Below are 129,037 nucleotides of genomic sequence, written 5' to 3'. Positions count from 1 at the left end.
GGGCCGGTTTCCATCGAATAAAGGACCACTTTAAAGCAACCCGCTCCCCGGCTCGGTATCTCTAGTAGGCAGGAGCACCCGTGGCAGAGCATGCCGGGAATTGCAGTTTTTCCGGCCCAGGAGGGCCCTCCGCCCGGGGCGGGATCCAGACCGGAATCCGGCGGCGCGCACAGAACGCACCGCCCCGTGACCCGAATGACGTCAGGGCTCCAGTGTGCTCGCGAGTGGGGCACGCTGGGATATGTAGTTTCCTCTCCGTCAACCTCCCGGAGGTCCTGGTCTGTCCCCTTTTGCAGTTACGGGTCTCCTCCCTGTGAACGTGCGCGGTTTGGATAATTTGGCAAACATACTCCCTGCAGCAGGCGAGAGTTCGAGATTAGAAAATGTTTTTAGTTTTAGGAGGACCAAACTATCAAATACCTTCTGAATGGAAATAAATTTTGTTAATGAGCACAAAAATTGGTGAAAATGCAGAATTCAAACATTCTTCTGGTTAAAGAAAAAACTAAGCCCCTCTTCATTCTCGCTCGTGATGACCATAGAGTAAAACAGATGGATTCTGCTCTCCTGCCTTGTGTCTCTTCCGTAATAACTAATTTCTTAGCTTGTGAGTGGGTATTTCTAAATCTGACTGTAAGTAGCTAAGAAAGAGTATTGAAAATAAAGCTGCAGTCGTTTCTTAGTTCTGCTGTAAGATTCACCGTTAACAAGAAGGCTTCTACCATGAAGACAACGCGGCTTTGCGTTGAAGTAGCTGGACAGAATACCTGTTACCACCGCCAGGAGAGAATGTCCATCAAACCACAGCTGTGAGACATTTCATCAGACTGTGAACCCATCCGGTGAAAGAGAAATGAACACCACATACATTTTTCAGAGGAAGGGACCAAATAAAGCTTTTAATATGAAAAGTGGGAGAGTATTTTAGAGCTCCAATGCAAAGAGGCAATTATTCTCTCAGTATGTACATTTTCTTTGCAATGACCTCTGATTTCTTTGCAAAGATGAGGAATATGTGCATGCACTCCACAGATAACTCCATATTAAGCAGAAGTCAGGAAGCCAAATTGATTGAATTAGTGTCTTTTATTTCTTTTTCTCTACCATCCAGCAAACCATATATAAGAAATTAAGTCAAGCAATTACAGAGTTAGAGAAAGGAACCGTAAGTCTTCGATAAACTAATTCATCTGCTGGAGGACCAGTCTGGATACCCAAGAATTCATTATATTACTAGTCTGTTTTATTCTTTTAAGTGCCTGATTTCCCTCCACTAATTTCCCTCTTGATTTTCAATTGATAAATATTTTTTATATTTGTTGATCCCATTCAAAAATCAAGATTGTTTCAGTCATGGAAATCTTATGGATTTCATGAGGACCACATCCTTTCTCACTACAATACCATGTAGCCTTTTATTTATTTATTTTTAAATATTTATTTATTTATTTAGAGAGAGAGAGGGGAAGGGAGGGAGAAAGTGAGGGCGAGAACCATTGATTGGTTGCCTTCTGTATGCACCCAGACCAGGAATTAAACCTGAAAAATAGGTTGGTGCCCTGACTGGGAATTGAACCCATGACCTTTTGGTTTGTGGGATGACAACCAACCAACTGAGCCATGTGGGCCAGGGCACCATATGGTCTTTTAACTGGTTTTCCAGTCACCCTTCCCAATGCATCCTTCATATAGCTACTAAAATGATCTTTAAAAATAGTAAATCTGATTCTCAATCCCTTGCTTAAAAAACATTTAAATGTTCCCTCTTTGAACTTAGTAGTTTTCCATTGAACAGGATAAAGCTCAAACTGCTAAATGCTTCAGCATAATTCGCAAGCCCACCTGTACCTGGTCCGCCAAGGGAACCTTGCATTCAAGTCTTCTGGCATATCTTTGTGCTTACAGGCTCTGTGCCCTCTGCCAGGTGTGTCCTTCCCCTCGTCCGTCTGGTGAACTCAACGGAAACTTAACCTCTTCTGTGAAGCTATTCTATTCCCTCCCAAAGTACGTATTGTGCTGCCTTATAATTGTTTGTATGTCCTATCTCCCCTTAATTAGACTGTAGGCTCTTTGAGGACAGTTTTGTTCTTTCTATTTTGATCTTTTTATTGTCAACACCAAACAGCATGTCTGGCGCACAGTAGAAGATTGGTAAGTCCTTGTTAAGTGAGTGAATGAATGAATACATTTTGAACACTTCTACTGACAGAGGTGATGTCCCACTCCTTTACCTATTTATATATTTTATTCGTAGGCCAGGAAGAGGCATCTGCTTTCTTCCAGAGCTGGCAATGATCTGACATTGCAAAGACACAAATGGCAGCAAAGTTACCTACAACCACTTTCCCTTGGAGTTAAAAACTATATTGTAGATAAAGAAATGTAAAGAAAATTTTTAGTTTTCCTGTCTTGTTGGGACAATGAGAAATAAGAATGGCAAATTCACTAACCGGTTTCTCACCTTATGTGGATAGTCCAGAGCTTTTTGCTAAGTATTATCTCTGGGTATAGAGATGGGAATTTGGAGGAGTCTCTGACTCTTTAATGAACTGACTTTAATGAGCTGTGAAGATATATCTGTTAGTTGAATCAGTTTTCAGTAATAATGCTTCTTATAAGACCTCTGGGACTTAGGTTCACCAACTCAATTTTGTGGTAAAGTATATTCTCATTTTTCTGCTGACCCAATAAGAATAAGGTCAAAGTTCTGCTGATGATGCTGCAGCTCTCTTTTACATTTCCTAAGATCACTCTTTTGGTCTTAATAAGATAATAAGTATTCAGGAAGAAACATGAGTGTTCTCTTTAAATTGTCTCACACAATTCAGCTCTCTGATATTTTTGAAATTTTCTGATTGCATAATAACAATAACAGTATATATCATCTGTTGAATCTATATGATCTATTGCTTCACTTGATCCTAGCTGTAATCTTAAGATATAGTTGTTATATTCCCATTTTACTATTAAGACAACTGAGATTTGGGGAAGTCAAGTAACTTGCCAAGAGCCATACAGCCAATAAGTGACAAAATTGTGATTTGGACTTGGGTCTATCTCTCTTCAAAGCCCATGCTTTACATCTTGATTCCATCTCCTACCCATATTCCATTCCATTCTGACAACAGTAGGTCAAGACAGAAGTTTCAGCTTGTAACTATGAGGTGAGAAATACGTGGGTTAACTCAATGCAATGGAACACCACACACATATAAAAACAAATGAGGCAATATAGGTGAGGGTATGTGGGTGTTTATGCAAATATCCTGTTTCTCCTTAAACTTTCACCCGCTAATGTTAGCTAGTTTATCTTGCCGGCAACAGTCATCATGGTGTGGTAATGGTGCCTTTCTGTTTTCCTCACTTGTTAATTAGGATTCTTTTGTAGAAAGAAGTTACATGTTTTCTCCTGTCTTTATTCATTTATTTTGAACTTTGTTGTAAACACACATTTGGTGATTGAGTGGTGACAGAAGGCAGAGATGGTGCTGTACATCCCCCATATATTTAGGTATATAATTATTTATTTATATTAGTATGGACTTTTGGATGTTTATTTTGTTCTTTGGGTTATAATTCAATACTATCATTAGTTTATTGCTCAAACTGTTCCAGTTTTGGCCATTCAGAGAACATTAAGGAGTTGTTCAGGTCCATCCTTTTTTTTTTTTAAAGTACTTCCTTCCTTTCTGTCGATGCAAAATTTCTAGGCTCATCTTTTATTTTCCATGCCCAGCGCTGAATTCAACCACTTGTCCACGGAGCCCTGTTCCTTTTGATTAAAGAATGGTGTTTAAAATCTGAATGGTAGGGTATCACTGCTGCTAGTTCCTCTCAGAAATATAGGGAACATATGTAAATACCAACCCATGCATATACATTCATATCTATATTTTGGTATGTATATTTTACATATATGAGGTCTGTCCGAAAAAAGTCCAGCCATTGTTAATATAACAAAAATGGTTTGCACAACGTCAGTGTAACCTGACAGCCAGGGAGAGTGGACTGAAATGCCTTTGCGTGAACAGTGATGACTTCACTGTACTAGTGAGTGGGAGCAGTAAAAACTATTGAGTGAGCATGTGTGCTGTGTGGCTGTTGCATTCAAAATGCCTGAACAAGTAGAGCAACAAATCTGCATCAAATTTTGCATTAAGCTTGAAATTCCTCTGTGGAAACTAATTAGATGATTCAGAAAGCCATGGCTATGACCCTCTGATGATTGGCAGCTTCATCAGGACAACGTGCCTGCTCATGCATCACATCTCATTCAGAATTTTTGATGAAACTTCAAATCTCCCAGTTGACTCAGCCCCTCTTCAGCCCAGATTTGGTGCCCCACAACTTCTGGCTTTCCCCAAAAGTAAAATCACCCATGAAAGGGAAGGGATTTCAAATGATCAGTGAGGGTCAAGAAAATACAAGCCAGCTGATGGTGATTGGGAGAACTGTGTGAGGTCCCAAGGTGCCTACTTTGAAGGGAACTGAGGAATCATTATTCCATGTACAATGTTTGTTGTATCTTGTGTCTTCTTTAATAAATGTCTCTATTTTTCATCTTATATGGCTGGATACCCTCTGGACATGTAAGTGTATACCTTCTGGACATGGATATGTGTGTGTGTACATACATACACACTGTACTTTTTGCTCCATAAGACAAACTTTTTTTTCCCCCAAAGTGGGGGGGAAATGTCTGTACATCTTTTGGAGCAAATATTGCATCACAGACCGTGATGTGTATTACCTGACCTGTCAGTGGTGGCGACAGCTGTTAGAAGAGGAAGCGATGGGCTCATGCGAAACCCCTGGGGATGCTTAAATGTCCCTCTTTACTGCTGAATATCAGGGCATCTGGTCAGTATGAAGATAGCAAAGAAAGTGATATCAGTGATTGTCAGCAACTGAGCTTCATAAATTCTGACCCTAGAGATGATGAGTTCTTGGGGTTCCCAGAAAACTAGAAGAGTTCTTGAACCTTAAAGTCTCTCCTCATTTGTCAATGACAGTGATGATGGTTCTTAATACTGCTGTTCACTGCTGTTCATTTTATGTGGTTGAAATATTATTCTGTTATATTTTATTAAATATTTTAGTACACTATTTGGTTCAGAATATTTTTTTTCTTGTTTTCCTCCTCTAAACTTAGGTGCATCTTATAGTCAGGTATGTCTTATAGTACGAAAAATATGGTATATATATATATATATATATATATTATATATACACACAAAAACATGAGTTCATGTGGATATTCCCACTCAAATCCAGAACCACAGCTTCTTCTACCTTTTCCTTTCCCTGCTTTTAACTTATTTCCATGGCTGTAGGAAACCAGGCTCTCATTATCTTCAATGTATTTGCATGTTTGTTCAATTCTAATACATATATAAAGTAGTTTTATTGTATATTGCTTAGGTACAGTTCTTTTTGTCTTTAGCCTTATAGCATACAGTCAAAACACTGTTTTCCAAAGTCACTTAGCTTATTCATTTCTTACCTGCGTCAGTGTGGCTATTTGATTTATTTGTAATACAGTTAGATTCATGTGTCACAGTCTGTACTCTATCTTGTGTTCTGCCCAAGATATTATTTAATTCACATATAAATTATTAGTCTCATATTCCCCACCACTATTGTATACAGAACAGTTTCCTCATCCTCAAAATTCCATCATGCTTCTGCTCTATAGTCAATTCCTTATCCCACCTTTCAGCCTGTCAATCACTGATTATTTCCATATCTATAATTTTGCTTGTCCAAAATGTGATATTAATGGGGTCATCATATTCTTTTAGGTCTGACCCCTTTCATTTATCAAATGTATTTAAGATTCATCCATGTTGTTGCGTTAATCAATAATTCATTATTGTGGCTGACGGGCATTCCACTGTATGGATACATCATGGTTTACTTATTCACTCACTGGTTGAAGGACCTCTGGGTTGTTTCCAGTTTTTTATTATAAATAAAGCTGCTAAAAACATTTAAATAGAGGTTTCTGTGTAAAAATAAACTTTTTCATTTCTCTGGGATAAATACCTAGGAGTGGGATTGCTGGGTTACATAGTAGGTGTATGTTTAAATTTGTAAGGAACTGCCTAATTGCTTTCTAAGGTGGCTCTACCATCTTGTATATCCATCAACAATGCATGACATTTCCAGTTGCTTCTCATTTTTATCCACAATCACTATTGTCAATATAGTTTTTAGCTATTTTAGTAAGTGTATAGTGCTATCTTGTTGTGGTTTAATTTACATGTCCTCAATGACTAATGATGTTGAACAGATTTCATAGTCCTAGTTATCATATATATATCTTTTAAAATAAAGGTCTGCTCATAACTTTTGCCCATTTTTTTTTAAGTTGGGTGTTTTTTTTTCACCCTAATGAAATTTTTTGAGATACATCCCTTTCCAAAATATGATTTGACAACATTTTCTCCTAGTCTACAGCTTGTCTTTTCATTCTCTGAATGGTATCTTTTAAAGAGAAAAAGTGTTTAATTTTGATAGAGTCCAGATTATAAGTTTTTTTCTTTTATGGATTGTGCTTTTGGTATCATACCTAAAAATGGTGTGCCTAATGTCCTGCATACTTTTTCTTATGCCTTCTTCTAGACATTGTATCATTTTATGTTTAACTTTAGTTCTACGATCCATTTAAATTTAATTTTTCCAAATAAGGTATGAGGTCCATATTGTGGGGTTTGTTTTTGCTTTGGCTTATGGACATCCACTTATTCTAACACCATTTTAGAAAGATTGTCCATCCTTTCTCCATTGGATTCATATACTACAATTACAGCATTAAAGATTTTCCTTGAACAGAAATCTATCTTTGTCATAGAAATATTAACCATTATGCCTGACTCTTTTTCTGTATGATCTTGGGAAAGTTACTAAACTCTGTGCTTTAATTTTTATGTTTGTAAAGTAGAGAAGGTTAAGTAAGTTAATATCAGTTGGAGAAATTGTCCATAGGTCCCTTATATTTCTATGACTGCCCTTTGTTCTGGACTATCTTTTCATGAATATTTGTGTAACGAACAGCCTTGGAATATATAGTGTCTGCCCCTGAAGCCAAGGGCAAGCTTGCTTACCGTCATTACAACAGATTAGGATTCCCTAAACTTGGGAATCTCCTTCTATAACACAATCCACTTGGATGCGCAATTATCCACTGAGCCTATCTGTGAAGCTCCTCTGGTACTTGAGCAAGGAGAACTAATGCTGTGTCATGAGTAACAAGTCATCTGTCTCTGACCCAGGAGTCTCATGTCTCTGTCAGAATCCATCTATGAAACTGTGGCAGCATAACTAGTTAACTTGCAAGTAGAGTGAAATCTCAAACCTTTTATACCTTTACAGTTTCCATCACATATGAAAAACTTAGAGTCTGAAATGTAGAAAAATGCTCAACAAGTATTAATATTTACCAGCATCAATGTTATCTATCTAGCTTCAAAAATACTGAGATTTAACCAAGCAATTATGCTTTGAAGAATTTATCTGGCTGAAAGTCAAGAGATCCCTGGCTGGTGTGGCTCAGTTGATTGAGCATCAGCCTGTGGACCAAAAGATCGCTGGTTCAATTCCCAGTGAGGGCACGTGCCTGCGTTGCGGGCCAGGTCCCTAGCAGGGGGCATGTGAGAGGCCACCAGCAGAGGTATCTCTCACACATGGATGTTTCTCTCCCTTTCTTTCTCCCTCCTTTCCCCTCTCTCTAAAAATAAATTTAAAAAAAAAGGAAATTTGATATATATGTATTGATTATAAAATTTTGTATAATAATAAAAAATTGGAATAAACCTAAGTCTGCTATCACTATAGTGATACCACCTAACAAAACCACTTTAAAATGAGTGCCATAAAAGCAAGCATTAATTCTCACACTCATGATGTCTACACATGGGCTGGGAAAGCTCTGTTCCATACCCAGAGCATGTTCTTCTTGGGAATGATGGGAGAAGGAGGGCAAGCCCAACAGTGTAAAGCACATTTTAAGCCCCTGCTTGCGTTGCATCTAATAACATCCCAATGGCCAAAGCAAGTAGCATGGCCAAGTCCAAGGGAAGACATGGGAAATTACACCAAGACTATTTATGAAGCCATTGTAAGGGTGTTGGTGATACTATAAAAGAGAGAAGAAGTGGAATCCATAATCTAATCTACCATAATCATCAATAGGAAGTGGTTAAGTAATTGCATTAACACTAAGCAGCCATCAAAAAGAATGAGTATATTTGAATGTGCTAAAATGAAAAAATGTACACAATAAATACATCACTGAATGAAAAGAACAAATTGTAAGATACATAAATGATCCTATTTTTATTTAAAAGAAAAACTTTTGGATACATATATTTATTTTATATGCATAATAAAGAGCTTGGATAGATATGAAACTGTTAACAGTATTTATTTTCAGGATTGGAGTTGATAGATGAGAGATAACTTCCTTCCAGCTTATAGTTTATGTACTTTTGTGTTATTGAAAAAACTTATAAATATATATACCTTTTGTAATTTAAAAACCCTAATAAATATTAAACACTAAAATAAAATGACAAACAAAATGTTTTTATCTTCCAGGTATTTTCTCATTGATCTAATTTCTCAATCCCTTTTCCTGGTACACATAAGAATAAAGTAAATATAATATCTAGAAGTTTTAGGTCTTTAACCCTACCCCTGCAAAATTTCATTCAGCCTCAGGAAAGATGTGTTTCATTCCACATAATCACCTTTAAAATTTTATGGTACATGTTAATCCTATTGGGTAACTTGGGGGAGCAGAGCATTCCTAAGAATATTTGAGGATTTTCTGAGTTTCTTGACATTTGTTTCAGAAATGATATTTTTCTGTTTAAAAGTTCCCATTTGGTTTTTTAAAATTAGATTTATAGTTTCTATTCCTCATTGAGAACTTCTATCTTTCCATTTATTTCAAGAGACAACCATGGGATATGTGAGCCTAGAACCAAAAGAGAGGTATAGGGCTAGAGCTGTAAATCCAGAATCTTCATGTGGGAAACAAATGGTAGCTGAAATAGAAGTATATGGCATTGTCCAGGAAGAGTGTAAAGCAGGCCTCTGGAGATGGAGATGGATTAATATCCTCTCTTTAAATCTGAGACAGCCAAGTTGTTCCTCAGCCTTCTCCTTTTCAGAGTGAAACAATGCCAACCCCCCACTTCTGTCTTCTCCACACATACTCCCTTTTATAATCCTTTGTTTGTTCCCCTCTGAACGTCCACTTTTTTCTGTACATTGCAATTCAATGAAAAAATTCAGATTAGAGACAATACATGAGCAAAGGTTCTGATTAATCAATAAAAAGCACTACCTTCAAGGTATTTCATGATCTTTGTGTTTGTCTCCATTAATAACACTTAAAACTTATAAACAATTTTTTATCCTACATGGTATTTCACCTATCTAAGATAATATTGAAACCAGTCCCAAATAATTGAAATCTAGCCAAAGTAATTAAAAACCTCAGAGCATACCTAATAGTAATTTAAAAGAGTCAGAAGGGAACATGTAGTTATTGATGTGTTTGACAAATTAGTTTGGGCATCTGTGTTTGAGGGTTATAAATAATGGAAGAACATTAATGTTACCAGTTTATTCAGTAGGTTACCATAATGTATCTATTTTAGTTCTTTAGATTTTGTAGTAAAAATTTAGAAGAAAATTGTAAACTGTGTAAGTTAGGGAATTGCATAGATTAGATAGTAATGTTAGTTTTTGCAGTGTTATAGCAACTGACCAAAAGATTTGAAAAAGGAAGAGTACTCAGGTGATTTCTAAGAAGTGTGAGATTTTGTTTTGGGTTAATGAAAATGTTCTAAAATTGGTTGTGGTGAAAGATGCACATATACTCTGTGAAAATACTAAAACAATTGAATTGCACATGTTTAATGGGTGAATTGTATGGTATTTGTATTATATCTCAATGAAGCTGTTTAAAACATACAAAACTGGGCAATGGTGCTCTTGGGCTAACAACATTTATTTCAGCTGCTATAGCTCTGTTTTCCATGAGCGCAAGGTGAAGCGTGGAGCCCCAGCAATTCTAAAGATGCTCAATCTGCCCAACTCTTTCTCTCTCTCTCTGTCTCTTCCTCTCTCTCCCTCTCTCTGTCTCTTTTTCTTTTTTGTTGTTGCCAAATGCATATTGGTGTACAATTGTAGTGTGCAGAGATGAAACTTCTAGTTTAGTAACTTGAACTTTCAACTTATGGTTAGGTGGAAGGAAACCATTTATACATCATTTTAAAATTAAGTTTATGTATTATACTTTATGATAATATTCATGTTAATTTTTAAAACACAAAACAATTATGGTATTATCTGTTTGGCTTTCCAGATCCATTTTCTGCTTTTTTCTGTTTTATATCACAAGAAAATTACTTTTAATGGATAGTGTCAGACAGCCTCTCCTGGCTTCCAGCTGGCCAATGGAAGGCGCGGGCAGATTGAAGGCGGCGGGGAAAGAGAGTCTGGTACTGTTTTTTCCTAGTAGGCCTTGGTTTAGGCAACAACTGAGATCCTGTAATTCCGCTACTGTAGGCGAAAATCACAAGCCCTCTGCCGGGGGGCCTGAAAGCGGGTCCCCCTGCCCAAGTGTCCTGTGACCTCAGCTTGCAAGAACTTGCAAACGAGTCTTGCCGGCGCCAGCAGCTGCACAAGGCTCCTGGTGGCTGGGTCACGGAATCCAGGGAACAAAGAGGCCTGAAGACCTAAGCCTCCTTCCCATAGTGATAATGTCGAATGGTGTGGACCCTTGAACCCTTACTCGCACACGATTCTTGGGGGCCGGTTTACAAGTCTCTAAGAACAAAGAAGCTTGAAAATTAGTGTCTCCTCTCCCCTAGCGACTATATAGGATGTGGAACAGACCCTTGAACCTTTGTGATTTACCGCTTTGCTCTGTAGCTCTATATATAGGTTAATGTTTATCCCTCTTAGTGGGAAGAATGTTTGTTACCATGTAAGCCCTTTTAGTTTCTATTTAGTGTTACTTTAAAAAAATTTTTTTTCTGCAACCCAATAAAAGGAACGGAGGGCGGTGAATAACTGCTGATGGTCTGAGCGAGCCACAGCCCTCCGTGCGTAGCTGGCCACTCATCCTGCTTGCTGGACTTAATCTCAGCATCCCCGACCATATTCAACACTACAGCTAGTGAAGGTCAAGTTCCTGTTAGACCCCTGTCCTGTGCTGCAACTCACCCCCAGTTCCAGAAACATTACTCCTTACTTTTTCCAGTCCAAGTTCAGAGATGGTGAGGGCTTCCTACTGTTTCTATTCCCTGGATGTTTTACCATGTCTCGTTCTTTAACACTGTCCATACCTCTGTAGACACTTCCTTCATTAGCCTGGTTCTCATTACCCTTTCGAGTGTGTCATCAGCTTCTTGCTGTGATCCTAACCATATTAGGATTAAACCATAGTCTTGTATCTGGATATATACATATGGAGAAAAATGTCATCAAACTCCACAAAATAAAAAAAGGATGAAAATTATACATACCAACTTCAGGGTAGTGGTTATTTTTACAGAAGAAAGGGAAGGAAGAAATTGGGAATTAGGGTTTATTTAGCTATATCTAAACTGTCATAGTTCTGAAAATAGTATTGAACAAATGAAAACTAAAATAAATATGACTAATAATAGTTAATGCTTTTTAAAAAATCAGTCATGGCCGCATGGATGTCTCTTTTCTGTCTTTTGGAGAAATTAAGAAATAAAATAAAATTTACTTTATTTCTGATGGAACCTGTTTGCAAAAGAACCTACTCTGTCTGATAGGTCGGGTGTGCATATGAATGTCGATTTGGTGTACACAGACTAAGGAAAGGGAAAACAAAGCCTGAACATTGAAGGTGCTAGACTGGCTGAATGGCACACAAAAAGAAATTTGCTGAGTCTACACACATAACAACAACGATAAGCTCGTTACTCATCTTAGAGTTCTCATGGAAACAGTGTCTCAGGCACATGTAATCTCCTGCAAAATGTATATGCAGATAAACTTGGAGTAGATTTAACCTTGAAGCTACCACAAAGAGAACTGTCTATGAGCTGCTTCTAGTTAGGAGAGGAAAAGAGTCCATGAACCATACTGTAAACAGCGTGAAGGACGGTGAGGATGGTCATGACTAGCACCGTAAAGGGTTTGCTTTAAATTCTTACTTCCTGAGCTAAAAGCGGTTCTGCTGATTATTCTATGGCTCAAATTCTCTTTCTAGGTTCCTGGAGAAGGAGAAGTCTCTTATGAAACATGTGGGGTGATATACTAAGTTTTCTAGATCTCTTTGAATTTTCATTGTCTCGATTACATACTTGGCACTTGACTACACCCTCTCTGGTTTTCAGCCATGTTGTTTGTGTGGGATAGACTCCACTCCTATCTGTAGGGGTAGGTCCTGATTGGTGTAGGCATACACCAAATGAATCAGTCTATCCCAACCCGCAGCCCTCTCAGTAACTGACTCAGAAATATGCACTTAATCTAATTAAAATCAATGAGACCTAAGGAGATCTTACAGGGGCTTCAGGAGAGGAGAGGCTTTCACTCTGCCTATGGGCTCAGGGCAATAAGGACACAACGGAGATGGGATTGCTGCAGTTGTCTTGATACCATGAGAATAACCAGCCTGATGATGAAGTCCCACGGAGGCCAAGGCATCCTGGGTCTGAGTGTGCCAGTTAGACCTAAAGTCAGGCTGTGCCTGGTGCCAGCCCTAACTGAAACTTTCAGTTATGAGAACTTCCTTCCTCACTGCTTTCCTCCTTCTTTCTCGCCTTCCCTCCCTCTCTTCCTCTTTCTCTCTCTTTTCTTTTTCTTTCTTTTGGCTAAATTTAGTTTGAAATCCCGACTAATAAAGAGGCACATAGTGCCATGTTACTCTCAAAAAATATCCTCTGACCCACTGACAAAGGAGATCAGCTAAGTTAGGTTATCAATCATTTTGGCAAGAATTATGTTCAGATGATACTAATATGGGCACAAACAGTGACTTATATGCCCAAGAGTTTATTCCTTTATGTAAAATAAGCCCCAAGTTTGGCATTTCAGGATGCTACAGTGGCCCTGAAAGGCCAGGCATAGTCTACCTTTTGTGATTCACTATCATAGTCATTTACAGTGTTACCCTCAGGGTCCAAGGTAGCTGCTTAACACCAGCTCTCATGCCTGTTTTAGAAGCAGAAGGGAGAAAGAAGAACAAAAAGCATACACTTTCCAGTTCAGTCAACTTCCTTTAACCATTCTTCCCAAAAGGTCCACCTATTACATTTCATTGGCCAAAATTTAATCTTAATAACTGCATCTGGAAGAGAAGCTTGTAAGTGTAACATTTTAGTTGGCGATATAGCTACCTCTGCTAGATTAACTTATGGTAGCCTCAATCCTTCAAATCTGTGAATATGTTACCTTACATGGCAAAAGGGACTTGGCTGATATGATTACATTAGGAATCTTGTGAAAGGGAAATTATCCTGAATTATGTGGGTTGTTCCAATGTAATTTGCAAGGATGATTTAAAAAGGAGACAAGAAGTTTCAAGGCAGAATAAGGAGATGGGCTGATAGAAATAGAGGTTGCCCTGATGAACTCTGAATGTGGAGGAAGGAGTCGCCAGCCAGGGAGTATAGGTGGCCTCTAGAAGCTAGAAAAGACAAGGGAATAGATTCTTTCCTAGAGCCTCCAGAAGGCAGGCCTGACGGCACCTTGACTTTTTAGTCCAGTTAAAGTGATTGCCGTTTCAGACCTCCAACTACTATATACTGCATTTGTGTTCTTTTAAGCCATTAAATTTGTGGTAATCTGTTACAACAGAAGTAGGAAACCAATACACTACTCCTGATAAAGTCAATGTTCTGTTGCCACGGAAACAGGCTTTACTAGTGTATCTATTAGAGTGGGAGGTAATAAACGTGCAGAATATGCGTATTATACATTCCTAAAACCCATTGCTGCTTTGGTACAGCCAGTTTACAAGATGAACACCTTTACATTCTTCTTATCACAAAAATATGCCTCTTCTAAAAAGGAAGTTTTCATTAGTGCCCCCCTTTTTAAGAAACATTTGATAATATGTTTATTGATCATTTGTCTTTTTAAAATGTAAATGATTTATTGAATACTTATTATTTGGGAGGTGTCCATGGGGTAAGACAAGATAGGCAGGAAGGACAGTGAGTCCAGTTAAATATAAGTCATGATTTCTACAATCAAGAAGATTATCGAGAAAAAATATTATACATAAAACTGTTAACACAGGGCAGCATTTGAGTATTGGCACAAGAAGCAATATATTTTCTTTTGTTTCTTTTTTTTTATTTTTTACTTTATTGTTGTTCAATTACAGTTGTTCCAATTTTTCCCTGGTTGCTCTCTCCCATTCTGCCCATTCCCCTGCTCCCACAATCAATCCCCACCCTGTTTTCCATGTCCATGGGTCCTTTGTACTTGTTTCTGGACTAGACCCTTCCCCTTCATCACTGCACTTTAATTTAGAACCACAGTTGGCTGAAACATCCCCACATTGTCTTTTCATCAGTTCTTTAGCTCATAAATGATATTTTGGTTTGGTGATAATAATGGGGGTGAAGGGAACTAATAGCATTGATATGTGCCACAACTTTAATTAGCAAAAGTAAAAAGAATGCGATTCTAACTGGATTTCAGAAAGTGGATTAGAGAGTATATTGTGTTAGAAAACCTACCACTGGAAGTCTGAATACAATGGCTAGAAAGGGATATCTCACCATTTTAATCAGTGTAATTTTTCTAATGTTGTTGATACATACAAAACATTCTGGGAAATTTTGTACATTGAATATCCTCATTGAAGTAGTAATAAACCAGAATTTTTCCCCAAGAGGTGCTTCTTAGGAAGCCCGTATTTTTCTGTTTCTTTTGAAAATAGATGAGTGTGACAAATCTTATAAACCAACTATACCAAAATAATCTACTGCCTAAAATAATAAACTATTATCATTATTAGAAATGATTATATGTAGTACTCTGAGAAAAATGACTTTCCTTTAGGAGAGTAAAGGCAAAAAGTAATGAAAGTCTTTATTGCAGGGTTTCTCATTAGTGACACTTTTGAATGTTGTTTAAACAAAGTCCCTCTGGCATGGCAACTGTTACCAGGCAGGGCTTAGCTTCCTAAGGAGGTCAATGAGTGAAGAGATTGCTTTTAATCAATAAGCCAGAAGAAACATATGTAGGCTGTAGGCTAAGCGCACAATACTTGTTCTCACTAGTCAATGTCAAGACAGAATAAACAAGAACCAAAATGGTCACAGTACATGCAAAGCTATGGGAAACTCTGGCCTTCCAATAGGGGACTGCTGGTGCCATTAGATGGCCTTTGGGTTTTGTTGTATGATCTTCCTTCAACGGTGTGAAGCCTTCGCTTATTTTGGCATAAAATAAGCTAAATAAGACTCCATGAGAGTGTTTCTGTGTGTGGCAAAGTATATACAAAATGTACTATATTAACCATTTTTGAGTGTTTGGCTTAGTGCTATTAAGTGCATTCACAATGTTGTGCAATCATCACCATTCATCTCTAGAACTTTTATCTTCCCAAACTGGAAGTCTGTACCCATTAAACACTAACTCTGCGCTCTTACTCCCCCTACTACTGGCAACCACCATTCTACTTCCTATTTCTATGAATTTGACTACTCCCAGCGCCTCATATAAGTGGAATCATATAAGGTTTGTCCTTTTGTGTCTGACCTCATATAATGTCTTCAAGGTTTATCTATGCTGTAGCATGTGTCAGAATTTTATTCTTTTTTTAAGGTTGAATAATATGCTACGGCACATGTATACCAGATTTTGTTTATTCATTCATCCATGAACAGACATTTCACCTTTGGCTATTGTGCAGAATGCTGTTAGAAATATTAGTGCATCAATATCTGTTCCACATAAAAGTGGTTTTTAAGTAGGTATCAATTGATGGTTCTTGGTGTCAATTCAACACCAACAGGAATCCCCAATGTGGGGTGCAATGAAGAAAGAAACTTTAGTGCAAACGAGCTCAATTTTGACACAGCACAGCTGTGAAAATAGGATGGCTGTCAGGCCCCTCTCTGGCTAGACAGCTCTGCTCTGCTCCTTTCTGGTCTGTTTGGGACTGTACTGGTCTGCGCTGTGCTGTGCCAGTCTGCTCTGGCCTGCGCTGGTCTCTTCCACTCTGTTCTGGTGAGACACATTTTGTGTTTCAGCTCAGCCAGGGAAACACAACCTTCAGTCTTTCATGGAAAGGAAAAGTGTGCTCTCAGAGCCCAAGGGAAACTGGCTTAGATGGATGGAAGTCCCACCCCTGGTTCCTGACTGGTCTGTCCTCATGCAAATGAGTACTCCAAATCCTTGCAGTTTGGTCTAAAAGGCACTGTCCTGATTGGTCAAAATAGAGCTGCTCCGGTTGATTAAAACTGTGTAGCTCCAATTGGACAGGGAAAGCCTTAGTTATATTTGTTGAAATAGCATTTCAAGAACTTCTGTATAAGGGCTGGTTCAAATGGCAGAAACATAGTGCGGGCTTCTCCCTGGAGTGCAGTTTGAGTTAAAGGCCTCTCTGTAGAAATGGCTGCTAGGCTCTGTTTTTGTTTTTGTTTTATTATTATTTTTTAAATATATTTTAGCCCAATTAGCCACCAGCAGCCCTTCTTAGTAGGTGCCTTCTTTTTCAGGGTTCACATAGGAAAGTGCATTTCATCAACCCAAGAAAGTGAGAGACTCTATCCATACAGGCTTTGACTCAATAGGTGCGGGATGAGATTCTAAGGCACACAACTGATTACAAATCATATATCAAGCAGACACATAAAAAAAACAAGATAGAAAGTCAATGGAATTCTCTCTAGAAATAGTCCAGTCTAAAAAATTATTTCTAAGAATTTTAGTGAATGGGATCACAGTGTTATCATTATGCTTTGTCTGGATGACACCTAAAGAATATGAGATATTAATGTAAAATAGTTGTGATGTTGGACATTACTATTTCAGATATGTCATGATAGAAGCTTTAGTACTGATAATGAATACCCCATTGGAGAAGCAGAATTCGTGGTAGTTGGTCACTGGATTTACAGTATTGTCCAAAAGAGGGCAAGCTATAGTTCTAGAAGTGGTACTGATAATTTAAAAACATTTTAAATTGAAGTATAATACAAATACAAAAAATACACTTTTATTATAAATGTATAGCTTGATAAATTTTCACAAAGTAATCCACTTTTGTAACTAACACTCAGATTAATAAAGAGAACCCCAGTTTCTCAGAATTCCCACTTGTGGTTTTCTTCCAGTCATAAACTCCCACACCCGCCCCAACGTAACCACTATCCTGACTTCTAAATGGAATTAATTAGCTTTTCTTATTTTGTGCTTGTATAACTGGAACCATACAATATATGCTTTTTTGTATCTGTCTTCTTTCACTCAACATTATATATTTTGGCTTCTCCTGTCAAGATAGTGTGAAGATATATATTTATTCAACAAGTAGTTTGGGGCTCCTCCTATATGAATATTATTGAAAATGCTATAAGGAGTATTATGAAAGATGCTGAAAGTATGAAATCAATAAGAAAGTAAGAAACTAACAAGGAAACTATGGAAACAAATGCAAAAGCAATATAAGCTAGTGAGTGATTTGAACGAGAGTGTGATTCATGTTAATGTCTGAAGAAAAACATTTTTTTAAGTCTGATGAAATACATATATAACTTATGTATTTCATCAGACTTAAAAAAATGTTTTATTTATTTTTAGAGAGATGGGAAGGGAGGGAGAAAGAGAGGGAGAGAGACATGGACCGGTTGCCCCATTCCCCATTCCCCGACTAGGGATCTGGGCCCGCAATCCAGGCATATGACCTGACCGGGGATCGAACTGGCAAACTTTCAGTGTGCAGGCCGGCACTCAATCCACTAAGCCACACCAGCCAGGGCTTAAAATGCAATTTAAAAGCTATCTTCCAGAAAGCCCTGAGGAACTGGGAATGACTTTCAAAGGTCATAAATGCCCGTGAGATAAAAGGCCTGGTACCATGGTTGGTTGTGCGGTCCACAGCAATCTTTCCAGGGAAGGAACGAAGGTTGTTTTCCTGAAAGATGGCTAGAAGGGACCTTAAGGCACAAGGAAAGACCAGAAAGACTTGGAAAAAACAGGTGTGTACAGGCAAGGATGAATACCAGATATGTGGCACAGCTTCTGTGCCCTGAAGAACAGACTGAAGGTCACCCCAAATATTCCTTGGGTAAGTTCCAGCAAAGCAGAACTAAAGATCATAAGTGATCATTTGCTGCTCTTGTTATGTTTATGCAAACGAACAGGATAAATTAAAAATGGACTTAATGTAGTCCCTTTAAAGACAAGGAGGGTAACCTTAGGGAGAAAAATTATTATTCAAGGAAAATCACAATGATCAGTAGTAGAGTATAAAACAGGGCAACTAACCGTCTTAAAAGTTTCTTCTCCAGATTTAGAGACTTGTTTGCGGGTTATGTTACATAAATTAACACGTGTTTTTTGTTTTCAAAGGACATAAGCCTATGATCGCATTACCTGAGTGATTATCTGTACGCATAAGCCTCACTTAATCCTATCTGCAGCGCTGCCTCCTGAGACTCAACGGTTTGGCTGAACTAAATGGCTGGGTTGGGGAAGAATGGGGTGGTCTGTGGGCTTCACTTTAAAACGGGTTTCTCTTTTCTATCCTAATGGCTTGGACAGAAAGGGCCCAGAGGTCTGAGAGGGGGAAAAACCTAAACTATTTACCTCAGCCCAAACTAAGTATAATGGGCAAAAGGGTTTTGGACAGGCGAGATGTGCCTAGCACACCTTCTTACAAAGAAACTTTTTTTTCCCTAATATGGAACATTGAAAAATTAATCCCTGCCTTTTGTAATCTAGTAGTTATGGATTGAATGATGTCTTTTAACCCTTTTCGCCAAATCTGTTGCCCTCAGAACACAACAAGGACACCAGCCTGTTGAACCAAGCATGCCGTTGACCGGAGGCAGCCAACTGACCTGGAGTCTGCACGATCCTTCCCCATGTGGGAAGGCCACCCTCCCCTCCACACCCCCACTCATATTAGGGTTTTCTGGACCCAAGGGTAGGTAGGACGACGAACATGTCCAGCTTGAAGCAGCTAGAGGAGCTTGAGACCTTCGCCCATTGTCCTTTACAAGATTACAAAGGGTCCTAATATTTGAGAGGGGGGGGATAGTTAATTTTTATGAACCAGGGGTATGGACTTGGGGGGGATCGCTGGGGGAGGGGGGTGCTGGGGGGAGGGGAACAAGGGGGAGAAAGTTGGAACTGTTGTAACAATATAATCAATAAAAAACATTAAAAAAAAAAAAAAAAGCTATCTTATTTTAACCAAAGAGACAATACTCCACAGTGGAAACAATATGAAAGAGGAGTCAGAGGCCTGATGTTAGTCCTGGAAAATGACTTAGTCTTTCTGTGCTTCACATTAAGTTGGGATAATAGTGAAATTTATTTTTCATATGAGATAGTCCATGTTGACGTTATTTTAGAAGTTAAATATCCTTTGCTAATAATACAACTTAAGTATTTTCAAGTTGGCTCCTGATCTAGCTTCCTTCTTGAATAAGCCAACTTCTTTCCACCATCCTGGCCTCATTGAAGCTTAGCAATGAGGCTGGGTTTGGGAAGAGCACATGTTACACCGGCAATAGGCACCTCAAAGGCTTTACTTCTAGGTAAAGGAAGTCCCAAGGAGACAGGAAGGGGACATGAAAGAAAGACATCTGTTCCAGTTTCAGCAGGTCATGGGAGAAGGCAGACAGAGATAGGAGAGGCCCACAGATGTGTGTCTCAAAATAAATATGCTCTCCAGACTTTGGCCCCAAGGGGTCAAGGTCTCTTGCTTCAATTTATTTTAATTATTCATTTATTTTTATTGTGGTAAAATACATATAAAATTTACTTTCTTAACAATTCTGAGTGTACAGTTATGTGGTATTAAATATATTCACATTGTTATGCAGCCATTCTATAATCCATCTCTATAACTCTTCCATCTTACAAAATTAGAACAACTCCCCATTTTTTCCTCCACTCAGGCCCTGGCAACCATCATTATATTTTCTGTCTTTATGATTTCAACTACTCTAGGTATTTCATGTAAGTGGAATTATACAGTATTTGGTATTGTTTTTGTGATTGGCTTATTTCACTTAGCATAATGTCCTCGAGATACAACCATGTTGCATATTGCAGAATTTCCTTCCCTTTCAAGGCTGAATAATATTCCATGGTATGTATAGACCATATTTTGCTTATCTATTCATCTGTCAATGGACACATGTGTTGCATATTTTAATTATTATGAACAATGCTGCTATAAACTTGGGTTTACAAATATTTCTTTGATACCCTACTTTCAATTCCTTCTGTTATATACCCAGAAGTGGAATTGCTGGATCATATGGTAATTCTATTTTTAATTTTTTTGACGCACCATACAGTTTTTCACAGTGGCTGTACCATCTTTACATTCCCACCAACAGTGCACAAGCATTTCAATTTCTCCATATCCTCACCAACAATTGTTTTCTATTTTTTAAATAGTAGCCATCCTAATGGGTGTGATGTTGTATCTCATTATAGTTTTGAATTGCATTTTCCTAATAATTAGTGATGTTGAGCATCTTTTCATGTGCTTATTGATCATTCAAATATATTCTTGGAGAAATGTTTATTCAAGTCCTTTGCTCATTTTTGAATTATTTTTTAATACATTTTTAGGAGTTCTCTCTATATTCTGGATATTGATCCCTTATCGGATGTATGATTTGCAAATATTTTATCCCATACTGTTGGTTGCCTTTTTTACTCTCTTGATAGGGTTTTTTAAAGCACAAAACTTTTTGATTTCATGAAGTCCAATTTTTCTATTTTTTTTTCTTTTGTTATACCTTTGGTGTCATATCTAAGAAATCATTGCCAAATATAACATTGCAAAGCTTGTCTTAGAAGAATCAAAACGCAGATTCTTTTGCTGGTTTTGAAGAAACAAGATGTCATTAGTTCTAAGAGTGATAAGGAAACGAGTTCTGCCAACAACTGCTAGAGCTGATTTTCCACAGTCAGGTCTTCATTTGCAAATGTCAGGAGACAAGTTGACTGCAACCCTGTGAGACCCTGAGCAAAAGTCCCAGTTAAGTTGTAGCGATATTTTTGACCCACAGAAACTGTGCGAGAATGTGGTGTTTTAAGCCACTATATTTGTGGTAATTTGCTATGCAAAGATAGAACACTAATACATTCTTGTATTTAAAAAACATTTATTTTCTCCCTAAGGAAGTCAATATAGTCATTTCTTTTCTAGTTCTAAATTCAAGATCTTTGGCAGTGTGCAGTCATCTCTAGTATGTTCAGATGCAGTGCCTTAGCAACTTAAGTTTCAAAAGGACGGTGCATGTGCCTCCTATGAAGCCCAATATACAATTATGGACACGCAAATACATGCAATAGGGGATAGATCCACATTTTGTGGAGTCTGAAGATTGCACTAGTTAGAGCTTTCCTTCCTTCCTTTCTTCCTCTCTTTCATTAAAAAAAAAAAAAAACCAAAAAAAAAAACTCAGCTGCCTGTGCTCTAGATCCTATCCTGACTCACGTAACATTAGATATTTTTATTTCAGTTCTACTGAGAAATAATTGGCATACATCACTATATAAGTTTAAAGATGTAGAACATGATGGTTTAATTTACATATATTGTGAAATGATAACCATAATAGTTTTAGTTAACATCAGTCATATAGGTACAATAAAAAGAAAAGAAAAAACATTTCTTCTTATGATGAGAACTCTTAAGATCTACTCTCAACAACTTTCATATATATTATATAGCAGTTTAAGTAGAGTCATCCCTAGTACTTATCTGTGTTATAACTGGAAGTTTGTACCTTTTGACCACTTTCCTCCAATTCCACCTCCTGTGGCCCTTACTCCCCACTTCTGGTAAACACAAATCTTATCTCTTGCTCTCTTTTCTTCCCAGAGCTTTCTCCTAGAAAAGAATACACAAGTACAAAGGAGGTACAAAAGCAATTTTATTTAAAATTTAAAAATCATAACAAATTACAAATAAAAAAATCACAAATATGAGATATCAAATCTAGAAAAATACCATGGTTTTAAAAAATTTAATTAGCTGCCTAATATACTTTTATAATACATTTCCCACAGGAAAATGTAGGTTTAAAAATGTTCATATGAAAATGCTATAATAATAAATAAATAATAATACAAGAATAAATGGTCTTTCACATACTCACAACTGTAAATCCACTTTTGATATATCCTGTATTTTGGCTTTATACTCTTTGATTTCTTCTTCATATGAAAATCATTTTGTCACATATTGTTCTATAGAGTTAACAGATATTTTAGTCTTTCCATCGGTATAGTTAATCCAAATTTATTTTTATTATTGATAGTTTAGAAGAGTTTCTTTCCAGTTCAAAATTCAATATTGGGAAAACTGCAACGATTTTTAAGACTGTTGTCAATTTTGAGAAAAGCTCTACCAAATTTCTTTCACATATAAAAAATAACACGTGGGAGGATTTTCCAGTTCTGGATTCTTGTACTTCAAAAATTGTCTACCTCATTACCTATATACTTCTGTGCTGGCTCTTGAATATACGCATTCATTTGTTGATGTGGTCTCTGGCCCTTCACCTTTGTGTCACAACATCAAGTAGCCCAGTTGACAGTACGCCTTCAAGCAGCTATAAGGATGTCACTGTTACCATGACAGCAATGTCCATGAACCACATAAATGTATTCCATTTTACTAACTCAACTTCCCCTTAGCCCAGAGGTTCTCAACATGTGGGTCATGACCCCTTTGGGGGTCGAACGACCCTTTCACAGGGGTCACCTGAGACCATCGGAAAACACATATATAATTACATATGGTTTTTGTGATTAATCACGATGCTTTAGTTATGGTTGGGGGTCACCACAACATGAGGAACTGTATGAAAGGGTTGCAGCATTAGGAAGGTTGAGAACCACTGCCTTAGCTAGATCCCCAAGGTGTTCGCAACCACTGTAATGCCTCCAGATACAAGGAAAATTATGACAGAAGGAAAGTTAAAGTGAAGAGATAGCAGTTTCCTGAGATGAAAATATTTGACTTTTGAAATCTTTACAGAAATACAAGACCATGTGAACATATTTCTAAGATCCCTCCTGTGGTGTCGAAGGGCCTTGAAGTTGAAGTGTCTTGGCATCTGTGGTTTGGACACTATGCACATTCATAGACAGGTGGTAGCCCAGGGTAGGAAGGCTCAGGACACTGTCATATGATAAGCAGTTAATGGAAAGGTCTTGGAAGAAACAATACCAGTTGGTCTCATGCCTGTGTTTAGTACCTGGAATCCTATACGTTGAAAGAAGTATTTTGACTCAATATAAAGAATTACTTTCTAATGTTTGGTAAGTTTCAATGTATTGATAGAATTGACAAGTGTGTGAAATACTGAGTTTTCTTTATGGGAATGGTTAAAGAAGCAGCTAGCTGAGAACCAGTCATGGATCCTATGAAGGGGAGACCCAACTTAGGTACTGCTGGTGATGGGGGATGGGGAGTGCAGCGTGACAGAACCTAACCTTTACGCACGGTTGCAAGTCTGAGATTTTAGGGCGACTACTATTTGGCATCTTAACCTGGGTTTCATGCTTGGTATATAGAAAAATTTTAAGATAGAGCTGCTTTTAAGGTAAAAAAAAGTTTTGTTTCTTTTTAAACTAAGGGCAGCAATAATGATCCATTTTAGCCCTATGTAATTTTAAGTTTTTTGGTTGTTTGTGTAAAGCTCGATTGTAACAGTGATTAATTAATACAGGAGGTTAAGGATTGCAGGTATGGAGTTGCTGGGTCTAGAGCAAGTTGTAGAAAGAGGATACCATGTTTGTACAGGACGCTTTCTTTTGTGGTGGGTGTGTGAGGTTCATCAGTTCTTTGGAGTAGCTTACCAATGATACCCGGGATGGATAATTTCAGGGGAATATATGAATCAGGCTTTTTGTTGTATGTGACACAACACAGCTGAACTGATCTGCGTAAAGAGGAGGGGCATCCATTGGCTTCAGGGGTAGTCCAGTCATAATTGCCTCCTAAGGCTCAAAAGACATCATCCTCTCTCCTCAGCTTTCCTTCCCTCAGAGGTGGCTTCATTCACGTGCATTGGTGGTAGTTGTTATCACTGGCTTATATAGTTTCGAATTAGTTTTCCTTGTTAAAGGGCTTCTTTTTCTGAACTGATTCAGCAAGCTCCAGATTGAATTCGTGAACTGATATTCCCATCCCAGAACCAATCAATGTGGTCTGAAGTACCATGACTGGTGGTTCTGAGGTGTGAGGGTGGGAGGTGTCAGTGTCCTGGAACCACAGACTCATGAGCCAGGGGAAAGGGTAGTTCGGAAAATGAATCCATGGAACCAGAGAAGTAGGCGGGGGAGATGAATACTGAGAGCACATATTCAAAAACCCCCAAATTACGGATATGCACTATTTTGGGGGGGGGTGTTTTGGGACTTCCTCCATATGACTATAGCTGTTAAACTGTAAAATCTAGTACTAGTACATCTTTCCCATATCTGGATAGACACCACGCGTAGGGGGCAATATCCTTACATTTCAGCGTTTTTAACTCTTTCCCTTAAGTTGGACTGAGTCAATGAAGATGCTACAGAAGAAGCAGATAAACACTTGAAAGTATTAATATAGTAAAATTTTAAATTTTAGTGCCCTCTTTAGGCAAAGTAGTTAAGAGCTCTTTCAATAATCCATTTTTAATTGTGACCACACCCCGTGTAGGTGACATGAGTATTACCGTCTTGCCCTTGCAGTTGGGGAAATCGAGGCTTGACTCCCCTCCATTCAGCTCTTCGATCGATTTAGGAAGAGTGCTGGGTGCCTGACCTCGGAGGGTCGCCTCCCTCCTCCGCGGCGCCTTTCAGAATCCGTCCGTCCTTCGGCGTCGCAGGAGAGCAGCTCCGGATCCTCTGCAGCCTCGGGATTCGTCCTACGCCCAGCTGCACCCGCCCCACTCTCCCTCACCTTCCTCAGGAAGGTCCAGCTGGCCAAGGTCTGGCTGTGTCTCCGGTCCTCTCCCAGCCACCCTTCTCTAGTCCCCGACGTGCAAGAGGCCCCCAGCCAAGCGCCCAGCTGGGAGGTGAGGGCAGATGCTGCCGAGGCGTCCAGCGGGAGAGGCGCCAGCGCCGCCGGAGGTGAGCCGGTCGGACCCTTCGCCCTCCGAGGGTGGGGAGGCAGGGGTTGGGGCGGTTGTCGGGCCCGCCGGGCCGGAGGATGGTGGCAGCGGGAGGGAGGCCGGGAGAACCGGCAGGGAGCGGCGAGAGAGTGAGACGAAGGCTGGCGGCGCGCTGCTCTCGGGAGACGCCTGGAGAGCCAGCGGCGGCGAGCCGGGCGCTGCGGAGCCGCTCGGGTACGCGCTGCGCCAGGGCCGCCGATCTCCGCTGAGAACCTCGAGGCGCCCGGACCCCCGGCGCTCTCCCGAGCGCTGGCGGGAGACATGGCTTCGCGCGTCCCCGCCGCCGCCGCCGCCGCCGCCGCCGCTGCTGAGTCGACACAATCGGCGGGTCGCGCGGGGGGCGCGGCGTAACCCAGGGGTGGGCGGCGGCGCGGAGCTGCCTGAGTAGCGCCGAGTGTCGTGGGGAGCGAAGGAAGATGCCAGCACAAAGGCAAGCGCAGACCCAGTCCGCTGCGGAGGGCGGCGGGAAGAGCCGCTGAGGGGCGCGCCGGTCGCGCTCGGCTGCTGCGCCGTGTGTCTCTTGTCGCTGCCTCCGGTCGCGGGGTCGGGACGGCAGCGCACTGTCCCTTGGCCCTTTGGCACCGGCCGCCGCAGCCGGGAGCTGCAGGCGACGCGCAGCGGCGTTCCCGGCCGCCAGCTTTCCCCGCGGCGCGAGCGGACGGGCCGGAGGGCACCGGGGCTGCGGGTCCGGTCGACTGCGGGGAAGCCTTCCCGCCCCGCGGCCCCATCCCTGTCTGCGGAGCCCCCGGGTGAGTGCGTGGCCAGCGCCTGGCCCTCGCCCCGCAGGTACCGGACATCGGGAGGTGGCTTTGTTTTCCTCCCTTGCTCTCCAACGCGGTCATTCATTTGACATTTTGACTTCCGCTGCCCTAAAACGTGGGTGAGGACGTGTCTCATGGTTTGGTTATAACGGGGAGCTGAGACTTTTGGGTCATTTGAGCATCACTTGAGGAAGCGGAGGCTTCATTTCCTTTCTGACTTGAAATGTGTTGGGAACATCCTCCGCTGGGGCTTGGGGCCTGGAGGAAACTGGGGCTGCAGATTTAGACGTAGACGTCTACTAGGACGTGCAACTGCAGAGGGCTGGCTCTTCCGTGCCGTGTCTTATTCTCTGTTAGCGGTGCTCAAGTGCTTTTCCTTGATACTTATTATTAGCTTTAGGGACATCTTTGCAGGCACGTTTATTTCCTTTAGAGTTGGAAGTCTTTGGAGGCAATGCAGAGAGCTCACAGAATTACAAACGATCAATAGATCTTAAACTTGGAGAAGGCAGGCATCGATGATCGTCTTAGATAGAGGTGGACGGTAGGCAAACCTCCAGGGAGTCTTTAGCCTTTCGAGTATGTTTCTGTTTTCACTGTTCTGGAGTCAAGCAAACTTGGAATGCTCATTGTCAAAGTGTGAAACTTGTCTTTTCTCGAGTAGCTTTCTATACTTGGTCATTTAGAGAAAGATTTTAACGTAATTAGTAGAGTCCTCCAGTAGACCTGGTGAAATTTAACGTATTCGCTTGTCTTACAAGTATGGTTTTCTTTTTACTATTTCTCCTATTCCCTCAAGAGCTCATTTCTTCTTTGCCTAGAGAGAGCTCCACCTCCCCCACTGCCTGGGTGGCTGTGTGTTCTGAGAGGTTGTCTTTAAACAGACACATTACCTATAAACAAAGGAGGATCAGTTATTAGGCTTACCTTTGGAGTTATTGAAGCAAGAGGCCTAATTTGGATGGGGATATTATTAATGGTGTGAAAATCTGGAGGCTGCTAATCTGTTTGGACATCAGAAGATTCCTGCAGGGATTGTTTATATAGTGTGGAAGACAGATGGTATCCCTAGCAGACAAGAGAAGCCCAGAATAAAGGGTCATTGTGTTCCTCAGAAATTATCCACTACACTGTTGGGAGGTGGAGTAGGGTGGGGTAGAGGGTGGGGAAGACATAATTTTGATCTGTCAAAGGAGGCATTATAACCTTACCATCCAGCAGCCCAACTAGTTAAATTTCTTCGTACATTTAAAAAGTCGCAATTAACCTATTTGTTTTGATAATTTCTTTGGCACATTTTGGCCTCATTTGTGGTTATGTGAATCAGTTTAAACAGTTATATTAACAAAAATGTCTTTGAATTTAATATTATCATACCACTCATGGGGGGAAAACAGTCATGACTTTCTTAGCTGTTGTTCATTTCAACAAATGGCTCTTTAGATGCATAGTGTCTCCCAGCTGAAAGGACTTTAGCGCAACTGTGTTAATTCAAAAGGAGTTTCTTCCACCATCTCCACGACAGGTGGTTCCCTAACTCCCAGCATCCCCCTTCCCCCCAACCATTGCCTCCAGCACAGCATTGAGAAGCTTTTGGCAATGAATCTTTATGAATGACTGTGGAGTCAGTGAAGATATCAGTCATTCAGAACATCTGAGATAAGCCAGCTGGAGCTTTTCTGCTCCTTCCACCATGGTAGATTGTTTATGTGCTGCAAATTGCAACTAGATTATAAAATTGGTCTTTCCCCTCTGATGTGAGGGAAAAGACTTCAGTAAACTAATATTCACCAGCCACAGGACAAAATGTAATGAAGAACAAGAGCAATGTTTGACCCCTCTGAACAGGAAGTATGGAGTGAAAGTAAGCATTGGCTCTGTTTAACTTGGGCAATATGATCGGGAGAAAAACATATTTTCTTACTCTTAAAGACTTTTGCACCACTGATCTCAGCAAAAGGCAAAGAAACTAAAATTGTTACCTGTAGTTGAAGACAGATGCTATAGCCTTTTTTCTGGATGATTGTATTTTGCAGGAGAGGTGGCTTTGGGGCTCTGTCCAGTTTCAGTGTGTGCTCTGGCATACAATGAAAGGATCTAACATTCAAAAGACTTGTTAAGTCTGTGCCTGGTGCCTGTGTACCCTCTTACCAGGTTGCTGTCTCTCTTGTGAAGTGTTTCTTTAAGAGAAACCTGAGGTTGCAGGCTTGGGGCTTGCTGTGGACTTGGCCTGGATCCACATTCTAATGTGTTACTGCCTGCTTTCTTCGGTAAAAATGGAACCAGTTTTGCATGGTGTGCTGGATAGGGAAATTTCCAGCTCCAATGTAGAAAGACAGGCCTGGCATGAAAGAGAGAGGACTGTATTTGAATTTTGGTTGACCTAACAGAGGCAGAGGCTGCTTGTTTACATTTAGGATGCCTTTTGTATGGGGATATAAATGAGAGATTACAAGGGTATAGTCATTTGATGTGCTAAAGAACCTTAACTATTTACTTTTCTACCCTTTCCTGACCTCATTTTTTGAGTCTTGCTTTATGTCAAGTCTTTTATTGCCAAATGCAAAGATAAGAAAGATAAAATAATATGCATATGTGGAAAAAAACAACAAGGAAGATAGAATAATAAGTTAATTGATTGCTTGTCATCTATTTATAGATTAGGAAATAAAGTTATATCCTTAAGTTGTTAACTGTCTAGCACGGCTCTGTGTTATTATTGTCTCCAAGAATGGTAAGAATGAACACTTGCCCATTTACCTGGGGCCTGACACAAATAGGGACAGCTTGTGTGACTCATGAGAGCAGCTTCAGCAAAACCTGTTTGTAGACCTGATGGATGCATGGCTCTAGCAGATATGAATGCAAATTTCAGGATCTAGTGTTGGGTTCAGTTCTTGGATACTTACTGAGAGTTCAGAACATAAGTATTGTAAAGACTTGACTCCACATTCTCCTAGTTTCTAAGCTCTAGGCCACAAGGATAATAGAAGAGCCTTTGTTTACTGTCTTTTTTTTCTGATTCCAGTCTTGGGTTTGAGTCTCAGCTTTTCATGTAGAGGGGCTTGCAGAGGAGAACTTGTTGAGTCTGCTCAGCAGGTGAAAATTCTCATAGGGGGTCGAGATTGTGCAGGTGACCTGGCGGAGGTTCGAGTTCCAAAGCTAGAGGTACCAAGCTTATGACACCAATTTCTGCAACAATTGCTGTGCTCCTTTGCTAAAGAATCACCTCTTTCTAATAGTTCAATTGCAGTGGTGGCCAGGAGGTGTAACAATTAATTATGGCTGTCACCTTTTCCATACCCACTCCGTTAAAATCCTCAGAGCTTTGTCAGCATGCCTGAATAAGAAGAAATTTATGTTTTTTCTTTATATTGGGCTGGCCCATGGCTCTAGTAGTGCTTAGTTGTCTTTAACTTCATTCAAAAACAATTTTGTTAGATTGTATTGTGACAGCTGTCATATCAGCATGCATTAGAAAAAACTTAACAAAACTGAATTTTTGTGTAGCCATTTTAATATTGAAGATGGAAGAATATATGCAACATTTTGGCATATAATGCTTTATTATTTCAAGAAAGGTAAAAGTGCGATTGAAACACACACAAAAGAAGGTGCTGTGACTGATCAAATGTGTCAAAATTGGTTTGTGAAGTATCTTGGTACTATTGACATGTTGGCCAAATAATTCTTTGCTGTGGGGCTGTCTTATGCATTGGAAGATGTTTAATAGTACCCCTGGCCTCTACCCACTAGAAGCCAATAGAGGGAGATAGTCGGCATACTCAAAATATCCAAATCAATAAACTTATTGGTGAAAATGCAAAATTTGTCATATTTTATGGAAAAAAACTAAGCAGACTTTTTGGCCAACCCAATATGCAGGATGACTATATAATTGTGTTTTTTTTGTTTTGTTTTGTTTTTTGTTTTTTTGTCTAGACAAGGACATTTTTTGAGAGTAAAAGGGAACATTAACTGGAAGGAATACCAGATCAAGAGCTATAAATAGGGCTTTCCCAGGAAATCCATGAAGTATGGTTGTCTTTACTATGATCCAAGTCATTAGCTTTTATATGAAGAGTACCCATATAATAGAAGAATGTCCTTAGTTTCTAGATTTGTTCATGAGGTGTGTTTCTGTGTGTGCATGCACATATGTGTATATGTATATGTTTACACAAACATTGATCATATATCTTTAGATAGGTATATTATGCTGAAATTAACTAGTTAAGAGGGCCAAGTCATTTGGAAAATTGTGGCTTTCATCATCTCTTTCATAGGTTGACTTTTTAACTAAAGTCTCTGCATCTGGCCTTTCCAAACTTTAATTCATTTTCTCAGCTGTGTAGTCGTGGTACCGATTTGTTGCTATAATCCTCTTACTTAAAAGCCTTTGATAGCTCTCCATTTTCTGTTTAATTCCCACAGACAATTTGGTGGTTAGAAAGAAAAAGCAATAAAAAAATTCATTCATTCATTCATTCATTCATTCCATTACTATTTATTGAGCAACTTTCATGAGTCAGTCTCTGATCTAGGTGCTGGGGATATATCAATGAATAAAACAAAGATCCCTGCCCTTGTGAAGTTTTCTTCTATTGGGAATGGAGAGGTGGGAGTGGGAGACAGATGATGAATCAAATAAATAAGTTAATTATATAGCATGCTAGAAGGAGGTAAGTGTTTTGAAAGAAAGAGAAAGTAGAACAAGATAAATATGGTTGAGTAGCCTTCATGGTGAAAGAGACCTTAACAAAGACTGCACAGGAGGTGAGAGAGGTTACTCACGCAGATGCCTGAGGGGAAGTGTTCCAGGCAGAGGGAACAGCCACTGCCAAGGCCCAAAGGTGAGAATGTGTTTGGATGTATTCAAAGATTAGCAAGAAGACCAGTGTGATGAGGTGGGATGACCAGGGGGAGTTGGAAATGACATCAGAAAGGTGTTATAGGAGTGACAGAGAATGTAGGACTATGGGATATGAGAACAGTTATGATTTTAGTGGAAATCCCATTATGTTCTTTAAACTCATAATATTAAACATTTTGTTTGCACTATGAAAACCGCACTGATCAGTGTAGCTTACATTACATGTGGTGCACTTGATTAATATACTTTTTATGTCATTTGCTTATTGTTTATTTGTTAAAATACCATGTTTTGTTGCTGGTGGTCTTAAACTGTATCCCCATTTTACAAAAATTGATAGATTAGTGACTTAAAAGCAGTTCACTGAAGAATGAACATAGTGATGAAAATAGTGTTGTAAGTGGTACAGTTCAGTATGTCATAAACATACTTGGAGAACTGAATTTACTGCAAATATAAATGTGAATCTCTATGTATAAAATCAAGGGAATCCGTGGAAGTGATGATTTGAAAACAGTAGCTGAAAATGAAAAGTACAAATAGAAGAATGATGATGACTATCTCAAAACTGTTTACTATAGGGCTTACCATCCATTTGCTCCTCAGCCCCAGTCATTGCCTGTTATAAAACTTTGTCTAATAGTGGCATGAAGCCATGGATATTTTGGTGTCATTTTCAAACAAAGCACAGTGGCTTCTCTGTTACGCTCTTGAAGTTTTCCAGGACAAGCACACAATAAAGCTTTCCATTACAAAATTAATGTATTGTATTGCTAAAGGTAGGTGAGAGACTAAAGCCATAGTAGTCTCATTAAAGGATCCTTGTAGCAAAAATAAGAAAAAGTCATATTGAAGAGACACTTGGAAAATCATCTGGAAAGCTAAAGACAGACAATATCTTTAGAGAGAAACTAGAAGTTATTGACAGAATTCCTTTGTCAAATGACAAGGTTGGCTGTTGCATAATATCAGTGAAGTAAGAGTGTGAAAGAGCGATTACTATCAAGTACATGCCAGCAGATATTTCACTTTATGGTTAGATGAAACCACCAATGTCATGTAGAGAATGAAGGGCTCTTGGCATTTGGTCAGTGAGGAGTGCTTAGTGTTACTTTGTTCATTTATCACTGAAAGCACGCGCTATAAGGAAAGAGATTTTTCTTTTTGTTAACCATTACTATGAAACTGGAGAAGTTGCTCAGGGGCAGGACTGACAGAGGACTAGTTTCATGTTCAGATAAGAGGGTGATGGCTTTGTGAAGGAAAGACTTGTACCTAGAAGCCAATCCACATGCTGCTCCATTCACCAAGAAAATAGTGCCTTCTGATCTTGAGGAAATACTAACTAAAGAGTGAACTAGATACAGTCAAATTGTGGTCCCTGAGCATATGAGTGTACAAAGTGATGGGCAGGGAGTATAACACTTCTCCATGCAGACGTATACTGGCTGTTTAGGGAATTGCGCTCATATAATATTTTATCTGTGGACTAAGAAAAATGTTTCTTCACATCAATGATTAGAACAGTTTCTCATATCAAGTGGCATACCTCAGTAATATACTCCACCCAAAGTGAAGCATGTCAAGGACAAGGAGGGAAGGAAAACCTGTTAGCAAAACATTCTGCCATAACAACAATAAATTTTTTAAAAAATGCAAAAAACCACAAAAACATTCTGCCACAATCTTAGCAGTAAGAATATTCTTTTGTTGAGAGTTGGAGGTCTACATTCACCATAATGGGTTAAGGTGGTAATATTTTCAGTAATGGACAATCTTTTATATAAGTATATTACTTCTGCGACCCATTGGCAGGATAAGAGCACAAAGAAATAGAACTTAGACCAAAAAATTTGATGGGGAGAGGGGGCCAGTGTATACTTGGTATTTGAGAACATATAGAGAACCATGGTAGGAGGAACCTAGGTTTTTAGGATTTTGCTTAAGATGCTGGCTGACTGGCAGGGGGTACAGGTAGAAAGAGGTGGAAAATTCTGACACTTGGACATGACCTTTCTTATACGTTTTCCTTAGGCTTGACTTTATGTCAGACAAATGGACTTGATACTCAAAGGTTTTCAGGACATGATCTGTATTGCCTCTGACCTAACCTAGAAAACATAAATGATCTCTAGTGCTCTTGGATTCTCTTTGCATAGGCCTCCCTCCCTGTCTTTACCCCTCCTTTCCTCTTTCTGTTCTTTTGTTCTTCTTTAAGCCATTGAGTTGAGAAGAGACTTCGAGTGCTCACTTCTTTTATCTCCATGTCTGTAGGCAGCTATAGGTGCTATCCAGGGAGGCTTCTAGGGGAGGCAAACTCTGTTTCCTGCTCAGCTAACCCACTGCAATTTATTGTATTTGGAGATAACACATATTTAAATTTAAACCCTCATTCTTCAATAAAGATCAATTTTCTTTTATTTTTTAAACTTAAATAAAGATGGAGTTATTGTCTTTAGTTTAATAACTTTTCTATAGTGATGTCCATTATTAACTCCTAGGACAGAAGCCACTCATGCATTATTTTTTGAAAAAACATGGAAAGCCTTATATGTACCAGGCTTTATGTTAAGTGATAGGTATAAAAGAAGTTAATAACTAGACATGGCCCTGCCTGAATTAAACAGAGAAACTAGTAGGAAGCAGGCAACAAGGACATGATAAAGAAATGTATAATTGCTAAGGAAATGTGGCAAAAATGTTTATATTTGTTAAATCTGGGTGATGGTCTTTTGGCTTCTATTACATTAACCCCTGAACTATATAAACTTATGGATGTATTTTTGAAATATTTCATGGTTGAAAAACCACAGTTGGAATGTGTTAAGTCCTCTGTAGACGGGGACATTGATAGAGAATGGAGTGTAACTGAAAACTTCCTTTAGGTGGGGTGGTCAGAGAAGACCTGAAGTGTAATTCATCACTTGCCTATATGAGAGGGATGAAGAGAATTTGGGCAGGGTTCAGAGAGGAATCACAAAGATGATTGATGACAGAATTGGACATAATTCCTATGAGAACAGTCTCAAAGAACCTGGGGTGCTGAGCAGCAGTAGAAATTTTAGGTTGTTTTCTCCAGTTTATAGAGACTTTTAACACATCCACATTTTCTTCACTCATTTCCCATGGAACAGAGCAGGCAAGGCAAGTGATTCAAGTTAGAATTATGAGTTACAGAAAAATTCAAATTCTGTTCTGCATTTGAGGAAAAATTGGCAAGGACCTGAGAGTCAAACTAGTGTGGCCTTCTTGTGAAGAAATATCTCTTTAATGTTCTCAACAGGTGATCATCAGGTTCGTAGGAGATCGGTTCTATGCTTCCTGCACTGAGAATGGGGTTGTGGTGAGTGGGGGACTCTGGTTTACTTTAACCAGGCAGGTCTTCTCCTGGATTCAGCTCTGCCTCAGTACTTGAACCAAAGGAAGCACTTCTCACTGGAATGCCCACCAATTCTACTTACTCATCCAGGCTCCATAGCTCCATTGTCGTTCCTATATACAATTAAGAGACAGTAGTTCTCATAATCTTTTCCCCATCTTATCATTCTGAAGTTTATGACATTCCTAAAAGTAAATGCGACTCCCTTTGTTAGTGATTGACAGTAAAGTGGGGATAGAGTACCATAATTTGGGGACGGGTAGAGGGAAGTGTGTTTGATTCGACATTTTCCCACACTTACACCCTTCATGCTGGTATGGCACCGTGCTTGGGAATCACTATTTTGTAGCCGTTAAGGTCTGCTGCTTTAGGGGGTACACTACTTATCTTGTTTCCTGTTAGTCTTTTTGCCAACTAAGTACTCTGAATATATGGAAACTTGGCCAATCCCTCTGTATAATACCCAGAGCGAATATACAATAATCAACGCCTAATGGCTGAAGGAAGCATCTGTTTCTTATAGATCATTATAAAAAGCTATTATTTATATGTCAGATATTAAGTTGGCACAGATGCTAAACGATTAACATTTTCATAGTTTTAAAATGGCAGAAAGTCAAGTCTTGGAGGTCTCATTCATTTAGATAATTCTCATCTCAGAAACCTCACTCTTCTTTTGTAAGGTTTCCAACTTCTTGCTATTCAAAGTGTAGTGCACATTACCAGCGGCATCTGCACCACCTGGGAGCTTGTTAGAAATGCAGACTGTCAGGCCCCATGCCAGACTTACTGAATCGGAATTCTCATTTTAACAAGACCCCCAGATGTGTCATATGCACAGTAGTTTGAGAAACAGTTTTAATCAGAATTCAGGAATTTAGGAGCATCATTTATCTTCAAAGTAATCTGGAAATGTAGATTTCATAGGTCTATGGATGAGATCCTCAGTGCTTTCTGTCTCGTGGCCTGGAATTATGCCATTTCTTGGAGGAGGTTGCAGGGCCGGAAGTGCCTCTGCAAGAGTGCCCTAGAATAATTGAGTAAGTGGGTGATGCTTAGATGTTAGACGAGATGGTAATTATAAGAAGGTGAAGTGGTTGTTGGAGGGAGCAGCTAGGAGAGCGTGGCAAAGGTAGAGGACATGGCCATGCATCCTAAGACTAAAGCTAAGGAAGGAGGTCCTCCTTTATTATTGGAAACAAGTTCTAACTCTCAAGACTTGGACTCAGCTCCAATCCAAACCCTCCTGAGGCAGCAGGTCATACATGAAAGCAGCTGGATGTGCTGTGTGGAAACCTTGTGAAGTGGTGAGGATCATTGGAAGGCATTCTTTATCAGAGGGCAAAGGTGTGTCACCACTCAGCTCACCCAGTTGTTGCCACATGGGAACTGGGGTCCAGCATGGCCAAATCTTTAGATTGTTCAAATGAAGCTAAATATGTAAGTTTGTGTGTAAAACATCTCTTGATTTCATATGTTGGTAATTAATGTGTTAGAACAGTTCAGGCCAAACAAAATTCATATGTTGCCTGTATCTATTTTGCAACCCCTGTTGTGGAGCAAGAAAACATATGAGGTAGCGTGACTACCTGGCTTTCTTAGTGTAGGGCAACTAACATGAGTAGAAGTATGTTGGTCCTGGTAGGGACCATTTTTGATTTTTACTAAGTAAAAGAAATAAAAAGTCATAAGCAAAGGGAGCTGCAGTTAATTTGATGACTTGACTTAAAAAATATATAAGGTCTATCTGGAAAAAGTCCAGCCACTGTTAATATAATGAGATTGGTTTGCACGCCATTGATGTGACCTGGCAGCCAAGGAGAGTGGCATGTATGAACAATGACGACTTCACTGTACTAATCATTGGGGGCAGTAGACACCATTGAGTGAGCATGTGTACTGTGTGGCTGTCTCATTCAAAATGACTGAATGAGTAGAAAAAATGAATCAGCATCAAATTTTGCGTTAAGCTTGAACATTCCTCTGTGGAAATTATTTGGATGATTCAGAAGGCTGAAGCTATGGGCAACTGGTGATAGGCAGCTTCATCGTGATAACGCATTCCCTCATGCATCACAGTTCTGGCAGAGATTTTTTGTGAAACATCAAATCACCCAGGTGACTCAGTCCCCCTACAGCCCAGATTTGGCACCCTGTGACTTAGGGCTTTTCCCAAAACTAAAATTACCATTGAAAGGGAAGAGATTTCAGACTGTTGAAGAGGTTCAGGAAAATATGATGGGGCAGCTGATGGCAATTGAGAGAACTGTGTGAGTTCCCAAGGTGCCTACTTTGAAGGGAACTGAGGCATCATTGTCCAAGGTACAATGTTTCTTGTATCTTGTATCTTCTTCGATTAATGTCTCTTTTTCATATTACATGGCTGGGTGCTTTCTGGACAAACCTCATCGTATAGCTGAAGAACCTCAGGGTTTGAAGGAGTTTAGCTGCCTAAAGCAATAAAATTTAGGTCCTGTAAAATCTGAAAGGGAAGTAAGCATAGGGTTGGGATGATGGTAGGAAATGGAGACATGGAAATTACTTGGCACCCCCAAACTAGGAATACACACTGTAACAGGGGTAGCCAGGGCTGAGAGGCTAGACCACAACTTGGACCTTGTGCTGGGAGTGAAGTGTGACTGGAGATAGAATTTAAGTCAATTTATATTTAGCATCCAATTGTTGATTTGGAATGCTGCTAACATTTAAAGTTTGTTGGAATTGGGTTTTTTATTTTGGTTTGTTATGTTAAAATTAACATTTTATATATTTTGAGAATAGAAACTAGGGGAAGGAATCACAATTCTTTCCAAAGGCTTATTATTGATTATATTTCTTGTTAAAAACAGAATTTCTCATGAGTCAGGACTATTGATTATTTGTCTTTGCATCCCCAGCATCTAGCACAGTCGGTGTCAGGGAATGTTTGTTGACCTGAAGTGATTCTAAGACAAAATATAACTTATTTTATCTTTTGGGAAGTCATTCTGCAGGTATTTTTTTTCCCTTACTGATTTAAAAAATAACAGCTTTATTCAGATTTTAATACCATGAAATTCACCATTTTAAAGTATATAATTCATTGGGATTCAATATATTTACAAAGTTGTGCAACCATCACCACTATGTTATTCCAGAACGTTTTTCATCACCCTCAACAGAAATCAGTATTCATTAGTAGTCACTCCCCCAGACCATGACCACTACTCTGCTTTCTTTCTCCATAGACTTTCCTATTCTAGACATTTCATATTAGTAGAATTATGTAATATGGAGTCTTTTGTGACTTAGTATCTTTCACTTATGTTTTCAAAGTTGACACACGTTGTAGCATGTATCAGTACAGTAGTCCGTCTCTATATTGCTGTTCACTTATCGTGGCCTCACTGTATCACGGGATTTTTAAAAAATTATATTTAATTGTTTATTGTGGAGTTTTCACTATATCACGGGATTTTGTGGTACTGTTTACGCATGTTAAAGTTATGTAGGTTTAAGAGTGTAGAATAAATGTAAGGTTCCTACTTCGTGGGCGGGGTCTAGAATGTAATGCCTGCGATAAGTGAGGGAATACTGTACTCCATTCTTTTTTCTAGCCAAGTAAAATTATATTGCATGGATATACCACATTTTGTTTACCTGTTCATCTGTTGATGAACATTTGAGGTGTTCTCAGTTTTTGGCTGTTATGAATAATTCTGCTGTGAGCATTTATGTAAAAGTTTTTGTGTGGATATATGTTTTAATTTCTCTTGGGTATACACCTTGGAGTAGAATTGCTGGGTCATATGCTAACTGTACATTTATCATTTTGGGGTTCTGCCAAACAGTTTTCCAAAGTGAGTGTGACCATTTTACATTCAATCAGCTAAAGGTTCCAGTTTCTTTATATCCTCGCCAACACTTGTTATTGGTTTTCCTTTTTGATGATTTTAGCCATCCCAGTGGATGTGAAGTGGTATTTCATTGTGGTTTTATTTTGCTTTTCCCTAAGGACTAATAATGTTGAGCATCTTTTTCTGTGCTTATTGGCTATTTGTATATATTCTTTCAAGAAATGTCTACTCAAATTCCTTGCTAATTTTAAAATAGAGTTATTTGCTCTGGCTGGTGTGGCTCAGTTGGTTGGAGCAGATGGAATGGTCATGGGTTTGATTCCCAGTCAGGGCACATACTCAGGTTGTGGGTTCGGTCCCCCAGAGTTGGGGCATGTGTGAGAAGGCACCCGTTGGCTTCTGTACCCCCTTTCTTCTCTCTCTAAAAAGCAATAAAAAGAAGAATGACCTTGGGTGAGGATTAAAAAAATAAAATAGTTATTTATCTAATTATTTTTATATTGTACAAATTTTTTTAATTCTGTATACTAGACACTTATGAGATATATGAATTCAAAAATCTTTTCTATTCTGTGGATTGTCTTTTCACTTTCTTGATAGTATCACTTGAAGCTACTAAAGTTTGTAATTGTCATGAAGTTTAATTACATATATATATATATATATATATATATATATATATATATATGTTTTCATTTTTGTGCATTCGGTGTCATTACCTATCCTTGTTGATCTTCTAATTGTTTTATCCATTATGGAAAGTGGAGTAGTGACATGAATGACATCTCCAACTATTGTTGTTAAATTGTCTATTTCTCCTTTTAGCTGTTAGTTTTTACTAATGTATTTTGCAGCCTTATTGTTATGTACACATATGTTTATAATCATTATGTATTTCTATTGAATTTACCCTGTTTTGCTACAAAATATTTTTCTTTCTCTCTAGTAACAATTCCCTCCCACCCAAAGTCTATTTTGTCTGATATTAGTATTCCCACTCCAATTCTTTTTTGGTTATATTTGTATGGTAAATATTTATATCCTTTTACTTTCATCCTTTTTCATCTCTGAATCTAAAGTGTCTCTTTTATATAGCATGTAGTTGTATCATTTAAAATACGTGTAAGTATTCTGACAATCTGTGTTTTTTTAATGGAGAGTTTATTTATATTTAATTTAATTACTGATAATCATGTAGATATATGTTTGCCTTCTTGCTATTGGTTTCCTATAGATCTTAATGTTTTTAAACTTCCCAATTCCTTTACTACTGTCTTGTCTTGTGTTCAATATCTATTTTCTAGTGTATCATTTGAGTTCTCTTGTTGTTCCTTTTTGGGAGAAGAAAATTTTTATAGGCCTTTATTTCATCATTCCTGATGATATTGTGATAAATATATTTTTTTGAGTTCTTCGTGGTTGCTCTGGGGATTACAATAACTTCTTAATGTAAAACAATCTAGTTCAGATGAATATCAGCTTAATTTCAAAAGTATATAAAAATTTTACTCTGATATAACTTCATTCATCATTTTATACAGTATAAGCCTATCACTACACTTTTATAGTTATTACCGTATGAAGTTGTCTTTTAAATCAGATAACAGAAAATGATTATAAACAACAATACCTTTATATGTCTTTTACATTTAACTGTGTAGTTAGCTTTAGTGATTCTTTTTATTTCTTTGTGTGGATTTGAGTTAATGTTTGGTGTTTTTTATTTCAGCCTCAAGTACTCCCTTTAGTATATCTTGTAGGAATAGCTGCTCTCAAGTTTTGCTTATATTAGAATGTTTTAATTTTGTCTTCATTTTTGGAGGGTAATTTTATGGATATAGAAGTCTTGGTGGACTATGTTTTTTTTTTTTTTTTTTCATTTCAGTGCTTTCACTATCTTATTCTCCTGCCCTCTGGCCCTCATAGTGTCTGATGAGAAATAAACTGTTAATTTCACTGAAAATTTCGTGTATGCGATGAGACTTCTTTTTTTTTTTTTTTCTGTCTACATTCAAGTTTTTTCCTATATACTTTGAGATTTTGACTATGGTGTGTTGTGGTGTGTGTTCTTTTCAGTATATCCTACTTTGAGTTTGTTCAGCTTCTTGAATGTATAGATTAATATTTTCATCAAATTTGGGAAGTTTCTGGCCATTATTTCTTTAAATATTTTTTTCTGTCCCTTTTCTCTCCTGGGACTCCCAGTATATATGTACTGTACAGTTGCTGGTGTCCCACAGATCTCTGAGACTCTTAAATTTTCATCATGATCATCATCATCACTTTGTTCCTAAAACTGGATAATCTCAATTGGCATATCTTCAGGTTCACTGATTCTTTCTTTGGCCTATTTAAATTCAATATTGAATCTCTTCAGTGAATTTTCCTTTTCAGTTAATATACTTCACAACTCCAGAATTTTTTTCTGGTTCTTTTTGACAATAATTAGCTCTGTATTGATATTCTCTGTTTGGTAAAACATTGTCTTTATATTTTTCTTTAATTCTTTAGACATGGTGTTCTTTAGTTATTTGAATATATTTATAATAGATTTCTTAAATCTTGGTCTAGTATACCCCAAACTGGGCATATCAGGGATGTTTCTAAAATTAAAAAAAAAAATTTAAATCACAGTTTACATTCAATATTACTTTGTATTAGTTTCAGGTGTATCGCATAGTGGTTAGACCGTAAGATAGTGTACAAAGTATTCCCCTTGATATTCCAGTACCCATCAACAGTGCACATCCTTTGCCAACACTTGTTTGTAGATTTATTGATGATAGCCATTCTGACAGGTGGAGGTGATATCTCATTGTAGTTTTAATTTGCATTTCTCTGATGATTAGTGACATTGAGAATCTTTTCATATGTCTATTGGCCATCTGTATGTCCTCTTTGTCAGGGACATTATTATTTTTTTTACTATTATAAGAATTTAATGAAATGCTGTATATAAAGTCACTAGTACACTATTGGTTTCGTGACAGTTGTAATTAGCAATAAAGATATATTGTATGTTTGTGATCAAGATGAAAATGAAAGCAAAGTTCTCCAACTGGAGTGGGTGGGAAATCTCTGTCCCAAGGTAAATGCCTCCAAATCCAAACCCAAGGTAGTTTTATGGATTTAAGGAAATTACTTCTAAACTCTTTTTTCAAATATATCAATTTAGTTTAATTAATCTAATACACTTTAACGGGAAGACTTGTGGGTTTGCATTTTCCTGGGATGATTTTAGGTTTGCAAACATCACATAAAAGATGACATTGAACATGATTTATAATTTGCTTGAAATGTATTCATGACCCAGGCACTGAGTTTAACTATACCATGTGTTCTTTTACTACAAACCAAATTAAATCAGTCCAACCTTCCATCTTGTGACGGCAGAGTAAAGATGTATATTTAACTCCAAACTACTGTATTGTAAATGGCTTCAAGATTAAAATGTAGGAAGTGCCAGTATTCCTTCATCAGTAAAACCTCAGCTATAAAGGGCTCAAATTGTGACAATTGGTATGTCTTAATGGATGGAAGGACATTTTCTGTGAACCGTGTAGTACTAGTATACAGGAAGTATAATACAAATGCCGGCAATGTGTCTGGAATGTCTACATTACATTAGAGTCTCTCTACAGGGACATTTTTTGGTTGACTACTTTATTTCCTGTGTATGGGCTATATTTTCTTGTTTATTTGTATGTATTTTAAGTCTTCATTGGAAAGTAGACATTTTAAATAATGTTACCCAGTAACTCTAAATCAGATTTCTCTCCCTCCCCAGGATTTGGTGTTGTGTTCCTTTTAGTTGTTGCTGTTGTTTGTTAGTTTACTGAGTTTTCTGAGTAATTCTGTGAAGCCTATATATTTTTTGTCACTTGAGGCTAGTGAAGCCTCTGCTTGGTTACCTCAGTAGTCAGCTAATGATTTGACAGAGATTTCCTTAAATGCCTTGAAACAATAAATCTTTCAGTTTTTGTCAAGAGGCTCTATGTACATGTTGGGGTACATCTTCCACAATCAGCCAGGTGGTTAATAACTTTGCCTTAGCCTTTACTCCCTGTTGCGCAGAGCCTCAGTGTGAGCCAGAGTGAGAGATTAGGATTGTCTAAGGTATTTCTTGGTGCATGTGGCCATCTACATCCTGAGGACTAGGTCAGAGCTTTTCAAATCTTCTTGGACATCTTCTCTAGATCTTACTTTTAAGTTTTTTTGCTAGCCTCTTTTTTGCTCCATTTGGTACTGCTGCCTGAGGCATCAATACCAAATAATTGCAGATGATTGTTTTCAACACATGCTGTGGGGATAGAGCTTTTCCGATTGAGTGAGCTCTGAGGTAGGTCAAAGAAACACAGGCTCTGAGAATAGGGCCTTTCCAGGATACTGCCAGGTCAAATAGTGACAATTCTGTGGGGTAGGGCCTTTTGGGGAAACTTGTAACCCATTCTGCCCTCTCTAGTGATGACTTGAGAGCTAATTTTCATCGTTACTGTGGCAGTAAGGTTAGAAATAGGAAAAATGAAAATGTTATAAAGCCCATTGTTCATATTAAGACTTAAGTCATTTTTCATGATTAAAATATCTTTGTGATGCTTGTAGCCTTTGTTAATTTTCAGAGTTGTGAAAAAGTTGATTTTGACAATTTTTGTCAATGTTCTATTTGCTTTTATGGAGGAGCAGATTTCTGGAGGTGTTTACTGAGTGATCCTGAAAGTATTTTCCCTTTGTAGTGAATTTTACAACTGTCTGCTACTCTTGTGATGTTACATTTAATCTATCTTTCTTTTCTCTTTCTTTCTTTCTTTCTGTTTTCTTGCTTTTTGTCTTTTAAAAAAGATTTTAAAACATAATTTTATTATCTTTTTTTATCTTTGTTATTTCTGTTTTTCTCATCCCTCCAACAGGTACATACTTAAAAAATCCATGTGTAGATTTAAATTTTTAATTGAGGTTGAATATACATAACATAAAATTTACCAGCCTAATTAATCATTTTTACTTGTACAGCTGAATAATGTTAAGTACATTTACATTTTTTGCAACCAATCTTCAGAATCTTTTTTATCTTGAAAACTACAAGTCTGTACTCATTTATCTACAACTCCCCATTTCTTCCTCCCCCATCTTCTAACAACCACTATTCTACTTTATGTTTTTATGAATTTGACTACTCTATGTATCTCATATAAGTAGAATCATGTAAGAATCATATAGTGTTTGTCTTTCTGTGACTGGTTATTTCACTTAGCAGAATGTCCTCAAGGTTCATCCATCTCGTAGCATGTGCCAGAATTTCCTTCTTTTTTAAGGCCGAAAATATCTGTTGTCTGTATGTACCACATTTTGTTTATTTATCCATTAATAGACACCTGGGTTGCTTCCATCTTTTCATTATAGAGAATAATGCTGCTATGAACATAGGTGTAAAGTATCTATCTGTTTGATATTCTGCTTTAAGTTCTGTTTCTTTTTGCTTTGTATAGAAACATCTGTAGAAATATCCAACTTGTTAGTTTTAAAAATTAGTTTAGTAAACTTAACGAGTTTCTCATATTTTGCTATATAATGCATTATTCATTAGACTCAACTAAGAATTATTTTCCAATTCTTCCCAGACATAGACATTACCTCACTTGTTCTCCCATTTTTGAGTGAGTAAAATTAAAAAAATTTTAAATGACTTGAAACCATATCAGGGGTTTGGAAAAGAGTCAATTACAAAATTAAATGGAATAAAACTGTTCATTATTGTGTTTCATTTTAAAGAAACTATAGGGTGGGAGTTATTGTTGTTCTTTGGAATAAGAAACCAACATAGCATTTCATAGTCTAAATCTCACAGATAAATGAGTAGGCTATTGGGGAAATACATTTAAGGATAGAAAGTAACAGGTTCAGTCATTGTGGTAGCTTTGAGTGGCTATATATATTCTCTGTACATCTTGGGAGCAAACTCAAATAACTGTACTATGTAGGCAGGTAAGATAAATCTATTTGCAAAGCATACCAGGTGAGAATTATGACAAGTTGGACTTCACATACACTTTCTAAAAAGACAGGTGCTACCAGCTTCTGCCAGTTTACTCCTGCAAGATGCTAGATATGCTAGGTTTTCAGGAAAAGTCAGAAATTGAAATTTGTATGTATAATCTCCTTATTTTAAAAAGCAGGCATGTAATTTAAAAGTATAAATAAAACATTGTGCTGCCCACCCAACTAAGTTTGCAAGCCGGATTTATGACTGTAATTGAATTCAAGAAATTTATGAATTCAGAGGTAGCCAGTTTGATAGATACCATGCAACTGGTATGTTTATGATAATCAGAGAAAATGGCAAAAAAAGTGATTATGATAATAGCATTTCTAGTTGGAAAGGTCCATAGGGATCATCTGGTGTATCCATTTCATTTTACATTTAAGGAAACAAGAGTCTACAAAGTTAAATGACTTTACATGTTTACAATCATATCTATTAAGTCATGCAAACTAAGCTAAAGGGTAACAATGCCAGGTTCTCTTTGTTAAAATACATTTGGATCTCCCTTGTGTTCTTTGTAACAGTAACTTAGCTTTATATAGAACTTTTCCATGTGCTTTCATATACGTCATCCCCTGTGATCATTGTAATTGTGAATTATAGATATTATTCTTTTTTAAATAATTTGTTTATTTATTTTCAGAGAGAGGGGAAAGGAGAAAGAGAGGGAGAGAAACATCACTGTGTGGTTGCCTCTCACTAACGCCCCCAACTGGGGACCTGACGTGCAAACTGGTCATGTGCCCTGACTGGGAATCGAACCAGCGACACTTGGCTCGCAGGCCGATGCTCAATCCACTGAGCCACAGCCGCCGGGACTATAGATGTTATTCTTATTTGCCAAAAGAAGAAACTGAGTTCCAAAGAAGTTTTGTGGCTTGCTAAAATTCAGATTCAGTTAGTAACAGGTAGTGTGCCTATTATAATTTCTCCTACAGCCTGAGACGCTTTGAGAGTGGTAATTACATTGGGACAACAGGCACAAATGGGGACAGTCCTTGACAATCTGAGATATAAGGTCACTTAATGATAGAGCTGAAATATGGATCTGGTTTCTTTATTTGTAATGTAAACGTCTTATCATGCATGAAGATAAATAATATGAAAAACGTAAATAAAGGTTTCCTAAGGGAAAAAGTATGTGAGTGCTAACACACCAGAAGGATGAAAATGTAGACAGAAGGCATTTCTTGGGTAACTTTTGGTGTTTATCAAGGCGAAGATGACATTGGACAGAACTTTATTTCTCTACTTTTTCTTAGTTTTTTTTTTTTTTAAATTAAGATGTTGTTTTAGGCTGTTTTCTTCCATTTAACTTTATTCTTAACTTCTAGTCTTTATTTTGCAATAGGTGGGAGTTGGTGAAACCAAGTATTATGAGTTTTTGACTCAGCAGCACTGTCTGAGATAGTTTTAGGAACTAAAGTTTCACATAATAGGAATACAAAAATAACTACCATAACATAGAAGACTTTTACTTAGATGTATATTTGAGGATTATAATGACGTCCCAATTTTTAAAAGAAACATGCAATTGACCTTAAATGAAGTTCTAACAAATTCTTAGCTAAATTTGGAATTGAAAAGATAATGAGAGAGAACAAGTAAAGCAAAATATGCAAAATCTACAGTTAAAACAATTAAACATTTCTAAAGGGTGTCTGAAATGATGTATTGTTTTATTTTTAGATATGGAATATTAAAGTGAAACAAAAGCTTTACTGGATAACTGTGGTATGTAACTTTAAATATATGGTTTCCTCCAACAAATTTTAAGGACATAAAATCTTCCACTTTTCAGTTTCTAAAATGTGAGGTTTTATTTAGTGCTTTCTGTTTAATTCCCATTGAAGGAGGGATGAAATTAATTTAGAAAGAGATTAATTAAGGCGTATCACCACTGATATTTTTATTATAAAGTAAGGAAGCCTCTGACTTTTGCTATAGAACGTAATTAGTTCCTGGATTTCTTTGTGACAATAGCCTATATCAATGTTAATTAATTCTGGTTGAACACCTGAAATTATAGAAATATCCCATTCCTGCACTTTCCATCTACTTTCTTTAGAGCATGTTGTCTGGCTGCCTTCCAGGTGTCTCAGGTGACAGATTTGCCAACTATTTTACTGTGACAGGCAAAGGCCACTGGTTTATGACATTCTTTAGTTAGCAACATTCTTTTTTGTTACCAAGCACCCAATTACTAAGCCAGTGCCTCGTATTTTATATTTAAATAGCACCAGCACCCCAGTTCTGTTACCAACTTAATGATTGGGCATGAGCTGAGCTGGTATAATAGACATTTCCCCAAAGCACAGTGGCCCTAAAAATAGAAGTTTGTTTCTCATATTTTGCCTAATATTTCTCTCTTATTTTTTCCTGAGGTAGTATTTTGGAAAAACTTCAGTCAGTTCTCTCCTCCTGTGAGTTTCCTTTACTTTCTGACACCTGTGGTCGCCAAATGTCGGAGGTTTTTCCACAGCAAGCAATTCTCTGGGACACCAGGTGGGTGTCCTGTAATTTAACTCAACTCTGACACTGTCTACCCACAGATAGTCTCAGATCCCACAAGTTAAGGGCTCAGTCTCACAAAGGCACTGCCTCCTACTTTAGATGCCGGTTGAATGTAGGAGGTTCCCGAGTTACCCACAGCTTCTGTCCTTCTTGGCTAGTGGAGGTTCCCATGATAGAGCTGCCCACAGAACTCAGGGAAGTATGTATGTACCTTTACCAGTGCACTAAAGGATAGGATAAAGGACATAGATGAGCAGTCAGAAGAAGAGATATGTAGGGCGAGGTCTGGGAGGATCCTGAGTGCAGGAGCTTCTGTCCCTGTGGAGTTGGGGTGAGTCACACCCTCCCAGTATGTGGATGTGTTCATTCATCTGGAAACTCGCCAGACCCCATACTATTAGAATTTTTATGAAGGCTTTATCAAGTAGGCATGATAGATGATTCACGCCATTTCAGCCTTGTCTTTTTTTTTTTTTTTTTCTTTGAGAATGGGGCATTGGGAGGAGGGCTGAAAATTCTAAGCTTCTAATCATGGCTTGTTGTTTTGGTGACCAGCCGCCATCCATGAGCCATTCATAAGCCCTCTCAGAGTTGCCTCATTGGAACAAAAGACATTCATATCACCGGGAAATTACAAGGGTTTCAGGAGCTCTTTGTCAGAACGGTGGGCAGAGACCAATATATATTTTTTCTTTGATTTTCTGGTAGACACATAGTCCAGGATGGATAGGCTCATTGGGCACTTTTATTTTGTTTTGTCACCTGCCATCCCTTAGGGTGCTGTCACCATCTGTATGGTTGAGCTGCCTCAGTCCCACATTTGTGTTCCAGCCTGTGAGAAGATAGAAAAGCACATGACGTGGAAAGTGCATGTATCGCTTCTGCTTATCTGATAACTTGAACCACGGGTGCAAACTCAGAGCATGACCGCACCAGAACTGCATGGGGGGCTGGCGGATGTGTCCTCTAGATGGATGGTCATACGCCCAGCTAAAGCAGTGTCACTGGGAAAGAAGGGGAGATTAGATTTGGGGCAATGCCTGGCAATCTACCAGTTACTTAACTTCTGTGAATCTTAGTTTCCTCGTCTCTAAAATGGTGGTAATAATAGTCTTTAACTTAGAGGGTAGTCTGGAGGGTTAGGTAAGGTAATACATATAAATTATTTTTCCAGTTTCTGGCATATAAAATATGCTTAATAAATACTAGATTTTAACTATGAAGATATTTTTCTAATGACAAGAGTAACAATTGCTTTTTTTTAATGCTTAGAGAACTCAAGCAATGCTTCTTTTACTTCAAGAAACTTGTACTAGTGAAAGCAGTAAAAGGCACTGAACTGAATACATGGAGACCACAGATTTCGAAGCATAATACCTAGGTTTTCTGTTTTAGCTTTTAAAAAAAGTATTATTAATGAAACATTTCACACTATTTCTTAGACCAGTTTTAATGTAGATAACACATAAGTAGGTTTTGAGGTAAGTAGTACAGTAGAGTAATTTAATTTCACTTATGAAAATTTTAGTTAGATTTTTTTTAAAAAATGGGTCATCGCTAGAAGCAATTCATTTATTTGGCAAGATATTCTTAGTATATGGATTTGCTGCCGAAATGAGAATCTAAAATGCCTCTTAATTTTAAGTTTTTTTTTTTATTTTTTAAATCTTTGGCCATGGGGGAATAAACTACGAAACCTCTTACTAGCTTAAAGGAACCCAACAAGTCTTTATTATTGATAGTCTTAAAGATATACATGAGGAGAGAAAATTTACTAATATTTTAAAATGCCTGATGTTGAAAGTATGTTTTACAAGCTATTTGCCATTGGTAGTTAAAACATTTGAATCTATAACAAATTATTATCTTTAATCTTTCATAACCAATTATTTTGAACAAAGAAGATTTTGGGTTTTTGTTTCCTTATTAATTCTATCTTGTCAATTAATTAATATTTAGCAGAAGCCAGTTTTTGATCAGGATATAAAGATGAAAAGTGACTAGGCAGTGATGCAGAACCTTTCATTTGTTCTGTGACGTTGTGTGTTAATTTGGCTAAAGCGTCTATTTCCATTGGAGATGTATTTTAAAGATGGGAACACTGAGTTTAAATCTATTTGTGTATTAATACCTTACTTTGTTTGATGATATGAACACAAGAAGTAAACAAGTGAAGAATATGTTGTTGTCGTTTTTGATTTAGCATCTCTAAAATGTGTTCATTTGTTGTACAAGAATTTTTCCTTGGTTTTCTGATATCAAACTATATTATAAGGCCACTGTAATCGAAACAGTCTGGGACTGGCATAAGAACAGACATGTAGATCAATGGAACGGAATAGAGAGCCCAGAAATAAACCCAGGTCTATATGATCAACTAATATTTGACAGAGGGGGCGGGAGCATACAATGAACTAAAAACAGCCTCTTCAGCAAATGGTGTTGGGCGATCTGGACAGGGACATGCAAAAAAATGAAACTAGATCACCAACTTACACCATACACCAGAATCAACTCAAGATGCATCAAAGACTTAAATGTAAGTGGTGACACTGTAAAAGTCCTAGAGGAAAACATGGGCAGTAAAATTTCAGACATCCCACCTAGCAATATTTTAGCCAATACATCTCCTAAGGCAGGAGAAATAAAAGAAAGGATAAACAAATGGGACTACATCAAACTAAAGAGTTTCTGCTTGGCTAAAGAAAACATCAGCAAGATGAAAAGGGAACCAACCATATGGGAAAACATATTTGCCCGTGATACCTCGAACAAGGGTTTAATCTCCAAAATATGTAAAGAACTTATATGACTAAACACCAGGAAGAAAGAGAATCTAATTAAAAAATAGGCAAAGGACCTGAACAGACACTTCTCCAGGGAGGACATACAGAGGGCCCATAGGCATATGAAAGAATGCTCAACATCACTAGCCGTTAGAGAGATGCAAATTAAAACCACAATGAGATATCATCTCACTTCTTTCAGAATGGCCATCATTAATACATCAACAAACAACAAGTGCTGGCAAGGATGTGGAGAAAAGGGAACCCTAGTGCTGTCTAAAAGCATTGTCATAAACCACCATTAATATAAGCCTGTTCAAAAGGACATCGTGTTTTGCATAACTTACTCTTAGTGAAACCTTGCTGTTTCCTAGTGAATGCCTTTTTCCATTGCCCCTGAAGTTCTCACAGACCACGTCTTCAGTAATCCATTTCAGAGGTTTGCAGGCAGGAATCAAGCTCTGTAAATTATGGATGTTTTGCTACCTGATTCTAATTTGCTATAGTACAAAAAAGGATTTAAGATTTGCTGATAGTTTAACCCTTTGGGAGGAAAGTCTTTATATCAATATTTATTTACATAGTGCTTACTAATTCTAATTAAACCCAGGAAGCAGAAGAAAGCAAGTAGAAAAATACCTAACCAAAGGTTTAAAATTAAAATGAGGCATGTATCTCCTGCTGCCTCAAAGCCTGCATTGCCAAGTGCACTTCTGAATATACTGGTTTGGTGATTTTAATACTTCATGTTTCTTTGTGTGGCTGGTGTTATTATAATTGTTGAGCCAGTAACTTTGAACATTAGATGTTGAAACTCCTCCACTGTGTGTGCTTTTTGGAATTGTTAGTTTAATACTAAGAAGATATAAAAGAGGTTAATTCAATTTTTCTATATTTAGAAACTTAGAGAAGGTAAAAATAGAATGTCCAAATTGGCAGTCTACCACCAATGCTGCCACAGAGATTTTATGATGCCATTCTTCCTGCAATGGAAGCCAGAAGGATTAGAAGTGTGTGTGTGTGCATGTGTGTGTGTGTGTGTGTGTGTGTGTGTACTCTCTCACATGGACACACATATGATAAATTATAGGTCATCCTTTTGTAAGAAAAATTTGCTTAAATTTCCCCATTTCATGTTGGTGAGCTTTTGACATGATGTGATTGTACATGTGGAATATGTGGAATTCACAAAACTCAAATTTTATTTTATTATTCAATACATTTGTCTTTTTGAGGAAAACCAAAGTAGTTGCTGTATTTAGAAAAACAATATCAATTATCTAAAAAAAATATATATTTTTTTGCACCTCCGTGATCCATTACACTTGACTTTATAATTTTATAAAAGAATTCATCAAAAGGCATTCCTTCATTGCTTTTAAAATAGATTTAAGGTTCTAAGATAAATTTGTGATCACAATTGATAAATTGCTTGTTTTGGAAGTACTGCGCTACACAAATATATCTAGTTGTGCGTAAAAGAATTATTTTTAGTTATTCATGTTTAATATTCATGGTCAGTATACATTCATGGGTAAATCCTTCTAATTTTGTTACATGTTATACACTATTTTAAAACTGAAATTTGCATCTGGTTGAAACTTTGAAATGTACACCTTGCATGTGTTTACTATCAGTAGTGTTTGTTTAGCCTTAAAATGTATTAGAAAAAGTGTTGGAGAAACAAGGAGCTGTGCTCTTGTCACACCATCTGTTGTCACTGCTCACTCTTCAGGCCAGTATGTGCAAGCCTTTCGCACCCACCCCCACGAACCTCTCTACAGCCTCTGTATAGGCCTGACCTTTATTCACATGGCATCTCAGAAATATGTGTTACGGAGACACGCTCTTGTTGTGCAGGTAATTAATTTGGATTTCTCATTACTTGATTGTATATTCTTTAAAAATGAATTTACTTAATGTTTGCTCCCCTGCTTCAAAAGGAATACCTGCTTGGTACACATGTTGGGAATCCCAACACCTGCCCTTCTGTTCAGCACTCATGGCCTCAGCACCTACAGGTACTCGTGACTCAGCCTTGTGCAGCCGTGTAGCAAAGGGTCCCCAGCCAGATCCTGTGGGGAGAGGATACAGGTGGACTCTGGGGGAAGTCCGGGCAGACCTCATAATCTGAAACCCCTAAGCCCTCCTGCCTTCTAGGTCCTAAAGATTAATATATTTTAAATTAGTCTTTAAGAATATAATATATATACAATACGTATGAATATTTGACTGTGTTACTGTTTTCTTTACGTTATCACCAACAGATTGTTCTTTTAAAGTTTTCTTGTTTCTTACATCAATTTGGAATTACCTTTTTGTTCTCTTTTTTACTCTTTTTGGACTTTGTCTTCTTTAATAAGAATATACGATCCAAAATCAGAGATCTTGTCTGTCTTGCTCACCACTGTATTTTCAATGCTTTTGTTTTTTATGACTGCACTTTTTATATGTATACATTTGATGCATGTATAGACATGTTTTTGAGTAGTTAGGGAAGGAAAGAAAATGTTGGCTGAGTTGGGTAGCAGGATTTAGAAAAAGATTTTTCTTTTTTAAAATAAAATGGTTTAAAAGAAAGCCTAAATTAAAAGGATGATAGTTGTTAAAACTGGGTATTGGGGTTCATTATAATGTTTTTACTTATACTTAAAAATTTCCATAATAATCTTAGTGGATATTTTTGCTGTATTATGTAACGTAGGATTATTTATAAATTAAACAAATATGCAGTGACCAGCCATTGTGCCAGGAACAGGGGGTAGAGTGACTGAGCACACAGGCAGAAGCTTATCAAGTTGGTAGGTAAAAACTGTTAGGAAATATTGATGAATTAACTCATTGTTAAATTATGTAGTTTTTAGGCCTGGTAGCATAAAAATTCATGTATAGCAGGCCCTTGACTAATGTTTCATTCAGTGTCCTTTCATTATAATGCTGATAAGATGCTGTAGGAACGGACTCATCAATTAGCCAATGGTAAAACTGGTTTCATTGTATAAAGTTTTGCTTCAAGTTGTTACCCATCAATGACATTGAGTACAAAACGCTTCCATAGTTTAATTGTAAGTTTTAAATGGTTGGAGAGAGGTGAAACGAAAGGCAATGGATAGATGGGATTCTGTTGTACTAATCTCTTATGTAGGTTAAACAGTTCGCATTGAAAAAAATACTTTTGAAGGAAGTCTTGTAAATAGCATGATTCTTAAATTGTTTTAATTTCTCATGAATATATTTTCATGCTATAGGACTGTAGCTTTTATTCGTCTTACTAAAAAAGCTAATTTTATATATTTTACTATCTTTCCTATCTTTATATACATTCTGTAAAAGTAAAATCTTTCATGTTTCTTTACTTTTACCTTTATTTAATATTATATAGAGAGTATGTACCTGGGGTCTTTAGTGATTGATGTGATAAAAAATGTTTGAAATGTAACATAGTTAATGTAAAAAAAAAAATTTCTCTTTTCCATTTCAATGTTTTTGTCATTTTTTGTTGTTTTTATATTTGATGATTCGTAGACTAAGAAATAATGTGGACACCCATATTACCTAGCTTTTTAATCACTAAGTATTTGAATAGTTTTCTGGTTGTCAAGACTATCCTCCTAAACTTGTTAAACATTTCTTAAAATACAGCAGGTAACGTTTGTTTTTTAATTGTATCAGAAGACCTTCAAGTTAATTTGGGTCGCAATGATTCATCTGGTACTGTATTACTGTTTCTTCTTTCTTAGATTTTTATCTTTGAATTTGTCACTTTAATATATGAAGATTTGATATTTCTCTGAAATTAATACTTTGTCTTCTGTTACTTAACAGTCCTGCTTTTCAGGGGAGTAGAGGTCATATTCACATCACAAATGGGTTCTTTCATTATACAGAAGTATGATTTTTTAAAATATGTTTTATTGATTATTCTGTTACAGTTGTCTCAATTTCTTTTCCCTCTGTTCCCCTCCACCCAGTCACCTCCCTCCTTCCAGTTGTGCCCCCACCTTAGTCCATACCCATTGGTTGTGCATATAGTTCTTTTCAACATCTTCCTTTCTACTCCACTCCCTCCTACTGTGCTTCTTAATTCCTGCCTCATCTTCCTCCCTTTCCCCTCTTCCTTCTCTCCGCTGACCTCCCCCCAATATGTTCCCCATACCTATAATTCTTTTCCCACTCTCGTTGCCTACTTAGTTTGCCTTTGTTTCAATTCCCAGCTTCTGTTGTTGGTTGTTGTGATACAGTTTTCATTTTAATGTTCATAGTTTTGATCCTCTTTCTCCTAAACAAGTCCCTTTAACATCTCATATAACAGTGGTTTGGATCTGATGAACTCCTTCAGTTTTACTTTGTCCTGGAAGTACTTTCTCTGCCCTTCTATTCTGAATGACAGCTTCGCTGGATAGAGTAATCATGGTTGCAGGTTTTTGCTTTTCATTACTTTGAATATTTCTTGCCAGTCCCTTCTTGCCTGCAGGGTCTCCTTTGAGAAATCAGCTGATAGTCTAATTGGGACCCCTTTGTATGTAATTCTCTTCTTCCCTCTTGCTGCTTTTAAGATTCTATCTTTAATTTTTGACATTTTGATTATAATGTGTCTTGGTGTGGTTCTCGCTGGGTCCAGTTTATCTGGAACTCTCTCTGCTTCCTGGACCTAAAAGTCTATTTCCTTCCCCAAGTTAGGGAAGTTCTGTTTCATTATTTTTTCACATAATTTTTCAATTTCTAGTTCTTCTTCACCTTCTGTCAACCCTATAATTCGGATGTTGGCCCGCTTATAGCTGTCCCAGAGGTTTCTGAGCTTCTGCTCATTTTCCTTACTTCTTGTTTCCTCTTTCTGCACTGGTTGACTGTTTGTTCCTTCCCTGTGTTCTGATTTGTTAATTTGGTCCCTGGTTTTCCTTCCCTCACCACTTGTTTCGTATGTGTTTTCGTTCATTTCATAAGGACTAGCCTTCATTCCTTCCCCGTCTTAAGTCCCACTGTTACTTCTGTAAGCTGCCTTATAACTATAACTCTGAACTGAGTCTCAGAAAGATTATCTATCTGTTCATCTGTTAATTTATGTATTTTCTTTCTGGTCAGCTGTGTGCTTGGGATCTCTGTCATTATTTCTGCCATCCTGACAGGTTGGTTTACCTTTCCTTCTTGGGTGGGGCTGTCACACCTCCTGTGCTGTAGGGGCTGGAGCCCTGTGCACTCGTCACAACCTGGTGACCCTTCTCACCACACTGTAGTGCTTTGTGTGGGGGCTGGGGACCAAGATGGATGCCGTTCTCTCTCCGCTGAGAGACCGGGAGCTTCCTCCTCCATCCCCACACCCTCTGGGCCTCACTCTCTGAGGCAATGGGGTCTGCCTTCCCCGGCGTTGGAATCACGAGCTGATGGGTCTGGACTGCGGCTGGGGGTGCTCCCCCTGGCGTTTCTCACCTCCCCTTAAAGACGGGTGTCTGCTTATCCCAGTCCCACTGCTTGTCGCTGCAGCTGCCGCCAGCAGCACAGCTTCATCTCTCCTCCCTGGCTTCGCCCCTCCTACCTGTCTGGATGAGCACCACTTGTTTATAACTTCATACATTGGACTTCCATGTAGCTTTATTTTCTGGAACTTCTGGTTATTTTTGATTATGCGGTAGCTGTATTCCTTCTTAGTTGTGGAGGGAGATGGGGCGTGTCAGTCTAGGCCTCCATCTTGGCTGGAAGTCTGATTTGTTTTTGAACATAACTGTTTTTGTCCTTAAAATGCATTCTAAAGAATTCATTAATTTATATTATTTATTTACTTATGAAGGGACGTTTGTGACCATTTATTTTACAGCAGATCACTCAGGGAATAATTGCATTTTAAATTCTATTCTCACAATTCAGTTGATTTCCTCTTAATTCTCAGTAATTATTTATTTAATTCATAGAACACCTGCTCTTCTGCAGGTTGTAACTTACGGTGGGTGATGGAAGGTGCAGCTGCATGAAGGGGGAAAGTGAACAGGGCAAAGCAAAACACGTGGGCCTGTGTGATGACAGCTCTGCTCCAAAACTGCCCGTTTCTCCTAAAACCTTTTGAGTCAGAAGCTTTCAGGGGGGAGAAAAACAAGTTTTTGGGGTTAAGAGGTTATCAAGGTCCTACACAGACAACAGTACGGTGACTGCAGGGAGAGGGGGTATAAGGGGGAACAAATGGTAATGAAAAAAATACAATAAGAAATTTTTTTTTTAATAAAAAAGAAAAGGTTATTAAGGTCCTGAGAAGTAACTTACAGAAGGTACCACTTACTGAAAAAGGTTAAGTTTACTTAAGTGTGTTTGCTCCTGAGGATAAGCTTTTTAAAGTACCATTTTAAGGACTCAGATTTTATGTTTTGCTCAAGCTTTTAGATATGTATTTCAAATCAAAAAGTTTAAAAGTTTACTGGCTTCTAATGCCACAAAAGCCAATTTGAGGCCCATCTATACCTACCTCCTGTGTTCTTATAGGCTATGGATCTTTGACAGCTAGTTGTAACATTTCTGTGAATATTTCTGTCCTAAGCTTAAAAAAGAATTCTTCATTTACACCTTCAGAAGAGCTCTGGACTACACTGTGCCATGACACCACAGTACCGACATGTTCTTTTCGGGTGGGGCTGTGCGTCTTAATATTTGTATTCCCACATCTGGCACATATAGTGGTTCATATCTGTGAAATTAGTGAAATATTAAAATATTTGTCTTTTTCTTTTTGGTAGGGCTTTTCCTTTCTTAATCGGTACCTCAGTCTACGTGGGCCTTGCCAGGAATCATTCTACAATTTGGGCCGTGGCCTTCACCAGCTGGGGCTGATTCATCTTGCAATTCATTATTATCAGAAGGCCCTGGAGCTCCCTCCCCTGGTGATAGAGGTATTGTATGATTTAGAAAACTGAGAAGTCACTTCACTTCACATGAGAAATAAGTGCAGTTAGCTCAGTGTTTTGGTCCAGACAGTGAAATATGTAATTATGTTCAACAATAAGTCAGTCTTTGGCATCTTGACTTTATTCCTTTTTTAAAAAAATATTTATTTATGTTTAGAGAGAAGGGAAGGAGGGGAGAAAGAGATGGAGAAGAACATTAATGTGCTAGAGATACATCAATCAGTTGCCTCTTGCACACCCCCAACTTGGGACGTGGCCCACAACCCAGGCATGTGCCCTGACTGGGCATCGAACTGGTGACCTTTGGGTTTGTTGGACAGTGCTCAGTACACTGAGCTACACCTGCCAGGGCCTGGCTTTATTCTTGATCAGCAGTCACGTGGACATATGACTTATGATTGTGACCATTTAAATTATCCTAATATAGCCCGTGTGGTTTACAGGTATGAGCTGGTAGACAGGAAGCCTGAATATTGAGTAATATAGTCCTTGTTCATTTTCAAGTTCAAGTGTAACTATCATTTCTTTCTAAAGATGAAAGACCAGTATTAATGTATTTATTTTATTTTTAAGATGATATAATACAGGGTAAACTGCTATGAATACTATGATAATCTGTGTTTAAAGTCTAATTTTTATTTTAATTTCTGAAGAAAAGCGTTTTTAATGTTAATTTTTTAAACTTACAATCATAATCCCCACATTCCTCTTATATAGTACAGGTATTTTTCCCTGCATCTGGTCATTTTGTTATAATTTATTTCTGTACTTGCAGCAGTTTTATGTTTTTTATGAAGTCATGTCTATTAATCTTTTCCTTTATAGTTTTTACTTTTGCTATTATACTTAGAAGGGCCTTATCTATCCAAGATTATATTATCATATTATTCAACTATTTTTTTCTTTAATGGTTTCATTGTTTTACTCTTAAATCCTTAACTCATGTGGAGTTTATTCTGCCATGGTTTGTGGGTGAGACTTTTTCTTCGACTTATTGGTTAGACATTAAAAAATATTTGATGATAGTCACTATAATGGTTAACTGAAACAGCAGTATCTGATAAAAATTTAAATCTAAGGTAGGTGTATAATTTTATAATTTTTTTTTTAGTATTATGAATTTTAATGGCTTTTTCAATACTTACAAAATTGTTTATTTACCATAAAATTGTCCTGGTTGTCAGTTTGAAATGTAACTCATTGGTGTATTTCTCCCCCTAGGGTATAGAAGTTGACCAGGTAGACTTACGAAGAGATATTGCCTACAACCTGTCTCTCATTTATCAGAGCAGCGGAAATATTAGAATGGCTCAAAAGCTCTTGTATACCTATTGTACTATATAAGGCACCTCAACCGAGACAGGAGTATTGGGGTAGCTGCCATGCGTGGATCAGTCTTTTCTGTCTCAAGGCTTACGTTTAACTTTAAAATGGAAATGATAATTTTAGAATTATCTGTGTATTTCATATTTAATATGTGATAATGATCTTTTGGTAGATACGCAAAAATTATCATTCCTGCAAGAATTTGTATATTGTTCTGTCATTTTCTTTTAGCATTTTTAGTGCAGTTGTCCCCAAAGCTGAAGTGGACAATAGTAACCTTTGAGTCAGCTTGTAGTTGAATACACTAATTTTTCACTCCTACCATGTTTTCATCTGTGCATTTAATACTGTATGTTAAGTACCTGCTATGTACCAGGCACTCTGATAGGTGCTTGGAATACAGTAGTAAGACAGATGTGACCTCCCAATATAATTCCTTAAATCCAGAACTTGAGCATATGTTTATTTGAAAGAAAAGTTTGTCACATTTCTACATACATCATCATTGTCAGTCATTCATTCCTGAGTGCCCTGTTGCAACTGCAAGGGTAGGTTTTCAAACACATAGAAACAAGGGCTGCTTTTTAAAGGAAAGACAAATTGGGACTATTTCTGATTCACTTAGCTCTAACAAAATTATTTAAAGTGGTTATGTGGTAGGAAGACAAATGCTTGAGTTAATTTTTTACTTTTCATCTGTATGTATCTTAGCTGCACAGAATGAGACCTGGGAGGCTGGGATTAATTCAGAACATTGTGCTCCGAGGCAAATTAAAAAATGCATTGTCAGTGTTTGACTATGGACTTCTGACAAAAAGAAAAAAAAGGAAAAGAAAAGCGGGGACCATGTTCAATACATGACCTGGTTTCCATTTCAAGATCAGTAGGAATATAGGAAGACTGGGAGTTGTATTGGGTTGGCCAAAAAGTCTGTTTAGTTCTTTCCATAAAATAAAAGACACATTTTTCATTTTCACCAATAACTTCGTTTATTTGGGTATTTTGAATATGTCGGCTATCTCCTGCTATTGGCTTCTAGTGGGTAGAGGCCCGGAGTGCTGCTAAGCATCTTCCAATGCATAAGACAGCCCCACAGCAAAGACTTATTTGGCCACAATGTCAGTAGTACTGAGACACTTGCCGAACCCCTTTTGACACGCTTGATCAGTCATAGCACCTTTTTTATACACTGCACGAATCTTGCATTTCAGTTTTGTTTTTACATTCTAAAAATGTTGCATCTTTTTTTCCATCTTCAATATTAAAATGACTGCACAGCCCTGGCTGGTGTGCCTCAGTGGATTGGGAACCAAAGGATTGCTAGTTCAGTTCCTCGTCAGGGCACATGCCTGGGTTGTGGGCCAGGTCCCCAGTAGGCAGCGTGTGAGAGGCACCACACTGATGTTTTTCTCCCTCTCTCCTTCCCTTCCCTGCTCTCTAAAACTAAATAAAATCTTTAAAAAGTAAAAAAAAATAAAGTAAAATACCTGTACAAAAATTCACCACTTGATTTTTTAAAAAAATGCATGCTGATATGACAGCTGTCACAATACAATCTAACAAAATTATTTCAAATAAAGACAACTAAGAGCAACTAGAGCCATTGTACAGAAAAAACTAAATGAACTTTTTGGCCAACCCAATATATATGGAATAAAGTATTGTTGATAAAGTAAAAGAAAATAGGTAAAAACCTTTTTCTTATCTCAAATATTGTATGTTCTTGGATCTAAGATAACAGTATGTGTTAGATATACTATTGGTTTAATAAAGCATTTTAGAGTTCCTTTTTAGGGAGAAATAAATGCTGTAAATGTGCTTATGGATTGTAAAACCTAGTCCAGTTGTGGGAGGGAAAAGTTATGAGGCTTAGGATCAAAAAAAGAAATAGAATGGTGACTTTTTAGGAATTCTTACCACTGTTTACACTGTGTACGTAACTTTGTAGTTGAGAAGCAGAATTTGTATGTAATAAGTAAATGTATTCTCCCTCTTTATGTATGTGTATATATATAATTTAAATAAATTTTATAATTAAAGTGAATTATTTCATATGCTTATATAATCATTATAATCTCCATCTTACATTGGAGATTAAACAGCATGTTCAAGATCACTAGCAAACCACTCCTTACATTTTCTGCTTTTCCTGAGGGCTAACTAAGCAGTTAACCCAATCTGTTAAGAAAGAAAAATAAAGCCTATACATTGAGAGAAGCAGGTCCTTTTTAAGGCTGTTTTTCATCTTTAGATTCTTCCTATATCGTCGGCAGCCGTCCGTCTCGAGAGACGATGGTGTAGCTTCTTAAGAGTCTTATCTGCACCGCCGAGAATGGCTGTGCAGTCCGACTCGGGAGTGACACGGTATCTGTCTCCTCCCGTGTTGAATCGACATCTTGCGATGACGCTGGAGTGTCCTCTCCAGTGAAGCTGAAGCTACAGAGCCTGGGCAGGGTGATATGGAGGGTCTGCTGTTGCCCATGCAGCAGAACCCCCCTCTCTTCGCAGCTGAAGGGTCCAAGGGAAAGACGGAGTCAGTACAGCTTGGCTTCAGGTGCGCCGCAGGAGTTGCCGGTGTTGACTACAACGTCAAACCGCCTTAGGGACTCCGGCTCCGGATTTTCTGTCGGGGTTTACTCCCTTAGCCTTTCCCCTGAAGAGGTATGCCGCAAGGCAGCGGAGGTTTTTTGGAGTCAGAGTTTTCCTTCTCTGATCTGTATATAGATATAGATAAAAAAAATATATATATATATATCTTCCTATAAGATATCCCCAATTCTATAATAAATTCCACTTCTAAGTGTTTGAGTTTTTCTGTTATATGCATACGCACACTCCCACAAAGAAAACCCTGTCCCATCTTTCTTTTCATTTAGCAACGATGCTTGTTAGCTCTTTTCACAAGAAGGAAGGGCGCAAGTGAATCCTTCATTTGATTCTCTAAGATAACTATCCTTCCAGTAGATTCCCTTTCACACATAGGCTAGCATGCCGGCTGGGTCCCCAGGAAGCAGGTGTTGAGCGCAAAAGGTGCGCTGGTGACTGCACTTGTGAGGAAAAGAGCAAAGCGGGCCAGACGTTTGAAATCCTGAAGCAACAGATTTCATATCAGCAAATGGGGGCGGGGCGGCGCGGCGCGGCGCGGCACTCGAAGGGAACAGAACTAATGCAGGAAGTAGAAAAATAAAATGTGATTAACACCCCCAGATGAGAAAATATTGTATACAGAAAGAGAAGAATCCTTAAAGAACAAGTTTTATGCAGTTAAAAACGTAACTGCCAAAATTAATTCAATGAAAGGGTTGTGGAAAATAGAATTTAAAGACGAACATTGAGAAGATGAAACAATTTCAGCTGAGAAAATGAAAGGTTATAAAATCGAAATGAGCAGTTCTTTGTGGCACCGTATTACATAAATTCATTTATACTTCAAGGTATTTGATTGCTTGATTATAAATAATACCAGAGGGAGAAACAAACTCCTGCAATGATTTTTATATGCAGTAGATGGCAGTGCATTTCTTTAAATTTAGAATTGTACTTTCTCTAACAAGAGTTATGCTAGCTTTTAACATCCCCCCCCCGCCCCCCAAATAAGCGTAATTTTGGAAGGGAATACCTTTTTATTTGGATTAATGCAGGCAAGGCATGATGCTGTATCCTCTCCATTTCAGGTGCTCCTCTTATCTGACCAAGGAAGGGGGAGAAAGTTGTGAGTGATCACTTGTCTGTGGTGGTGGTATTTTTTAAACTAAGCAGAACAATAAAGAGTGAGGCTCAGACAAAGCTAATAAATTTGGTCTGCGTGTGCGGCCCTACAGGGCCACGTGAGCAGAACACTGACAGCTTCTGGACACAGGGCAGGTGTCACCTGTTTCTCATTTGGATAGAAAAAATATGTTTGGGAACATGTTTGAGCAATCACATAGAAGAAACCCGGTCCCTTTGCGCTGATCTCCATCAGCACTGAAAGAAGGGCAACTGGAACCCTAATGTGTGCTTCCAGCTGCCCATTTTCTGGCCCTGATCAATGTTAGCAGATACCAAGGTAACCACATCGCGCATGGAAGGCTTCCAGTCACACCCTGATGATCGTACCCAAAGCCTAGTGTATTCATGGACTCCAGGTAAGCAAGCTAGGGTGAGAATTAGCAGGACCACTTGGTATTTTAATAAAGATAGGTGTTTATAGCCCCCCAGGAAAGGGGGTTCAAGAGAGTGAAGAGAGAAAAGAGAGTCAATGAGTCCACAACAGCGCCTCTGGCTCAGCGCTTTATGCTGCGGAATCGAGGGCCGGTGAAGTCCATCCTGACCACGCCAGTTCTAAGGCCGTCAGTTCCGTTTCCTCGTCCTCAAGTTAGCGTTGTAGATTCTGATGGCAGGTTCTAGTTCCAGAGGCGTTTGAATGCAGCAAATGGGTGTTATTTAAGCATATCTACATACCTATAGACTAGCAATTTTCAACCGGTGTGCCACAAGAGTTCTTAAAACGTGCAATACCTGACTATTTAGTCAGGGGCACTGACCTCTTTTCCCTTAGATTGTCAAACGAATGACAACAGTCAACACCACAACAGCTGTCCTGTGGGAATGAATCAAAATTATACCTACTTTTTTGTCAGGTTGGCAAAAGTACCTTTGAATGTGCCACAGAATATTAATTAGTTTATGTGTGTCATGAGATGGAAAAAGGGTGAAAATCGCTGCTACAGATCATTGAAAGAAATATTTTTTTAAGTGCATGCCTTACAGCATTAGTTCCAGCTTGTGGGGACACCGGCTTGGGAAGTTTGTGCTATGGGCCAGGCATGACCTCGCAGCTGCATTTCAGGTGTTCCTCTCACCTGAGCAAAGGAAGGGGAAGTTAGCCACTGACCTCTAGAGGGAGCACGGCACACCCACAATTCCTCTGGGCGAAGGCTTTCAGCTGGGGGCAGTTGTGACCCCCTCATCCAGCCCCTGGGAAGCCAGCAAGTGCTAGAACCTTCCTGTGTGCCCCACAAATAACGTGGATTTTTATTCGTGTGCCACAGTGAACAAGGTTGGAAGCACTACCTTCAAGTCGTTCTCCAGACCCAGAGAACCAGCTTTGGGGTGAGTGAAAACAGCTCCCATTGACTGTATTTCCAGAATATCAAAGCCTTAAAAAAACGTCTTATAACATCAGGAGTGTTAATTGACAGGAGGAATTTTCCTCCCTCAATTTGTTTTCTTTTCCCTTCCCCATTCTTTTTCTAGAGGGTCTTTGGTAGGCTGGAGAAAAGAGAGAATGGATTACCGTGTTGACACAGTGAAGTTCTGTTCTGTTAGACAACATTAACAACATTAAGGTCTGTTTGCCTTGCACATGACTCATGGAATGATCTCGAGTTTTCCTCCAAGGTTGCTTAGGTCTTGCAGAAACTGATTTTTCCTTAACAGTGGGATAATAAAAGAATGGTGCGTGTCTCTCTGCTTACAGTCAGAACTAGAGAACTGTAGGCTACCTGCATTTTCACAGTTGCCCTCCCTATGGCTGTACCAGTTGTGTGAGGACACCATATCCACTTCAGACCTGGTGTAAGGGCAGATGGAAAATGGTGGTTGTATTTGCATAATAGTAAGGTTAAAATCTAACTTCTCTTTGGTTTATATGCCTGTTGGATTATTTTTTCTTTTCTGAACTGTCTTTGTCATATCCCTTGCCCATTTTTTTTTAAGTTTTAGTTTTCTCATTTAATTGTAGGCATTCTTGATTTAATCTGGACCTAAGTCTCTGAACAATTGTTTTTTTCACTTTATGTTGTCTTTTTGTAAAACTCAAGAATTGTGATTTAGTCAAAATTAATCTTTTTTGCCTCTTTTATGGCCAACATAAAATCACAAATGAAAGACAGATTATGTTTAGGAAAGTAAGAAAGATTCTGGAAAATTAAGTGGGAGTTCTTAAGAAGATCCCAGGGAAGGCAGACCGGCCCCATCTCCGTTGGGACTGACAGAAAGCGGGAACAGACGTTAGGCCATTGAGAACCTGGCTGGAAGCAGAAAGTGTGAGCTGGGGGACGGAAGAGGCTCCTCTAGAAAAGTGGCTGGGCTTCTTGGAGACCAAGAGGTGTGGTTGATTTGGGAGGACTTACAAGGCCCTCCTTGGAGACATGGTGAGGACTGAAAACAGAGAAAGGGTACATGGCCTGTGCGCTTGACGGCCTAAGGGCCTTACAACGAGCTTGTGACTTCCGTCTGTGCAAATGTTTACAGTCTCGCGGGGAGGCCAGAATCATCTCCAGGACAAGTGAAGGACTTCTGGTGTATATTTTTAAAATAATTTTTGTTTATTTTTCAATTACAGTTGACATAGATCATGATATTAATTTCAGGTGCACACCCCAGTGACCAGACGTTACCTAACCCACTAAGCGATCAGCCCAATGTATCTCCCACCCACCTGACACATACACGCTTACTCGAACATCACTGACCATGTCCCCTGTGCTGCACTTCACACCCTCAGGTGTTTGGGGCAGTGAGGTGAGGAGGAGCCCGGTGCTGGCATCTGCAGGCCAACATCAGGCAACTTGAGAGGTAAAAGCGAAACAAAACTCTGATAATCCTTTTTAGTTCTGATGGAAGGAGGGAAAGCTGGGGATATACTGTAGAGAATCAGAGCGAACAACTTGGGGTAGCAGCTCTTTTCCGCTAGTGCAGCACCTGGAGCAGTTGAGGCAACAGTGGCCTTGCAGGTGGAGGAAGAAATGTTAACACCTGCATAGAGTATCAGGCAGTGGGAATCAGAAGCCTACCACGCCTCACCTGTCTAGGATCACAGAATCTCCTGTGGCAGGAATCCCTATTGTTGGTGGCAGACTCCACCTGCCCAAAGGCACATCCCCGTGGACTGGAAAGGTACACAAGGGCTGAGGGATTGTTAGGAGGAAGTGGTTGGGAGTCCAGGCCGACACTGTAGACTCTACCCAGCATTCGCCTCGATCTCCAGTTGGTTCTAGGCCATGAGATCCCATAAGGCTGTTTTCTCGGTTGGCAGGTTGTGAAAAGCTGTGTCACAGGGAGAGCCATGCCAAGAGCTACTGGTCCCCAGTAACTATGTTTTATTAGTTATTCTATGAGTTAATACTCTTAAGGTCTCTGTGGGTTGAAAACAAGACGTTGTTGCTTATAGTCGGGATGCCCTGTGATGAGCCTGTACATTTCCAGAGCCTGTTGTTAGGGTGAGAGTCATGTGGACACCCTGCACTGTTGTGCCGCAGGTCCAGGGCTCCTCGCTGTAGCCCCCTGAACGCACTGTTGTTGGCAGTTGGCTCAAGAAGGCATCACATGCACATATCATACAGACCTCCCGTGCTCCCCAGGGCTCCGGGGAGGGCGAGTAACCATGCTCTGCCCCCCTGGCATCCAGTCTAGAAATGGAGATTGAAGGCTAGGACAAAGCATGTTGTCTGCACCTGGGGACAACAGAGTCACAGAAGCACAGACATTTAGTGAATGTTGGCAAGAATGTGGTCAGAGATCCATGATTGAAAGCAGTGCTGTCCAATAGAAAGAACTCTCTGGGATGACATAAATGTTCTGTGTTGGTGATTTCCAATTCGGTGGCACTAGCCACATGTGGCTGTTGAGCCCTTGATATGGCCAATGTGACTGAAAAACAGAATTTTAAATTATAATTGAAATAACCTTGTTGAACTATACAGACTTGAGGGACCGTATTAAGGAATTTTTAAAAATCCTCACCTGAGGATATGTTTATTGATTTTAGAGAGAGGAAGAGAAGGAGAAAGGGAAACACCAATGTGAGAGAGAAACATGAATCCATTGCCTCTTGTACGTGCACTGACTGGGGATTGAGTCCACAACCTTTTGGTGTATGCGATGACGCTGCAACTAACTAAGCCACACTGGCCAGGGCAAGGAATTCTTTCTTTAAGTATATTTTATTGATTATGCTATTGCAGTCGTCCCAATTTTCCCCCCTTTACCCTCTTCCACCCAGTAACCCCCTTCCCTCCAGCAATCCCTCCTCCTTAGTTCATGTCCATGGGTTGTGCATATAAGTAAGTTCTTTGGTTTCTCCATTTCCTATACTATTCTTAACATCCCCCTGTCTATTTTGTACCTACTGATTTGTACTTCTTAATCCCTGTCCCTTTTCCCCCATTCCCCCGCTTCCCCCTCCCCACTGATAACCCTCCAAATGATCTCCATATCTATGATTCTGTTCCTGTTCTAGTTGTTTGCTTAGTTTGTTTTTGTTTTTTAGATTGTTGTTGATAGTTGTGAGTTTGTTGTCATTTTACTGTTCATAGTTTTGCTCTTCTTTTTCTTAAGTAAGTCACTTTAACATTATATATAATAAGAGCTTGGTGACGATGAACTCCTTTAGCTTTACCTTGTCTGGGAAGCGCTTTATCTGCCCTAGCATTCTAAATGATAACTTTGTTGGATTGAGTAATCATGGTTGTAGGTCTTCACTTTTCATCACTTTGAATACTTGCCAGTCCCTTCTTGCCTGCAAAGTTTCTTTTGAGAAATTAGCTGATAGTCTTTATGAGAACTCCTTTGTAGGTAACTCTCTGCTGTTCACTTCCTGCTTTTAAGATTCTTTATCTTGAACCTTTGTCATTTTAATTATGATGTGTCTTGGTGTGGTCCTCTTTGGTCCAACTTGTTTGGGACTCTGCTTTCTGGACTTGTATGTCTGTTTCCTTTATCAAACTAGGGAAGTTTTCTTTCATTATCATTTCAAATAAGTTTTCAATTTCTTACTTCTCTTCTTCTTCCTGCACCCCTATGATTCAGATGTTGGCATTTTTGGAGATGTTCCAAGGCCTTCTTATTCTCTCCTCACTTATTTGAATTCTTGTTTCTTCCTTCTGTTCTGGTTGACTGTTTATTTCTTCCTTATATTCCAAATTGTTTATTTGAACCCTGGCTTCCTTCTCTTCACTGTTGGTTCCCTGTGGATTTTTTTAAAATTTCACTTAATGTAGCCTTCATTTCTTCCCTTATGTTTTTGCCATACTCTGTGGGTTCCCTAAGAATTCTTATTATCACCAGTATTTTGAAATCTGCATCTGATAAGTTGGCTATATCTGTTTCATTTAGCTCTTTTTCTGTTCCTTCATTTGAGCTATATTTCTTTGTCTCCTCAATTTGGCAGCCTCCCTGTGTTTGTTTCTGTGTATTAGGTAGAGCTTCTTTGACTCTCTGTCTTGACTCGCCTGTTATGTTGTATAAGGCGGAGCCTTAGGTGATCTCCAGGGCAGGGCGACCTCTTTCACTGTTTTGTGGCTCTGTATGTTGGGGACAGGTTGGGGAGGTGACAATGATGCTGCCTGGCTGCTAGAGGCTTGCCCTGCACTTGCCCAGTTTCCAGTCACTTCACCCACATCCTGTATGCAACTGGTGCCCCACTAGCTGTTGCCTTGGTGATGGTTTCCAGAGTGAGTAGGTTTGTGTATGTTCTAGGACTGTGCGGGCTCTTTAAATGGACTCTCCTGAGAGGCTGGCTGTTTCTTCCTCTGCCCCAACTCCCACTAGTTTTTATAGCCAGAAATTATGAGGCTTTATTTTCTTGGTTCTTGAACTCTGGGCTGTGTGGTCTGGCCTAAGCCTGGGGTTGCTAGCTCCCCAAATGTCCCTCCTGATTTTTATCTACCACCCATGAATGTGGGACCACCCATTCTGCCAGCCACCCCCTTTCTGCCACCATACCACATCCTCTCCACCTCAGTTCCCCTTCTCCACCCCTCCTTCCCGTCTGGATGAATATGGCTTCTTTAAATCCTTGGCTGTCAGACTTCCATACAGTTAGATTTTCCTGGCAGTTCTGGGTGTTTTTTGCTTTGAGCTGTGATCCTTCTAATGGTGGTGCAAGGAGGCAAAGCGTGTCTACCTATGCCTTCATCTTGACCAGAAGTCAGAATTCTTGATTAATGGCATTAATATCTGAATTTTTAAGTCCTTATGCATATCCAATAGTCCCCAAGAGGTGGAGGCTGTGTATAAATTACATGTCACTGAATAAATGGGCTTAGACGGGTGAGTTCACAGTGATCTGAGTTCAGGATGCCCTGGAGGGCCTAATGGGAACCAGACGCTCACAGTGGAGAAGGGAAGACGGCTTACACTTGCCAGTCTGGGGCATCACTGCGGCTCATTCTCTTTAGCTGCCGGGCAGTTAGGAAATGAACAAGTGGGTGGTCCTACTGAAGATAACAAGTCATGGTACTGAAAGGCCTTGGGAGACTTAAAGGGGTGACTCTCCTGGAGGAAGCAGGAGGGAAGAAGTCTGTCACTTGACAAGTGTCATTTCTGTTGCACATCAGAAAAGGCCGCGAAACACATCACTTTTAAATAAGCATTGAATTCAAATAGATTTTTTCCCAGGTCCATCAATGTTTTGAGTCTAGTGGGTATTATAGGTGGCTTGTTGGAGATGGTCCTGAAAGCATCAGCATTTCACCAGTTCCACCCCAGAGTAACTGGGCAGGGTGAGGACTGCTCCTGGGACTGGGAGAGGACAGAGAACTGCCCTGTGGATGAGCATCAGTCCAAATGCCACTGAAGGCTTTGCAAGCCCCACCCCCTGCCCCCCTTTGCCAAAGGCTTGCTCAGTGCACACTTATATTTGAGGAGGATTTTAGGGAAAGAGGACCTGTGGTATTTGCTAATGGTTGCTTGGCTCACAGTGAGAGCCTATGTTCTAATGGAGGGCAGGCGGAAGTGGTCTCTGGTCTCTCATAGAGTGTGCCAGGATCCATGCAGGTGCTGTGCCGACCCCCAGAGAGGGGCTTTGTGTTAGTCTCATACCAGGGAGGCCACAGGTGCAAGACACAGAAAAGCAGAAGAGGAGGAGGAAACCCGGGGGTTTGTCGTGTGCTTGTTAATTTTGTTCATAAAACAGCAGGCTTGCTCTTTCTAGTCTTTTTTTCCTTTAGATTTTCTACATTTGGTGTCATTCCTAGAAATAACTTTCTCCACAAGATGACAAAACTTTACACTCATATAACCTCGTACTTATATGGATTTGTTTCCCCCTTGTAAATATTGTGACTAAATACATCTAACGTAAAAGTGACCATTTTACCCATTTTTAGTGTACAGTAGTGGCATTGAGTATGTTCACATTGTTGGCAGCCATCACCACAATCTCCAGAACTTTTTCGTCTTCCCCAGCTAAAACACAAACTATTTCCTCTGCCCCGAGCTGTGGCAGCCACCATTCTACTTTCTGCCGGTATGAATTTGGAATTGACAGTATTTGTCCTTTTGTGACTGGCTTATTTCATGAGCATAATGTCTTCAAGGTTCATCCACATTGTAGCATGTGTCAGGACTTCCTTTCTTTTTAAGGCTGAATTCCATTCCATTCTACCTATATACCATTTTTGTTTATCCATTCATCCTTCAAATGGACACTTGGGTTGTTTCCACCTTTTGGCTATTGTGAATAATGCTGTGAACACTGTTGTACATATATGTGTTTGAGCACCTGTTTTCAGTTCTTTTTGGTATATACCTGGAAGTTGTGTTTTTCCCATTTAAATATATAACCTATCTAGAATATAAAGGCTTGTTCTGTGAGGTAGGTTGAGGTGGAAACCAACTTTTGTTCTATGAAAGGCCAACTAAGTAGCTTATTGTCTCATGGCCTTTACTGAATAAGCTTCCCCACTGCTTTGAAGTGCCTTCTGCAGTGCCCACTTGCTCAACCAGCAGCGATTTCAGGCTCAGTGAGACACTTACACTCACAAGACTAATGGGCCACACCTGGCACTGGCCTCACTTAGTTCTGCAGGTTACTAACAGGAATTATAAACAAATATTCATTTGTTTTTTTTCCCTATGATGGCTCTAGTAGTGCTTAATTGTCTTGAACTTCATTTGAAACAATTTTGTTAGGTTGTATTATGATAGCTATCATATCAAGGTGCATTTTTAAAAACTTATCAAAACTGGTGAATTTTTATGTAGCTATTTTTATATTGAAGATGGAAGAAGATACACAACATTTTTAGCATATTTATGCTTTATTATTTCAAGAAAGGTAAAAACACAACTGAAACATAAAAAAACAATTTGTACAGTGTATGGAGAAGGTGTTGTGACTGATGGAATGTGTCAAAAGTGGTTTACGAAGTTTCTTGATACTTTTGACATTGTGGCCAAATAATTCTTTCCCGTGGGGCTGTCTTATGCATTGGGAGATGTTTAGCAGCACCCCTGGCCTTTACCCACTAGAAGCCAATGGTGGGAGATAGCCAACATACTCAAAATATCCAAATCAATAAAGTTATGGGTGAAAATGAAAAATGTGTCTTATTTTATGGAAAAAACTAGGCAGACTTTTCAGCCAACCCAATAGTATATCAGCAGAATAGCGTCTGGGTCGGAGAACAGTGCAGGGGCTAATCTTTTGGTCCCCAAGTGACAGCACAGGTAGAAGAGACAAGGCCACACAGGGACCAAGACCATCACAGGAACCAGTAGTGCCTGTAAGGGCCCATGCATATCGCTCTGAGGGCCCCTCAAGGAAGGGCACACGCGATTATGGGGGTTTATACTGCACAGTGAAGCCACCAAAGCCTGGCCATCCACCGGCATTGGCGCCCATTTCTAGTCCTCCAGGTCTAGGTTCAAGGTACTCTTCAGGGGTCGTTTTTACTGTGGGCAAGACTGCCTGGTAACACAGCTGACACTGCCACAGTCAGGTTTCCAGGCAAATAATGCTGGGAGGGGGTAAATCTAAGGTCTTTTCCTCATGGAGAAAGAGAAAGGCTTTATTAATTCTTTATTGCACTGTCTCTATCACCTACCAACTTCTAAGGGTGACTGTTTCTGGACTTTGTCTTGTTCCATTAAATCTATTTGTTTTTAAACCACCACCAAATTATGTCAATGATTGTAACTTTATTATACTTATTTTCTTTTTTTAAGTGACTCTAGTGGAAGCACAATATACTCAAGGAGAAGGGCTTAGATCCTAAGTGTAGGGACCAGTGAATTATTTCAAAGTGAACACAACCCTGAAGTCACCACCCAAATGAAAAACAGATGCGGTCCGCTCGCCCACTGACCTACGCCCATCCCACTAGTGTGCCCCGTGTGGTTTGAACTGGGTCAGTCTGGTGCAGTGGGTACTGGTCCCCAGAACCCTGTGGTTCCGTGTCAGCTGGCCAGGGGAGTGTGCAAGCGACATAGGATGCGGACGTGAAGCAGCCGCCATTGCTCAGTGCCCAGCACGGCAGTAAGATGTGGGGCCGAATGCAGAGGTGGTGGTGGTTGCCATTTTCTTTGCCCTTCTCTGCCTCCAGTTCATCAGCCTTCCCGCCAGCTCTGCTGCCCACACGGCTCAGCCTCCCACAGGTGCCACCAGATGCCCTCGGCGCTCACCTGCCCCGGGGCAAGCCCAGCTTGCTGCTCCCCTGCAAACTGCAGCAGGGCTTCCGAGGGCTGGCTGATGCCGGCTCCCACCCTCGGACCCTCCTCCCCGCTGTGTGAGGTCTGACTCCTTATTTACAGAAACTCGGCGATTCTGCTTTCCTAATGGAACCTCTCTAAAGGCTATTGATTTTTGAATGTTTGATTTATATCCTGCTAGTTAAGTCTTTTATTTAGTTTTATTATTAATTCCCCGAAGTTTTCCAGGAATGTCATGTAATCTGCAAAAAGATAATTTTTACTTTTTAGATATGCATTCTTATGTCTTTGATTTTTCCAATTGCATTGCTTAATACTTTTATTTGTACAGTGTTCAATAGTAATGGAGATAGTGAGCATCCTTGCCTTGGTGTCAGGAATAAGATTTCATATAACATGAGAAACATTTTTATTTATATTTATATGTTTCATCATGTTTTTCGAAAAAAACCCAATTCCTATTTTCTTGTGTCAAGAAATGAATCAAAAAATTAGCAAAGGCATATGTGGAATCTAAAAAAGGTCGAAGTCATAGAAGCAGGGAGTAGAAATCGGCTGCTGGGGGCTGGCGGCTGGGGGAAATAGGGAGAGGCTGGTAAAAGGGTACGGACTTTCTGTTATGAGTGAGGTCTGAGGATCTAATGTATAACCTGGGTGATCATGGTTGATAACACTGTACTGTAATATTGAAATTTGCTGAGATTAGAAATTAAATGTTCTCACCAAATATATATACAGGGGTGGGCAAAAATAGGTTTATAGTTGCAATACAAATAAATAATACAATAATAAGTACAACTGTCAACCTCCTTTTGCCCACCCCATATAGCGATGGATGTTAATTAGTAGGAGGAATCATTTTACAATGTATGTATCAAATCATCATGATGTAAACTTTATATGTCATACAGTTTTGTCATATCTCAATAGAGCTGAAAAGAGTTACCACAGAAATAGCTCTGGTCTCAGAAGGGCAAAAGATTTCACAGGCAGATTAACTGCAGCAAAGTCAGTTAGAATCCAGACTGACTGTACCTAGACTTTCCTAAATCTCTTTCGTACTAACACGAAAAGGTCAGGACGTGCTCAACAACACAGTGCATGTAGAAGAACCACTGCCTATTTATTCCTGCCCTTGGTGGCCATAGCTTAGGCTCCTTGCTTCAGAATAATTACAGTCCTTAAAAAATTAGTTAAAGCATCTTCAGATCTTATATTAGGATCACCCGGAAGTAGGATGTTTATACATGTGGTAAATCTCCACTATTAATTAATTATAAATTATTGCCACTTTTTATTTCCCATATTACCATCCACCGGTATAATACTCTGAACATAGAGAATACAGTTATAATGTTTCAATGACCTTCTCTGTTGATTCTAACATTTGTTAGTTCTGGGTCAATTTTGATTAATTTCTCATTATGGCTTCTATTTTCCTGCTTTTTTGCATGTCTGATAAACTTGGACTGAATGCCAGACATTGTGATTTTACTTTGATTGGGTGCCATATTTTTATATTCCTCTAAATATTCTTAAGCTATTTTGGAACACAGTTACTTTGAAACTCATCATTTGGGGTCTTGCTTTTAAGATTTGTAAGGCAGGAGCAGAGCAGCATTCACCCTGGGGCTTTTTGTATAATCTACCCAATACCCTGGAAGTCACAAGGTTTTCAGCGCTGGTTGGTAGGAACTGGAACGATGTATGTGTGTCCTGGCCACAGTTCCCTCTAATCCTTTAGGATGGTTCTTTTTCCAGCCTTAGGTAGTTTCCTTATGTGGATGTGCTGACTGGTACTCGGAATGCTCAGAGGGTTCTCCGGACATCTCAGGAATCCACTTCATGCAGCTCTCTCCTCTCTGGCACTCTAGCAGCCTTTGTCTCCCTGGATTCTAACTTCTGGCTCCTTAACTCGGGGCACCCACCAGGCTCCACGCTGCCTTGCCCTCTGTGCTGTGGCCTGAACTCTCTCAAGGCTGTAAGCTGAAGCAACAGCAGGACTCAGCTGTTCCCGTCCTCTCAGGGATCACTGTTCTTTGTGTCATGACATCTAGTGTCTTAAAAACCACTGTTTCATATTTTGTCTGTTTTTTTTATTATTGTTTCAGGTGAAAGTGGATTCCCGCAACAGAAGCTAGTATACTATACAATAGACACTATAAAAATATTACAGAAACACTTTTAAAGTATCACAGAAATGTTTAGCACATCAGCACACTAAATATGCTGTTCTAACTATAAGCTTTACTAGAAATGACCACCAATCTAACTCTTTCCTGAAGCTTGTGTTTCGTACTTGAGCCAATCTAAAAAATGAAGTGAGGTGTGTCACACTGGCCCGGCCAGGCAGCTCAGTTGGTTAGTCTTTTGGAGCAGGGCAGACTGCTGTACTGAATCTTCTTCGTATTTATAGCTTCCCTTGGACATTTACGATCTCTCAGATACCTTATATAAATATAATCAGTCTCATTAAAGATGCATTGGTGATTACCTAGCATAGAAGGGTATGAGTTTGAAACACAGTGGAAGTTTTTACTATTTTCCAGGTGATTCTATTTCCAAAGATTATTTATTGGATGTTAGACTGGGATAGTTCACTGAAACAAAATATCCTATCATTTACTTGTTGTATCATAAAGTATCTCATTAAATGCTTTTTGGTAAAATGTACTTAGGAAAATAGCCAAGTATCATGCAACAGCATCTGCTATCATACAATAAATTAATATAAATTTATTGGGTTGAAAACAGGGAAAGAAAAAGAAGGGGTGGTTCTCTATCGATATCAGAGTTCATAAAAGGATAAGCTCAGGTCCAACATCTTCAGCCCACATCCAGGCCTTTGTGTTCCGAAGACGGGAAACAGGCCGGCCCGGGGGCTGGGCTCGGGGTCAGGGCGTGTGGCTATGCGTGAGGTGCCTCCTGTGTCAAGGACATCACTTTCTCTCTAGGTCAGGGCGCTTCTTGGGCACAAATCTAAGGTTCTGCTTATTCTCCCACCGGTGTAGCAGAACAGACGGGTTGGACAGGACGCTGTGCCTTTTATCTTGGTCCTGTTGGAAAGAAACACACCTGACACTGTTCAAAACTAACTGTGGAACCTATTTTGTCTTTGTATCATTTATTCATCAAGGTAGGTGGTTCTAAGCTAGACAGTTTGGGAGAGGAAGAATTTTCCAGAAAACAATTTAGTCCGCTGCTTTCCTTGGAGTAGTTTCAAGAAATCTACAGATTAGTAAAGAGAATAGCTGGATGAAGAGAGTACTCCTGTAATTAGAAATCTAAGAGCTGCGTAAGACAGCCGCGTCTAACCAAATGCCCTACCTCTTCCCGCCACCTGTCTTCCCGGGGAAGCCTCTGTAACCGGTTTTTTGTCAGCTCAAGTTGTAGGCCATCGAACCTGCACCTAAACCAGTGGTGAGCTTCTTCCAGATTAGCTGTTATCTGAACATATAAATATTATTATTAAAAGTTACAACAAACAGTTATAAGTCTTTTGTGTATTAGTTCAAGGGACTTTTTACCTAGGTCTTAAAAGACCAAATTTTGACTGGAAGGTCCTTGCAACCTATTTGCATAATCCACATCCAATAGACGAGATAGTGATTTCTGAATACGGAGCTAAAGACGAAGGCAGGTCTGCTACTTTTTATGCCTTTGGTAGTATTTCCTGGATGTGAACTAAGGTGAGATCAAATCCAGGAGGAAAAATAAAAATGAAAGTACAAGATGATGCTGAAAATGACAAAGGTGGTTCAAACCATATTTTGAATTTTATTTTCTAAGACCAAATAATTCTCCAAAGTCCCTACACTGTAAAGGCTGGATTTTTCTGTTGTGCTTTATGAAAGTAATAGAATGAAATAATAAAAATCTGGATCAGCTTACTGTAAGTTATATTCTTTTTATTTCCTTTTCCCTAAAACTATCTTATACTTTACTTAGCTCATAAGCACACACTTCCATGTAATCTTTGTTAGACTTAAATAGTCCCTCTGATAGTCTCTCTGAAGATGAACTGGAATCAGTATTCATTTATTTGACAAGTATCTACTGAGGGCTTATATATGACTGGCACTGTTCTAAGGATGTGGGATACTTTGGTATTTTGAAGGTAGAGCCAACAGATGTTTATTTTATATGAAGGTTGCTTGAAAACAGGTGCAGAACATGTCCTCTAGAATGGAAAGTGGAGTGACCGTTTTTCCTCCTTTGATTACTTGTCTCATGGACAGCATTTTTGATTTTTGTTCTGAAGCCTGAGAGGGCGGCATAGTTCTCTCGCCTGGGAGAAGGCAAGAGCCACGAGAGCAGTGCTCTTTCTGGCTCGTTCACCCTGCGTCTCTGCCGCCTGGCACCTGACCCATAACAGGTCCTCAGTAAATGTGCCATGTACTTGTCCTGTATTAGCCAGGTCCCTGTGCGGCTACGACATAGTGAGATAAGAACAGGACTCCCCTTTTGTTTAACTTTCAGAACGCTACAAAGCTAAGCTACATTCCAGGCCTGTCTGTGCACCCCAATGACAGTGGTGCTCCCACCCCTAGCCCCACCGAGCCCCATCTGTCCCTGGCGCTGTTACCAGGAGTGGAGGGAAAGCAGCGTGGAATGGCATTGTGCGTCACGTCTCCTCCTGTGTGGCGAACAAGAAGCAGCTAACATCTATTGAAACTTACTCTGAGCCATCTATCAGAATAACAGAGTGGTAGCTATTAACTTCCTGACCTTTATGGAAACTGATGAGTTAAAGTGAGTGTAACTTCCTTACGGGCACAGCAAGTGTCACAGCTGGCATTCAAACTCAGATGTGACACAGTCCACATTTTTTTTTACTGTGTCATTTATTGCTGTGTAATTTAATAGGTATTAAAGGGAACTATCATGGCCAGCTGACAGCAACATCACTGTAATCCCTTAAGCTTAAGAATCTGAAAATGAGGATGGTTGTAGTAGAATAATAATATCAAAGATCTGTTCCAGCTCTAAAAATGTATGAGTTTAGAATACTATGCAGCAGAAAGAAAGAACTCCTGCCATTTGCAACAACATGGATGGAACTAGAGAGAATTATGCTTAGTGAAATAAGCCAGGCAAAGAAAGAAAAATACCATATGATATCACCTAATACAGGAAACTAAAGAACAACACAAACAAAGGAACTAAATAGAACAAAGAGCAGAATAGCAGTCAATAGGGGGGAGGGGAGAGGGAGAGAAGGGGGATAAGTAAGGGAAGGGATTAGTCAAAGAACCTGTATAAATGACTCATGGATACGGACAGTAGGGAGGGATATGATTGCGGGAGAGGGGGTGGGCTGGGTGGGGGAGAGAAATTAGGGGAAAAGGGGACAACTGTAATTGAAAAACCAAAATTAAAAAAAAAAAAGTATGAGTTTAAATGCCTTGAAAGAAAGCAAATTCAAGAATTAATAGGGCCTATTTTACACTTCTATTTATTGACTGAACAAAGAGTTTCCACTTTCATGTCAAACATGAATGCATTGAAATCCACACCCGTGCCGGTCTTCCCTTCTTCTCTGTGATGGGAGGGACTCGGACTTCAAGTTTCGTCAATATTTCAGTGTTCTAGTGTCTCCCCTCAGGACAAAGAATCTTAATCTAAAAGCGATCTCATCACAGAGCCTGTACTTGGCAAGCTGCTGCCTCTTGCCTGTTGTGCTCCTGATGACCATGTTAACAGACGGTCTTACACTGACGTGTGTGTTTCAAGGTGGTTGTGTGTCGGGACACGTGTCTAAGGCTCTGTGTCCGTGGTTCTGGCTCACCTGTTCTGATTCCACACTGGCTTCTCTCAGCTTATTCTCTGTTGCCTCTTTACATTTCTTCAAGTGTCTGATAGTTTCTTCCAATTCCTGAAAACATGATACAAAGGGTTTACAAAGCCCAATGTACCTTATCAAACAAAAAGCTTCAATATTTGTAATAAGTGAGCAATGAAATTATGAAACTATGACTTGGTATATTCTAACTTCAGGTGCTACCCAAATACAACATATAAGCAGTTATTTTCAGTTTAACCTACAGCATACATATGAGCATATGATGACATATTTTGATTTTGATTTATGGATTCTCCTGAAACAAAGTCATTAACATCTCTTTCCAGAACTGGCGGGATACTTTTCATAGCAGAGAGTCTCTGTTGGAAGCAAGAGCTTGATGATCTCATGAAGTCCCTTTTCAGAGATAAAATGTTATGCTTTTCATTATGTTGGGAATATATAAAAGTCCTGTAACAGCAACAGGTGTATAACAGCTACAGGAAGAACCAAAGGGTATAAAGTTCCTTGAAAAGCCATGAAATCCAGTTCAGAAATATTAGTAACTAGTCCTTTGCATATGTGAGTTTTGCTTTTTTTTTTTTTTTTAAGATTATATTTAGAGAGGGGAAGGGAGGGAGAGAGGGAGAGAATCATCAATGTGAGAGAGAAACATCGATTGGTTGCCTCTGGTATGCACCCTGACTGGGGCTAGAACCTGCACCCCAGGCACATGCCCTGACGGGACAGAACGGGTGACCTTTTGGTTTGCAGAGTGACAGCCAATCACCAGAGCCACACCTGTTCAGGGCAGTTTTAGCTGTTCTTTTAAAAAAGAGTATCATTTTTGTTATATTGAAAATTGAGAGCATGTACCATATCTGAAGCTGCATGCTACTTCCTAGATGCTATGATTCTAAGAACTTAGTGAAGATAAAAAACCTATACATTTGTTTTCTTCTATAGAATCTAGAGAGTTTGCGTGCTCTAATGCTGGGTGTTTTGGCACACGTTGTTTCCTGACAGTCTCTGAGAAGAATCTTAGGAATCCTTTTACCCAGCACCGATGCTCTAGCTCCCGCCGCATTTTCCGCTCTGCCTCTAGCCGCAGCTCTTGCTGTTTGCTCCATGCCGAGGTGTTGTACTGGCTCCTGGATAACAGCTGCACCTCTTTCTGTAGGTTAGCCAGCTCGGATACAAATCTCTGGATACTCAGCGACTGGTAGGGCACAAAGAGGGGACGCAGCTGTTACCCAAGTTTAGGATTTTATGTGAATGGTAAACATAGTTTGTGGAAATCATCTACCTGTTCATAGTTTTTCTTCTGATACTGCTCCTTAATTAGCTCCATTTGCCTCAATTCTGTTTCTATTTGCTGAAAGTAAATGTGGAAATAACACAGATCAGTGGGTGACAGGAAGAATCCCACGTGAGAGCCATAGTTCCCACTTGCTACTGGGCTCTCCCTCCATCCAGCTCACTGACCCTGAAAGAGCAAAGCCCCCTGCACAGTCCCATGGAAGAGACAGACGGGCAGCTGGAACCAGACCCTGGCAGCTCATGGGAAACCAAACATTTACACCGCACTATCTTGGCTGGAAAAAGAGAATCCCCCCAAGGCAGTCTGCCCACTTCCTGGGTATGGCTGTCATTGTCAGAGAACACAGGGGCTGTCAGGGCCCGGACACCATGCGCCCGTCACCACTGCCTGCCTGGATCTCCACCAGTTACTAAGAAAGTGCGGGGAGACAGCTGGTTTCTCATACAACCTTGATCCTCTCTATATTCTGTGCTTTAGTTGACAAGTGGAGCTTAATTTGGGCCTTTTGAGTCTTGATTTTCTCATTGTTACTGTTCAGTAGCTTTTCTAGCTCCGTAAGTTTCTGCCGCAGCTCCCGGTTGGTACGGGATACTTCCACTGATCGGGAGTTGGCTTCATCAAGAGCTTTCTTCAGCTGTGGAACACGAGGGAAGATCAGAACATTGTTACTTTCCATTTGGTAAGAAAAGCCTATGTGTGTGGGTGGCTTTGCCCCTATATTTTGTTTCCTTTAAACCATTCTTTTAAAAGGGAGGGTAAGTGAGGCAATCAATAATGATGTCTGATTAAATAGATTAGTGGAGGAACACTCTTAAGTGATTTTCATAACTTTTAACACTAAAGAACACAATCTTTCTTAGGACAGAGAAATAAGGTAAATGTAATTTCAACATTTGCTCTTTTAAGAGCATGGCTTTGATGTCAGACCTCAGTTCAAATCTCAGCTCACCACTTATGAGCCAAGTACAGTAGTCCCTCTCTATATCGCGGTTCACTTATCGTGGCCTCACTATATTGTGGGATTTAAAAAAAATATTATATTTAATTATTTATCACGGATTTTTCGCTATATTGAAGGATTTTGCAGTACTGTATACATATGTTGTTAAAGTTACATAAATTTAAGAGTGTAGAATATGTCTAAGAACATAAGTAGTGTTTATAAAAGTGTGGAAAAGGTTAATAAGGGAGAGGGAAAGGTTAATAAGGGACTGGGAACGGTTTATAAGTGTGTGGGAAGGGTTTATAAAGCCTTAATATATATATAAACACTAAAATAAATGTAAGATTTCTACTTTGCGGATTTTCACCTATCGGGGGTGGGGGGGGTGGGGGTGTCTAGAACGTAATACCCGCGATAAGGGAGGGAATACTGTAATTCTTGATAATTAACTTCCCTAAGACTCAGGTTTATCACTGGAGAAGAGTATGAATAGCCTGTCTCATAGCATTCATATAACAGTTAAATAAGATGAAGTTTAGAAAGAATGAAGAGCCTGGCACAAAGCTGCTCTGTGATCATTACCACACTTTAAATTTTTCTCTTCCTTTCTGTCACTTGTGACCCCATGTCTGTAGAAGTGAAAATAAATTATATGGTAGTTTACTATAAATATTTGTCAGTTATTGACTATCATTGCATGTATTTTATAGTATTGTCGTTTGTTTTTAAAGAAACTTGTCTAGTGGAAACTAGCATAGTGCTTAGTGTTAAAAACAAGAGGCCCAAATCACTTACACTACGTCACCAAACCAAGACTTAATTACAGTTTCAGCTCTCCCAGAAATGGACTCTTGATCTAGTCAATCAGAATCACCTGATGATCAAGCTGGATAATCTTCCTGGTAGACTCCTGCTATCCCCTAAAAGATAGTAACTTTGCAATAACCAACCTGCTTTTTTGCTAAGCATAAATTCCTTGTTCCCGCTCTTCTCATTTTGTACAGCTCCTTGTAGCTTTCTATCTGCTAGATTGGACGTTGCCCGATTTGAATTGAGTTCAAGTCAACTCTTAAAAGATAAACTAAGGCATATTAAAAATTGTAACAGTTCTGGTGTCAGAAGAGGGAACTGAAGGAGACCCCTGATAGCCCCCAGAAGCAATAAGCAACCAGGCCAAGTTACCCATTGAGCCCCTTGAGCTCCTCGTTTTCTCGATGCACCGGGAGGTCACAGGCATGGGTGAGCCCCTCTCAGTCCTAGCTCCGCAGCTTTTGCGTCATGAGCTTCCTGGCTTCACTGGAGCACTTCTACTTAAGCTGGACGTGAGTCCACCGTGAGGCCTCAGGTGACTAAAACTTTGTTTTAAGGCTGAACAAGCAAGTTAACCTCAGCAAAGATAATCTTGAATCACAGTGGCCAAGTGGAGACCTTTTAGCTAGGTAAGCTTAGCGGTTACAAGGTGCTCCAAAGAAAAAGGGGTCTCAGCCTAGCACTCACCATAAAGGGTAGAAGGAACATTATTTCCCCTCGTCTATGGCTTCTGGTGACTAGGATGAGACCCAGCGGGACCCCCCACTCACTCCAGTGCCTACAGACAGGATCCTGGGAAAACTGGCAGAAGCCGGAAATGGGTGAGAATTCTTGACCAAAGTCAGCTATCCCAGATCTCTATCTGTGGTGCCTGGTTCAAGAGAGGAAGGTAAAATTTCACACTGTCCCTTCCTTTCCAAATTCAGATTGATAGGCAAAAAACATCTGTAAGAATTAGATCTTTGAATTGGGACTCCCGAATTTGCTTTCAGGTATCCATTGGCTGTTAACCCTTTCTCACCCAGGCTCAGCTATTGGCTCCTTGTTTGTCTCATTTTGTGTCCCGAGAACTGGGCTTGGCCGCTGTCAGGCTGGGGGATCACAAAATACAGCGACACAAAAACGTGGGTTCCACGCTACTTGCGGCTGGATAGGGCTGGACAGGAACGTGGCTGTACTCCATTTGCTGCTTGGGTCTTAGTGACTGATGCTGTATCTAAGAGGAATTGTCCTGCTTGCTTTTTTTTGGTGTATCTGCATTTTGGAGGGTAGTACCTTTCGCACCCCCTTCGGGGGTATTTACTGTTTGTCCTGTCCTGGCTGAAATCAGGAAAAATATTTGAAAGGAGGTTTTTTTAAAGTGGTTCTACAGTCAGAATTGGAACCTGATATTCAGAGCCTGATAGGAACATTTTTTAGGCCTTCCCTCCCCTCAGCTAAAGTGAAACTACATAACCAGAGAGAGAGAAGAATATCCTGAAGCCTTTGTGGAAGGACTTACTAAAACATTCCACAGACACACTGCTCTAAATCTAGAACATGGGATATTTTTTTATTTCCATTTTAGTTGAAGGTATAAAAATAATGCAGTTGGATGGGTGGGTCAGCCTCCATATCATCAGGTTTCAACCCAATTTTTTGAGAAGTTAAAACAACTGTAAATGTCTTGTTTACAAATGGATGTTTACAAATGGAGTCAAGAACCGAAATGCGACAAAAACAGAAATGCTCTCTAGACACAAGTCCAAGCCTACCCCTCCTTTATACCAACCCCAGTGCCTCCCCATTCATCTCAAAAGGGTTGCAGATATTGTAGAAGGTCTAGACTTAGGAAACAAAAGTCCTTCCTGGTAGAATTTGCATTCTTTCTCTGCTTTTGGAGATGTAAACATTCTATCTCATCTTCTCTGGAACCGAGGCAATTCTTATCAGAAGGAGAAAAAAAAAAAAAAAAAAAACAAAACCTGAAGCCTTGGTGGAAGAAAATATCTTAAAACTCTCTTTCACAAATATTGTAACAAGGTTTAGCCATCTGAGCAGGTAACCTTAACTTCCTTCTCTTGCCAGAAACACAAAACTCACTAGTTTATAGAAGAACAGTTGGATCTAAGTTGTATCACTGTAGCTGTTTCATAGCTAAAATTTAAAAATGAAAGTATCTCCATTTGTGTCTCTGCCTGTTGTTTATATATGTCTATATATGTATGTTATAAATGTGTGGGTTTTTTTTCCCCCTACCTCTGGATGTATTGCCAAAACTAATCTGCAAAGACTTGCATTTTACTGGTTTAAAGAAAATCAAGCACTTATATAAATCAAGTATAATTTGAGAAATATAGAAGCTAACATGATCTAGGATAATCTTTGGTAATTAAAAGCTAGTTTAATTAAAACAGGTATGTCTTCGGAGTTACCAGAATTAATTTTTTTTTTTTTTAATCTTCACCTGAGGACATTTTTTCATTGCTTTCAGGGAGAGAGACAAACATTGCCTCCCACACCCGTCCAGACTAGGGACCTAAGCACCAGAACAGGGATCAAACCCACAACCTAGGTATATGCCCAGACTGGGAATTGAACCTGCAACCCTTTGGCTATGGGACAAAGCTCCAACCAACTGAGCCACATGGGCCAGGGCAGAATTAAATATTTTTATTTTGCTTAGATTTACTAAAGGTCAAATCAACTCCTGTTATTTCTTACAGAATTTGTCAGCAAGAAATAGAAGATGGTGGTTAACTGTTCAGATTACTCATGAACAGTTCATGAGCTATTAAACATAATTGTTAAGAATAGTGAATTAAATCGATGTAAGAAAAAAGTTGATAAATGAACATCTCAACAATCATTTATACTTTAGGGTATGTCTACTTAAAAGTTTCCAAATCTTTTTTGGTAACTTTAAACCTTAAAATTACACCGAGATAGTTTAAATGATGGATATTCATTGAATTGGTAGATGATTTTCAAATAAGATAAAATACTGAAACATTACTGAATACATGTTTATCCACCTCTGTTTTCTTTTCCAGAGGAACTAAAGATGTTTTGTGGCAAGACTCTACCTCTAGAAAATATAGTGTATTTCTCAATTTGCCAATCCACAGAATTCTAGTGTAGACCACAACTGCTTAACTTTTAGTTTTCACTAGAAATGAAGGATTCTAGGGGTTAAGAATTCTAATCAACATATGTAATGAAAATGACTTAGAAATAATAAGGGTAAAAGGAAAAAACTGTGTATGAAAGTAAAATAATTGTTCCAGGAGGAGAAAGAAGAAAAGCATAGGACAAAATTTAGATGAATATTAAAGACAGTTGCAGGTTTGTGGAAAGGAAAGTTATGTGTTTCATGCTGGCTAAGAGTGGAAATGATTTAAGTTTTTAAGGAATGCCTTTTAATATCAAAAGTACACTGGTTCAAAATTAGGATTTGGTTTTTTCTCTCAGTGTAAATACAAAGATTTCTTGGACTATTGTTCTGGTCTTAAGAGACTATGAGAGGTCTTTGTTTGTTTGTTTGTTTTTAAACTTTTTGGCTAATCTACCTGGAAAGCAGAGATTCTGTGTCATAACAATACTGTGCTTCCCACTGTCTTTATCAGGTCTTAGAACACTTAAGAAAACCAGTCTTCTCAATATTATCATAAGAGCTAAGTTTTGTTCACAATTATGTAACCTTCTGTATTTGCCTTTAAAATCTTATATTGTTGGAGTGGTATCAGCATCATGGCAGAGTGGGAAGACTCCTTTGTATTTCCCCTTAAATCTACAACTAGACAAACATTTATAATCCAGAAAAGGTTCCTCTGCTCAGTACGCTAGCATGCCTGAGCTGTTCTTGCATCAGCATTTCTGAAGGTGGGCATATTAGAGGGTCCACGTGAGGCAGGACGGGGAAAGGACAGAGACAGTGCCCAGAGACGGGGGTCCCTGGCTGCTGTAGCTGAGCCTGTGTCTCCCACACTGTGACCAGCAGAGGGTACAAGGGGCAGAAGCAGCATCGGCACCTGAGAATCCAGCTCCCTCCTCTGATTGATCTGATCATCTAAATAGGTATAGAAAAAGCACTTGACAAGATAAAACATACAATTATGATAAACTCTCAGTAAAGTGGGTGTAGAAAGACTGTATCTCAATTTAATAAAGGCCATATATGACAAACCCTCAGCTGATATCATACTCAATGGTAAAAAACTGAAAGCTTTCCTCTAAGATCAGGCAAGACATGAATGCCCAGTCTTGCCACTGTTACTCAACACAGTACTGGAAGTCCTAGTCAGAGCAATCTGGTAAGAAATAGAAAGTATCCTAATTGGAAAGGAAGAAGTATAACTGTCAATATTTGTGGATAACTTGATTTATATATATATAAAACCCTAAACACTCCACCAAAAAACTATTAGGAAAAAAAAATACAGTAAAGTTGCTGGATATAAAAATCAATATACAAATACCTATTATATTTCTATATACTAATAACAAAATATCACACTTATAGTCACAACAGAAAGAATAAAATACTTAAGGATAAACTTAATATACACTGAAATCTACAAGGTGTCATTGAAAGAAATTGAAGATGTAAAGAAAGGGAAAGGTATTCCACGTTCATGGATTGGAATAATTAACACTGTTAAAATGTCCATATTACCTAAAACAATCTACAGATTCAATGCAATCCCTATCAAAATCCCAATGGCATTTTTCACAGAAATAGAACAAAAACTCTCAAATTGTATGGAAGCACAGAAGATCTCAAATTGCCAAAGCAACCTAAGAAAAAAGAACAAATAGAAGAAGTACCATACTCTGATCTCAAACTATACTACAAAGTGACAGTAATCAAAATAATACGACATTGGCAGAAACACACACACACAAACCAAAGGAACAGAATTCAGGACTCAGGAAAAAACATATACATATATGGGCAACTAATTTATGACAAAGGAGCCAAGAACATAAAATGGAGTAAGAGAGTAGGTCTCTTTAATAAATGGTGTTGGGAACACTGGCCAGCCATATGCAAAAGAGTTTTGATCACATCTCTCAGGTTGAGAGTCTATACAAAGGAGGGAATTGTTAAAAACTGTCAACAGGTCCGAAATGGAGTCGCTTATGCTAAGCCCTGTCACCAAATCAAGACTTAATTACAGTTTCAGCTCTCCCAGAAATGGAACCTTAAGCCAATCAATAATCAATTGTCTGATGAGCACTAGTTAGGTAATCCCCCTGATACACCTGTCATACCCTAAAGGAAAGTCACCTTGCAAAAACCAACCTGCTTTTTTGGCCTGGTGTAACTTCCTTGTCACCACTGACTTCTGCCTAGAAAAGTCTTTCAGACAGCTCCTTGGAGCTCCTTTTTATCTGCTGGACTGGATGCTTCCAATTCAAATTAATTTTTGTTCAAATAAACTTAAAATTTTTACTAGGCCTCAGTTTATCTTTTAACAGTACTTCAATCATTTTACATAGTTCCCCTCCTCCTCGTGTACCCTTAAATCAGTGCCCCTAGAAATTTAGAAAGAAGAGGTAACTGAGAAGGGAGAAGATAGGTATTCTCTATGGCTGGTAGAGAAGTCAGTTATTTGGACCTTTTCTGTCTACACTAGCTCGTGCCTTCAGATCCTGTCTTTACAGCACAGTGTTAATCTCTTATTACCCTCAACCAGCTACCTGTTAGATTTTCCACCAACACCTCAATTACAGCTTTGTCTAAAATTGGGTAAGCCCTAACAACTTACTTTGTACTTACTATGTTCAGGCACTGTGATAATTACTTTACATATATTTTCCAGTTTAACTCTCAAAACAAACCTGGAAAACAGCTATAATGATTTCCATTTTGTGATTAGGAAAACTGACTCTTAAGCCATTTGCACAGACAGTAAGTTAACACATTGCTAATAATAGAGGCAGAGCCGGGACTAGAAAGCAGTGAGCCCCAGCCCACCCCAGCTGCTGACCGCTCATGGATGCCACCCTGTGTTCTCCTGGCCTCACAGGTCCACAGTTTTCACTGATCCTTGTTAAAAGGATTTGGATATTCTGAACAGCTATCTTTGATTAAAGGCACCTTTTTATTTCCCACAGAATTTTCTTTTTATAACATTATTTATACAATGCTTTGCAATTTAAGGCACTGTATAAATAGCTGAATTAGATTTTGTGAATTGTCTCTACAAATTGTAATTGCTAAATGCACCAAATTTGGCAAAATACAGACCAGCTACCCCAACCAAGTCTTAGAATTATTTTAATTCCTCCCTCCCCTTTGCTCATGATATGACATTTAGTATCTGATTTTTTTAAAAAATTAAAACGACTGTTATTTAACTGTTCTCTATTTTTAATAGAACTACTTTGCTTGGCCCTAACCATCTAAAGCTCAAAGTAACTGTTCTAGTTTTCTTGAGCCTCTATGACTCCAGTTTCTCTTAAATCTTGCCTACTCTCCACTGCTCTCAGGTCAACCTTCCTAAAACTGTGCTCATACCATTACCTCCACCCACTCCATCTCGACCTCTCTCAGAAACCTCTGGTGCTCCACTTCTGCCTAATCGTTCCTGTCCAACATTCTGGTAGCCAAGGCCATCGCAGGTCCCATCTCAGACAGCCACTCTGTCTCAGCCATTTCCCAGTCTGCTCTGATCATCAGAGAGCGATCCTTTGCATTTGCTCACATGTCCTGTTCATTGGTGCCGAAGCTTGCTCGCCCTCTCACATTGGGTGCCTGTGCGCTCTGCCAGTCTCGATCCAGCTGCCCTTCTTCTATCATCCAACTAGTCCATAAAACAAGCTTATCCCAACTCTAAATTCCTTCAAAATCGTACACAGCCTCTAGGTCTCCGAGGAAAGTCCTCTGATGTTTCACTTTGTCTCATGTAAAGAACAGAGATCACAATTAAGCAAGGGTCATTTAGCACACCCAGGGCATGGGCCATGTATCTCCCACTGCTTTCACATGTGCCTCTCAGGATGTGAGTGAGGTGAACTGAGGAGACAGGTGATGTGATATGCATCTCTGACGACAGTCTCCTTATCCCTCTCCCCATTTAGTTATCACTCTCTGATGGCAAAGCTCCCAGCAAGGCTTCCTCCACCAGGCAGAGAATTGTGTACAGTAGTCCCTTTCTATATCGCAGTTCACTTATCGGAGCCTCACATTTAAAAAAATATTATATTTAATTATTTATCGAGGATTTTTCGCTGTATCATGGGATTTTGCGGTACTGTATGTTGTTAAAGTTACGTAGATTTAAGAGTGCAGAATAAATGTAAGGTTCCTACTTCGCGCGGGATCTAGAACGTAATACCGCGGTAAGTGAGGGAATGCTGTATAAGCAGCTATTTTTCTCTGTGTCAGTTTACAAACACAACAGAGACGGCTTGATTGCAAAGAGTAACTGCATCCAATAGCCAGTTCACGTCTTAAAAAGCACCCAGCTAGAGAGAAACTTGACTCCATACCTCAGCTATTTCCCGCTGTGTGGCTTTCTTTGCAGTGTCTCTCTCGGTTTGAAACTGCTTCCTTAGAGTTTCTATGCGTTCAGCATGCAGTTCTGCCTCCATTTTGGATTCCTCAGCCATCTGTTCTCTGTTTTGAAAAAGATATAATCATCACCTTTAGAAGGTGGGGAGGTAAGAAAGACCTGGAGGGGAATGTGCAACTTTCCAAAAGGTGATTAATAAATGAGATCAGTCACCAGATGAACCTCACTGATAAGGATCTCATGGAAAGCAGCGTTACCTGCAGCATTAAAGAAAGTCCTTCAATATAAAGAGACCCAACCAAAGGAGTGAGACACATAGTCTTATTTTAACCAACAATAAATTCTTGAGCCAGCAACATTATGCCAGAATATAAAATTTGCAGAGATCACACATATGAAAAATACCTTCTCTGCTTTATCTTATACCTGCCTCCTATGTCAGTATGTTCACTACCTGAAAGGAATACAGATCTATGTGCACACTGCATTTCCCCTGGGTATAAATTTTCATGGAATGTTATTGATATTTAAATCATATTTACCTACATACAGCTGAAGACAAAACTTGAGTGGCTTGACCTGACCTTGATGGGTTTGACCTAACTAATCTCAGGCCCAAACTGACAATGGTCTAGCATCTCCTTAGACGGAGCCATCCCACTCCTGGATGGGAATAATCCTTCCAGGCTCTTGTTATTCCTTTTCCAAATCATGCTTTTAAAGGATACATAGGCTTTTGATAGACAAGCTTTGGCAGAAACATCAAGTGTCCCTTCTAGCCATTATTCATTCAATTTTGGTTTAATCCTCAAGTACAGAAGAAACCTGATACTAGACAAGGGAAGAGCTGAAAATGAGCATATCCTAGGCACTAATATCTGCTGTTGCTCAGCTATTCCTGGTTCCCTAACATGGCTCTGTTGGGAGGACGAGTTCACTAGGAGAAAAGGGCTTCAAGTGGTTTATACGAATAAGCCAAACTTGCTCTTCCAGAGGCTCTTCCCTAATTTCATTATGATTATACTGCTCTTACTTAAAGGTTTCCAAATTCTGTAGCTCAAGTTCCTTTTTCTCCAATTTCTCTTGGACATGGTCAAGCTTTGTTTGCAGGTGGTTATTTGCCTGGAGAGCTTGCTCCAGGCTCATTGCCATTTTCCTGTTGTCTTCTCTAGCTACATCTATAGCCTTCTGTAGAGGCTCCATCTGAAAGAGAGAAGAGGGCTTTCAATTCCACTGTAACCAATGCGAAAAGTCCGGAACACTGTATAGTCACTGCTTATCCTATAACATCAAGTGCCATTGAAGCAATAATTAGTTGGAAACAGAACCAAAGATTCCAGATGCCTGGAATATATATGTAAGAACTCACTATGAACATTGCTTTGGAGACTCTTAGAAGGCAATGGGAAGGGTATGCTCCACTGGTCACTAGAGAGCTTTGGAAAATAAAGCCAATGTAACTGATTCTAGTTTTTAAAATGTTTACAGTAGTTAAATTACCTTCCTGATCTATGACCTTCTGGTCTCACTGTCTACAGAGATAAGATCTGGCAACTGTTCTTTGTATATCCTTCCAGAAAAAAAACTTAATTTATATAAACTATCCACGTGTACTTTATATACATGCATATGTATCAATACATTTTCATGTGTGCACGCACCTGTAAGCACACACATGAGTATTTGTGTAATTCTAGTAGTGGGATCACTCTAGCAACTTTAAAAAAAAATTGATTTTTAGAGAGAGAGTGAAGGCGGGAGAGGGAGGGATGGAGAGAGGGAGAAAAGGAGAGAAAAACATTGATTTGTTGTTCCATTTATCCATGCATTCATTGGTTGAGTCTTGTATGTGCCCTGACTAGGGATTAAACCCGCAACCTTGATGTATGGAGACAACATTCTAACCAACTGAGCTACCCTGCCAGGGCTCTAGCTACTTCTGACTGAGGGTACAGTTATTCTCCAAGCCCTTTAACTTCTGCAATCATTTATGCATTAACAAATGAAAAGAATGTGAACCATATAAGACAAAAAGCACTGGACATAATTTTGGTCCTGGTTTTCTAGTAAATGATTCCATGTAAGATTGCAGGTCCATTTTCTAACTGTAAATATGTCACTGTCCAAAACTCAGACTTGAATGAAAAGGAAATTTACCTGATTGTTTTACTCTATTTTTTCCAAAAGTGCACTATCCCAATAAAACCAAACACCTGAGTGTTATCAGTAACAACGACCTGGCATATCTCACTGCTGTGCTGGGCATCCACGATGAGCATCCTGGCCTGCCACTGGTCCAGCTCTGCTTCCAGCTTCTGCACTCTCTGCTGATTCAGAGCCCTGCAGGTGCAAGCGCAGAAAGAGTGGCTAGAGACCAGAGCTATCTAGGAATGATGCCACTGGGAGTCACAGGGCACTTTCCTTCCAAGAAGCTCCAGTAGCATATGTAGTGGGCTCCAGGCGCTCAGAATATCTGAGAGCGGCCAGGTGACAGTAAGTAGCCTCAGCTTCAGGTTAAGAAATGAAGACTCCTATGAACGAAAAACTTGTCCCAGCGATGGGACAAGTCAGACTTGATACACTAAGCCAGAGATTTTCAACCAGTGTGCCCTAAGAATTTTTAAAATATGCAATATCTGACTATTTAGTCAGAGGCACTGACATCTTCTCCCTTGGACTGTTAAATAAAGAAATGACAAGAGCCAGCATGACAACAGTCAACCAGTGTGAATCAAAATTATACCTACTGTTTTTCAAATCAGAAAAAAAATATATAATTTTTGGTGTGTCACAAAAGTTTAGTAATTAGTTTATGTGTGCCATGAGGTGAAAAAAGGTTGAAAATTGCTCCATTAAGCTATCAATACATGTCAAAAACTAACATACGAGCTGGTAATGTTATGTTATATAACATATGAATTACTATAAATTTTTATACTAGTAAATATATACTGATATATACACACACATATATATATTCACTAGTACAAAAATGTATCACCTCTATATGGATTAACTTACTGTTGAGATTTCTGCTTTTAAATACAACAGCTACCTAGAATTTTATTGTGAATGGTAAACTATATTTTTATTACCATTCCCTCGAATTTTCTTTTTAAGTGCAGAAGTAATATACATTGATAATGTGTAAAAAATAAAAATAAGTACAAGGAAGAATATAAAACTCACTTGTTCTCTCATAACATAGAGGCAATATGCACCACTAAGACACACATTATGATATATTTTAGAGACCTTATTAAACTCAGATCATTTATTCATTAACCTAAAAGGGAAACTTTTATGTAATTTTTGAAACATTTGGAAGGAGTTTACTTCTAAAACATGGCTAGAAGTAGTTCTCAGAATGATTCATCTTTAAATAGGATGCTAATAAATGGATAATTCAAACTCAAGTAGGCACTTAGCTTCAGTTATCTTGACCACTGCAATTCTGTAGATCCAAGGATAAGTTTAAAGGTGTAGAAAATAGCAAGGGTAAAACATCGTATATCACATGAATTTCTAGAATGCGTACTCCTTTACATCACTACAGAAATGTAAGAATTTTTAATTTCTAGAAATCATGTTAATTTATAATTCCAGATTTTCCTAACTTTAAACTAGTTCTTTTACAGATTTGTTTTTTGCAAAGGAAGTAATATAATGTGACTTGGTTTCCTGACTTCACACTGCTCCTTACTACAGTGCAGCAGAAAAATACAAGTACAAAGACAGAAAAATAATCTCCAGTACCTTTCTTTCTTGAGGCCTGCAATCTCTGAATCCCTGCGCCCAAGCTCTATTGGTTCTTTTTCCAGAGCACCTTGCATCTTACTGTGAGAAGCCAGCACATTCTCCAACATGATTGTAACTTTGCAGTTGTCTTTTTTAGATTCTGCCAACTGTTGCTGAAAGTTTCCCACCTAATAGAAAATGAAACCAGACAAAGACATTTGATTCTTTCCAGTTATTCTGCTGCTGCTGAGTCTATTACTTCTAGATAAAGAGTATGGAAAGCAGGCATGGTAGAATTTTAAGAGAGAGAATTAAAGTGTATTTTACTTTTATTTTCTTAAGTTATCGTGACTTTAAGAAAAAGAAAACTAGACCCCAGAACCTATGGATCCTACGGAGAACTCTGAGGTGCTTCCCAACTACTGGCATGCCACAGCCCATATTATCAGCTAGAGACACTGGGATCAACAACTTCCTGGGTCTAGAGGTGGTCTCAGACTGGCCTGCTCTGGGCCTGGTCAGCTCTCATATGATGGGAGCACAAGAGGAGACCACATCTGAAGCTCATCAGAATTATCTCAGGATTAAAGACCATAAGAGAAAGTGGTAGCTGCTGAAAAATGATGTAACTCACAGCCCTCTTCTGTGAGGCAAAATCTCGAAACTGCTGTCAAGGAGTTTGGGATGTGACCTCTGTTTTCACTAAGTACACATGATGTTCAAGTAGAAAGCACTTAATGATTTAATTTAACATGAAATAACAGCAGTTACTATCATGTTCATAAAGCATAAGTAGGCAGGTTATTACCAAGATCATACATGTTTCAACAGAAAAAAATGACAAATTTTTCTTTTGATTATTTTAAGACAGGAAGTTGAAAAAATTGGGAGTTAAATCATGCCTAAAATTTTTAAAGAAAACATTTTAAAGTGCTTCTAAAGTTTTCTTTAGGAAAAAAAAACCCTCATCTGAATCAATGTTCATTGTTTCTTACTAAAGGTAACAAGAAATGAAGGAATACGGCTTGTGAAAGATTTCCTCAGTGCCTCGCCCAGTAAGAGACTTTCCGCAAGCACTGATGCCCACCTTCTTGTTCTCCCTGTCCTCCAAAGCCTCGAGGTCCCCTTTCAGCTTCTGACTCTCTTTCAGAGCTGCATCACGACACTTCAAGACTCGGGACAGCTCTACTTCGTTCATTTCTAGAATGGATTTTACCTTAGTAGAAGAAAAGGGAACAATTAATGACCTTTCAAAAGCACGATAAATTGGCCTTTAGAGTAAGACACAGCACTTTAGAAACCAAAGTTAAAATGTTTAACTAAATATGCTTATTTACTATTATAAATAAAACCAGCTTTACTAGCTGTTTTTCCCTTTAAAGAAAACGCCAATGCAAAAAAGTAAATTTGTGTGAATAAACACGAGCAAACCTAATATATGACAATCTCCATGGAAGTACAGAATAAGGGATAAGGGAAATAAGACTATGAAGTAACATATAAAATGGGGAGGGAGACTGATTATCATGGAATTTAAAAATGTAACATCATGCACAAACTAATAAAAGCAAAGATAAATAGGTACTAAATAGTGTCAAGAAAATAGTGTCATAAAAGAAAAAATCCTAATCAGAAGTATTATATTTTATATCCTTGAAACACTCTGATGATATCTACACAATCATTTCAGATGATCTTCATATTTTAAATACTACTTAAAAAAATATTTTATTTTGAAATAACTATAGACAGGATGTTGTAAAAATAGCCAGTGCAAATAGTGCCATGTACTCTTCACCCTGCTTCTAACAGTGACATCTTGTATTGCTGTAGAGTTTAACATCAAAACCAGGAAACTGACTTTGGTACATTACTGTTTAACTAGATTAACTAGACTACAGAACATACTCAGTTTCACCATTTTTTTAACCTGCATTCATCTCTGCATGTGTGTGTGTATGTTATGTGCACACATGTCTATGTAATTTGATCCCATGCACATCATCACCATTGCCTCCATCAAGACATAGAACTGCTCCATCACCACAAAAAATTCTCTTGTGCTACTTCTTTGTATTCACACCCTCCCCCCATCCCATCCCGTCCCCTGATAAGCACTGATTTGTTCTCTAGCTCCATAGTTTTGTCCTTTCAAGAATGTTATTTTAAACAATTTAATATAACTTTTGTATAAGTAATATTCACATTATTCTTTTTTAATAGCTTTACTGAGGTACAACTGACATACAATAAGCTGAGAATACTTAAATGTGTACAATTTTGACATATGTATAAACTCAAGACAATAATCAAGATAATGAATATGTAACCATCATCCCAAAACTTTGCTTCTGCTTCTTTGTAATCTCCTTTCCGTCTCTCCCTGTTCCTACACCTGCACCCAAGGCAACCACTGATCTGTTTTCTGTCACAATAGTTATTTTCTAAATTTTTATATAAACGAAATCATATTGTATATGCTCTTCCTTGATTGGCATCTTTCACTCAGTATAATTGAAATTCATTCACTCTTTTGCATGTATCAGTAGTTCATTCCTTTCTGTTGCTGAACAGTATTTTATCATATGGATATACCACAATTACTTACCCATTCACCTGCTGGACCCTTGAGATGTTTCCAGCTTTAAGCTATTACAAATAGAGCTGCTGTGAGCACTGTGTGCAAATCTTTGTGCAGACATATGTTTTCATTTATCTTTGGTAGCTACTTAGGAGTAAAATGGCTGGATCATATGGCAGTAGTATGTTTCACTTTTAAAGAAACTACCAAATTACTTTCCACAATGGCTGTACCATTTTACATTCTCTTCAGCAGTGTATGAGAATTCCAGCTACTCCACATCCACATTAACACTTTGTATGATCAGTTTTTCAATTTTAGACATCCTAGTAGTTGTGTGGTAGTAATGACTGATGTTTAACATTTTTTAAGTGCTTATATACTATCCATATATCTTTTTTTGTGAACTAGCTGTTCAAATACATTGTCCATACTTTTTATTGGGTTTTCTTCTTAATGAGTTTTGAGAGTTTTTAATACATCCTGTAGACAAGGCCTTTCTCAGACATGTGATTTGCAAATATTTTCTCCTAGTCCATAGCTTATCTCTTTATTCTCTTAACAATATCTTTGAAAAGCATAAGCTATCAATTGATCAATTTTTTCCTTTATGGACTGTGCTTTTGATGTCAAATCAAAAAACCTTTGTGTAACCCAAGATCACAAGATTTTTCATCTATGCTTTCTTGTAGGTTTTATAGTTTTAGGTTTTATATTTAGGGCTCTGATCCATTTTGAGTAAATTTTTATATATGGTATCAGGTAGGCTCAAAAGTTTCTGTTTGTTTTCAGATGTGGCTATCTGATTGCTCCGTCACCATTTGTTAAAAAAAAAAAAACCCACACCATCATTTCTCTATTTTTGTTGAAAATGAAATGTTCATAAAATTAATTATTTTGTATAGGTAGCACATTTATTTTATTCTTAAGGCACAAAAGGGTAAAGTGAAATCTCCCAGTCACCCAGTCTTCATCAAAAATAATATTGCCTATTTATTACAATTCATTTTAGAGATATTCTATGCACTACAAGTGAGTACCTATGTATGTATAGTTGACCCTTGAACAACAAGAGTTTGAATTACACAGGTCATGTAATTCATATATCAAATAGCTATCTTCAAGTAGTATTCCAAACCATGACTACACCATGATTTATTTAGCCAGTTTCTTACTGATGGAATTTTTGGTTGCTTCCCACCTGTGGTTAACAAACAATACTCCAGTAAGTGATCTCATAATCATGTCATATGTATAAGCTAGTATATTTCTAGGAAAAAAGTTTTAGAAGCACAGTACAATTGTGGAGTAAAGTGACAAATATTGCCAAATTGCTTTCCATATGAGCTTACTGTTTTATACTCCCAAAAGCAACAAAGAAGAATGCCTTTTCTCCATATCTTCCTCAACATTATTACACTTCCTTAAAACTTCTCACCTCTAACATTTAAGATACTTTAACTTTTTCTGTAAGGATCCAAGAATAGTACAAAGGATGCCAACTTCTAGGTTCTGAAAACCTTTTTTTTTTAGAAAAGAAAGAATATAGTTGACCATTGAACAACACATGTTTGAAGTGCATGGGTCCCCTTACACACAAATTATTTTCAGTAAGTACCTGGACTGTTTTTGATGCCATGCTGGGAGTCCGTGGATGTGGAGGGCTGACTACATGCATTGATCTATGCCATTTTATATAGGGGACTTGAGCATCTGTGGATTTTGGTATCTGGGAAGATCTTAGAACCAATGCCCCGTGGATACCAAGGGACAACTTAAATTTTGGAAAAGCCAGAAGTTAGATGCAGACTTTTGATTGTGCAGGGGGTTGACACTTCTAACTCACACGTTGTTCAGGGCTCAACTGTATAGTTTTCACAATTCTACTAGTGTTTCTAAAATATACATATATGAAACATTTTGCTAGTGAGCAAAAATGTTTACAGAAAGGATCTAAATAGTAGCCAACTCTAGAAGACAAACTGTAGTACATTCAAAGTTTAAGGAACAAGCAAAGATGGATATTCTAAAAAGTTTTCTTTGGAAAATACTTTCTGACATTCGAGTTCTTAGGGCTTCTATTAACGTATTTCTCTTTTAAAATCAAGCTTTACGCATACGTCTTAACGCGAACATTAAGATTAGGTAAATAGACATTTTGAATTAAAAAAACATCAAAATTAAATTTTAGAAAATCCCAGTGGTTACTATTATGCCAAATCTGGTATTTTCTATGTCTAAAACCAAAAATTATGTGATAGCCAGAATGATGGTTTCGATCTGTATCATCAGTTTTCCCTATTTTTGAAGAACCGAATTCCCTGTTGTTACTCATACCTCCAAAGATTATCTTTCTGGATTGTTATTACTATTCTTCATTGTTGTATACATCTGAAATTTCCTTATGATTTAATTTGTAGTCTTCACTTACCAAATCCCGTTTAAGAAAATCTGATGACTCTTCATTTTTACATGGTCTTGACGCAAGAATGTCTATTTTACCTTCCAGTCTTCCCTCCATGGTTTTAATAGCATTCAAAGGAGTCTTTAGAGAGATTCTAGAGTCGCTAGACTCCTGAGAAGATCTCTCGTAAGTCAGGGTAGGTGCAAAGGTCACATGGCGTGTAGAGTTTGGAATAACACTGGGTAGACCAACTGATGTTCTTTCCTTTACATTGGGTCTACAGCTTCCAAGGGATTTCAAAGATGAAGGCCTCTCTGGAGATTTCCTTCTTCTTGGAGGCATGATCAATTAAAAACAATAAAATCAACTAAACCTAGAGTTATTTTCAAAGAATGTTCCTTCTACGAGGAGGAACAACACAATGTTCTACATGAAGCCACAGTAGAAAATACAATTTGAAAATGGGTTCTGTTGCTTTCCGAATGAAGAAGCACAGAAGCAGACCTTAATCAAATTCCTCGTTGGGAGTGTATCTAATGAGGCCCTCTTTACCAGTACAGTCAGATGGTTAGAACCCTAACAGAATTCCATTTGGAACACATTCTAGTTCCTTGGTTACCAAAGGTACACATACACAATTGTTATAGCTCCAGAAGTTACATATATTTATAGAGAGTGTCAAAGATTTTTTGAAAGTTATATACATGGTAAATTTGTAAATCATTGAAATAAATCACTTTCTTTCAGTAACACATTCCTGGATTATTTTCCTCACAAAATATTTTATTTTTCTTATTTATCAAACTTTCTCTATTCATTTGTTAAAATGTTACATGACCTACCAAAAGCTTTCAATCTAAAAGTCACCATGCTGACAAGGAAGCACCAGCTCTACTAATAGTTCTTTCAAGTAAGTAATCTGTTGCAGGTGTATCCTGATGCCTGTAATTCAAAAATCAAAGACACTTGTTTCTCACATCTACCAAAAGTTTTAAGGCTCAAATTTGAAAAAACCACTTCCTCTATGAAAGCCTTTCACCATGCTTTGATTATAATGTACTTCCTATGAATGCTCATAGCACAACCTATTTTGTTTCTAAAAGGCATATTTTCTATTCTATAATAAAGTTTATTGAGCACATTTCTAAGCCTCAAATTAGAGCACAAGCAAGTTGAATGTCCCAGTCCTGCTTCAGGCATCTTTATGAATTCCTCTATGGCTTAGCAGAACCTTGTACTTACGGGGTATTTAAAAAAATTCTTGTTGAATCAAGTGACAGAATATTAATCTTTCTGGAATTGTATGGTAAGGCAGATAAAAGGCATCAATTTCTTAAACACAGCCATCTGTTTGTAGCTATTAGTCACACCTGAGTATATTTGCCCTCTAGAGCCTTATTCAACTTCGGTAGATGATCATTCTGTGAACGGGTTTCCATGAAAGACTGTAGCTGTTCTTCTAGCTGCTTAACTTTTATCTAGAGAAAAAAACAGAAGAATAATTAAAGAAGCTTCATTAATAAAATATATGTGTATATACTCCAAAAGGAAAAAAAAGATGTCACAAGTTTTGCAAAAAATATTATACAGGAAATCCTTAAAACTTGTAAAAAGTAATCTTAAGGTTTTCTAATCATGTAAAGAATGCTATTCCAACTCAAACACATACCTATTTCAACAGCTAAAAGTAAGCTATATCCATTTACACATACAGGGATAATTCATTTGGCTTCTACTGCTTATGGAAACTCCAAATTAACATGACTCATGAATATAACAGTGATATTTTGTAGGTAATAAATTTCAATTTTAAAGGAATTGTGGTATATAGTATTCAAAAAAATTTTGAATATAGATAATTAGAATTGTCAAGATGCAAGAAGGAGACAGTCTTCTATTTTTACTGACAGAATTACAAAAGTTGAATATATGGAATTATACACTGAATTATATTTGAAAACTCATAAAAATGACTACTCACATCTTTGTCTTTACAGAAAATTATCATTTGGGGAGAGAAAAATCATTAATATTTACTCACAAAACTCCAAATTGTATGGTTTTCTACATTTTCCCTTTTACTCCCAACTCTCTCATACAAATTAAAAATTAACATTACTTGAGACTATACTTGAATCAAGAAAAATTTCATCTAAATTTTTTTATTTAAATCAATTTTTTCCTCTCTTGATATCTTCTTGTTTCCGACTTCTGGAGGGTAAATACCCTTTGGCTGCAGCTACTGGACATTTTCAAGAACTGTTAAAATTTAAGTGCCAATAAATTTTTTTGAAAGGCTGCACGGGGAACACATTCTGTCTCAGGAAATGTCTATTGTTTAATCAGCAGGATTGTCCTTTCTCTCATACTTGCCTATTTCTGTCGCTCTTTTCCACAGTGTACAGTATTAAAACATGTGCTGTGGCTCTACCCAAGCCATTAATAAAAATTAACCTTTTTTTTTTTCATTTAAAGTTCAGAATTAAAATGGCTGCCTCTAAAGGAAGGTACTGATGAAACAATTATTCTCATTTTAAACATAAGCAAACTGTTAACCTATAGAACCCAATGGAAAATGGACTGATTAACTCTGAAGACTTTCAGATGTGTCTCTCTTCAAGCTAAACAGAGTATCCTTATACCACAATATTTCTCAGATTACCTCAGCCTCCGAGGTACTCAACAGCATGCCCTAAAACCTGTCAGACAGCATGTTCTTATCTATAAAGCACTTTAATTTTTATATTGAGCTTCTTATGTGGCAGGATATCTAATTCAGAACATTCAAATGGGAAAGAACATAGAAGCAAATAAGTACTGCTGCCCCAGAGACCTGGTGTTTCTGTGTCCTTAATATCCAAGCAGAGTCTATAGCTGGCTTATCAGCCAGTCTCAGGAATCGCAGTGACTTAGCTCATGAGTTTTTAAAACTCCCCAGGTGAGTCTACTGTGTAGGTAGGGCTAAGAACCACTGCTTCTATTGGAGCTGGTTTAAAGGCTGGCCTAGCTATATCAGTGGCAAGCTTCCTGCTCTGTGGGTACTGCAGGGACAGAACCCCAAAGCAGCAAAAAAAGAGTATCATCCCATTCACTCAAGTCTATTCTATTGCCTCAGAGTACTGATTTCCAGGGTTATTTCTTTTTAGGAATCTTACAAAATTTCAACAAAAAAGAGAACACAGGCTCTCTATACAGTTTCTGTAAATGACCATGCATTGAATAGTTATAATAAAACGTCAGAGAATCACAGAGTGGACTTCGGCTTCAAAATTTTAGGTTTCAGCATTATATTATAGGTATGTGAATAGAGGTCACCTAAATTTTAATGCCGTAACAAACTTAGGGAAGTTCAAAGGCTTGTCCAAAGTCATCAAATGAGTAAATGACAGGCTAGGTGCACTCAAAATTGAGCAATATTTAGTTTCATAATTGATATTAAAAAGTTAAAACAATAAAAATCAGAAGATAAAATCTTATACCTGGAGTTTTCCCTTTTCATAGGTCAGTTTATTTTCACTCTCAGTAATTTTTCCCAAGACCTTTTCCACCTGTTGTTGAGCAACCTGATAAAGCAAACACAGATATCAGTACCTCTAGGCATAGAATGAAATAATCATTTTTGTTTTCAAACAAGTATTTATACCCTTACCATTTCTATAATAATGAAACCAGGATTCATATTTATTGGCTACTGCTGCCCCTTTGTCTTTCCCCAGATAGCCAATCATGGTGCTAATATGCAACATGTAGCGAGACAGCTAAGGAAAGTGTGTCTTAGGAGCCCCAGAGTTTGCTCTTCTTGGATCAGTTCTATGTTTGTTACACTAATTATTCCTTTGTAGTTGCTATACCACCCAGATGTAGGGTGGTTGTATCTGTGGTTACAGATACACAGTTTGAGGATTATATCGTTCTCGATGAAAAGGACAGCTACAAATAATCGTCACCACTCGGACAGTAGGAGGTGCTTCAGTTATCATTAGGAAAAGGCTGTTTAAAAAACATATCTGAAAACACAATAGGAACATTTATTGGGAACACAAAACACTGTTTGGATCAAACACTGAACACAGTGTGATCTGGGCCAAACATTACCGAAGGCTGTATATTTTGTGAAATTACATATTTTTGTCATTAAAACAGCCTTTGAGAATGACATTTTTCCAAGTCTTTTGCCTCAAACTTTGTCAGAAAAAATAAGTATAAAATGGTGTTTTCTTCTATTAAATTTTAGGTGTTGTTGGTACTTCAGGAACAATATTAGTGTTTGAATATGGAAAATTTTACCCTCCATAATCAATTTCAGTGTTATATTTTAATTACAGGAAATATTTTATTTGCCATATGTCAAAAGTATCTTCACAAATCAACTGTGTGGATAATACAGACACAAGCAAATGTGACTGAGAACACAAATTTTTCATCACTCAGGCTGACTAGCTGCAGTGAATCTGGAGTTTAAAATCTTGATAAAGATTGACATAAGTCACTATTTCTGGCTTACATTTGCTTAATTTGTGAATAATAGAACAGGGAGTCTTTTAAGCATTTCAAACCAAATAATTTAGCCTTCTGTTTTATGTTCAACTTTGGGCAAATGGATGAAGATGAAACCACATACGTAGGGATATTAATTTACATACAGGATAGTCTTCACCATCTCTGACAGTTAGAGCTATTTTTTCAAAAATACATTTTATTTGCTATGCAATTACAGTTGTCTCAATTTTTCCACCTTTGCTCCCCTCCACCTGCTACCCCCCATTCTGTCCAGCACACCTGCTCCACTTAGTTCATGCCCATAGGCCATGCATATAAGTTCTTTGGCTTCTCCATTTCCTATACTATTCTTAACATCCCTATCTATTTTGTTCCTACTGATTTGTATCTTTTTTTTTTTGGCTTACAGTGTGTGTGTGTATTTATATATTTATATATATATTTTTAAAGTACATTTTATTGGTTATGCTGTTACAGTTGTTCCAATTTTTTCCCTTTGCTCCCCTCCGCCCAGTACCCCCTTCCATCCAGCAGTCCCTCTCTCCTTAGTTCATGTCCATGGGTCGTACATGTAAGTTCTTTGGCTTTTCCATTTCCTTTACTATTCCTAACTTCCCCCTGTCTATTTTGTACCTACCAATTATGCTTTTTAATCCCTGCACCATTTCCCCTTTCTCCCCCTTCCCCCTCCCAGCTGATAACTCTCAAAATGATCTCCATGCCTATGATTCTGTTCCTATTCTGGTTGTTTGCTTAGTTTGTTTTTGTTTTTATTTTTTAGATTCTGTTGTTGATAGTTGTGAGTTTGTTGTCATTTTTAAAAAAATATTTACTTATTTGTTTGTTTATTTATCTTTTTATTTTTAGAGAGGGGAAAGGAGAAAGAGAGAGAGAGAAACATCACTGTGTGGTTGCCTCTCGCTCGCGCCCCCAACTGGGGACCAGACGTACAATCTAGTAATGTGCCCTGACTGGGAATCGAACCAGCGACACTTGGCTCGCAGGCCGATGCTCAATCCACTGAGCCACAGCAGCCAGGGCCGAGTTTGTTGTCATTTTAATGTTCATAGTTTTGATCTTCTATTTCTTAAGAAAGTCCCTTTGACATTTCATGTAATAATGGCTTGGTGATGATGAACTCTTTTAGCTTTACCTTGTCTGGGAAGCACTTTATCCGCCCTTCCATTCTAAATGATAGCTTTGCTGGATAGAGTAATCTACGTTGTACATCCTTGCTTTTCATCACTTTGAACACTTCTTGCCAGTCCCTTCTAGCCTGCAAAGTTTCTTTTGAAAAATCAGCTGGTAGTCTATGGGAGCTCCTTTGTAGGTAACTCTCTTCTTTTATCTTGGTGCTTTTAAGATTCTCTGTTTATCTTTAACATCTGTCATTTTAATTATGATGTGTCTTGGTGTTGTCCTCTTTGGGTCCAACTTGTTTGGGACTCTCTGTGCTTCCTGGATTTGCATGTCTATTCCCTCTGCCATATTAGGGAAGTTTACTTTCATTATTTCTTCAAATTAGTTTTCTATTCCTTGCTCCTTCTCTTCTTCTTCCTGCACCCCTATGATTCAAATGCTGGTATGTTTGAAGATGTTCCAGAGGCTCCTAAGGCCACTCTCATTTCTTTGGATTCTTTTTTCTATTTGCTGTTCTGATTGAATGTTATTTTCTTATGTTCCTAATCATTGATTTGATTCTCAGCTGCATCCACTCCACTGCTGATTTTTGTTTCACTTAGTGTAAATTTCATTTCTGCCTGGGGCTTTTTTATGCTGTTGAAGTACTCAATGAGTTCCTTGGGAATCCTAGTAACAAGTGTTTTCAACTCTGCATCTGATAGATTGTTTATCTCCATTTTGTTTAGTTCTTTTTCTGGAGTTTTGTTCTGTTCTTTCATTTGGGCCATATTCCGTGGTCTCCTCATTTTGGCAGCCTCTCTGTGCTTGTTTCTGTATTATTAGGTTGAGCTGCTCTGACTCCCTGTCTTAGTAGTGTGGCCCTATAGTAGAAAAGCTCACTGGCAAGTTGTATGGGGTGGAGCCTTAGGTAATCTCCAAGGTGGGGTATCCCGTGTTAGCGCTCTGTGGCTCAATATTGGGGAAGGCCCAGAGAGGGGACAATGCCACTGCCTGGCCTCTGGAATTTTGTCCTGGAGGAAAATGTCTCCTGGCATTCACCTTGACAGTAGTCACTTCACTTTCTCCCTATATGAACTGGGACCCTTCCAGATGTCATCCTGGTGCTGAAGCCCAGAGGGAGGGAGTGCCTAAGTCCTAAGTCCATTGCAGGACCTTTAAGAGGAGACTCCTGAGAATCCCCCAGTTTCATTTTCTGTCCCAACCCCCACTGGTTTTTGCAGACAGAAATTATGGCTAATTATCTTCCTGGTGCTGGAACCCTGGGCTAGGAGGCCTGGTGTGGGTCTGGGATCCCTTGCTCCTGAGGTATACCTCCTGATTTTTGTCCAACACTTGTGGGCATGGGACTGCCTGTTCCATGTCTCCACTCCTCCCCTTCCCGTCTGGATGAATGTAGCTTCTTTAATTCCTTGTTTGTCAGACTTCCATACAGCTTGATTTTCTGACAATTCTGGGTGATATTTGTTTTGTAGTCTGGTTGTAATTTTTGCTGTGGTTGTATGAGGAAGTGAGCCATGTTTACCTATGCCTCCTTCTTGACCAGAATTTATAGCTCTTCTTTAGCCATCACTTTGTAGTGCACTTTATTTCAAGTATTGTGAATCAAACATACTTATTTCCAAATAAAAGAAAAAAGCACATTCCAAACTAGATTACCGTATAATACCGTGTAACTCATGTTGTCCTCTGTTCAAAGTATTTTCATGTTAGCATATTTTTAAAAAGGGGCACACTAGTCTGGATTTTATTTTCACCTTGGTAGTTGCCTTGACTAGAAGAATTAGGACGTTTTAGACAGTCTAGACTTAATTTAAGAAAAAGTCTATAGAAAAGGCATAAAGAGTCATTAGCCTTTGTAAACCATCTACTATAAATTACACATATTCAATATAAAAATATATGCCGAATATTAGGTGTCAGTGGGTTATTAACTATTATAACCATCTAAGTATTTGTCTTATCAAAGCAACATTTATTTCATGTATAATATACATATTCATACATTGTTTCTTAAAGTTTTTTAAAAAAATCTCTATGTGTTGCTATCACCAAGGCAAAGGAAGTAATTTTTATAAAGCACTCAGACCAATAAAGTATGAGTTTCAAAATAACCTAAGGGAAATGTAGACTACTACAAAAACAGGAGACTAATAATGTATTATCATAAAATTAATCATCATTTTTCTGTCTGTGGAAGACATACAGTCCCCATTTCCTATTATAGTTTCTGTTTTGGAAATTCTGACATAAAATCATTGCATGAATGAAACATTATAGTTGAGATTATGTTTTGACCCAATCTTCGGTAGAAAGTAAATTAAGGGATGGCCAATAATGCTGTAAAAATAGCTAAGCCATTCTGTAAAACCTTAATTTAAAATTCAGTTACAAGTTCTATAAATTGATGTGTCCCAAAGTGCTGTAAAGTGTAGGGATAGTGAACACACACACCAAGAGCTAGATTTAACCTAAAATATGCCAGCTATAAGAAATACTAAACACTCAAAAATAACTTTTTACTTTCTTGGAATGTGGGAAGACTTTATGGAATAACTTAGATGATCTGGGTCTCTTTTAAAAGGTGTCGAGGAATTTTTAAAATAATGGCAAGTTTTTCTTCAATCAAATTCTTCTTTTTAGGCAGAGGCATAAAGAAGTTCTATTAATATTTTAAATACACTTTAAAAATAATATCTCTTTTTTTGCAACCAAAGAGAATGCTAATGCAGATACACAAAAACATCTGACATATGGTCACTTACTTAACTTTATGACAAAAATACATTTTTACCAGTTGCCAAAGGAAAATTTGTGTTAAGGCAATAACTTAAATTATTGTTTGCAGATTATCTGAAAAGGCCCTGTACTTAAGAGAATCAACAGAAGATTAGAAATTAGAGGAAGAGCACTTAAATGAGTGAATATCTCAGATTCTGAGTTTTGGAAGGCAGAACTGAGATTGACCTTTGCTTAAGTAATCTAGGCAATATACTATAAAGATTATTAAATATGCAGAGCAGAACAGAAATAGAAATCATCTGAAAAACAGTAACAAAATATGCAAATGGTAGAATATACATTATAACTCAAACACAGAGATATTACTCCTTGGAAAAGCAGGAAGCAAACAGAATATTTTAAGATATGAAAGGCAAGTTGCTAAGAAAAGCCATAAAATTATTTCTAAAATCATTTTTAAAATCTAGGTAAGCTGTAAAAGTTAGCTGGAGCTGTTAGAAAAATACTTAAAACAGTAGATATTGGCATCTTGATAAAGCTATTTTATAAGAACACTGTACGAAGGATTTTACTCAAAATATCTAACAACTAGTATGACAGGTCCAAGCAGATGGAACCAACTTTGACACCTGCCAGGTGGTACACTGACTCAATGTCCTCCTGGTTTTAAGATTTAATCCTTTAACTTCAAGTCATGAAACATTCTAGTTGTGTAGGGAACTATGTTTCTGTCTGGTGGTGCTAAATGAAATGTTTAGAACCCGAAAGGATAGTCATTTAACTTGAAATCAGTAATAGCAACCTTCCCCCATTGAAGCCACTTCTCACTGAGGCCCCCTGCATGATTGCCTGAGGTAATGGACTTCATTATACCCTCATTAAAGGCTGAAATGGCAAAAATCAACTTAAAATTAGGAAGTGTGAGGAAAAAATAAGAGAATAATATTTATGCAAAGATAATGTATGTGGTGGACACTTTACACACATTTAATCCTCCCAGTCTGGCAAGACAGACACGACTTTTTTGTGTTTTATGTGAACACCTATTATGTACCAGGCAATAGGCAAGGAAGTATAAAGATTAGTAACTACTGTTTTTGCATTAAAGGAAAGTGAAGGCAGGTACATAAACAGGTCAATTTCTAGTTGATGCAGCAATTATTCTGATATGAGTATGCAGTGTGCTGTAAGAACCCCAGTTAGGGAAGATCCCCTTGGCAATGGTAGCCATAGAGATTAAGAACCTGCCTGGGTCACACAGTAAATGGAGCCAAGGGTTGAAATCAGGACTGCCTGAGTTCCAATCTGGGATGCAGGGCGGGGCATACACAACACACATCATATTATCTCCAAAAATCAGTATGAGATTAAACTACAAGGTAGCTTTTATTGAGAATTTCAAGTGTTAAATCGTAAAGAACAAAAACACGCTGCCAGCACTGAATGGAAATAGGTTTAATGATATTGCTAAGATTAAAAAAGAAAATCCTGAACTCCTGACCTCATTTATCCAACTCCCACAGCCAACTGAAATGCCTCCCGGAAGGCTTGGTCAGAGAAGGTTCTACATATAGACATACAGAGACGCAAGCTGGAGTTGAGGTGTGGATTATCACTGGCAGACCTTATCGAGAAGTGTGGTCTGCAGGCAAGAATCAACCTTGATCAAGTCACTGGCAAGGTCTGTCAAAGTCAATAATAAGGTAAGGCCATGGCCTGCTCACTGGCAGTGGGGGCATGGAAAAATGAGGCAGACTGAGATGTGGTCTTTCAGATGGACCAAAAGGAAATGGGTGAATAAGCCCAGCTGACACCTGGTCAACAAGCAAAGGGCATGAATGACTCTTTAATCTCAGGACAGGGAGGACTGGTCTGAGATAGCACCAGGAATTGAGAGTTAATGCCTCTTGTCACTCCAACAGGAGCTAAAAGGCTTATCACCCTGGGTCAGTTTAAATACCAAGAATTCAATAAATGCTAGCTACTTGTTACACGCTTTACATCTATTAACCTACTTAGTCCTCAAACAACCCCCTAATAATAGTATTATTATCCCCATTTTGACATATTAAAAAACTGAGGCTCAGAGAGGTTAAGGGTCATAACCAAGATCATGCCAAAATTGAAACCTAGGCAGTCTGACTCTAAAGCCATGGAAGTGTAGAAGGATCTATACTTACTCTATAATTTTTCATAGTTGAAATAATGAGCAGCTTATAAAACTTCAAGAGATTCAACTCATAATAAGATGGACTCACATTAGAGATTTCATGGAATAACTAATTTTTTTCCAAGTATTCAAAAGCACATAGGAAACTTATTAGCTGCTTCTCAAATCAATCATCTCTTTAAATCTCCTTCATCACTTGGAGATGATGTTTTAAGAGCTCTACCATTTATTCGTAATGCATTGAACTTCTTAAATAGCGTTTAGAAATCAAACCAACTGCTGATTAACTAATGAAGGAAACGGTCAGGGAAAAATACAAGTTTCTTCCTCGTAATTTACACAAGAGTAGATATTTTAAAAATATTAGAAATATTAGTGCTTTTCAGCATTATAGATCATCTGTGTAGGCAGATGTTTATTAGGTGCCTTAAATTCTTGTTTTCTTAAGTCCTCTATTGTTTGAATGCTGTAGGGATTTATGCCACATTTAGCTGGAGTTATTGAGGACTTTTGATAATGATTAAAACACAAACAAATGAAGAAAACCCATCTCCTGACTTCTGATCTTTTTTAAAACTCATTAGTAATTAATTCATACTTTAGACTGACCTTTTTATACCCACCCCATGGAAGTCAGATGTGTCTTGCTGAAGTTCTAGGCAAGCCAACTGATCTGCCAGCTGCTTATTCTTCTGCTCCACAGCCTGCAGGTTGTGGGTGAACACATTTATGTCTACCTTTGAAAAATGAAAGGAGAAAAGAAATCTGTTTATTACCTATAAATAAATATCTATTTATACCAGATCCAAAAATATTAATTTATTTTTAAAATGACATTTATAACTATAAAATAGAAACTATCTTATGAACATGTTCTCCTGCCTTTATATTTGGGAATTTTCAATCTGATAGCTCTATGATGACTTTTAAATATTTTTTTCTTTTACATTTTTTTCAACTTTTCTACTTCTTTTCAGTAGAAGGGTTATTACAAATTACATAGTTCACACTTCATAGAAATGGAAGTCCTTTGGTACTTGGCATTTATTTAAATACATTAACTATCCAAACCCATTTAATTCTCAGGTACAAATCTAAAAAATATGTCCAATATTTGATATGCTGAAAGTTACAAAATATTGATGAAATAAAAACTAAATAAAATAGAGAAACAATTCATATTCACATATTAGAAGATTCAATATTGCTAAGCTGTTAATTCTCACTAATCCTAACCACAGCTGTGTGGGGCAATTTGCCAGCATCCACCCTTTGGCAGGGTCTGGGCTGTGGGACTAGAAAATATGCTTCATAAGAAATACTAAAGTGAGTTCTTCAGGCTGAAATAAAAGGGCACTAGATAATAACTGGAACCCACATGATAAAATAAGGAGTATCACTAAAAGTTATAACACAGGTACATGTAAAAAATATACCAAAAACATATTTTTTATTTGTAACTCATTTGGTTACCTGTAAATCAAAATTATATAGTAAAAGAAAGGACAAGGGAATTAAAATAGTGCACCAGAAATATCACTTACCAGAAAAGAAGGCAGTAATGGAGAAACAGAGGAACAAAAAGTATATAAGACATATTAAAAAAACAAATTGTAAAGAGGCAGATACAAATCCCACCTATCAGTAATTAAGCATTCCAACTAAAGCAGATATCATAGAATAAATTTTTGAAAAGATCCAACTATATGTGTTTATAAGAGATACATTTGGATCCAAAGACACAAATGAGTTGAAAGTGAAAGGATGGAAAAATATACAGTATGTAAACAGTAAAGTGAAAAGAGCTGGAGTGGCTGCACTAATATTAGACAAAATAGACATTAAGACAAAAATCTGTAAGATAAAGAAGGGCATTATATAATGAAAAAGGGTCAACCTATCAAGAAGGTAGAACATTTATAAATACACATGCATTGAACAAGAGAGCCCCAAAAGTACATGAAGCAAAAACTGGAAATATTGAAGAGAGAAACAATTCAACTATAATATCTGGAGATTTCACTATCCCATTTTCAATAATGGACAGAACAACTAGACAGAAGATCAGTGAGGAGGTGAATGACTTGAATGTCACAATAAAGCAATTACACTTAACAGACATCTATAGAACAGTCCTCTCAACAATAACAGAATACATATTTTTCTCAAGTGCTTATTCAGTGTTCTCCAGGATCTACCATATGTTAGGCCATAAAACACTCAAATTTGAAAGGACCAAAACTACACTAAATATGTTCTCCAACTACAATGAAATAAAATTAGAAAGCAATAAAAGAATAAAAATTTGGGAATTCACATATATGGGAAAGTTAATACACTTAAATAACCAATGGGCAAAAGAGGAAATTATGAGGAAAATTAAAGAATACTTTAAGATTAAAAAAAGAAAACGAAAACACAACATGACAGTGCAGCTAATGCAGAGCATAGAGGGAATTTTATAGCTGTAGGCACCTACATTAAAAATAATATCTCAATAACCCTAAGCTTCCATTTTCAGAAACCAAAAAAAAAAAGAGGAGCAAATTATGCCCAAAACAAGCAGAAGGACGTATATAAAAAATAGAGCAGATTAGAGAATAGAGAAAGAGAAAATCAATAAAACCAAGTGGTTCTTGAAAGATAAGCAAAACTGACAAACCTTTAGCTATACTAGCCAAGAAAAGAAATGAGAGGACATAAGTTATTTACATTAGGAATGAAAGAAGGGACATTACTACTGAAATTACAGAAATAAAGATAAAGGGCTACTATAACAATTGTATTCTAACAAATTAGATAACAAATGAAATAAATTCATAGAAACACGCAAATACTGAAACTGATTTTCTTAAAAAGTAGAAAATATGAATAGAAATATAATAAGAACAGAGACTTAATCAATAATAACAGTTAAAAACAAGACCAAACAAAAAATCTCCCACAAAGAAAAACCAGATGGCTTCACAGGTGAATTCTCCAAAACATTTAAAGAATTATCACCAATACCTCACAAACTCTTCCCAAAAACAGAAGGGGAGGGAAAACTTAGAAAATCATTTCAAGTGGTCAATATTAATATTACCTAGATGCCAAAACCAGACAAAGACATCACAAGAGAACAATGGAACAATATCCCTTATTTACCCAGATACAAAATCTTCTATAAAGTACCAGCAAGCTAAATCCAACAAAATGTAAAAAGGATTATGCACTTTAGCAAGAGAAATTTATCCCAGGAATTAAAGCTTGATTCAACTACGGTATACCATAGTAATGGAATAAAGGAAAAAATCAACAATTTTATTTCAATAGATTCAGAAAAAGCACTTGACAAAATTCAACACATTTTCATGATAGAAATTATCAACTGGGAATATAAGGTAATTTCCTTATCCTGATAAAGGTCATTTACAAAAAGCCCTCAGCTAACATCATACTTAATGGAGATAAACTGAAAGCTTTCCCCCTAAGACAAGAATGTCTGCTCTCACTGCTTCAATAGCCAAAGCAATTACACAAAAAATAACAGGCAGCAAAATTGGAAAGGAAGAACTAAACTGTTTGTAGATTATAAAATATTATATAGAGAAAATATATCAACTATTATATAAAGATTACAGTACTCCCCAAATTGATCTACAGATTCAATACAAATCCTATCAAAATTCTAGATGCCTTTCTTTTTGGGGGGTGGGTGGGGCAGAAATGGAAAAGCTAATCCCAAAATTCATATAGAAATGCAAGAATCCAGAATAGTTAAAACAATCTTGAAAAATAAGTTGGAGGACTCCTACATCTCAATTTCAAACTTAACACAAAGCTGCAGTAATCAAAACTGTATGATACTGGCATAAGGATAGTTATATAGATAAATGTAATAGAATTGACAGTCTAGAAATAAGCCCATATATCTCTGATTAATTGATTTTTGACTATTGATTAATTTTTTTCAATGGAAAGACTAGTCTGTTCAAAAAATAGTGCTGAGATAACCAGATATCCACATGCAAAATAATGAAATTGACCTCTACCTCACACCATATATAAAAGCAACTCAAAATGGACCTAAATATAATATGTAAAACTATAAAATTCTTAAAATGAAAAGCAGGTGTAAATCTTCATGACCTTGGCTTAGGCAAGTTTCTTGGATGTGATACCCAAACCTAAAGTACAAGCAACCAGAGGTCCAAGATGGTGGCAGAGTGGGTAGAAGATAAACTAACCTTTTCCCAGGACAAAACTAGAATTACAACTAAATTATGGAAAAATCATCTTGAATAACCGACTGAACACCAGCTGGAGAAAAGCCTTATAACTAAGGATATACTGATGAAACCACTTCACACAACAAGACTGTAGAGAGTGCGGAGGTATGATAGGGCTGGTTGGGCTCCCACGGGCATCACCTGACGTTCCAGAGGGATATTTCAGCAGCCAGGTTACCCTCGGAACTATGAGATCTAAACACCAACCTGGGCTCCCTGGCCTATGACACCAGAGATAGGAAAGGAACCCAGATAACATCAAGCTGTGAAAAGCACTGGGGTTTCTGTCTGCCAGGGAGAGATGGCTGGAGATACAGAGCCTCTTAAAGACCCAACACACAAAATTTTTATTGTCATTTAACCTGAACTCTGGCAGAGGGAATGCACAGTAGACTAGAGATGTAGGAGGAGAGTCTGGGGTTTGTGGCTCTGGAAAGAGAGCTGAAGGATCAACCACCATGATCCCTGTGCTGAGTCATTCCCATACTGCAGAGGCCATTTTTGTCAGGCAGAGCACAAGCGGCATTAACCTGAGGGGAAGCAACAGCCCCACCCACAAGACTTATCTGCCCCACCCTGTGGTGCTTAATCCAGGCTGCTGAGTATAGCTGGAGGCTAACAGCGAGGATGGATTTCTGGAAGCTGTGAGTCCTTAGCTGAATCTTCCCCAGGCCCAGTGCTGGTAAAAGCTAGTCTTTGTGTGCAGCCTGGTTCTTTCTGCACACAAACAGCCCAGCCAAGGAAGTCACAAGCTGAGCATCACTGATAGCTCCAGACTGGTTGCCAAGAGCCAGTTACAGGCAGTGTCTGACATAGGTCTGAAAGACTCTTTGCGGACCTACCTAATACACAGAAACAAATACAAAGAAGCAGCAAAAAATGGGAAGACAAAGTAACAGACCTCAAATGAAAGAATAAAAAAATTCTGCTAAAGAACAAAATGAAACAGAAGCAAGCAAATTGTCAGCTATAAAGTTTAGAGTAATGATTATAAGGATACTCAGTGGCATGAAAAAAGACATAGAAACCACAAAAAAGGACCAGTCAGAAATAAAGAATGCAATATCTGAACTAAATAATACACTGGAAGGAATAAACTGTAGGTTAGATGAATCACAGGATCAAATCAGCAATTTGGAAGACAAGCTAGGAAAAAAACACCTAAGCAGAGCAGCAAAAAGAAAAAAGAATTTAAAAAAATGAGTTTAAGAAACCTTTGGGAAAATATGAAATGTATCATCATCTGAAGCAATGGAATAGCAGAAGGAGAAGAGAGTGAGCAAGGGATCGAGAACCTATTTGATGAAATTATAACCAAAAATTTATCTAACCTGGTGAAGGAAAAAGACACACAAGACCAGGAAGTGCAGAGATTCCCACACAAGATGGACCCAAAGAAGCCCACACCAAGACACAACATAATTAAAATGGCAAAGCTTAAAGACAAGGAGAGAATCCTAAAAGCCATAAGAGAAAAGCTGGTAGTTACCTATAAGGGAGCTCCAATTAGACTGTTATCTGATTTCTCAACAGAACCATTTCAGGCCAAAAGGAATTGGCCTGAAAATTTCAAGGTGATGAAAGGCATGGACCTACAACCAAGACTACATTACCCAGCAAGACCGTCATTTAAAATAAAAGGAGATATAAAGAGCTTCCCAGACAAAAAGCTAAAGGAATTTGTTAATACCAAACCAGTACTGTAACAAATGTTAAAGGGGAAGAACAAAGAAGAAGAAGAAAGGAGGAGGAGGAGGAGGAGGAGAAGAAAGAAGAAGAGAAAGGAAAGAAAAGGAAGAAAAAGGAAGAAGAAAAAAGAAGAAGAAGAAGGGGGAGGGGATGAGGAGGAGGAGAAGGAGGGATAGGAGGGGAAGAAGAGAAAGGAAAAAAAAAAGAGGGAAACAACCTAACAATAAAATGGCACTAAATAAGTACCTATCAATAACCACTTTAAATACAAATGGCTTAAATTCTCCAACCAAAAGACATAGGGTAACTGAATGGATAAGAAAACAAGACCCATATATATATATGCTGTCTCCAAGAGACCCACCTCAGATTAAAACACACACAGACTAAATGTAAAGGGGTGGAAAAAAGATATTTCATATAAATGGGAAGGCAAAAAAGCTGGGGAAGCAATACTTATATCTGACAAAACAGACTTTAAAACCAAGGCTATAGCAAGAGACCAAGAAGGACACTGCATAATGCTAAAGGGAACGATCCAACAAGAGGATATAACCCTAGTAAATAATTATGCACCCAATATAGGAGCAACTAAATATGAAAAGCAAATCTAGATGGACACGAAGGGAGAGATTGACTTCAATGGATAGATCTTCCAGACAAAAGATCAACAAGGAGACAGCAACATTAAACAAGACACTAGATCAAATGGATTTAATTAATATCTTCAGAGCATCTCACCCCAAAGCAGCAGAATATACATACTTTTCAAGTGCACATGGAACACTCTAGGATAGACCACATGTTAGAACACAAAACTAGTCACAATAAATTTAAGAAGACTGAAATCATATCACGCATCTTCTCTGACCACAATGCTATCAAACTGGAAGTCAATCACAAGAACACTGAAAAATACACAAAGACATGGAAACTAAATACCATGTTATTAAACAATGAATGGGTCAACAATGAGATCAAGGAAGAAATCAAGATACCTTGAAACAAATGAAAATGAGAACAATACGACCCAAAATATGTGGGACACAGGGAAAGCAATCCTAAGGGAAATTAACAGCATTACAGGCCTATCTCAAAAAACAAGAAAAAGCATAAATAAACAATCTAATTTTTACACTTGAAGAAACTTGAACAAGAACAACAAACAAAGCCCAAAGTGAGCAGAAGGAAGAAAATAATAAAGATCTAAGCAGGAATAAATGAAATAGTCTAAAATAATGACACACAAGATCAATGAATCCAAGAGCTAGTTCTCTGAAAAGATAAACAAAAATGACAAACTTTTAACCAGACTCATAAAGAAAAGAAGAGAGAAGACCCAAATAAATAAAACCAGAAACAAAAACAAAAGAAAAATAACAAATGACTCCAAAGAAATACAAATTATTGTAAGAAAATATTATGAACAAATATATGCCAACAAATTGGACAGCCTGGATGAAATGGATATATTCCTACAAATAAACCAGCCTGGCTGGTTTAGCTCAGTGGATTGAGCGTCGGCCTGCGAGCTAAGTGTCGCTGGTTCGATCTTCCAGTCAGGGTACATCAGAGAAGGAAAACTCTGACTCCAAAAAACCTCCGCTGCCTTGCGGCATACCTCTTCAGGGGAAAGGCTAAGGGAGTAAACCCCGACAGAAAATCCGGAGCCGGAGTCCCTAAGGCGGTTTGACGTTGTAGTCAACACCGGCAACTCCTGCGGCGCACCTGAAGCCAAGCTGTATTGACTCCGTCTTTCCCTTGGACCCTTCAGCTGCGAAGAGAGGGGGGGTCTGCTGCATGGGCAACAGCAGACCCTCCATATTACCCTGCCCAGGCTCTGTAGCTTCAGCGTCATCGCAAGATGTCGATTCAACACGGGAGGAGACAGATACCGTGTCACTCCCGAGTCGGACTGCACAGCCATTCTCGGCGGTGCAGATGGACTCTTAAGAAGCTACACCATCGTCTCTCGAGACGGACGGCTGCCGACGACGACACAATCTTCCAAAACTAACTCAGAGGAATCAGAGCATCTGAATAGTCAGATTACACCGAGTGAAATTGACGCAGTAATCGAAAAACTCCCAACAAACAAAGCCCTGGACTGGCTGGCTTCACAGGTGAATTTTACCAAACATTCTGGGAATTAACACCTCTCTTTCTCAAGCTATTTCAAAAAACCCAAGAGGAGGGAAGACTCACAAGCTCATTTTATGAGGCCAGCTTTATCCTAAGCCCCTCAAAGAATGAAAATTATAGGCCAATATCCCTGATTAACATAGACGCTAAAATCCTCAACAAAATATTAGCAAATTGAATATAACAATACATCAAAAAGATCATACACCAAGATCAAGTGGGAATGCAAAGTTGGTACAACATTCGCAAATCAATAAATGTGATTCACCACATACACAAAGTGAATGATAAAAACCACATGATCATATCAATAGATGCAGAAAAAGCATCTGATAAAATCTAGCACCCATTTATGATAAAAACTTTCAGCAAAGTGGGAATAGAGGGAAGATGCCCAAACATAATAAAGGCCATATATGACAAACCCCCTACCGGCATCATACTCAATGGGCAAAAACTACAAGTGTTCCCCTTAAGATCGGGAACAAGACAGGGATGTCTGCTTTCACCTCTCTTTTCAACATAGTTCTGGAAGTCCTAGTCACAGCAATGGGGCAAGAGGAAGAAATAAAAGGCATCCGAACTGGAAAGAAGTAAAACTGTCTTTATTTTCAAATGACATGATACTGTACAGAGAGAACCCCAAAGATTCCACCAAGAAACTACTAGAACTGATCAATGAATTCAGCAAAGTAGCAGGATACAAAATTAATATCCAGAAATCAGGTGCATTTTTATATGCCAATAATGAACTATCAGAAAGGGAAATTAAGAAACTAATCCCATTCACAACTGCTTCAAAATGAATAAAATAACTAGGAATAAATTTAATCAAGGATGTAAAATCCCTGTACTCAGGAAATAAAGACACTGAAGAAAGAATTTGAGGAAGATACAAAAAAGTGGAAGCACATACTGTGTTCATGGATAGGAGGAATTAACATAACTAAAATTTCCATGCTAAAAAGGAAAAAGGACTCATTGACATGGACAACAGTGTGGTGATTACTGGAAGGAGGTGGCTACAAGGGACTAAATGGTAATGGAAAAAAACAAAAAAGATTAAATTTAAAAAGCATCCATGTGACCCAAAGCAATCTATAGATTCAACATAATTCCTATTAAGATTCCAATGACGCATTTCACAAAACTAGAACGAATATTTGAAAACTTTATATGGAACCACAAAAGGCCCCACGTAGCTACAGAAATCCTGAGAAAGAAGAACAGAGTTGGAGGAACCATGCTACCTAATATGAAACTATACTATAAGGCCATAGTAATCAAAACAGCATGGTACTGCCATAAAAACAGACACATAGATCAATGGAACAGAAGAGAGAACCCAGAAATAAATCGACACCTTTATTGTCAATTAATATTCAACAGAGGAAGTAAGCACATACAACAGGCTAAAGATAGTTTATTCAATAAATAGTGTTGGGAAAATTGGACAGATACATGCAGAAAAATGAAACTAGACCACCCCTCTTACACAATGGGATACTACTTGGCCATAAAAAAAGAAGAAAGTTTTACCCTTTGTGACAGTATGGATAGACCTGGAGAACATTATGCTAAGTGAAAGAAGCCAGTCAGAGAAAGACAAATACCATATGATTTCACTCATATGTAAAACCTAACGAACAACCTGAACTAACAAGCAAAACAGAGACAGACTTATAGATAGAGAGCAGGATGACAGCCAACGGGGTTGGGAGTGTGGGGGTAGGGGGTGGAGGAATTGAGCAAAAGGAAAAAGGACTCATGGACATGTGCAACGCTGTGGTGTTTGCAACAGGGGGAGAGGGTATTAGGGGACCAAATGGTAATGGAAAAAAATACAATAAAGAATTTTAAAAATAGATAAAAAAGTACAATCAACCAAAGGGAAAAAATAAACTAAACTTCATAAAAACCTAAAACTTTAAAAAGACAGTCCACAGAATGAGAGAAAAATATTCACAAATCACATCTGATAAGAGTCTACTACCCTGAATATAAAAGGATGACCCCCCAAAACTAGAATTTATAGAAAGTGTGTATTTATTCTTACACATTTAAACTTCAGTCACCTTCAAAGTACTCTTCATTTGATGCAGTACACCTATTGAGATTTTTTTTCACCACTCAACCAGTTTTTGAACTCATTGATTTTGATGCCTTTTTAGTGCTTCTACTATTTTTTTGTTTCACCTCTTCCACATCAGCAAAATGTTTCCCTTTGAAGCCTTTTTTCATTCAGGGAAACGACAAAAAGTCTCTCAGGGCAAGATCAGGTGAATAGGGAGGGTGGACATGGGAGTCATGCTGTTTTGGGTTAAAAACTGCTAAACACTCAGCGCAGTGTGGGCAAGGGCGCTCGTAAATCACCCATCATGAAATGGCCAAACACCACTGAAAGAGTCTTCAAAAAAATTCACTAATGCCAAACAGAGTCTCTCACAACACCAGCTGGTACGCTGATACAGATGGGTTCTTAGAACACTCGGCTAGCAGGGGAAGTCTGTACTACAAGGGGCCGGCCCTCCAGAAAATAATTCTGTTTTTTTGCAGTGGGTTGGGGGTCGGGGTTCCCTCCTCGTATAAAAAACTCTTACAACTTAACAATTAAAAGACAAAAAAGAAACCCAGTTTAAAAATAGGCAAAGGATCTGAATAGACATTTATACAAAGAAGATATACAAATGGCCAATAAGCACATTAAATAAATGATAAACATTACTAACATTAGGGAAATGCAAATCAAAACCACAATGAGATACCACTTTTGCACCCACTAGGACAGCTATAATCAAAAAACAAACAAACAAAAAATAACAGCCCTGGCCAATGTGGCTCAGTTGGTCGGAGCACCATCCCATAAACTGAAAGATCACAAATTCTATTCCTGGTCAGGCACATGCCTGGGTTGCAGGTTCAGTCCCCAGTCAGTGTGTATACAGAGGCAACTGATTGCTGTTTTTGTCTTACATTGATGTTTCTCTTCCTCTCTCTCTTTCCCTCCCCCTCTCTCTCTAAAAAATAAAAAAATAAAAAACAGGTACTGATGAGGATATGGAGAAAAAATCCTTGTACAGGAAACAACCCAAATGTCCTTCATTTGGCATATGGGGGAAAAAAACTGTGATACATTCATATATTGGAACACAAACTATAATATAACAAAACAATATGGATGAAAGTCAGATACTTTTATGCTAAATAAAAGAAGCCAGACTTAAAATGTACCACATTACACGATTCCATTTATATGATATTCTGGAAGAGATAACTATAGGGACAGAAAAGCAGATTAGCGGCTGCCAGGGGATGCTGCCAGATGGAGGAAGAGGCCGATTACAAAAGCGCACAAGGGAACTTTCTGGGAGGACAAAAATGCTGTTTTGATTATGGTGGTAGTACATGCTTGCATGCATTTGTCAAAACTCAATCCAGTCAAACACAACAAAGGGTAATTTTCACTGTATGTAAATTTTAACTCAATAAACCTGACTTCAAAGAAGCATAGCTTTACAAAGAATATACATATTAAAAATATCAATGTAGGCCAAAAAATAGGACTCTATAAGCATTACCACTGGCCTAACACTACCCTGCTAATGCGCAAGTATCTTCCAGTTCCATCATCTTACACTTAGTCTACATTAAGACCACAGAAACCAGACAAGCAGAATAGTATCATTTAAAAATCACAGATATACAGCATTTGCCTTAGCCATGTAACATTCGCTAACATTTTTAAGAAAAAGGATTAATAAATTTAATAGTAGCCAACAATTTTCCAATTTTCAAAAAGCATATTTGAGACCAAATTGACACCAGCAAAGTCCTTACCACAAGAAGTTAGTTTCATTCAATGATTTTTACAGTGGGCTATTCTCAATTTACTCAATATTTGTGACGAAGCCACAGGGTGCACCTGCCAGCTTGGTGAATGGTATTTGAGGTAGGCTAAGAATTTAGCTTTTCTCTTGTGTCCAATTCTTATATTAAAATTTCACGTATATATAGTAACACAAATGCTAACTATTTAGTTCAGCCAGAAGCCAAGGAACAGTCATGCTTGATGTCTATATTGACATCTGTTGCTGGACTTATTTAATGTATTGCCTGGGTAGGCTAATTTTCTTTGATGCTCTAGATATAGTCTCTAGATAACAGTGATACATAATCTTAACTCTCTTCCAATTTTGAAATGTAAACAGCAATGTTTTAAAGATTGTTTTTTGTTTTACTTTAATAAGAATTGTATTTGTTTCTCTGTCTATTCTGATCTTTTTAGAACCCAGAAAAGGGTACCTCACAGATAAAGTGGCAGGTGCTAATAGGTACTAAGGAAGCCTATATTAGTTAAAAAAACAAACGAACAACAACAACCAAAAAGAACCAGCATTGTCAGCAACATCCTTTTGCCTCCCACAAGCCCATTAGCTGCTCTCAGGGGATTCCTGGCTAACTGCTCAGTGAACAGAAGGGCCAGAGGCAGTGATGACTCACTAGCAAACACCAGATGCTCAAAGCAAGCAGTTCCCATAAGCAGGCTTCTGCAGCAGTGACTGCAGTGCTCTGAGCTGCATCCAGCTTCGTGCGGTCTCTGTCCCCCCACACCTTGGTGTCAACAAAACAACCCATCTTGTCATTAAGATAAGCTGGTACAGAAGAAAATAAAATATAGTGAAATAAAATGTGGAATACCTTGTTTTTAGCTAATTCCTCTTCCAAATTGCATTTTTCTTGTGCTATTTCTTTTTCTGTTTTATCAACCTGCCCGAGAGGGAAAAAAAAAAAAAGAAATGGGTCAATGTTAAAGCAGCTGACAGGCTATCTACTATAGCAGACACACCCTGCATGTCAATTAATACCTACACTGCAGAGATAGCACATCCTCTCAGAAAAGGGGCCACTCAGGGAGTCTCTGAAGCAGAGCAGACTTCACAAATAGCCCTGAAATTACAAAGACACGTCTGCATGTCAGACTCTGCTAGTTTCTTCCTAACGAGGAAGACAGGGCTGTTCCTCCTGAACCTACATTATTTCACCCCCTTAGGGGAAATCAATAAAATCTGGCCCCTAAACTAAAATGAGGCTGTGTGTGAACTATTAGCTAATATTCACTAATGCTGTATAAGGGTATATATTGTTTGGTGCAGACTACTTTACGTGCTGAAAGACATAAATTAGCCACCTAAACATTTCTTTAAGGGGCAACTGACAAATTGCGTCTGGGTTGTATTTCTTGTCTTTTGCACTTAAAATACAATTTTAAAACAAGATGACCACCACAAGGAGAAGCTAACATAAATCTGCCTCTGCCTACCGCTCTCTGAAGGTTTTCTTTCTCTTCTAGCAGAGATGTCTTCTCTTGCAATGATTCTTCCAATTCATCTCGCAACCTTGCAATAGTTGATTCTAGCAGCTCTTTTTGCAGAGCTGTCCTCTTCTCAGTATCCTGTGCTTTCCGGGTACACTGGTTATGCTCCAGGATTAAATGTTCCCTACAGGAAGAGGTCAAGCAGATATGAAAGCTAAATGAGATTCCTCTAACAGAAAGACTAAATGTTCTTATTGAATATATCTCTTGCCTCAGCGCAATTATCACAATGTTCTAACAAAACTAGTTCCTTAAGGGCAGTGTTTTTGTGGCTGGTCCAGCAAATGCAGAATTAAATGTTTTCATTAGAGGTAAGAAATACAAATGCAAGAACAAAAGATGCAAAAGACATTGCCTGCAATTTACTTACAGATGTGTCTGGAGTTGAGTTTTCTCATTCTGGATATTCTGTAGCTGATCTGTGATACTGGAATGGGCTACATCCAGCAGTAAGTTTTGTTCTTGAAATGTCTGCGTCATCTTTTTCTGCTCTACCTGAGCATTAGAAGTAATAGTAAATGCTGAGATGCCAGAAAGTCATTTGATAGTTTCATTCATAGATGATCAAAGATACTGAATTAGCTTAAAAAGACAAACTTTATTATATATATGTGTGCATGTGTATATATAACATCTTTTTAAAAAATTTTATTTTAATGCCTTCTTTGTCCCCACTCTGACTTCACCACAATGCTATCATTTTGTAGTTCTACTTGCCAAAAATCAAGATTCATTATTTGCCCAGCTTGCTGTAAACTTCATAAAACTCCTAAAGTGAGCATATTTTTAGATATAAAATTTATATTAAGAATAATCCTGGTACTTTAAAATTTCAATATATACTTTATTTTTTAAAGTAAAACAATATGACTTATATAAAGTAAAAAGACCCCTAACATCACTGTCGCCCCCTCCTCTTCCAAATAATCCCACTCTCTAGGGAAAATCATGTTTAATAATTTGGTATAAATTCTTTTGAAACTATCTGAAACTGCACTGAGATACTGTAATTGTTTTGGCACAATTTATCTTCTCTGACTCACCAATTTGGAATGATCAAAACTACATTTTTATACATACCCTCTCTATGTATAAAGCTTTTGCAAATATAGTGCATATTAACAATTACTTTTGTAAACATATTTTAAAATCTATTTGATTGCAAAGCAAACCTTCACAAATCCCATTTGTGTAATATTCTAGTTTTAAAATGTTTGTGACAGTGTTACTTACATATGTGACATTCTTTAGTTTACTAAATTGTAAGTTCCATGTAAGGAGGGATTTTGTCTGGTTCACCACTATAAACCTATCTAGACCTAGTACCATACCTGTAGAAAGTGAACACTAAATGTTTGTTGAATTAATAAAAAATATTTATTAAATACCTATTTGCAGAAAATGCTTAGCACTGTGGGAAATAACAAAGATAAGTAAGACAATGTCCTTTCTTCTATGAAATTCACAATGTTATACAGAAAGTGAGCTATGCACATAAATTACTACTATGGAATGCAGAAAACAGAGGCAGCATAACATATAATTGGAAACATTGGCTTTGGAGTCAGATCTAGTTTAAATCCAGCTCTACCCCTTAACTAGATAGATGACTTCTGGCAAGTTGATTAACTTTTCTAAATCTCATTTTTCTCATCTATTAAAATGAAGATAATAAATATTCCTTTATATTATGACTGCTAGGATTAAAGGAGGTCATATAAGTGAAATTCTTAGCACAATGCTTGGTGTATGGTTAGTATACTCCAAAAAGATCAGAATTATTATTATTATTATTATTATTAGTCTATTTAGTGTCCCAGGAGCATAAGTTGAAAGAGAAAGCTGATACCTTCTGGTTGGAGTGATCCAACTTCCTGATGAAAGTGAGTCTTAAAGAATAAGTAGAATTCAGAGTTAAGATGATGTCAAGTCCATTCTCAGCAGAGAGAATGGCATAAGCAAAATGGGAAGCATAGTTGTTTGGGGAAAGGGAAGCACTTTAGGGTCGGTCATAAGTTTTCTCCATGATTCTATAAACAATGATATTTGAGAAGAAATCAAGGCCAAGTGCCCCCCTCTGGTGAAGACTGAAAATCAGTAATAAAAAAAAAAAAAAGTCAGTAAATTTGTTGGGCTTGTTATAATAATTGACTGATGTTAATGAACACCTGCAGAATGGCTTAATGGTCAGCAATAATTCTGGCATTTTCCATACTAATGGCCTGAAACATGCTGTTCAGCTCTGAACACTTTCTAGTCAGTTGGTCATTCAAACCCTGAGATAACATATACAGCAAGTCATAGATCTCTCCAGTAAATAATTACCGGTATTTTTACTTACATACCATTATTTTTGATGATTGCATATTATTTCATTTACTCTGTAAACTGAAGTTATTTAACCTATTCCCCATTGATATTACATTAGATTATAAAATGTGTTCAAATATTTGGAGTCAACAACCTAAATAATTCTAAGTTAAAAGAGAAATATGCTGGTTTGGTGGAGCAACCAAAGCACTTGACAGTTTAATAATCTTCTGTTCTTTACAATTTTGAATACAGGCCAAATAGAACAAAACATCTAAAGAATGGAATTTACATGTAGAAGTTTGGCCAATAGTACAGCAATCCATTTCCAAAATTAGATGAGCATTCAAAGTTATTTAGCTAATCACACTTAATATTTAAGCTCCTTTATCACCAATTATATATTCATAAAAAGCAAAATACAGATGATTGTGTCATTTCGTAAGATTAGTCCTCCAAAATAAAACAAAAATATTCTGTACAACAGATCTACTATACATGTAGTTAGTTTATACTTCTCTTGCCTTTTTGCTATTTTGAAATTTGTACTCCTGTGGAAAATATTTATCTTAATCATCAGTAATTTTTGCAAAGTACATTTGGCAAATAATTATGTTTTCATGAACAAGTTTTTCAGAGATGGGGACAAATAACTGAAAAATCAATAGAAAAAACACTCAAAAATGGTAACAAGAAAGGAAAGACAAATAAAAGACTACCTGGGAAGTATCATAAGTGGTATGTATAGCAGTAAGAAACACATTCAGGGGCACCTCAAGGTTATAATCAGATGAACAAAATATTCATCAAGGAATACTTGGGGGTGAGACACAGGAGAATTCTTGTTCCTTGAAAAGAAAGAGCTTATTTTGCCCTGGCTGGGTGGTTCAGTTGGCTGGAGCATCATCTCGTACACCACAAAAGGTTGCAAGTTCGATTCCTAGTCAGGGCACATACCTAGGTTGTAGGTTTGATCCCCAATCAGGGTGCATATGGAAGGCAGCTGATTGATGTTTTTCGGGCTAATTTTCTTTGGAGCCAGATTGCCTGAGCTCAAATTTCAACTCTGTCATTTATTAAACCTCTCTGTATATTAACTATCTTATCTTTAAAATGAGAATAATAATAGTTTCTATAATAGTGCTATTGCTATTGCGAGGATTACAATTTGTTAGTAACATAAGGTGCCTGGAATGTAAAATGGGTTCAGTAAATGCTACTATTAGTACAGCAATAGTAGTAGTTATTGTTCATATTATATATTTTATAAACGAACAAATTTATTTTTGTATTTGTCATAAAGAGAGCACACAACACTATAATCCTAACATTAAAGTAACCAAATTGAACAAAAAGTTTCTTTAAGTGATTATCTCATATGGCCCTATAAGAAATAACTTATTTGCCTGCATATTTGATTACTCTTCTCCACACACCTGCATATATGTAAAACATCAGTTAAATATGGGAACTACTATCCCATAGAAAATCATACACATAACTCCAAAGTCCAGCAAATGTTGATTAGGTTCCTACTATGCTCTTTCCTATAGAAGACACAAAGAAAGTATAAGACACAGCCCTTGACATTAAACTGCTTATAAGTTAATAATAGGAAAGAAGGTATATACCATTTAAGGAGAAAATTAGAAAGCAAACAAAGTGTGAACTAGTGAATGATTTGGCAGTGTATCTCATATATATAGGAATTTGGAGAGTGAAATGATAAACATAGTCAATTTGATAATATTTCATAGATGGAGCAGATCTTATAAATATTAAAATTTGGATGGTAATGGTATAAATTTATATGATCAGGATTAATCTTGGTTCTTGCTTCCTTAATTGAATAAAATTAAATAACATCTAAAAAACTAAAGAAATGAGAAGACTTACCTGTGCTTTTTCTGATGCTTCATGAAGGGATATTATTTCAGACCTCAAGTATGTATTTTTTTCGTGTTCCTTGTTGAAAGACATCTGCACATTCTATAGGGAAAAAAATTCTCTCTCTCTCTTCTTTTTTTAACATGTAAGAGCTATTACATGAATCTCTATCAAAATACCTGTTCTGTCGCAGACCAAAAAAAAAAAAAAAAAAAAACCCAAAAAACTAAAGGACTTCATCACCAATACATCAGCTTTACAAGAAATGTTAAAGGTTCTTTTATAAGTGGAAAAGGAAAGGCCATAACCAGAAATAAGAACATATGAGAAAGGAAAAGCCTCATAGGTAAAGCTAAATATTCAATAAAGACAGCAAATCAGATATTAAAAAAGCTACTATAAGAAATAACTTGTTTGCTTGCATATTTGATTACTCTTCTCCATACACATGCATATATATAAAACATCAGTTAAATTTGGGAACTACTATCCCATTTTAAATGGTTACACACAACTCCAAAATCCAGCAAGTGTTGATTAGTTTCCTACTATGCTATTTACTATAGAAGACACAAAGAAAGGATCACATCAGTGGACAGATCATCCAGATAAAAAAAATTAATAAGGAAATAATGGCCTTATCTATCACATTAGATAGCTCAGCTTAACCTGACACTTATAGAACATTTCATCTAAAAACTGCAGAATACACATTTTCAACTGCACCTAGAACATTCTCCTGAACAGATCACATATTAAGTGACAAAAATAGCTTCAATAAATACAAAGGAACTTAAATCATATACCATCACATCACATAGGATGATATAAGAATCTAGAAAAATTATTGCAAACAAGATCTACACATTGAAATTGATTTAGAAATGTATTAAGATATAAAAGTAGTAATATTTCATTTTTTTCCACTTTTTTATTGTGGTAAATATAACTAACATAAAAGTTACTATTTTAACCATGTTTAAACATATGGTTCACTTAAAAACATTTAAGTTTACATTTAAGGGTTAAGTTCAGGGACATTAAATACATTCACATTGTTGTGTGACCATTAGCACCAAAAAGTAGTTTCTATTTCTAACATTTTATTTAAAAAAAAAAAAGTTTATAACAACTAGTTTGCAGTAAGCATTTAAAAGCAAGTAAGTCTCACTATTTTTGCCAATTCACCTTTTCAAACAATAATAGCTGCATCAAGTAATTTATTTCTAATACCTGGTTGACAATAGTTCTTACCATACAACTCACACAAATTTTTTTAATGGAGTTAAGGAGAATCAGAAGGATTACACACTAACATGAGTGAGGAAGTCCTACTTAGTGAAGAGAGGAAAGACCACTTCTGCACTCCCCAACCTCAAAACTCACCTTATTTTCTTCAACCAACTTGGAAATGAGGTTATCTCTAGAAACTAAAAACAGAAAGTCCACATAACTATGATAATATTAACTTACAACTACACTGAAATCACACAGTATGTTTTCCCTGAGAAGCTCTAATTTTCTTTTTCTTTTTTTCTTTTTGGTCTGTATTTTGAGGAAATAAGGGGAAGGCAAGTATTCCTATCACATTTTTATAGAAACTAAGTCAGGAATTATCAAGAAACTAGTCCAGAGTCATGTGCTATGGTAAACAAGGTCACATTTTACTCCACATATAGATGATGATGAATTTCTGAGAGCTTTCAAGCCAGAGGGGCATACAATCATGTTTTCTGTGAGAGAGATCACTCTAACACAGGCTCAATATAGACAGGGACATCAGGTTGGCGGCTGTGGCAGTAACCAAAGTCGGTAACAAGGAGCTTGAGCTAAGGCAATGACAGTAGGGTTGCAGAGGAAAAAGACTCGTGAAATAACAAGCAGGAATCACGGTCAGGACTTGGTGGGTGACTGGTGGGGCAAAGGCAATAGGTGAATCAAGGAGAATACCTAGTGCTCAGACCTGGGCAGCAGGGTGGATGGTAGACTCCGCAGTTAACAGGAATGGAGGGCAAGAAGCAGGTTTTGGGGGAAGGAATGAGTAAGGATTATAATACTTGAAGTTTTCATCATGTGTTTTGGGTATCTGCAAGACACCCATATACAGATGTTAAGTTGGCAGTGACATTCCATTGGGAGCTCATGAGGATGATTTTGTGTGGAGAAAACAAAGAGTTGAAACTAGAGTATGTATAGTGAAAAGACCAAAGAGAGAACTAGGGGAACAGTGTGGCGCTGTACATTAGTAACTAAAAGGTGTGAACTTCTCTGAGTAATGTTTTGACTTCACAGAAAATTCGTAAGAACTAAGTTTTGTTCCACTTAAATATTCTAAAGACAGAAAACTAAAAGATACATAAAAACTCACATGTACAATACACACAAAACTTATACATTTTAAATGTCTGAGTCCAAGACTCATTTCAAATAGAGTAAATTTTAATTAAAAATATGTGAAGGAGCAAAAAGATAAAGTATAAAATCTACTTTGAAAAATCCACTAATCAAAGTAAGAATGAAAGGAAACTGATTATCTTACTTGGGAGAACAATTTAATCACTTTAATTAGGTGTGATATATATATATATGTTTTGCCCTGGCTGGTTTGGCTCAGTGGATTGAGCGTCGGCCTGCGAGCTAAGTGTCGCTGGTTCGATCTTCCAGTCAGGGTACATCAGAGAAGGAAAACTCTGACTCCAAAAAACCTCTGCTGCCTTGCGGCATACCTCTTCAGGGGAAAGGCTAAGGGAGTAAACCCCGACAGAAAATCCGGAGCCGGAGTCCCTAAGGCGGTTTGACGTTGTAGTCAACACCGGCAACTCCTGCGGCGCACCTGAACCCAAGCTGTATTGACTCCGTCTTTCCCTTGGACCCTTCAGCTGTGAAGAGAGGGGGGGTCTGCTGCATGGGCAACAGCAGACCCTCCATATTACCCTGCCCAGGCTCTGTAGCTTCAGCGTCATCACAAGATGTCGATTCAACACGGGAGGAGACAGATACCGTGTCACTCCCGAGTCGGACTGCACAGCCATTCTCGGCGGTGCATATAGACTCTTAAGAAGCTACACCATCGTCTCTCGAGACGGACGGCTGCCGACGACGATATATATATGTTTATTGCTAATAAACACTATAAATAATTACATTTTTAAATTCATTGAAGCAAATATCTAAAGGTATTCTTTTTATTAATCTAGTTAGCATTACTATTTATAGCTTAAAGTAATAAATTACATGAATGTAAAGAGTCTATTATGCGATATGAAGCATATAGCTAGTATTCAGACAGACTTCCTTTTCCTCATGTTTGAATTACTGTTGTTTTAATCTTTTTTTAATGGTCTTATATGTATTCTTTACAAAATTCAAAAATAAAACATTAATCCAATGAGAATAGCATTTAAAAAATCACATAATCAGGAGAACTGATATAACAGAAAGATCTGTGTTTTAGTCCCAGCTATCCTCTTTAGTGTGGGTCCTCATATAAGATCTTTTTATTCTTCTGAAGAATGGGATATAGTTTCTTATCTTTCTCAGGTTATTTTAAGGCTCAAATGAGATAGTGTGGCAGCACCATAAAATGTAACATATTCTTGTGGTCATGCAATCATAGGAAGACAAAATTATCTTGGGGCATTATTGGTGAGACTTTCACTGAATAATTCACTCAACAACTATAAGGAAAAAAAAAAAAGTACTTTCTGCTAAAAGCAGTAAGTCAGAACACTGAATGGATTGCTCTTTGCTGTGTGTTTTTTATAATCCTCATTTTCCTTTTGGTATTCCCTGCCGCTATTACAGCTAGAGCAGAGAAGGCACACAGGCAAGAACACTGGGCTTGGAATGAAAAGATCTAGGTTCAGGCCTCAGTTCACCATTTATTCCATCTATAACTTGGGAGGCACAAATAAGTTTACATGTTACACGAGATCATTATTGTGAAAGCTCTGTGTAAACCATGAAGTGTATTCATATGTGAGGCACTGTACTGTAATTCTCTCCGGTCTCTACAGCTGTGACTATCTGAAAACTGCTTTGCAACTACATATTAAAAACAGTAAAATGATAAGGGCTAATTGATTGAAAAAAGCATGACTCTGAGCAACCTGGGATCAAGTCTAGACACCCATTTCCTAGCTCTGTCACCTCTAAGGACCCTGTTTATTCATCTGTAAAATGAAAAGATTAATCTAAGCTCTAGGGGACCTTACATCCATTTATATAAATACAGGTTAACCAGAATAAACTGGCAACTTGAAGAATGGCGAGTCTGACATGATAAATGATTAGCATCAGTAGGTTAGCAAGGATTTCTAGATTTCTAGAAACCAAATGCTCCCAAGTCCACAAACACTAAATAAGCCTGAAAAAAATCTAAATAAAGAATAGTTTACAATTAAAAGGGTCACCAACATTCTCTTCTCTCAGGGCCACAGGGAGAAAGGAAATCAGCACTTTTTTACATTCAGGCCCATGGAAAATACTGATAACACTGGTCACTTCGAGAATTTGGGATCTTACGAGTTTTGCACAAAATCTC

General features: G+C 38.1%; 2 protein-coding genes, 1 long non-coding RNA gene and 1 pseudogene across 3 annotated transcripts; 1 reads left to right on the top strand and 3 right to left on the bottom strand.

Moving 5' to 3' along the window:
• Positions 1-24,885: 24,885 nt before the first annotated feature.
• On the bottom strand, positions 24,886-26,215 carry LOC150022436 (uncharacterized; annotated as a pseudogene).
• Positions 26,216-51,302: 25,087 nt separating this feature from the next.
• Positions 51,303-59,010, top strand: LOC150022435 (uncharacterized). Its single transcript, XR_016509600.1, has 3 exons — positions 51,303-51,422; positions 56,282-56,434; positions 57,671-59,010. It is a non-coding gene; the product is annotated as an uncharacterized LOC150022435 (long non-coding RNA).
• A 14,754-nt stretch (positions 59,011-73,764) lies between these two features.
• On the bottom strand, positions 73,765-96,650 carry LOC150022434 (coiled-coil domain-containing protein 150-like). Its single transcript, XM_090268290.1, has 12 exons — positions 96,297-96,650; positions 92,372-92,500; positions 91,303-91,472; positions 89,784-89,886; positions 88,580-88,749; positions 87,524-87,650; positions 78,743-78,928; positions 78,280-78,348; positions 78,031-78,192; positions 76,980-77,066; positions 74,519-74,638; positions 73,765-74,247 (listed from the first exon to the last, which is right to left on the bottom strand). Exons 1-12 carry the CDS (start codon positions 96,609-96,611, stop codon positions 74,131-74,133), a joined length of 1,755 nt encoding a protein of 584 aa, XP_090124416.1. The 5' UTR covers positions 96,612-96,650; the 3' UTR covers positions 73,765-74,130.
• A 982-nt stretch (positions 96,651-97,632) lies between these two features.
• LOC150022433 (coiled-coil domain-containing protein 150-like) lies at positions 97,633-120,777 on the bottom strand. Its single transcript, XM_090287929.1, has 6 exons — positions 120,668-120,777; positions 120,244-120,421; positions 119,622-119,690; positions 107,445-107,558; positions 99,749-99,832; positions 97,633-97,747 (listed from the first exon to the last, which is right to left on the bottom strand). The coding sequence occupies exons 1-6, from the start codon at positions 120,775-120,777 to the stop codon at positions 97,634-97,636; spliced, it is 669 nt and encodes a 222-aa protein (XP_090144055.1). The 3' UTR covers position 97,633.
• Between the last annotated feature and the right edge of the window lie 8,260 nt (positions 120,778-129,037).

Source organism: Furipterus horrens, unplaced genomic scaffold (genome assembly GCF_987537825.1).
Source record: "Furipterus horrens unplaced genomic scaffold, mFurHor1.1.pri manual_scaffold_1, whole genome shotgun sequence".
NCBI classification, from domain to species: domain Eukaryota; kingdom Metazoa; phylum Chordata; class Mammalia; order Chiroptera; family Furipteridae; genus Furipterus; species Furipterus horrens.
Note: the sequence above shows the minus strand (reverse complement) of the source record. Positions and strands in the feature narration are given on the sequence as shown.

Bases quoted from the DNA above. Each gene is read 5' to 3' on its own strand.
- LOC150022434 (XM_090268290.1), bottom strand. From the start codon at position 96,611: ATGCCTCCAAGAAGAAGGAAATCTCCAGAGAGGCCTTCATCTTTGAAA. The intron at 91,473-92,371 runs GTGGGCATCAGT...ATTTTCTATTAG, and splicing joins AGGACAGGGAGAACAAGAAG to GTGGGAAACTTTCAGCAACA. The intron at 77,067-78,030 runs GTAAAAGGATTC...TCATGTTTTCAG, and splicing joins AGCTAGAGCATCGGTGCTGG to GAATTGGAAGAAACTATCAG.
- LOC150022433 (XM_090287929.1), bottom strand. From the start codon at position 120,777: ATGACGCAGACATTTCAAGAACAAAACTTACTGCTGGATGTAGCCCAT. The intron at 119,691-120,243 runs GTAGGCAGAGGC...CCTCTCGGGCAG, and splicing joins AAGAAAACCTTCAGAGAGCG to GTTGATAAAACAGAAAAAGA. The intron at 97,748-99,748 runs GTATAAGATTTT...TTTTTTCTCTAG, and splicing joins ATGAAAAGGGAAAACTCCAG to ATAAAAGTTAAGCAGCTAGA.